This window comes from Falco peregrinus, chromosome 2 (assembly GCF_023634155.1).
Source record: "Falco peregrinus isolate bFalPer1 chromosome 2, bFalPer1.pri, whole genome shotgun sequence".
Classification (NCBI taxonomy): Eukaryota; Metazoa; Chordata; class Aves; order Falconiformes; family Falconidae; genus Falco; species Falco peregrinus.
The window spans coordinates 35,592,631-35,736,809 of NC_073722.1; the positions used below are offsets into that span (position 1 = coordinate 35,592,631).

Here is a 144,179-nt window from a genome sequence, read left to right on the forward strand (position 1 = left end):
GTGATGGCACTCAGGATGATCTGCTCCACAACCTTCTCCAGCACCGAGGTCAGGCTGATAGGCCTGTAGTTTCCCAGATCCTCCTTCCTGTCCTTCTTGTAGACAGGTGTCACACTGGCTAACATCCAATCTTCTGGGACCTCCCAGTTAGCCAGGACTGCTGATAAACGATGGAGAGCAGCTTAACAACCTCTTCTGCCAGCTCACTCAGCACCCTCAGGTGGATCCCATCTGGCCCCATAGACTTCCGCGTGTCAAGTGGAGCAGCAGGTCACTGACTGTGGTGACTTCATTCTGCTCCTCATCCCTGTCTTCCAGCACAGGGGGCCGAGTACTCTGAGGGTAACCGGTCTGACTATTAAAGACTGAGGCAAAGAAGGCATAAAGTACCTCACCCATGATCAAAAATACCAAAATTCAGCTGGTGACCCAGAGCCAGGTATTGATCAGTGTGATCTTTCAATTACTTGCACCATCGTTCCCTGCAACTGGCAGAAGAAAACACTGCTTGAGCTCCTGGATCCCTCAACCAGTTGCCACAAGACCCTGAGGTCTCTCTTGATTGCCCTCAGTCTTATTGTTGTTTGGACTTCATTGCTGCTCACCTGAAAAACTAGTAATGTATAATAACCAGAGGGCTGTACCAGACAAGGGAGTTTTCTAGTAACATCCCTTACCTGGGTGCCATGGGGGCAGCAGATTTCCCTGTAGGTTGGGTCCAGTCAGCATAATGAGCCGTCTATTCCTCTCAGAGTGGAGTCACCAACAACAATCACCCTTCTTTTTTTCTTGGCAGAGGCGGTGGCAATGTGTGGTGTTGACTGACTCACCAGCCTAGACAGCCCCTCCAACCCGGACAGACTTTCATACACATAATCATTTTCCTGGCCCTCAAGTTCCAGAGCCTCAAACCTATCGTACAGGGGTAGCTGGGAAGGTGAATTAGCCTGCCAAAAGCTAACCCAAACAGGAGAACTGTTTATGCAGACTTTTTGCACAGGGAATTTCACCTTAGAAAGCATATCAAAAAAACTACAATATAGAAAGGTTTAAGTTACTTTACAAGTTAGTAATCTACACAATAATTAACCAAGGTAAAATCCTGTTTAAAGCGGAAAGAATATTTTCATACTCTGAAGTGTTACTCATGAAGCCTCAGGACCTTGGCTTTTATATTATTATTTTTAAATCCTTCTTGGTTCCTATAACTTATCCATAAATGTCTCTGCCTTTCTGATAGTTCTAGCATGCCTCTTATCCTCAGCCCTTCCCCCCTACCACCATACACCATAGCTGCTTTTTTTAGAAAATACTTTCTAAGCCTTCTCTTCATTTTGCTCCACTGCCTACTTTTATTAAGTATTCGTATGGCTCTTCCTTCTACTTACCTGTTTTTATCTCCTTTTGCCCTTTTAAGTTCACCTCTTCAAAGCTCCCAATAACATCAGTCTTCTGGTTTTTAATCCAAAATTCTTTTTACAAGGGCTTGTGACTGGAAAGATTATTGCTTTTCTCCTTACAGCACACAGCTTCCACCTTCTGTTTTCTGACGAAGCTTTTTTCCATCTGAACACATGAGAACATACACAATGCTGTAGAATAAAAATGAAAAGGAACAAATGAAACAATGTAAACTCAGCCAAGTCTTGCAATAACGTAGCACATAAACGTGAATACAGTTCATACAGAAAAATTAAATAAGGAAATCATAACAATGTAAAAAAGGTGAGAGAATCCAGACCACACAGAAGTTGGATTGAGTAAATCTTGATTTTCTGTATGCATCTACCTCATCCATCTTTAAATTTGAAATTAAAGAAACAAATTATTTCTCGTGTTTTGTTTATCTTTGCCATATAACTGCACAAAGCCAAGATAAATCTGTTCAATAAAACTACACAAGAATTGCAGTGACCTTGACAATGGATCTGTAACAATTGTGCTGTATAGATAGCGATGGTTTTACTGACAAGACATTCAATTTACGTACAGTGATTCTCTTGTAAGTGATAAAAAACATCACTGTCACTGTTTGATGAGATAAGAAAGGACAGCTTTAAGTTTGATTAAAATTCAAGGGCCTATGTTAGCACACAACTACGTGGGACTTGCACTTGAATGCTCCATGAAGTACTGACACCAATGTGGTGAAGTAGCGCGCTCTGAAATTCAGCACAAAGCAGGCTGGCACTGAGCTTGCCAAGTAATTGACACACTTTGTGACTCAGCTTCAAGACTGTCATTGGGCTGCCATTGACCCAATAAAACAAATGAGACAAATTGCTTTCAAGGAAAAAAAACAAAACAAAACCAAACCCAAAACAATTCTGAAGGCAGTCAGATAATTAGTTTCCCACAAAAAGTTCATATCTGTTCTTTCATCTTCAAAATGCTGAGGAATAATTGAAAATCTTCCAGGTTTAAACCCTATTTCCCTCACTCTGAATTTTATATACAATGCTGAAGCTCAACACTTTTGGGGCCACTTTTCTACATAAACAGTTTGCGCTGAAGAATAAAATAATCCTATCTCCAACTTTCATATTGGTTTTGAACATAAAAATCTACCCCTTTTAAAGCTTTCACTGGGCAAAGTAAATTACCTCATTTTCTACCCTATTCCTCCAGTCCTAATTCCAATTTAATTCCTCCTGTAATTATTTTAAATACTTGAATTATGTTCGCTGGCTCACTAATACTGGAATGCAAGGTATATGGTATCTGTCATGCCTGATGTGTCATGTTTGGCTTGGCTAACAGCTTTGAGCCAAGTAAATTCAGTGTGGGTTTATCATCTTTATGTATCTTTGATTGCAAATTCCCCAGGGCAGTGACTGAGCCCTCAACAAGGTACTGAAATCTGCTAAACAAACATCAGTATTTAACCTGTACAGTAAGTTTCCATGACTTCACTGATGTCAAACACTTTTCAGTACAATAATTGCCAGCCAATTAGGAAAGTTCCTGAACATCGTTTAGAAGAGCATTTATGGTTCAACTTCCAAAACAAACTCTACAGTCACATATATTGCTTGACAAGTGTTTAACCTCCAGTCCCTTTGCCTCTCCACCTTCCTTGTTTTGAAGTGCTTTCAATATTTCTCTTAGAATACCATTAGTATAGACAGAACCAAGTTAATTCTACAAATGTAGTAAAAAATCCAACACACATGTATGGAATATTTGTAAATCACAGTTTCTATTATTTAAGAGCATAATCCTGCCTTGCTTCTAAACGTGCAACATGAACAGCAATTATTAACAACTAGAGGACTGAATGCATTATCAGGCCTCTAAGAACTGTGTACACACACAGATCAACAGGTATCCAGGGAAAGAACCACAGCTGTATATACACAGAAATTCTGATCCTACGATAATACACAGAAGTCTGTTTTCAAACATTTGTTGAGCCCAACTCAGACAAAAAGTAGCATTAACCATTCAGTTTGCAAAACTCTATTTTATCAGTCCAATAGTGATATTTTAAAGCTACAGTATTGCCCATTTTCCTCTTTTGTAAGACATGAAAACACAGCTGCTGACTGCTTATGATTAGTAGAAGTTCCCTTACTGTTTTTCAATGAACTGAGATAATGCAATTACATTTAATTTGCAGCCTTATATTGTCATAAATTGTCATTTTGACTGGAAGAATAATTTATTTTTTCTGTTCTAAAATACATCAACATGCTATTAGTATCAAATACACATTGTATTACAATAATTTATTATTTCATGATGTAGACGGCGAGCTAGAAAATTTCTTGAGTGCCTAAAGATGACAGTGTATCTAAATTTTAACTGATCATTTGCAAGACTTCAAGATATTCTACATACAAGTGCTTTCAGAGTTCTTAATTTTCTTTTGAATGTTTGCACCAGTTTTGTACAAATGAAAGCACTCAGATCTCATAAACAGACTAACAAGTAGATGAAACCACTGTTCCTTGGCCACAAGAAAACAGGATTATTCTTAATTTTCCCTACTGGACCGTCAAAAAAAAAAAAAAAAAAAGTAGTCTGCCAGAACATACATTAACATTTTACAATATTAAAAAAGTCACATGGGTCTGAAAAATAAAGTATTTGGATGCTTCTCAGCTCTGTTCAAAACAATACCTATCTGCATTGTGAAAACCCTTTTTGGGAATACCTAGATTAAATAATCTAACAGATAATCTGTCCAGCTCTTTCTGGAAAGCAGTGCTAACAGCTGTCTTCAGAAAGCCTCCCAGCTACACTTTCTAGTCCTTTGCAGATGCAGCAGTTGCTCCCGTATAAAACGCAAAGTTCTCAAGGGGCATCTGCTGGAGACACTCTAAAACAACATGTACAAAAAGCTGTAGTTTTGTCAAAGAGTAGTTCTGGGATCCTGGTATTCTCTAACAAATCTATATGAAGTACAGTCTTATCTAGTATTTCCTTATGAGATTTGTACTATATCTCCATGATTAAGACGTTTTAAAAATCAGAATATGGATTTGTGGGTGCACATGAAACTCCACTCCCTGATGGGACAGAGAGCAATTAGTCCTGCTGAATGGAATACGCTGCAGCAAAATTCACGCTGCTAAAACACTTCCAAAAGGCAAAATATTAAATTTATCAGACATTAGTTCAAACCCTCAATTAATTTCTAAGGGTGGCAGAGAAACACAACACACCATCATCCATCCCCACCCCCCTAAAAAAAAACACAACAAAACTACCAGCCTCATCTTAAAAAAAATGTAGTGCAATTTAAAGCCAATAATACTGAGGGTAGGAGGCATTTTGTTTCTCAACATCCAAGCAAAGCATTTTTTCCTCATAGAAACTTCTCCTCTATGTTTTGATGACAAACTTTAGCTGTAATTTTACCTTTGGGCTAAAAGATGCAAAAGTTGCTCATCATTTTTGGTGCTCCCTCACTGTACATAATCTAAACAGACACCTCATTGTTCAGAGTGTTCATGGCCTCTAACCACAAAACAAAGGGCAAGAAAGCAGTTACATCTGTTTTAAATAAATTATACTAAATCCCAGCGGTAATAGAAGTTATTGAAGTTCTGTATCACTCAGGATTTGACTAAATGCAATAATAAAACACTTATCCATTTATAACTATAAAATAATTACTAAGTTAACACTTTTTTTTGCAGAACAATTTATTTTAGCTCAAACAAGTTAACAACTGCACCTACACCGCCACCTTGTGGAAGTTATCGCTTTTGCACTGCTTGGACAGGCTCAAACACAATTTCAAAAGGAAATTGCCTTTTCTTTTAGAATGCTGCTCTTACCTGTTAGACACGTCAACGTTTTCTTAATAAGGCAGTATCAGTTTAACTTGGACTCATTTTTCTACTTTATAACGTAAAAAGGAGAGATAAATCCTGCACCAAACTCGCAGTTTAAAGTGCAACTCAGCTAAAACCAGTAACAGGAAAAATGCACCCTGAATGCATCTCAGCGACCAGTTGTTGAATGCCCTCATCTTCCAGAGCCAGCCTTGTAAAATCCCCCTTTCAAACACATCCTCTACCCTAAAATTTAATCTTTATATACTCAGCAGCTCCAGTAAGGCCCCCAATAACACCTGTACAAGATTTCTCACCCTCAGAGGAGCTGTCACTGAGCAGAATTCATGGCCAGACTGGGACCAGCTCGCAGCAAATACAAAGGAAGCACCTGTGTAAGAAGCTCTCCATCAGCCTTTACAGGTTAAGACATACTTCCTCCTCACTATACCCTGCAAAAACTACAACATATGCATTTTTCATTCAGGGATTGCCAAGTAACCTTTATTCATTTACAAATAGCATATCGTGTAGATTCAGCAAAAGGATAAGAACTTGTCTAATTTTCTGTTTACCTGAATTTCATTATACTATGATTGATAATGTTGAAGGAACCACCAATAAAAGTTAAAAAAGCAAAATACCACACCACAGCACAAAACTTGGCAGCATAAACTATAACAACTGCAGCAAAACTACAGTTGGGATCAAGTCTGAAGTTTTGCAAATGCACTCTGAAGCCTCTTTTGTGGGCTGTCAGTTTGATATATTTAACAAACGTCATCAAGCCTTCCGCATTTTCACCTTGACCTACTCTACATTCATGTTAATCTCCCTAATTCTTCTCCCTTATCCCTGGCACTGTTCTATTAAAAATACGCTGTGTTTTTATCTTGCAGATATAAGGTCATCTTCCTGCATAACTTATTAAATCTGCCTGGTTTTGCACATCTGTTAAAATGGAGACATCAACATGCTTTAAAAGACAGTGCAAAGGTAAAACTTCTGCTTCCACAGACAAGTACTATATGAAAGTTTTTAAAAACGGTGCGTACAAAACTGCTTACATATTTTTGATTATATGAAATAAATCTAAACATTTACTTATCTAAGGATATGAATTAGTTCCTACACATGCTGGCCTCCTCAGGCTCTTCAGGGACAGCAGCAGCACCACCACAGTCTTGGCCCAATTCAGAAACCCTCAGCTCTACCTGTCGCAGTTCCAATTGTGAGAAACAAGAACAAAATTAATTAGAAAGTTGTATGTAATTGTGGTGGTTTGACCTTGGCTGAATGCCAGCTGCTCACCACAGCTGCTCTGTCACTGCTCTCCTTCACCAGAGAGGGGAGAAAAAATACAATGAAAGGCTCTGTGGCAGAGACGACAGGGAGAGATCACTCGCCAATTACCGTCATTGGCAAAACAGACTCAACTCAGGGAAAAATTAGTTCAATTTGTTACCATTCAAATCAAAGTAGGATAAAGAGAGATAAAACCAAAACATAAGAACACCTTTCCCACCCACCCCTCCCTTCTTCAAGCTCAACTTCCCTCCTGAATACCTCTTCTGCGCTACACGGTGCAGGCGGATGGGGAATGGCGGTTACGGTCAGTTCATCACACGCTGTCTCTGCCATTCCTTCCTCCCCATACTCTTCCCCTGCTCCAGCATGAGGTCCCACCCGACAGGAGACAGTCCTCCACAAACTTCTCCAATGTGCGTCCTTCCCACGGGCTGCAATTCCTCACACGCTGCTCCAGCCTGGGTCCCCCACAAGGTCACAGGTCGTCAGAAAACCTGCTCCAGAGTGGGCTCCTCTCTTCACAGGTCTTGCCAGGAGCCTGCTCCAGCACAGGCCACCCACAAGGTCACAGCCTCCTTCAGGCACCCACCTACTCCAGCATGAGGTCCTCCCCGGGCTGCAGGTGGGTGTATGCTCCACCATTAACCTCCCTGGGCTGCAGGGGCACAGCCTGCCTCACCATGGTCTTCACCACCAGCTGCAGGGGAATCTCTGCTCCAGCACCTGGAGCACCTTCTCCTCCTCTTTCTTCACTGACCTGGATGCCTGCAGAATTGTTGTTCTCACATACTCTCACTTGTCTCTCCCAGATGCAATTTTGTTGCACAGATAATTTTTTCCCTCCTTAAATACACTATCTCAGGGGAGCTGCCACCATCACTGATGGGCTCAGCCTTGGCCAGCGGTGGGTCCATCTCAGAGCCAGCTGGAGTTGGCTCCACCAGCCATAGGAGAAGCTTCCAGCAGCTTCTCAAAAAGGCCACCTCTGTAGCCCCGCCACTACCAAAACCTTGCCATGCAAACCCACTACGGTATAATAGGTTTGTTTTAAATAAATAAAATACTTCTGATATTCTTCAGCTTCGCAAGACTGTGAAGTTACTTTCTCAGAGACTTTTTGGGGAATATGTACTGTTGTCCAGGTTAGGTTAATAATCATAATCAAAACTGCCTGGGATTTTTGGTGCAAGAAAGAAAAGGGGAAATAGAGTTTGGGGGAGTTTCAAATTAAGATAGAATGAACCCAGGTGAAAGTGTGAGAAACTCTGAAAACACCCATTTAAGAAATTTCAATAAATGATTAAAAAATGAGAACACTTAATAGAAGCATTCAATCTTTTCAAACATGTACACAAAAATGTATATGCACACTGACTGTGGCAGGTCTAAGACCAAATATACATTCTGTACCTTAATATGCCAGCTATATCTGTATCTGTCTTGACTAACACATAACATGCTTTAATAGTGTACATAAGTAAATCTTCAGCAGATCACATCCCCTTCAAACACAGAACTTAGCACAATGTAAGTAAGGTTGGCAAAGGCTGCAGTTTCCTGAACACAACATATATTGGATGCTTGCTTGTCAAATAACTCTAGCAAGCACATCATGCCTGTGCGGACAGACTGGGATACCTCAGGCATTTGCAGAACGTTGTCGTGAGCTAATTTTATTTTTATGATATAAATTAAACAAATACACATTGTCATATGTTATATTTTCTCATTGCATTATCACAAAATAAATTACATTTTAAGGCTGTTCCAAAGCCTACTGGTGAAGTTATAAAATATTGTGCTAGTATTTTTGTCACAGTTATAGTCTTTAAAAAATAGGTATCTATCATGGGAGGAAGGACTGGATTAAAGTGCTCAGAAGACCAAGATCCTCACAGGTGAAATCCAAGGACAAATAACCAAAACATAAAATGCATTAATTTTAATAAATCTAGAAGGGAATCAACTCAATTCTCAATAAAATTAGACCGGTAACAGAGAGATTATCAGTTAACTGTTTTACATGGTGACCTATTCTTTGAATTAGTTTTCTTTATAAGATGTAATTATTTTAGCAGAGCCAAGTATGTGTGTGCACATGTCTGTATTACTGTAGCAATAAACAGATAGATACATAATATGTGTACAGAATTAATCTTGCCAAACATTCCTTACTAATTCTCAGTACCAAGAGACCGATATCTAGTCATACTAATGGATGTCCAGCTTTGTGAAGAGATATTAAGCAGTTTCACATGCTTTAGGGCCATTTGGTCATTTCTTTCAGTGTCGAATATATAGAAATATTTTAGAAGAATTCCGTATGTTGATGGTAAATATGCTGCGAAGTAATTATCACGTGGCATATCCAGGCAGCAGATCAAATATCAACTGCGCCTCACCAACCGGGCTGAAAGTAAATTATAACTATATAATGCTACTGTGAAATGTGTCACAATGAAAAAAGTCAAAGAAAAAAATCAAACCTGTTCTCAGAATTCAGTTAAACCCAAAGAAATTCTGTCTTGAATTTGGCTCAGACAAATTGAAGATGCTCAGAATACATCATATGCTGTATGTATAAATACATATGGTGCTTCTTTATGTATTTGATAGGAAGCATATGACTGGAATCTTTCAAACCTTAGGGACAGGCATAAACTTAAATCCATGCATGAGGTATCAAAGGTACTTCGCGTAACTAAAAAAAACCCTTCAAAAAACAAAACCAAAAAAACACCAAACCATAGGGCTCTGTTATTTGTTAGGCAGATTCTGCAGTAAAAATCACAATACAGCAGAACACCATAAGAATTAATTTCTACCTGTCTAATTATATGTGAAATCCCCAACGGCTGTACTTAATCACTTCCCTTGAAAACTGATTCTAAATGAAGACAGGATTTTTCTCCTTACATATCATGAAATTAATTGGTTTGCTGTCTTTTCCAGTACATAACTCTTTTTACTGTTGGATCTCCCTGTCTCAGGGAGTATGTATAATTCCACCATAGAGTACTGCAAAAACTGTTATATAGGTGTCACACAGGGGTATAGACTAATTTACTAATTTAACACAAATTACCAGCAATTACTAGGAAAAAGACAATCTGATCTGTAGATGACCATATATTACATATATATATGACTATCTGCCTTTCTTACATGTTAAATTATTTTACCTGTTTAACTGCAGATGGAAGTACTCCATTCTGATTAGTGCAATCCAGTATCTCATCACTCATTTGCTGGTATGAGTAGATTTGCCTCTCGCTTTACAGAATAAATTGGTAAAGTTGTTCTATACATGCTAACGCCAAATATCCTAGATGCTTTGATTTGGAGTTCCCAGGCACTAAAAGGAAACCAACATCCTGGAAAATCAGAGCAATGGGACAAATTCACCAAAAGTGACTCCACTGTCAATTCTTTTCTGGTGTTCAATATGAAATTAATGGTGATGCATTGAATAGCAGAAACTATGTTTTCTGGCTTCAACATAGCGTTGTTGATTTTATGTCAGCTTGACTGCAGAGATTTAGAACCAACCAAAGAAATATTTTGAGATGATAGTTTAACTCTTGTTGCAATCATACTTTCTACTTACTTAGGTAATATAGTTACTGCATGAATTGGAATTTATAGAGCCCTAAATAATGAATCATTTGTAGGACATCTCTAAGGGCTCTGCTGTGCTCTGTAAGATACTCTCAAGTCTATCAAATAGCTTCCTTGGCTTCAGAGAATAACAAATTTTTTTTCAGGGATCACACTCTTCTGTAGTTACCCACAAATTTTTTTCATGTTAAAAAGTAGGTGAGAAGTTACATGTTCCTACTTTTATTTTCTAACATTTCTGTCAGACTATAAACTGGAATGTTGATATTATGTAATGAATGCAAGCTGAAGATTAAGTGTCCTTCAAAAATTTTGTTTCTTGCCTTTTTTAGAAGGAAATTAAAAAAAAAAAAACAACCCACAAACAAACAAAAAAAAATCCAAAAAACAAAACCCAAGGTAGAAGTATAAACAAACAGCACACTTCAAGATTTTGACAAAACCACTTCCAATTCAAAGAATGTTTCTGTAACCTCACACTATTTTATTTTTTTATTCATCACTTATTCATGCAGAGATAACAAGGTGGGTTTGCCATGGAAGAAATCCACTCTTGAAAAATAATTTTAAAAATTGCAGGTCTGTCTAGGTAACTACATTGCCTTTCTTCCAAAGACATGTAAGTCAAGAATCAATATCCAAGAATAATGCCACCTGTTATGACAGGTCTTTCTTTTTCCTACTTTCAGAACTACTTCAGGACACCTTTAATGTTTTCCTTTAATTCAGAACAGAATTAAGTTGCTGTGCCACAAAAAGCAAACAGTAACAGCTGATTGCAATGCAATCCCACAAGACAAGTCCCGACTGCCATGCTTGTACTTGGCACTGAGGGAGGCTACTCAGAGGCCAGATGAACAAGAGCTTTTGTTATGCAGCCTCAGTGGTCTCAAAACCGCAGACAGAAACATATGGGTAGCATATCAGCACTGAAAATGACAGGTCTGCAAATGTGCAGCATCCTCCTGATGGCCATTATTATTCTATAAGCCCAGTTTTCATACATAAAAATCTGAAGATCTATTTTTATTGCCTTAGAGCTGAACATCAGAAATCACTTTAATATTTTAGAGCTATCAACTCAGTGTCTGAAAACACCACGGCTTCATGTTCTGTTCAATAAGGATTTGATATTGGTTCACAATTTCCCTGTCTCATTTAAACAATCACCTCTAGGGGATTTTGTGCCCCTTTTCCCCACACTATACTTTCACAATTTCTCTGATTCTTGGGAACTCACAGAAGTTTTACACATGTGTATCAAGATGAGAATAGCCACTTTCAGTTAAGTAAAAGTAGGATCTATTCCAAAAAGCTGCAGACATCAAGAGAGCAAAGTATTACTGGACTGGTTTAGGGCCTTGACTTTCATTTATTCATGTTTATCTCAGGAAAATTCCTGCTTTCTACATGTTGCCTATATTAATGGCCCAATGGCACAGTCTCAGAATTCCTTCAGTCCTATACTCTTGGACATCAAACAGTTTTTCAGGATGCAGAAACCAGGGACCTTCTTTAAAAGATGTATTTTTAAAGCACTCCTCCTAAAAGTTATGATTTTGTTGTGCTCAGGTCCATATACATAGCTTGAGCCTCCAAATTCTCCTAAATCTGAAATGATTGTGGTGCTCTTTTAAAGAGAAACTGTGTAGTTTATACAGAGAGTCAGCAATTACTGCACAAGATAGTATTGCCACATACTCGAGTGGTGCAGTGTAAGGTCTTTCAAGAGCAGTCATTCCTGTCTTTTCTGTGACTTATAAATTCAAATTATCTTACTGGAAGTTTTTTCACAGGAGTCTCATTTTTGCACATTACAGAATGTTTTAAATGTTCAAAGCATTCATAAATATAGTAATTAAGTATATCCTACAATGTTAATTTATTTAGGCACTATTTAAAAGACATAAGAGCACACAGTATTTCATGCTCAACGCATACTTAAACTGTCTATCCAAAACAAAAGTTTTTATAGACTGAAGTGATTATTCTACTCATATATTATTCTTTATTCTTTCTACATATGCAAACCTATTTAGCTATTTATCTATGTCCTTTTCAGTGCAGCTTGAAACAACACAAGAAGCTGTGAATAGATAGACAAGAATAGCCCAAACAGCAGCATATAAATCTGAATCATGATCAACACCCCTGAAACAAGTTTTCCCTGCATCCCCCTCCCCACCTTGCTGTTGAATGTTGGTTACAGTTTCTGCAGGTGGCAAAAAAAAAAAAAAAGCATCCCACTGAACACTTGTACATCTGCCATACCTGAAAGAAATTATAAACATGCTCACTGTCTTGCTAATGCTCTTCCTTTGGCCCAAGGATATTCTCATGCAATAGTGATACATACATCAAACAATAAGATTAAATAAAAAAAAAAAGTAAATTAGTTGAATGAAGTACTGTACAAGAGCTCCAAGACTTTAAAGAAAATCCAACCAGCCATTTCTTCAAATAACAAAGCTTTTAATATACTTTAGGTACTGTTCATTTACTGTGCAATGAATGACCTGCCGTAGACTTCTTTACACATAATAAAAGAAAGAGTTGGACTTGTGAGTATCGGTACTTAAACAACCTTATAAACTTGTGCAAGACTGATATAGCCATAAAAATTTTGTTCATCACTAATAAATCACTCTCTCTATTTTAATAGCACTACCATAAATCCAAATTATAATAGTTACTGTCTAGACTTACAGTGATGTAACTGAGGTCAGCACTTGGATCCATATGTTTTAGCACATGGGTTATTTCTATACATATTTAAAACTCTGGAACCATACAGAACTAATGAGGCCACAAAGGAGAGTATAAGTTGTCTGTATGCCCAATACAGAGCATCTGTGCACAAACAGAGAAATGGATCTCTCTATAGCAAAGCTAGTTTGAACTTTGTATTTAAAGACATATATTCAGCAGGGGGAAAGGAAGTGCATAGTATAACAAGAACAGCAGTTTCACAAGCCACTGAATTTCACTGCTGTCCTGCTCTTTCTCTGTACAAGCAAGTGATCACTAGATTGCACAACAAAAAGATGTGTGGTTTCAAGACATATATGGAATGGAAAGTACAGGACCCTGTAGCTCAGTTGCAGAAAGAAAATGAAACAGTCATACTAAACATTAACAGATCAATTCCATCAACACCACAAACTACAAAATGCCTTTGAACATGCACCAATTGATTGCAGAAATGATACTGCTTAATTTAGCCGAAAAGAACCCTGTGACTATTTTCTGGAGTGCTGCATTTCACTTCATGTAGATAGGGGAAAGGGAACAGAGAAAGGGAAGGAGACCAAAGTAGGTTTTTTCCATTTGTACTCTGTGGTAGGGAATTGGGGATGTGCTCTCTATGCTGCTGATTGAGTCAATCAGGTCACATGTCCTTGAAAAAGCTTCCAAAAAGATGCCTGTCTCTATAACTTATCTCACTGCCCAGTATTGTACTGGAAAACACTGTAGGACACATAGATTTGTCAATTAGGTTTCTGTGTTAAGTGTTCTGTTTTAACTGAATAGAATCATGCTGGTATGCCACTGAGAGAGTCCTTCTGCCATGAGCTTACTGTTCAACTATGTTATTACAACTAACAAATGGAGATAAAGATCACAATGAAGAATGCAACTGATTTTACTACCTCAAATCACTTGTTAGATTGTAAGCTTGTTTTGATAGCATCTACTTTCTTTCTTGTATCCACAAAGTGCATAAGGCAGCAAAGCCTGGTGCATTTAATGGGATCTGAGAACACTCCTGGAAGGAAAGGAATGTATATAAAATTATCATTTCCAGAGTCCTTATTTTTGCAACCAAATCAAAACTTCTCTGCACACAGTTTAAAGCCATTTTGCCCAGAAGTTTCTTCGCATATCTAGAAAAATCTCTGGAAACACAACTCTTGCATGTGGAATGTGTCAGGGAACAGCAAGCATCAACTGTTTTCAAAAACATTTTTGAAGAAAGATAAATGCCATTTCTTTTGCTCTCAATTTACAGATAGGATCATGGTATTTTCAATAGGTTTTGTATGTCTCAGACTACCATGCCTCAGATGCAAAAACACTACATAAAACACGTTTGTAAAATGGCATTTCCACCTTTCTTCCCAAAGCGTGTTTTGCTTCTACAGGAAAACAAGCCAACAGGCTCCTAGCCCTTCGGTGCTCTCCTCACCAAGGTGACATGCAGCCTTCCACATCAGATTCTCACAAGCTGGAAGGATTCCAGAAAGTCTCCAAGGACAAACTGTAGCAGGAAACCCTAGTTAAAATATTGGCAGCACATAAATTTGTCTTTTTAATGGCAACCACTTTACATTGTTTAGCACATTTAGCAGGATTTAAAGATGAATCTAATACTGTCAAAAACTCTCAGAAATAGCCTGTGAGGTGGAGGCGGGGGAAAAAATGGTGAGATATGAAATAGATACTCACTGCCAACAGGTCTTGAGCAAGCATTGCATGAGCAGGTGAAAAAAAATCTAGTGACTGTGAAGAGCTTGATGACAGCTCTGGGTCTGTTTCCTTTATTCAACTGTTTCCGCTTATATTCACTTCTGCATCTGTTATATATTTAGGGATGTTTTTATTAGTACTTTTGGATCCATTGAAGCAGGTGAGCTTGTGTTCAAAAGACAACTAAAAAAATGAGAAGTTAAAAAGAAAATATGAAAAGATTCAGAGAAAAGTAAAGGAACAAAGCATGCTCTCTGCAAGTAAAGGCATCCACATTTTGTGTCTATGCCATTTGAATGGAGTCAAAATGAATAAAACCATTTAATTTTAAAGTAAACCGAAGAAAGCAGTTTGATGCAAATAATCTCTCTTGGCAAGGACTGCCCAAGATGGATAACAGCAAATATACACACATACTACATGCAAATCTCTCTTATACAATGATGTTCCTTAAGCAGCCTTTCCCCATCTTCCCACCCCTTCTACTTTACAATACTATTTAAATCTCACTTCATAATCTTACCTGTTTTCCTCTGTATTATGTGATGACAGCAGTCCCAACTAAGGAAAGCACCTGGTATGCACTTGAGATCCAAGTGCATAGTGGCAGGGAGACAAGTTAATTCCTCCCAGAATGCCTTTCCTGAATAGGAATTCTGTGGCCAGGGGTGATGAATTTATGCTTTTGTTTTCAAGCTATTCTTGGCTGGAAGAGAAAAAAGAAAACAGAAAAAAAAAGTAACATAGAGACTTATCTCCAAAGTACTAATTACATTTTGGGTTATATGTAAAGGTTTTGGGTTTTTTGGTTGGTTTTGGTTTGGGGGGGGGGGGGGGGGGGTTGGTTGGTTGTTTTGTGGGGAGTTTTTTTGTTGTTTTACATATAACCTGTTTTTAACACCTTAATTGGTGGTTAGGACAATGTGCAGCCTTATGTTTGCGGCTATATGCAGAAGTATTAAAATAAATTATACCAACTTCCTTTGTACTGCTAGGAGTACTGAATTCTGACAGGAACTATAAAGAATTCCACAGTCCAATAAATTGTAATTTCACATCTAAAACATTTAGAGGTGCTGCAGAACCCCTTAAGTACATCACCAGCTCCTCCCTCAAAGCAATTCGAAGGAATACAAACATCTGTATTATGGCATAGTTACATGATACGTTGTCTTGTCTTCGGTCAGCAAAGGCTGTTTAGGATGTTCCCATGCCTTTCCTCCTTGACCCCAGCTACTCCTTCCTTCCTTCAAGCTGCTTCCTGAATTGAGCCAATTACAGAAAAATCTTGGGGGTAGGGGGGGTGGGGTGGAATCTTCTTTGGGGCTTCGGTGTTTTACCTACAGTAAGCTCCTCTCTCTATTTGGGATCACAGATGAAAACACTCTCCAAATTATAAGTACCTACATATTATTGGAAGAGAGGCATTTTTCTCTTTTAAAACACATATGGTGATGATGTTTATAAAGTAATCCAGAGGAAATTGTCTGGGCTGCAATCACATAAAAACCATGAAACTCTGGTCTAGCCATCCAGGAGCTCACAGAGAGACAGTTCACATTTCACTTGCTTATCCCAAGACTGCTTACCCTATAACTGCACATATAATGCAATAAAAAGTGAAAAGTTTTGTGAAGCAGGAAAAAACCCAAACAAACCAATATGCTTCTTATGTGAACTATTCTACAGATTGGTGGTTAGGACCATCCCTGACAACAGAGACACGTATTTGGGTTCCCACCCCTGAGGAAACTACCAGATGTCCTAAGCCATAATACAAAAGGCAAGTCTTGCCACCAATCTTGCAAGCAGACCACTGCAGTTAGTGGGACCTGAGGACATCTATCAGACCAAACCCCAAGAAAATTACTGTAAATGAGCTGGTTGGCTTTGGATACCAACTGGGTGCAATGCTTCTCAGAACTGGTTAGAACGGGACACAAACAGTGCAGAGCTCTACAGAACTATACACCTATCTGAATTTTTGTTTTAATGTTTCTTTTGAATTCTAGTGGCCTTCAAGAGACAGCTTTGTGCTCTGGCATCATAATTTAATTTGATGCCAACTTTCTTCAAACTTAGCTTAATAGCTCCTTTGAATCCTCTTGCTAATTCTAAATTCATAAGGCAACATTTTTGTTCATATCCCAAAAAGGAGATGTCATACCTGATATTACTAAAAACGTGGATGGATGCTTTCTCAAAAATAGTTATCATACGGAAGAGAACATACTATGATTTAATCAGTGAAAACGACTCCATTCTTGAAAGACATATGAATAATAAACACATATGTTGAGAAGAGCAAGGCATCTACAAGTATAAAATTTTGATCAACAGCAGAAAATACTTCTGTCTGAAAATGTTTTATAACAGTCTGCAAACCTGCAAATTAGGCCAATGTTCATTACTTTGTTGAAGCTACAGGCACAGTGTGAAATTAAAAGTACAAACCATAATAAGATGACATACATATGAAATTAATTTGTCATTAACTACATTCTAGCCTCACAAGAACTACATTTGTTTTCATTTTTTGTCACATATTTGGCAAATTTACAGACACCTCTGGAATGTTAAATCAGATTTAACAAAAACAACCGTTTGCCAACTGTTGATGGGGGAGCAGCTAAAACATTCAAACTACTGATGGTTTGGATACAGTCAATGGGGCCAGATCAGGTCTAACTCAAATCAAAACATGCAAAGCATATGCTGTAGGGGACACCGAGTTCACATTACCAACTGTTTCACCTTCAAGATCTACTTTTACAGTGCTGCAGTGCTTACCAAAATAGACATAGCCTTACAAAAATTGCCTCTCCCCTCACTACAAAACTTAATTTTTGCTGTAACATACTTTCTGAAACCCCTTCACTTTTAATTTCTTGACAACTGCTCTGCCCAGTATGTCTATACTCACCTTACATGTTCCAATTCTAGGCCAAATGACCAGGTAAAAAACACTACAAAATACTTGTATTGGGCACAAAATTAATTATCCTGCAATCCGGTATCCAATATATATTCAAAACTGAGTGTGAAATTATCCATAAGCATTACAAGCGTAATCTTCAAATGGTACTATTGAGTGACAATTGCACACTCAGAAAAGAAAGAACAACAGAAAAAAACATAGTGGGGAAAAAAGAAAATCACTTCTCTGAATTGTGACCAAATAAAGCTTTTCAACAGGTTTTGAGCTGATGCCCTGAAGGGGGTAAAAATGAGCACCAAGGGGATTTTTTTAAATGTAACAGCACCTGAAGCCTTATATTTCACAAAATGTGTGTAAAAAAAAAATATATTTCTTCAGTGAATAAAATAAAGCTTAGAACTTATATCAGCTCTAAGCTGGAAAGAGAACTAATGTGACATTGTCTGCAAAAGAATAAGCCCTATTCATAGTACAAACTATACTAAGAGGAGAAAGGAAAAGAGAGGGGAGACTCCAGACCAGGGTTCCTCAAACTTTTTAACCAGGGGGCCGGCGCGCGGATGCAGTGGCAGGCAGTCATCTGCGGCTGCTTGGTTTCCCCCCCCAGCCCCCGGCAGGGGGGTCTGTAAATACAGGGGGCCGAATTGAGGACCCTGAGGGGCCATATCCAGCCCGCGGGCTGTAGTTTGAGGACCCCTGCTCCAGAACACGTGAGCGAGTCCTGGGGATTTAGGCAGTAGAAAAGAAGAGAGTATGGTCTATTCAGGAGACAGATTTGCCAACTTTTGTCAGTTTCCTCCAATACTTGCAGAAATTTGGTTTCTCCAGAACATATTTAGGGAGACAGACAAAAATAATGCATCACAATGTAATTCTAAAAATGATTGAATAATCAAATACATAATTTTCATTTATTTTGTAGTAATTTTTAACAGAAAAAGTTTTACCTTCTTCAAGGAAGTTACAAAAGCAACTTTTTCTGACAGTCTTAATAGAATTTGCTTGCCCCTTTTGTGAAACTATAATTGACCACTTCATTTTTACGTGCAAAACATTTCACACAGCTGTAGAAATACTGGAAACACCTGTTGCTTTCAAATTCCTGAAGGTATTTTAAAAAAAGTATACCTCAAAACCCCATTTGGCACAGAAAATAATGGATAGAAGAGATTACCCCAAGACATACCTGTTTCTCATTCAGGAGGCAACCGATCTTTCTTAGTTAAAATACCCAAATACATGAATGGACGCTTCTAAATAGTGCTGTTATGAGTAAATCTTCAACATTCTGCTGCATGGAAAGGCTAGTATTATATTCTTAACAGATGTAGTGTGAGAATGGTTTTATACTCTTTAGAGAAATCACGTAGTATGATTTATCACCCTAACTCAAGTGAAACAATGCTGAATGGAGTACTGTCAGTGATGAATGACAATTCCAGCTGATTGAAATTTACTAAAGAAAGCAAAAGATGGCATCATAGCACTATTTTAAAGCCTGGGAAAGCAGCCTGGTGTGCTGAAATCCACCAGAATTTCTGTAACTAGTGGTTTTCCACTATCTACTTAAAGCAAAGGAATTACACAGTGTAGATTATGGGGCCTGAGGCCACACGCAGTGTAATTTTCATCATCTCTGGAGAAGGATTTAAACATCAGTATAGCTTTATGCAGACACCAATTTTCCAACTGATAGAGCGTTACTATACAAGAGTACTCAAGGTTAGATGTTTTCAAATCCTTGTAACTTGAAACCTAGATTTCCAACATACTGGGCCCAAATCTCTCTGCTACAAGAAAAAGCTAAGCACAAGGTAACTTTCAATAATAATGTGATATTTAAATTCTTTGAGAAATACATCATTGTCCAAGTCTGAGTGGTGTACATAATGTGTGAGGATTTGAAATTTGCACATACCTATTCCAGTGAAATAACTTTCAGTAGGGCTTGAGGTCTATTTTTGCTACCAGATCAACAGAAAATAAAGAAACAAGCCTTGTTCACATTACTATAATGTCCCTCAAATGCCTTAAAACTTGACTGTTTTTTCCTCCCCAAAGGGAGAAAAAGTAATTTCCTTCATTAAAGATCAAGCATTAAAACTTATTGGGGGGAGAGTGTGTGTGTGTGTGTGTGTGTGCGTCCATCGGTTGTTTTTTTTTTTTTTTAACATTTTGACATTAATACTTGGAGCTTTGAAGTTCTAGTCAGCATTGCATTAACTGTTGCTCTAATGAGTGTTAACGCAGTTCTTGCCTGTCCTCTAAAGCGCTATAACAACACAGTGCTTTCAGAATTTAGTTAAGGATATAAATCTTGGCTCCAGGTGTTTCTGAATCACTTTTCATAATCTGAAAAGAAACTAGTCTTGACCAACTCTAATAAAGTTTGAATGCAGTACAGGTTTGTACTAAGTTAAACTATCTTAAGAATGAGTATGTAAAATAAACCAAAACTTACTGACATATTTACTTTCTGGAAGGCATGTTAAATGAACTTCAAAACCAGATTTGAAAATCCAGCTGTAAAAGGGGTATGCAAAAGTGATAAATGAGGGCTGAACACCATCCAGATCACATACATAGTTTTAAGAACTACAGTAAGCAACTAAAAATTCCACCCTGAAGTAACAATTCAATTTAAATTAGAACCTGTAGTTACTCCTCCAATTTAAGTCAATAGCTACTCTGTGGTTGCCATATATCAGAAAAACATGCTTAGTGAAAGTATGAAAAAGCTCAGCATAACAAATATAAACAATGAACTTTTCAAACATCATTCCTGAGTGCAGAGCACAAAACTTCTTCACTGCCAACCCTAACACAAATCCTCCCAAGTCTGTACCCACTAATCATGTTTCTACTTTCAATGAGGTTCTGAATGTCTGCCCTGTCCCCCCCTACTTACTCACTAGAAAATCCTCCCTCATTATCTTGACTGATTGCTTCAATTAGCAAGTAACTCAGACGCTCATATTATGTTCTGTATTTCAATTCCAGGACAGTAAAGGTTCAGTGATACCCTTCAGGTTTACCTAATTAGAAGGAAAATTAACTTACATGCTCTATAGACACAGTGCTGGGGTAGACTGCCTGAATAATGCTTATATACCGTTTGCACCAGCCAAGACCTTCCTTGATCACAGACTTCTTTCTATATATTTATAGAGACATATTTCTCTTTACATTTACCTCAGAAGAACAGATGGTTAATTGAGATTTCCACTAGAAATACTTGGAGTTTAAGATTTGGTGCCTGTAAAACATCCACTATTAGGTAACTCTCTGAATCAAAATAGCCCAGTTACTTTTAGAGTGATTTTTTTTCTGATCATTGTGACTTAATCTCAATAGGTATTCAATGATACCTGCTTTAGTAAAATCAATTATTCTTCAAAATTTTCCTTTTTTTTTAAAGTACTTAAACATTAGTTTGGACCTTTTTACTTTTAAAATTATATGAAGTATTGTTTACATTTTTTCTGCCTATGCAGTTTTTTCAGTTACCCGTGATTCTGTGCTGCATTTAGCACATCAAATTCCAAGTCCAGAGTTTAAATAATTTAATCATCCAATTTTCTTACTGCATTTCAGATTTTTACACCAGTTCAGGTTTTCTAGCACTAGAAAATGGACTGAGGTGCACATGCATACAGGAACAGGCAGCAGTACTTTCTGGAGTTTCCCCTTCACAATTCTGAAAATTAGTCAGAGCAAGACTGAGACCTGCTGCATTCTTCACACCCATCATTCACGATTCAATCACAGGTTTGTACCACAGTGTAAATAATGTCTTCCAAATCTATGGTAAATATGTACAATATACTCTTGAGAACATACTAAGAATAGTACTAAACATTAAAGGGAGAAAATATGTTCGAGTACTGCGCATCAGTAATTTGGCTGGCTATTACCAGTTTGGTTATTTTTCTGAAAAGAAAAACAGGACAAAAATAGACTAAAGAGTTTGGGGGGAGGGGGGAGGGGGTGGTGTCTGTTTTTAAATTGTATATTAGAATAGGTAATAAAATTACATGAACATGTTTATCATAGCCAATTTTGGGTTTCCAATCTGTTCTGTATTTAGAAAGGGATTTACACACCCCTCAGCAATTACCATAAGTGGAGTATTTTCAGTGGGAAAAATATTTCATGTTGAAAATGGACATTTTTTCCATTGCTTAAAATACAACTTTATTAACATGTTTAAGGAAAATGGCAAAACTTGCGTGTTACTAAACTTACTTATTTTGCATCAGCAAAGATATAACTGCACCATCCACAGGAACAGCCATTCAAAAAAGAAGTTTGAAAGAATCACAGTAATGAACTGTTTTCTTTTCTGAATATAAGGGAGACTTGCATTAGCTGTTATGTCATTAAGTCATCAGTAATTTTGAGTAACAACCCCGTATAAGAGGTCACTGTTGAATTAAGAGTTGGCATAGTTCAAGCTACTTCATCAATAGTAGTACATCGCAAAGCCCCTTGGCAAACAGAAGTATAATTCATATGTTGTTTAAATCTCATGTAGCTTTCAAGCATGAAAGCCATACAGAAAACCCAATTAAAATTACAGTGAAGCAAAGAGTCTGCATAAAATCCATAGAGGAGTTTGTTAAAATAAAATTAAAAAAAAAAAAAAATATCTCTGATAAGTCTTACAGTGTACCTCAGGTTGTTACCAGTCATATTCACACATGTTAAGGGTTAAGGTAACCTGTAACAACACCTGGAGATATCAAAAAATGTATGTAGAGTTAAGAGTCATTTGGGGGGGGGGGGGCGCAGAATCAGGAAATCATCTATCTACACACAGCCAGTTGACAATTCCTAGGGTCACTTCTCCATCAGAGCATCAGAACCAAGAACATGGTCTTGCTGTAGCCAACTCACCTTTAAACATGGAAAATCATCTTAGTGTGGATACACATTAAAAAAAGATCCCTGGAATGGTCAGGTATTACTCAGCATTATACATGATCTTCCACACCAGCTAACCGTTCTCCACCTGCAAAAACTGTCAACATTTTCTTGAGGATGGTGACAGCTTTATGTAAGACAACTGATTCTATTTTCATTCAGATTTCTAACCAAAAGGTTGAGAAATTAAGGACTCTGGTTGTATATACTCAACTTTCCAAAAAATATCCTGTGTTGTGATGCATTCCTTAAGCAACTGGCAACTTAAACTGTTCTCAACAGCTTCTATACAGTATTTGAAACAAAGAATCAGGGATCCTTACAGGAATGCTACAAAAGAGAAAAAACAAGTTTGTTGCAATGTAAGAAATCCATGAATGTCAAATTTGAACAGTAAAATGAACAGCAGTGTAAAAAAGTCTTCAGGTTCAGCAGTAGCTTTAACTATGAGGTACTTAGTTTTAAGCTTCCTAACAGTAATGCCATTTAAAAGTAGGAAGCAAAAATGAGGAGACAAAACCCCTGTTTTCTGTGGGATTCTGACTTTTTTCCCCCCAAGACAACACTAAGTTTCAGGTTATTACTAGTAGAATAGTAGAAATTACTAAAATGCTGTCATTCACCATAAACAATTGTTAATAACTTTTCTTATGTTTTTTCCAAGTACAAGAACCATGCAGTCTCTAGTCAACAGCAGCAGTAAACTCTCTACTGATGTGACAATGGTTATACACTGTTTTGTTAAAAACAGCCTTTCACCTTCCCCCTTTTACCCCATTTGGAAACGCAATGTGAAATATCTTAGTTTTTCTTAGATCTCAACTTTTAGATTACCCTGAGCTTTGAAAAACTTCTGGAAGCATCCAAGTACCTAAACGAAGGTGAATTTGAAGGAAGCAAACCCAGCCCTTTGTTAAGAGGTTGGAAGAGCAAATACACATATTAAAGTGGAGGAAGAAGCCACAAGGAAGTATTATAGATAAATAGTGGAATATTTACCATTTTAGAAAAGGAAGGAACTGGGTTATTCTGGCTTGCTACAAGACAGGGATATCGAAAGGAGATCAAAAGGCTTCTACTTATCTCAGAAATTAAGAGATTCTTAATTGCTTTACAAGTGAAAACGAGTACAGCAAGTTTGAGCAGCTTTGAAGAAAGACACGTTACATTCGGATGCAGAGCATTTTAAGAATCTGAAGATAAACAACAAAGTAGCCTAATGTTAAACAGTAAAGTTAAACAGACTGCATAAATTATGTTGGACAAAGTATTTCTAGAAAATTATATTGTCACAAATGTGACCTACCTATCTACATCGAAGAAGTGCTGAAGCTTCACGTAAGCAGAAGTAGTCTGGACCAGCTGTCCTTCATTATGGGTTTCTAGCTTAGCTGAAGATTAGACCCTCAAGTCTCTGCTGACAGATGTTTGAGTAATACTTTATTTGGTTGCTTTTGCAAGAAAGGGCTGAAATGATTGCCTTTGCTGACAGGAACCTTAACAGTAACTTGAATTTGCAATGGTACCTGTTTCTCACAGGTCATCTGATGCAATTTTAGCTATGTAAGTAGCTTTGAATCTTCCTCAATTTCATCAGAGACTTCTGAGTAGCCTTAAGGTCTCAGGCAGACAAGTTGTTAAAGCTTAGTACCAGACAGAGGGCCTCAGAAACCTAAAAGAAAGAAGAAAAAATGCATAAAGTCTTTCATACTAAAACAGCAGTCCTCAAACTTTTTAACCAGGGGGCCGGCGCGCGGATGCAGTGGCAGGCAGTCATCTGCGGCTGCTTGGTTTCCCCCCCCCCCGGCGGGGGGGTCTGTAAATACCGGGGGCCGGATTGAGGACCCTGGGGGGCCGTATCCAGCCCATGGGCCGTAGTTTGAGGACCCCTATACTAAACAGACACCATGGTTAAGTGAGCTGAGTGGTCAGTTTCAAGGTGTTTATCTTTTTAATGGGAGTTTAAATGTAAAATAATTACCCCTAGGTTACAGTTATTATTAAATACCAAGCAGTAAGTTATGTTACACCACTGACAGTATGAAATTCAGTTCCTTTTGAAGGGTGCTAGACTCTTATTTAAAGTTGTCGTTTCTGCACTTACACAAGAAGTATGCCCATTCCTAAGAATCCATCAAGTTTATCTGTATTGTCTTTTTGCAGGTTTTTGTGACAAATATCTAATTTTCCTCATATCATATAAGCATTAGATACACAATACCCTCAAAGTACTCAAAAGGAGAAGCAGAAGCCTTATCTAGCATGTTCATTTTAAAGGGATATTTAGGTGAGAATTTCTGTTCAATACTGTGCTTCCAATATTCTTCGTTAAGGACCACAGTTCACATAGAGCTAACAGGCCAAAGAAAACTAAATGTTTGACCTAAGAAAGCTAAACAGTACAATATACAATTGTTTCACCTAGATAAAGCAGGAAGAACAGGTAAAGAAACAGAGATGTATGGATATACAAGGCCTCAATTTGGAAAAAGTTCTGAAGCTAACAGACATTCTGGAATTTTGAGAATTTTTCTTTCAGACAATTCTCTGAAATTTCTAGAGTGACTCTTTTTTTAAGGGTCAGACAACAAAAAGCTCAAGTAACTTACAAGAAGGCTATGTTAGGACAAAGATTTAATGAGTACTATCTTTTTAACAGATTTAGCTGAGCATCTACTGCTAGAAAGTAGAAATATCAAATCCAAATCTATTCCTAAATGTCCTGGAAGATGTGATTGTGTGATAAGACAATTTTCCTGATAATATTTAGTTTGTTAAGATGGGAAATACTGAAAAAAATATTTACTGGAAATACTAACAGAGTGAAAAAATTGCTAAAAAAGTTCAATGCTGACAAACATAAAACAAGATATATGACAACTCAACCTTGCAGTGATGAGTTCAGAGTTGATTCTCCCTATTCAAAAGGGAGATACTGAATGTACAGATGGGTCTAAGAGGCAAAACAGCTCCTTTTCAAAATCTGAGAATTTTGAAAATTTTTTTTCTTGAAATTTTTTAAAAATTACGTTTTGCTCTGAAGAATTCAGGTTTCAAACAGAAAGAGCCTGCAAAAAGCCCACAGTGGTCTTCCCTTCCCGAAAAATATCCTAAGTGATGTAGAATCTCTACTAATACAACAGGCTAAGATAATAAAAGCAGCACTTTTGCCATGGAACTTGACTGATATGTTTATTTATTCCCTCTATTTCTTGTAGGTTCCTCAGAACACAAAACCCATCACAGTAATAGCTCTCTCCTGAAATGCAAGGCATAAAAAGAAAGCATTGGCAAACAAGATACATACTCACCTGATACAGCAATAAACACCATTAATACTCCTTCCTTACTGAAGGACAGGAAAATGACCCAGCTTAAGCACAATGTTACCCAAAAAATATAATGCAAAGGCTTAAAGGAATAGGTATGTTCAAAGCCATATTAGAATAGTATGTTTGGAAACAGTATTTCTGGCATTTCTTAAAGCTCTTGCTTTTGGATTCTTTTTCTTTCAAATCATCACAGAGTAAGTTCTGTTTATCCTAAAATGCAGGCAGTGTTGATCTTTTTCATTTTCAACAGGAAATATAAGATAAAACTTGAAAGGAGAATCAGGTTTAGTACTGGTAACAGAACCTCTTTCTTCTCTCATCTCCCAGATCTTGCATTTAATGTCTGGAATGCATAAGTAGTTTCTGAAACAGAAAAGTATAGGTTTTATTTGTAAAGAAAGAAAACATTAGCAGGGTGGGTATGAGGAACGTAGAAGAAAGGAAGAGAAACGGCAGTAACACACCCCTTCAGCTACAAAAGTAGTTCTAAATGAATTTATGATAAGGACATACCTGCTAATAATGATAGTAATAGACCTGGAATTAACTGGGCATTAACCACCATTATGGGCAATAAAGTATTCGCCATTAACATCAGGAAAATCTTTCTTATTGAGGGAGTAGATATGCATTTAGAGATGCAAGAAATACAAAACAGAAATTTCCATAGAGATTTCAAGAAAATATTCTTGGGTATCTTCTCTTAAAAGTTAGAAAAAGTAAAATTATAGGGTTTATAACTGCAACACAGGCTTAGTGTTAAAATAAGGGTTCACATGAAGAACAAAAAGTGAACATATAGGTGAATTTCTCTTAAAAAGAAAACCCTACAATTTCGAAATATTCTCTATATTGTAGACAGCTTTATAATTTTAAAGTTCAAAAACTTAAGCTTTTTATCATGACCTATGTAATTTAACGTTTGTCTGAATTTTGAATTGAGAATTTTTACGCAGAAAAAAGGACTGATTTTGTCAGCTTATTGAGTTCTTTAGTGTTTAATCTTTTTTCCAGACACAAAGGCCTTGCTGCAAACTTGCACCATTGCTCTATTATTCAAAGATGTTCTTATCTTCTCTGTGACTTACAGAACAGCAGCTAACATTTTTCCCTGATAGGACAACATTGGCTACTGTTATCTGGAAAAAGCAGCAAATGTCAATCTTTTACAAAAAAGATGTAGCTTAAAGACTAAACCGTTTATATTGCAGTAGACAAGTCTGTCTACATTTGACAAACTATACCGAAATAGAAAACAGTTATCGAAATTTATATGCCTTATTTAGATGAATATGCTATAGGTTCTCTTTGCAGTAAGAGTCAACTTTTTATTTTGTATGACTAACATGGAAGCAACAAAAAAAAAAAAATAATCCTGTAGTAAATTATCTGACTTAAAGTTCAGACCTAAAAACATTATTCTTGCACAAAGACCAGGCTTCTTTTACATGGAACAGGATATTATTCCTTACATTACTCCAAATACAATTTCAACAAAATCAAGAAAGGATTGAGCCCATTTTAAAATAGAAGTCTTGAGTTCTGGTAAGTTCAAGCCCAGCAAAAACTCATTAGTTTTAAGGTGTAATGAAAAAATGCAAAGGTAAGCAAAGATTATTCCTCACTTGATTTTACCATTTCTGTTAAAGATTATTAAACTAAGTTATGTTTTGAACCTTTTTATTCATATTTTAAAACATATCTTTCCCTTTAGTTCCCATAGAAAAACACATTAAAATAGATACAACAATCTTTGTTGGATTCATGAGATACCACAACTGCGCAGCATGAACTACTGAGAACACCGTTTAACTTTAGATCCCGTGTTCAGTTAATGATGTATATGCTGCTGTCCAAGTTGTTAAGACTAGAGTTATCAAACTAGCCCAGTTATCAGCAAGAGCACAGTTACAGCAACAGAGATTGGTGTGTCCTGGCCAACAGGCTTCCTGGGTCATGTAGCTTGTGTTGACCTCAATATTACAGCCCCAGTAACAAGTCAGGACCTGAGCGACCCAATTCACTGGTAACTTAGGTATGTAACATAGGCTACAGTTACAATTTTATTTAAATGGACTTAAGTGAAAAACACAAAGATTGCCTGAGCCAGCTCATGCTGCTGCATATACCCAGGGTTTAAGTGTCCACATTAAAGCTCACTCAGGTAGACAACAAAAAAAATCCAATCATCCCCTCGTCACGTTCTGTGTGTCCCGTCCCTCCCCCCCAACATTAAATACATAAGCATAACAGAAATAAATGCTGTTAGTATACCTGACGAGACTCCTACCATGAGAAGAATGCAGAAAACACTGCAAATGAGGAGAGAGCTAAATGAGTAATCAAGACAACTTAAGTGAGGTGGACTTCCTTAAAGTTATCTGTGGGCTAAAGTGTGCTGCTGAGGGTCAGCACAGGTCTGAAAAGTCTTTACCTAAAGCCTGAAAACCTTCTCTGACATCTGTGCAATTTTAAATAACCTGTCAATTTAAGTTGTCTCCTCTCATTTCCAGGTCTGTGTAAAAAAATTCAAGATACCAACTGTCACGTTCTGTCCTCACATTGACTAAAGGTCTATGACATCATTTGCTGAAGCAGTATTACTGTTCTAGTACTAGGACAGTACACGTTAAATAACCTGTAGCACTTCAAAAGCCTACAAGAAAATACAGACACAGACTTACGTGGTAGATACGTACACAAACAATGAGATTTGATAATGAGAAGATATAAAACACATTCACTGAGAAGCTGTAGTGATTTAGTTTGACTGTCTTGTAAGCCAATTTGGTCTTGGTTCTGCTACTTTTCTCAGGGAACTCCTTTCCATTCCTGCATAAGGTGCTTGGCTGCAATGGTTCCCTGCAGGGTCAAAACACTCATTTGAAAGATGAAACATGGAACACTAGAACAGTTCTCTTGAGGTGAGAAAAGGCTTAGAAGTGCAAGTGAAAACTTGCATCAACAGCAGGGAAAGGACTAGCATCTTTAGGCAGTATGCATCTATTATATCAGTTCAACCATATGGCCACAAGAATCTAAATAAGGAATGACTGGAACATCTTTTGCTGTATTTCAGAGGCTTGAAAATATTTCAGTTTATGTACTAAACACTATTTTAGCAGTGAGCTTCTTACCATGCCAGTGTTTGGTTTTCCTTAACAACCTGTTTATTTCTTCTTTTTCATCCCATTACAAAATGAAAGTTTACAAAGCGTTGGAAGATATTTAAAGATTAAAGTGACTGAATGTTACTAATTTACTGATCAAAGGAGAGTGTTTTGTGTGCTTTATAGAGCTATGAACAATGACAATATTTATTAACTGTTACACTTACTACTACAATGTTTTATTATTACACAGCCATGTAGTCATTGCTGTGTTCTTAAGACAGGAAAAGAAAAATGTAGACATATACAGGAACACATAACTGGCCAGCAACACCAAAAAAAAAAACAAACCCCAAAGCCCCAAATCAAACGACAACAAAAACAAACCAAAAAACTAAAGCACTGTGTGGTTTCATTGTATTCAAGGTGACTGTGATATCTGTGATAGTAGCCTTGACCTCATATATACCCTAAAATGTTACAGGCACTCAAAAATCACCACAGCAGATGTAAAGTAGGTTGAGAAGAGCCTCTCTGAGGAGGTACTATAATAGAGGACAAAGTACCCAAGTATTCACTCACCTCAAATCATAGAAGAGGCAAATTAACCTGTGCAGGCAATTTCACAACAAAGTCCTTAGTAGTGAAAGGACTTTTAGTGCTCAGATAACTGAGGGTGATGTGCAACAAATATTGTAACACAACAGTATCACAGCCTGTTACTGCCAAAGAGGATAGCTGTCCCAAGCTCGCTTCTGGGTACCCCCAACTGCTTACTCCCATCTTCTTCTGGTGTTGCCTTGACTTTGTGCCTAGCCAATTCAGTTTGACTGAAATCTGCTTCTCTCTTGCACCTGGTCTCCCCGCAGCTGAAATGATCGAGTTCACACATTTCTGTGTGCAGAGCTTCCTGATAAACCAATTCATTAAGAGGGACAGACAAAGGGTCAGGGCAGAACTTCATGGGAAAAAAAAAAAAAAGAGGGCTGCTGGTTTTGGCTTATCAAAGGTTATGGACCTCCAACAAGCTTCTATAATGGTGGTTGTCTAATTAGCTGAGATATACCCAAATTAGGCTAGTAAGTAAAAATCTGCTTCATGCAGCAGAAAAAATAAAATACCTGAGATCTTTGACACTCCATCTGTGAGTCAGAGAGGACCCCGATCCTGAATAGCTGTCCATATGGTTGTCAGCAAAGCAGGAAAAACATACCAATAAAGAATTTATATTAAAATTTGCATTAATTTTAATTGCAATATTAGCAGAAATTAATTATTAAGATTAGCAATATGGACCTTTTTTTTTTTTTGTTAGACAAACAAAAAGCCCATTCCATACCCCACAAGCCCTTGATAGACCTCATCAATCATGCATACACTGGGCACAAATTCCTCCTTGACCTTGATGACCACATTCTGAAGCATGATATTTTGATATTTTTGTTTTAACAGGGAGTTAGAAGTGTTCTGATGAAAACATGGAGAATGCAGAGGGTATTACCCAAATCCTGCCTGGAAGTAGAACAACAAAAAGGCTTTGAACAGAAACACCAATTCAGACTCCCAAGTCTAACCACCTCCCTCCAAAGGCATACAGCCTCATTTTTTATTTTTTTTTAACAGAATTGTGTCAAACATTTTCATTTTTACACCACAGCTCACCACTCTCCCAGTTTCGGAGGGGTTCCTGGGTAGAATGTTTGCTAAACTTCTGAGCAGTCTACGAGTCTGAACCATCTCCTCTCTTTCCACACATCACCCTTGAAGATTAAGTTGTAATCATCATGTTGCCTTGGTCACAAAAAGAGCTATTCCACTTCATTATCAGTATGGCCATCATACTGTAGTGTATTTTTCCTACTCATTTGAGCCGTTCTAATTTCAAATGGTTCTCAGTATACTTTTAATTAAATGCATCCCCTTTGTAGTTCATTTCGCTTGACTGTCAGACACATTACATTACGAACCTAACCTTTTAAGCATTATTTAAATAACATAAGTCCCACTGACACCTGCTTTTGGTTCATCCAGAGCCTTTTTCCTGCTTCCATTACAGTTCCACTTCTATCTCATCCAGGATAATCTCCTGCTATGCAGACCTTATTTCAATCAGGAAAGACCTCCATATTCTAGGCATACATTTTTCAAGGCCATAAATACTTCTACAAGGACTTCAGTTTGCTCTTTACTCCAGCAGCTTCTCTTCTTAAACAGGAAGATGTTCATGCATCATGAAGATTTACCTAATTTGTTGCTAAGGTGAAACTGTACCTGTACAACAAAGCTCACAAGCCTTTCAAGAACACCTACAGATCATCACAGCTTCTTCTAGTTCTGGATCAGTATTAGTTAGTACACATTTATGTCAATCTTTTAAGCTGGTGGCAAGATCATCAGAAAACTCACTAAACTCAAAAACCAGAAGTATATCAAAGCCATGCCTGTAATAAAAATACTTTTACACAAAGCTAAAGTCACAAAACCAACTATGAAATAACAAGACATTAATCTCTTTCAGTGCTCTCCCATTCACTAGAACAATTGCTTTTTTATATATACTAAAATAACATAATGATTGTATCCGTTCCCTCTGTAGAAGTAAAGGAGTAATTTACACTGAAGACAATTTATGATCAGTGCATCAATGTAAAATTATGCAAGTCAAAGTCAGCTTCAAATGAAAAGTTTTAACAGTTTTTAATGTGTTCAATTACAAAATAATTAAAGCAATTGTTTGCTGGTACATCTTCATGAAAAAGGCTATATATAATATAGCGAATACAGAAGCGTTCCACCAGTGACATATGAAAAAACCTACAGAAAACTGGAGTCACTTGTCATAAATTGTTATATCACAGCTTAAAGGAATTTGATAAGGTATTCAGGCTAGCAATCTCCCACCATATCAGCACCTATTTTTCTATAGTTCACGCAAAAGCACAACTACTTCATCTGAAATTATCACAGCTGTCAACTACTTTTATAACTACAAGAAGCTGGAGCTTAAGTTACTACTAATACATAAGCTCACATAAGTTCATGAACTTAGCCTTTAGTTCCTTCCATGGGTTCCAATGGAATGGTTTCAATTAAGTGAACTCTTAAAACCAGACTACATTTTTTCCATTAGCTTTTTTCTTAAGTCATTCTTAAAGTGGGCATAAACAATAAACCAAACCACATAATACCCTCAGGAGGAAAACAAGAGGAATCACTTAATTTTACAGTTGGAGAAAGCAGACATAAAGAAGTTACTATAAATGAATTATGCAACAATATAGGGATAAAGACTCTATGTAATCCCAGATCATAAGTCAGTATGATAGGAAAAGCATAGCACATTCAACCTGATCACCTATGAAGTAAATGAACATGCACTGCTAAAAATAACTGGAGAGTCTTCACATATGCTAAATGTCACTTATAGTAATGAAGTGCTTCAAACTACATTAATTAGATTGTCTAGCTTATCACTTTATGGTTAAACTAAGGTTGAAGGGAGGATTTCTTTCATATTTTTACAATACAGTGTGATCGCTAATATGAAATACTATTCTAAATGCCTTACACGTGCATACATGTTAAAACACAATACAAAACGTTTCCAAACATTCCCTGAGGATTGCTTTTTGCATTTGCCTGTACGTTTTATGGTCATTTTACATAGCAACAAGGGAGAAATATTTTTTTAAAGACACATGAAAAATATGCCTCCAGATCAACAAAAATTGTCTAGGAGGGGAAAAGATAAATAAAGCAGAAGTACATGTAATAAATAGAGCTATTTTAACACTTGAAAACTGACCCAATTGCAAAATGTTGATTCTCTTTAATCCTATTTTCCATGTTTTTTCAGACACACATTTGCCCTTTCATTCAGTCAAGTCAAACATAAATCAAACAAACATGCAATAAACAAGTCTTCATGAATACATACATTGGGACTTTGCATAGGAACTTCTTCACTTCTAGCTCACTCTGTGCTTAGACAAAAAAATCCTTTTGCAGTAGAACACTAACTTAACCCATTCTACCTCCTGCTGCCCAGTTACTTGTTGACACCACAGCATGCTGCTCCAACTTAAAGTTTAGATGCAAATGTTTGTATGCAATGTCATAAGCTGGACCACAGAGCTGATGTGAAGGGGAAAAAAACCCCAACAAACCACAATAAAAAAAATTTCCCAAACCGAAAAAAACTATCGATATCCCTCACAATGTATTTTCAGAAGAGTATGCTTAAGTCACATCAGTTACAAAATGCAGTTCACAGAATAGTCAGATGGGAATGAGCAGCAGTGGGAGGAAATCCCTTAAGCTGCCAAACACTTCAGCTCTGTGAAACTATTCTCAGCATTCATGGAAAGTATTCAGGACTAACTGCAGTTCTCTTAATCCCAGTTCATATTTCAACATGCACTCAACGAAGCGCAGCAACACCAGGTAAAATGAGCATACAAGCGTGAAAGTTTGTGAAGATCTTGCAGTATGTTTTAGAAACATAATTATGTCTTTGATTAAAATACCCTGAGGCATAATATTCTTTGATATCACTTATACTAAAAATTAATCATTATAAACCTAATGGGAACAATTATATTTCTGCTGATTCCAGAGCCTACCATCAAAAATTATCTTGCTTTACAGCATACGAAGCTTCCTTTACAATAACTGGAAAGGTAAAGGGGAGGGGAAAACCAACACACATCGCTGTATTAGAACAACAGTGCCTCACACTACTGCTTATTGTTTTTAACCTATAATAAGGGTTTTCTCCCAGATAGTAAAAAAACTCACTGCTTCCAAAGAGGATGAGGTTTGTAACCACAGATATAGCATCTTTCTCTCTTAAGATAAGGTCACATTGCATAAACAGGTATACTAAATTTCCTACACCTCATGACATCAGCTGTAGGATGCTCAAGTGAAGGAATATCACACTTTTAGTATGACTTCTTTTCCCCATTTGAAACACTGAAGTCACAAGTGTTTTAACTAGTACCCTTGTATTGATTGCTCATCTCACAGCTGACAGACTGCATCATCCTAGGTATCCTACAAAGAACACAATACAGGCCTCTATAGCACAGAAATCTGCCTAGATACCACAGAAGCAACATACTATCATTCAACAATTTTTGCAGATTTAATAGCTTTCCTGAAGAAGTGCATTTTGCTGTCTCAGGATTACAAGTGAACTACTTAGATTTTCACCACACAGGGTTAAAATCAGATTCTAGAAAGAAACTGCAAAGGAACTATAAGTGTTTGGAAAGAAAGGTAGTGTAAAATAAATAATTTTAAAAGCAGATTAAATTACAACTGCAACTTTCAAAATGAAGGCTAAGTTCCCATATCAAAACAAGCAGCTAATAGAAAAAGCTGGTTTAGCCCTTGTTCATTGATGATTAGTAAAGAATTTTAACCACCTCTAATGAAAAGTAACTAAGTAAATTCCACGAATATTAGTAGCTTCTCATATATTTTGACCATCTTTCTTTTCTTTCTCCAGAAAAGCTAACCTTTACAACACAAGAATGTACTTCTCAAACTTCAGTGTATCTATATCCTTGATTTTAGCTTTTTATTATAATAATAAAATAAAAATAGATACAATAGATCAAACAAAAAAAAAATGTGCAAGAGAAGAGGAAAAACAAATAGCTGTAAGCAAAAAATTGGGTTTAGTATGAGCAATAGGCTGATAGGCTGGTTCTACCACAGGCTGTAATAGCAACTTTAGCAACACAAACTTTGCTGTGAAGCCGTATGGGCACCAGACAGCCATCCCCACAACTCAACAGATACTCTTGTTTAAAAAAAAAATTAGAAAGAGTACCTCATTTGAAAGAGCTATCACCTATTTGATAATTCACAGGGAGAGAGGAAAACTGCCACTCTCATCATGTATAAACTGTCACAACACTACATGCTACTAGCAGCTCAAGCTATAAAAAATAATTATATACATAAATATATATATGTACAATATTTTTCACATTGGAATATTTCTTCAAAACTCTACAATAAATATACCACATTATCAGAAAAAAAAGCAACAAAATTACTTTTATATTAGAATTCAAACAAGGTGGCTCTACTCATCGCTGCTAGACTTACAAGGAAGGAAAAACAAGTAACCGCCCTCCTCACAGTCTAGATTACAGTTCTGCAAATTCCATGAGAGATTTTCTCCTTAATCGAACTGATTTCAAGACAACAAGTATTCTGTAACAGGCAAATTTAAAAGAATGTAAAACTTTCAAAAACATTTTCAGTCCAGGTTTCTTCTGCACCGCGTTTGCTGTTGGGACTAGAAACTGAATCGAGCCTGATGTGGGACATGAGACTAAACCAGAGCAGAAACACATAAAAAAACTGCAAGAATAAGCATAAGAAAACTGGACACACTTATAAGAAAATAGAACACACTTAGTAATTAAGGCTTTGAGCTTTGAATACACTTGTGGAGATGCAAACCAACTCCAAGTTAGGTATAAACACCAGGATATAACTGAACTGAGCCTGTCTCATACTTAGGTACAACCAGACTTGAGTGATCTACAACACAAGTATCAGATCTTGAACATCAAAAGTAACATCATAAAGAATATATTCTAGGGTCATAACTACAATAATTTTCTTAGTACTTATGACCCAGAGCACTAGTATTCCACAACATGTAGTAGTATATACACAGATGGAAAATATAACTGAGAGGTTATCAGACTGCTTTTCAGTATTACAGATTTGGGGTGAGAGGATTCTTACTATGTTTTCCATAGCATGTTTTAATTTCAGTAAGTGCATAGTCATATTGGATAAGAAAGAGTAGAAAAAAAAAAAAAAAAAGATCTCAATGGTAATCCCATAAGTTTGAATAGATTCATAAACCTGCTTTAAAAAATTAGGTTAGAAAGTATTTTTTTTTGTAGAAGCTTCAGTTTTAGCATTCTACTTTAATGCAATTATGCTTCACTATCCCACATAATGCATAAATATTTTGTTACATAAGGTGGAATTATTCTATTTATATTTAAGGAAACAGAGTTGTCGGAACAATTCTTATATATCTATACTACTGATTTTATAGTTAAACTAAATTAAATTCAGTAACTTTAAGAAACAGCACTGGTTCGATTAATGATTTATAACCATAGAACATGTATCTTGAACAACAGGAATTTTTTTCTTCATTGGAGAGAACTAGGCGTGACAAACTATCAGGAGGAATAGTCTCAGGATTTTTTTTAAAATTATGTTTCAGAAGGTATCTAACATCTCCTGGCACTCAGCAAGATCCTCCCACCCAACTGTTCACACATGTAGAATGTCAACTCTTCAACTGTTGTGACAATGCTTGAAGTAGCATTGCATCAGCAATTACTCAAAGACTGTTGCTATTTTCAGTCATTACATGTATTCCCCAGCATTGCACTGCTTTGGTGGTTTTACTGTGACTTACAGCATCACTAGTACTAATTGTTTCCACTGATAGAACTGACTTAAATATTAATAGTGCATTCAAACCCTCCTTACATGGTTGAGGGTTTTTTTTAATATTTTTTTTTCTTTTTCAGAACATGGTACTGTCTTCCAAAACCAAATTTCATTTTTTAAAAAAGAAAGCAAATGTGAGAAGACCACCTTTAGCAAATTCACTCTGTTGCCCTAACAGTAAAACAACCGTGGCTTCAGTTTGATCAAAGTGAGCTCCTGCTTGGTCCTGAAAACAGGAGAAACAAAGCCTTTATGTACAAAGGCTGAACCATTGCGTAGTACTGCATTTAAGTTTCCAGAAGAAGGAAACAGTTTCAACAATTCTGGATTTTCAATTTTGCAGCACTACATATTAAATTGCATACCTACTGAAAGACCTTTTTCTAACTTTCACTGCATTAATCAGATGCATTCAATGATAAATCCCTGTAACTTGAATAATTTATATTGACTAACACATCCCATCCTTGCCGTAACTTCAACAAACAACAGATTCTTTCTCCTGGTTCCTGCCATGATTATCAGATATCATACATACTAATTATCATGCAGATTATAATTATAAGAATATAAAAACATAAAATCCTCTTTGATTCCAAGGCAAAGCAGAAAAATTAAAGAGAGGTAATATTTCAAAATATATGATCATTACTGGTTTAAAGCAATAACTTTAACTGTTTAAGAAAATACTTTTTTCCTCCTTTGGTAATTACTTTGTATAAGGATTTCCACAAGATGGTGCTGTAGTCCTATTTGAGAAAAACTTCACCTATTTTCTGTTGAAATGGTCTAACATTCAGAAGAAAACCTCATTTCATTGTTAGGATAATGAACAGTGATTTCCAACGTCTATTTACAATTAAGGAGCAAAACATGTTCACATCATCTAACTTTCCAACTTTATAATTTATTTTTTTTAAACAACTGGGAAAGTAAATTCTATTGCAAAAGTAAAAAAAACTCAGCTAGTTTATATAACATAATGGATCACTATGTTCTTCTGTTTGTATGTGAAATAGTCAATTTATATTCCATATGGTTATAGAAAAATCATAATTAGTTAAAACATATAAATCACTTTTTACAGCATAATGTCAAACAGCTGCTTTTACCTTCATTTACAAACCCTGCCAAAAAAATCCACTGGTTTTGCAAAATCAAACTCAAAAAAACTTTATAAGTGGAATATTATAGCACAAAGACACCTTGATACAATAGGGTAACAATTTACTTAAGAGTAATAAATAAATCTTATCAAACTTCACACATCTTTGATTTCATTATGTAATGTTTATGGGAGTCTTACATCTACCTACGTCTCTAAAGAGAAATTTTAATACAGCTTAAAATCATTAAAATGTTGCATCTCTTTGTATACTGGATGGTCTCCATCTGTGCTGCTGGTCTTAAAATGCATTGGGTAAGAGCACTAAAACACTCAACACATCTCTTGCAGTCAAAGTCTGTGGACTTACTTGCACATTTTAGTGTTTAGGATCAAACTGACCCTCACTTTGCCAGTGTTAATGGAAGCCATAATGCACTGGTGCACTCCAGCTCAGCAAGAAACCTTAGATTTGTTTTTTGTTTGTTTTTTTTTAAAAAAAAAAAAAAAACAGCAAAAAAGATACATATTTGAAATTGTGTATTTAAGTTTTCATTAAGACTTATTCAACAGTACAGATGGTAGGATGGTATGTAAGAATGCCTCTTGGGTGTAATATGCAAGTCCCAGCTGGAACGTTTCCAACAGGATGTAAACCACGGTCCTCAAGCCTGCACTCTAAAAAACGTATTGCTTAGCACACTGCTAACAAATGTCAACACAAAAATACACTGCTGTAATGACTTCACTTTACAAAGGTGGAGGGGGGGCGGGGGGGGATGTGCAGGGAGGAAGCTATTTGAACAATTTTTGAAACCAAAAATTGGGGCCAGGGGAGGAAAATCAACACACAGATGCATTAGAAAAATATTTGTTCAAAATTTATTACAAATTTGACATCTTAAAAATTTAATGCTGTACAAACATACATATTAGTTCTGATATCCACAAGTCTACAGAGACCAGGTCTGAAGCCCTGTGCTTTCAGGTCTTCTCAAGTGGTGTTGCTTGATGTTTTCAACAATTCTGAGGTTTCTTCAATTCTGAAAATAAATTTTGTTTACACACACACTTACTAAAATGTGGTAGGAAATAACTGACCTGCCTTTAACTCTCAAATGAATCCAAAATACTACCAAGCAGCAAGAAACCTGAAGTTTCCTCTCATCTCCCCTTTTCCTCTGCAATTGGTTTTGTATTTTAAATGCCTACCACATATCAACAAACCTTAAATATACATAAAGAACTAACCCATACAATAAAATTTCATCACAAAAAAGGCTACAGCTTTTTTCAGTTCAGGCACTTATAGAAATCTCTTGCTAAAGAAACATTACACAGCAATGTTTTCTCTTCAAGTATAATAAAAAGATTTCAAACAAAAAAAAAATTTTTGTAACGGATCTCAGAACTAGCATCAAATATACCTTAATACAGTTATCACAATGCTTAGGCTGAAATTGGTTTTACTTTTCCTTAAATACTAAAAAAGAGAGTTAAGATATTGTAGTTATTTTTCAGGATGAAAAGTTGGAAGTTCCAGGGAATTCCTATCAGAAAGTAAATAATACTCCTATTCCTTACCAACCAGATTCTAAACACTCTTTAATATCTAGTTAATAATTAAGAATGCTTTCTATTGCTTTTTAGAAACCAAAACAGTGACTCATCCCACAAATACAGAACTGTAAGTGGATTTATTATCCAGTGGAGTCATAAGGAAATGCCACACCTGATGTAGAGACCTTTGAGGTTTGGAACACATATGTATGTTCTCTATAATGCCTCAGTCCAGTACAACTCCCTCCTGGGAAATGAATTCCTGCTGCCCTTTCCTATTACTTACATTTTACTTATCCTTTCCATTCTTTGTCTTGTTGTCTCCTACAATTTAAAAGCAACAAAGTTAGTGAATTCTTCAAAGCTAACATTCTTCAAATGGACTTTCAGCCCAAAAATCCATAGAGAAAATGTGACTTTAAGCACTGTTTACATATCAAAAGGATTTTTATGAGACAGACCTAGATGTAGTTTTGCACAGTTTCCTTGTTTTTCACTAGTATATACAATTAAAACTAATGCTTACTTGTTCTCTTGACCTCACAAACGAAATCAGCTAAGCATTTTACTTACCTTTGAAATTGTCAGACATTGAGAATTAATGGTCATGGCTTTGGGAGATGGGTTTGGGGATAACAGTGAACTGTATCCAGGCAACTGATGAAGGCTCTCTGGCATGTCCTCCTTCCTCTCTGTATCTATGGAGAAATACTCATTTTCATGTCACCTTTGTCTTTTCACTCTCTTATTGCAAGGTCAGCTATCAAATAGCTTGATTTACAGTATGTAATAATGGAAGAGAATGTATTGTTTAGAAAGGGGGGAAAAAAAAAGCTACTGGTGAGGATCCAAAATAAGTTTCTCATTTTCTTAAAACAAGGTAAGTGCAGTATACTGTGTATAACACACAGACAAACTCAAAAAAAGATTACTAGGAATTCTACCTTTATCCTGATTACAGTAAAACCAACACTTAAGACTTAAGCCTAATTACTGGGTCAAACATTTAATAGTAATTTTGAATAGTTTATATTTATTGCAGTTCAAACATGTCTTTAATTTGTGCTAAGTAACCCATCTTATAAGCAGTAGAAATATAAACAAAATCACCTCCTTGCTTAGCTTAAAATTTGTATCAGCCTCTTGCTGTTTCCCTAGCTTTCTTCCTGTTGGTATAGGTTTAGCATCCATTCAGCGGAAAAACTTTTCTTTTACATTGCGAAGGTTTTGATACTCTGCAATTTTAGAATACTATTGTCAGGAAGAGAAATCAGTATTTAGGAAAAAAAGTGTTCCCTTACGCTTATTTTTAGTAAGGCCATCATATACAGATCATACCTGTGGAACATGTTTAGCTACACTACTCTGTAATTAAAATAATATTAAATTATTTTTAATAAAATACAATTAAAAAATGTTTCTTCTGTATAGCTGTCACTCCTGAAGAGCACTACAACCAAAATAAGCACCAAAGCATTCCAAGTACTGTACGTCTCAGACAGAAAAGTTAAGACCGGCCTAAAATTTCCTGAATCATATTTTAGAAAAATAGGAGTAACAAATTCAGAATTCTAGAAGTCTGAAAATATGAAAATTCTATTAAATACCACCAGCCTCCTTGCTAACTATAAAGTCCTCAAGTGTCAGTAACATACCACTAAATATATGAAAGGAAGTAAACATGCAGCAAGCTGTCTAAGGTCTGTAAAAAGGTCCCATTTCTGAGACTTCATAATTAAAACAAACTTCAACATAACCGAGAAACTACCTTCCTAATTTCCACAGAAACTGCATTACTGAGATTCCCTTTTAATGTCAATGCAAGAGCCCAACACTGGACGAACCTAGTAAGTGAGAATGGGAAACTGAATACCCTCCTTACTACTGGTGGTAGGAATAACAGCTGCCATAGGGAAAACAGGCCAAATTACTAAAGAGAATGATGCAACGCAAGGGCTAAAGAGCTACCACCGACTGAGAAAGACAGAATTACTTATGGCCTGGGGAATATTTTTAATTTCTTTCCCACTTAAGGCTGTCCTATTTACTTCTTGTACATTATCAAAATGAAGCTGGAAATAGAAAAAAAAAAGATTTTGTCTTGCTCTTCAAAATAAGAAAGTTTAGTAAACATGCTAGTTGGATGCCTGCTAACTGCTTCAAAAGGGATGAAACTATAGAGAATATTCAGCAGTGATTTGAAAAATAACATGGATTATGAATGAGAAAGACCTGATTCGTCCTGAGCCCCATTATAAAAGCAAAAAAAAATCATAAATATGACACTATTTGAATTATAACAAACCCATTGCAGCAATATAATTTTTTGTGCTTACAAATAAGCAGCTTATTTTTAAAGCATTATAGCTACTTTAAAGCACAGATAACATTGCTTTTTCACAGCTTTAGCTAAAGTACTTTAAATTCGCATCTTTGAGATTTTTAGTAGTTATTTGTAAACATTAATTACTACACTATATTTTCACTAATGCTTTAAAAACTATTTCAGTAAATAAAGCTTCCGAAGAATAAATTACAAACATGAAGTGACTAGCAGGTTAACTTCTAATTTGCAGCATGCATTTAAATTCCTAAGTCACAAAATTGCAATTGTCTACTTAAAAAACACTATTTTAGTCAACATCTGCAAGAATTTTTAATATATGATGTTAATTAAAGAAAACCAATAACACTCACCAGCAGAAACTGGAATCCTACCAGCAGTACATTCTTGGCCGATGTTGCTGACCTCTGTAGGTAAGTCTCTCTGAAATATAAGTTTACTGCATTTTAGCCATATACCCTAAGTCATCTTTTGACTGAACAAAAGTATATTTAAGTACTAGCTATGCGTGTATTTGCTACATCATCCAGATATGTTGGCACCGCACAAGTGTCTTTATAGGACTAAAACATCCAACATGTACACACATACACTGCATTAAAAACCTAGTCTAATTCACGGGCACTTTTTCAACAAGCATCAATATTGCTGTTCATGAACAGGCCAAAACCAGGTCCAAGGACAGTACATATAACGTCAGTATGAGTAGAATGAACAATCAGACTGCTCTTGGCTGGGCTAACACTTACATCTTGACATTGACTGCCGTTACCTTAGCAAAATAATTGTACCTTCTACTTCTGGTTGATACTCAGAAATGCAGCTCCTCAGTCCTAAAAAAATCAGCCTATAAATGAACTGAAATTCATTCCACTTAAATGCATAGAATTCAAGAGTCTATTTTAAGCTAGTTTCTGAGGCTTCTAAATGAGACGGGGCTCTTTTAAGAAAAGTTCTCTGTTTAACTCCATCTAGCTTATAGAAGGTTGTTCATAAACCAGGAATCAGAATTAACATTGTACTAACAATAATGTTTTCTAGTACAATCTCCTAATTTCAAAATAAAAGAAATCCAACACTTAACACCTAGACATTTTTCGCCAACTAGTCATCATTATGATTTGAATCTCAGCCTTTGGTAAATTATAGCACTTTATATACTGGAGTAACTGTATCAGTTAACAGGTGAATATTATGCCCAAACAAGTGAATGAGGGAGAAATACATATTATGTGGGAAGAAGCTGGAAAAAACTGTAGTAATTAATACCTCTAAAAAAATTAATACAGAAACAGATACCTGCACTGACTACTTCTGCTCAGTTCCTTTCATTAAAATGGATTTGGTAGCTTTCAGACTTTCGCAGAGCTAAATGCACAACTACTGCTACTTTGGCAGCAGTGCAAGACACATCTCAAAGCGTGTTCCTGCTACGCTGGCTAGATGTCAAAAGTTCCCTGAAAAATTCCAAGAGTAATTCTGAATTGCTTCTATATCTGTGAAGCACAACTTGGATCGAATTTCATGAAACAAAAAAACAGCAATTCTCTGGCCCAAAGGGTTATTTCTCAGCAATTTTCAAATGCCTATTGGAAAAAAATTAGGGTTTTCAAGATTATTTTAAGGATAAAAGAGAGCTTATTTGCTTTGAGAAAGAGACAAGCAACAATGCCACACACAAATTACATTCAAATATGTTTCTGCAGATTACTTATTTCAGTAACATGCAGTACAGAAATATAATTATCTTACTGGAAATTCTTTAGTAATATTAATGTTAAGTATTTTCCAAATATTACCCAAATACTATTCCAAAGCTTATGCAATAAACATGTTACTGAAGTGATAATAAAACAGATTTACAGAAATAAAAGAACAAGCCTAGGCTGAAACATAAGCTTTCCCATGCTGCTACCAGCATAAATGCAACACCTTTTAAAGAGAATACACTTGAAACAGGACCAAAACTGTCTATGGCTGTTCAGCTGAATACTAGCAGAAGAAAACATTATCATTGGTGGTGTTATTTGGACATATGTCTACTGATAGTTAAATTACAATATCCATAAGAAATTGATTTCAAAGGGTAAATCACTTGAGCCATTACTGACCTCAAAGTGTGTTTGAAAAAAAGAAAAAAGCAATTGAGAATGTAGGTCCTTACAGTTTGAGCTACAGCCTTTAGAAACAACCTAGTGATCAATCCAAACACTTCTTCAAGACTTCGCGTAACTAGCACACTTTCAAGGCACACAGGAAAAACAAAAAACAAAAACATGTCTTTATATAAGTATTAGCAACATTTTCAAATTTGCAGGGCCAGCAATGCACACAGAACTCCTGCTTACAAGTAAATTTAACATTTTTGCAACTACAAATAAAAATGCAACACTGATCAACTATTTTCCACATGGGTTTTTAGCTTCTGGAAAGCATCTGACAGTGTCTGAAGGATACAGGAGATACATACGCAAATACACTTTGCAATTAAGCATGTGATCACAAAATTGATGCTATGGTTCACTGCATCTCAAGTACTCATGTACTTACATGCGTACCTATATGAAATTATATAATGTGCATACAGGGATCTTTCAACAGCACAAAAAATAAGTCTTAACACAACAAAATACTTGATTTACTCTGACAAATATGCCAAACATAGCCACATCACAACTATAGCACTTTCACACATTTAAAAATGCAGTGAACACCATGGACAAGAAATAAAAAGTAGGGAGTGGGGGTGCAAAAAGGAGAAAGACCATCAATCAGGCTAGACATTTCAAAGAGCCACAAACTAAACCAAGAATTAACTTCTCCATTAACCTTGTATATTCCATCGAGCAAGCCATCTACTTTTGTCAACATGAGTTATACAGACTGAAGACAATCTTCCAAAGGGAGTATCTGTACCTGATTAGAGTTTGGAGAATTAACAAATAGATATTCAGCTGTATCAACAGCAACCATTTGCAGGCCATTAAAAGAAAAACAGAATAATGCAGGCCAGAATAATGTAGACCAGAATAAGAAAACCCTTAAATGTGTCACTAGCATGATGAAACTCTTAGCTACAAAAATATTAAGCTTTCAAAGACAGCATGATTAAGACTCTTCAAAAGCTTCCTTCTACAAATTCACTGAGAAATAAAAACACACACAGTCATTACTAATGAAAACAGGTTTAGCTATACCTTCTGTTCCTGCAAGAAAACAATTTCCAATGGACAGCTTTGCTTCATAGAGCATGAGAAAGCAACATAACAGTTAAGAAAAAAATACCAACTCCATAAACAGCCCCTTCATATGACGTCTTTGAAAATAATGAAGAAGCACACATCAGGAGGCAGGAAGAGCAGAAACAGGCTGACAACATTGTGTTGAGCAATTTTTGTTATAGAAGAAAAACGGAAGTTAACATACCTTTTTGGATTGCAACAACAATTCTGTTTCAAGAAGCAAAACTCGACTCAACAAGTTATTCCAGTCCTTCTCATCTATGATCACCTTTCCTTTCAGTTTCTCTTCTAAAACATGTAGTTTACCTTCCATCCAATCTAGCTTATGAAGTTTTTCCTGGCAATCAGCAAGCTGACTCTTCAGGAACTCAATCTGAGTATTATCTTCTATTACCTGAAAATATGGAACACACGTCCTCTAATTTCAAAACAGATATAATTCATGATTTGATCAATAAAATTAAGCAGAATCTTCCTCAAGTTCAGTAACCATGTGCTGCTACATTAGAAAATTATTTTTCTTTCAGAATTGCCACAATATGCCCATTCATGGAACTCAGCTTTTAAAAGAAACTATTCACAGTATTGGCTCTTGAAAGGACAGTACAATTTAACTGACTTTAACTTTTTCCATCTATTTGATAGGTATCTACTCGTTATACTTCCAAGACCATCCAGATACCTTGTCAAAACCTTTATCCCTTTAGAAAAGTCCTGTAAGAAAAGTTAATACATACAGACAGCATCTTAAAATAAAAGTTCTTACTTGTTCACATTTGACTTCCACAACATCGTTATCAAGGTACGATTCTTCTTCATTACATCCCTGTGCTGGAAGGGGTAGTGGGTTAAGGTCACAATTAACTTCATTTCCTGAGTGCCGTTCTACTTGAGGCTTCTTTTTGAGTATGTTAAAAAAAAATAAGTTACCAGTGTTATTATTACAAGAACATTTCAATTCATCTGCCAAGTAACTGACACAAAAGACCTATCATTTTAGTATGCATTTATTTATTTATTTAAATCTGACTAAATTATACCAACTGGATGCAAAGTGTTGATTAGGAGGCATGAATCTCGCTATATGTATTAACATATGTATAGACAGTTCCAACATCAAAATCACCACTTGAATGTTTAGAAAAAGAAGTTTAACTAGGAAGATCAGAACTCTTTTTCCTTGACAACTGTCAGCAAAATAGCACTACTAGCTACACATTTTGTTTCCTTTGAATGTTTCCCTTAGAGAAAACAGACAAATTTTGCCTTTCCTTCCAGGTGGATCAAGTCCTATGATCACTACCTGCCACAAAACAAAATATATTACCTAATGATTATGAACCCACAATTGCTAGATTTGTGCGACATCTTAATATTTACAGATTCCCAGACACTTTAGTGAAGCTGAAACACTTGTCTTTCTAGGGAATTCTTAATATGCTCACATATATCCCCATTTGGTTCTACCACTCCACAACCAGAAGTGCCAGATAAGTCATTCCAAATACCTTTTCTGTGAAGTTTTCTTCACTGCTAAAGGCAGTATTTTCCTTCTAAATAGAAATCACCAACATTTTATGGGCAGTCACAGTCCTATAAGTTTTGTACAACTTTGCTTTACACTCTTTTAGCATAAAATATTAGGAGAGGTGTCTCCTCCACAGGCAAAAAGTAGCATAATGCATAGGATGAAGTGTTACTCTCATAAAACTGAAGCCAAGAGGAATGTTACATACATACAAAGCTATGTTGAAAACAGTGCAATGTTAGGCCAAACACACTTCAGTCTCCAAACTAGATGCATATCCTTTTTCCAATTGCATCATCATTGCTGTTCCTCAACTTGGTAGAATTCTAATGGCAAACAACGGTACTAGATCATTACCACCAAAACTTTTGAGATCAACTACTCAGTAAACAAAGAAGCAACATCCTCTCTGTTTGAGCGCTTATTTCAGTCAACCACACTTTGGGGAAAAAAGTAAATTAAAGAAAACCAAAAACTAACAACAACTCTGGTCTGAACAAGCATAAAAACCTAAATGAAAACACATTCCAGAAAGAACCTGACTTGCTGCAGATTAGATTAACCTTTAGACATAATACAACATAAAACTATGATTGTACCTGTTTGGAATTCAGACCACTGCCACTAGGATCAGCAAGGACATTACCATAATTTGACCATACTTCACATTTAACAGATCTGAGTTTCTTCCTCGTTTGCAATTTAACCTTTGAAGTGAAAAGGAGAAAATATTATGCTTCTAACACCGGAATATTTTCCAGGACACACACAGAACATGGGAATGGGATGACACACTCCATTATCTGACATCACTAACAAGCAGGAAGATTACATGGCACACACACAAACACATTTAAACCTCTGCAGTACAGTGATGTCTAAATAAAAAAATAAGTACGACCCAATTTACAGAGAAAATATTTGGAAGTGAACGCCATATTCATACACTCATTAATGCCTATGCAAGGCTGCATCAAAGTCGGTCATAAACAGAAAAGACAACTTGCAGCAGAGTTAAATGACAAGCAAACACACCCCAAAAAATGTAGCTATGCCCCCAAAAGTGACAAACACAGAAATTACAATTATAAATGCAAATGAAACAAAATTATGTTAAATATGAACTGAAAATTCCTTTTATTAAAGCACAGATACACAGCATACACTGAAAAAATTATGCTTTAATGTAAAACAAATTTGACTACTGAAAATAATGATTTAAATCGTACACCACTGAAACGTGTCATGTTTAAATTAGATGTTACCAGAATTTCAACATCAGTTTTGCTTTGTTTTTACATCTACCTGCTAAGTCTATTGAGTTACACATTCACTGTGTTGAGAAGTGTAAAAGAAAAAGCATCACTTACTGTAAAGATACCAAGTACCAGCTTTATCTTCATTCTAATGTTTTCTGTTTTAATACTACAAAGCATCAGCAGCTTCATGTCTTTTGTATACCTGATAGCACTCCAGCATCTTACAATGGAACTTCATACTAATTTTCCCCCAATTTTGACCATCAGCAATGCTGCATCTTCAAACAAACTGGTCTTCATCTTCTACCTGCAGCATCAAGTATGTCAAAAGAAACCTTACAATAAAGTTACCATTTAATCAGTACCTTATTTGAGTTACTTAATTCCTTATGTTTTTTCACCACACAGTTGATAATGTCACAAACAATCTGCATCTTTCTTTCCGCAAAGCCAAACTGAAGAAACTGTTGTTTTGTTAAAATTGGTTTATATTGAAATTGATCTCGAAGAAGCTGCAATAAAATAAGATTTTATTTCACTTTCAAAACGATTGCGCAATTTGCTGTAGAAATGGCACGCTCAGATTCTTATTTTTCTACAATTGTTTATTTCATTCTGCACTTCAGCAGTTAAACTTTTTCTCATTTGTTTTATATATTCTCAGCTGTTTCTTCTAACTAGACCTGAAACATGCCTCTTCCAGAAACATTTCATTCACATCACTCTTGTAAAATTTAACTCAGTCTTGAGATTCATTAAATACATGACTGTAGACATTAATATGAAAAAAGTTAAACAAAAACTTTTTAAAACGAACACACAATAAAAAGTTTATCAATTTTGGCAAATGCGTCAGAGTGCTAAGTAAGGCTCCCACAAAGTCTCTTTGTAGAAAAGCCTCTGTCCTCAGATGAAAAACTAGCCTGAATAAGATAGTATTCATTAATACATCAAGCCACAATTACAAAAATGTACTTATGTATATTTTTTAGGATAGCTCAAAATTATTTTCATTCCATTAATAATTTTATTCCAACTTATAAATTAAGTATTGGACTTTATATATTAATATGGCATGGTGTTTTAAAATAGCTGTATTTCTTAATTGTGCTTTCATCATAATTATGTGATTTTTTGCTGGTTATGATTTCTTCTAATGTCACTACTATAAAACCTATTATATAATAGGTATTTCGATATTCTGCAAAACTACATGAAATAATATTACTTTTTCTGCAACTGCCTCAAATCTGAGATTTGGCTAATAACACCCAAACTTATTTTCATGAAAATCTAAATGAAGACTTGCCACACAATGACTTACTACTCATCTTCAATTCTAATAGAATCACAATTCACATTCATTGCCAAAAATTTTTGCTTCATAGTAAAACTCATATTAGATGTTTCATTTTTATGAGGCCATATTCAAAACTCTATCTCTTCTGCAAAGAACATAAAGATAAATACCTTATAAATAGCTTCAATAAAACGCAAGTCACTCTTTGCTGTGAGTTCCACATTGCACTTTACCAAAAGCTCTGCTATGTAAGTTGAAAAAGATGTAAAACAATAGCTGATGATAGGTAAAAATGCAGCTGCATCACCCTTTACTAACCTATTGAAAAACAAAAGTATTTTACACAGCAGAAGATAATAAAAGCCTTTCATTACCTGAATTCACACATTTAACTTGAAAGGTGTTTTAACATAGTCAGCAAGTTACAACCAAGTATCTCCTTCATTTTAAGGCATTTTTTCCCCCAGACATATCTTTCAGCATGTAAAACGCTCAAAACAACGTTTTTGTGACCATCATATAATTTTAAGTCAGGTCTAAAGCCCACCAATATTTCCACCTCAACATTCAACATTTTTTAATCTTTACAGAATGAAATTTTCTTTTGCTAGTACTTTCAAAGAAATTAGAAAGGTGAGAGATGAGAGATTAATCAAAGAAAAAAAAGCAGAAGAAAGAGCAAGATAATGGTACACTTCAGGATTACTCTAAGGATTGCTCAGAACAGCAAAACTGTATCCTTTTATCTTCCAGTTCACACGTATCGAACCTCAACTTCCCACAGACATACGGTCTGCTTGCTCATCACTAGGTGCAACACTAATATTTATACATATCTTTACACATCTTGCTGTCATCATGTATTAGGACAAATCTATTCACACTGCCACTTACACTGTGTAATCCACATCTCTTGGATAATTTAACAAGCGAAGTCCTTGTTCAATTTTTCTTAAACTTCCTTTTAGGTCTCCTGTTGCCATTATTCCAAATGCTATTCTTCTTTCAGATTATGAAATAAATGTCATATAGTATACACTGTCCTCCTTAAAAATAAAAAAAAATGTACACAAAAATTATAAAATGCAATAGAATTATCACTGAAATTCAAAGGGATTTGCTCTTCTTTTCTAGACACTACTATTCCTTAAGTGTTACAATACAGCACAGAGCTATGGCTCCATACCAACTGATATCAGTCATCATCTTCATTCATTCTAAATAGAATCAAATAGTAATCCTCAATCTGATCAACCATCAAAGACCTCTGAAGATAAAGATACCTGAAAGCATAATAAGAATTTAGGACTGGCCAAATCCACTGAGTGAAAAAAAGTTACTTTGCTGTTTCAAAGGAGCAGAAACCCCACCAGAAGTGAAAACCTTTTGCATTCTTCAGCTTAGAATGCTTCTTATTCTTTTATTCACCTGGCCCCAAGCTCACTGGCCAAAAGAACAATGTTTGGACGTGTAAACATCAGAAGACAGGACTAGCAACTCATCACAGACAATACTTCCCTATTTAGATGATCCATTAAATACACCTAAAATTGTTCAGGGGGAAGGGGGTAACAGACTGCCTAGATACTTCAAAACAGATGCAAGTTTATTGAGATTATAACAAAAAGATCCCAGTTTAACTTCTACATTGTAACACACAAGTTGAGAATCTGCTTTTAATTTGCTGTGGGCTTTGCTTCACAGAATAAAGGGATTCATCTAATGACTGTGCAAACTACAAAAAGGTGCCTTTTGCTCTGCAGGACTATCCCACAGGGACACTGAAGACTGCAAGAAAAAAAACTATAGGAAGGGGGAAAAAAAGAGAGGAAAAAAAGGTAACAAAAAAGAGTCAGTAAAGCATGAAATCACCATTCAAATCAGGTTTTAGATCTGTCAAAGGGGTAAGTACAGGAAACTCACACTTTTAATACATTTTACCAAACAGAACTGATTAGTCAGTTCTCAAATGGGGGTGGGGGATGGGGGATTGCCATAAAAGCTCTAAAAATACTGGCAACTCCACCTGGCTCATGAAAATGAAACACCTGAAGCTGTACCTTCAAGTATCAGTACTACTAATTACCTTAAAGAACGTTGTCCCTCACTCCATTGCTTCAAAATACATTTATATTTAAAGAGAGCATACAAGTACTGTTTACTGTATCTTGCAACCGTTTTTTATAAGCAACCAATATAAGCTCTTCTACAACCCAGACAGGATGATAGCCCAGCTTCTTAGGTCACAATGGAAAACAAATTACTTGCATCTTAGCAATCTGGACAGACTGACAGAACTTGAGAAAGTGTATTAGAAAACTGCCAAACTCAGGTTTTTGAATGGTTTTGAGAAAACACAATGAAAAAAAGGAGGGGGGGGCATAGACAAAGTTGAAGTACAGAAGTACATAAAGTTGACACTTCACACAAACAGTTCTCCTTCCTCACATCCTTGAGAACTGCTTGTGACTGGCATAATCCTCTACAGTACTTCCCCAAAAGCCCCAGTAAAAGTAATTATTCCAGTATAAAGCCCTAGAACAGAAAGAACCTGGAAGATAATTGCCTGTCACTGTCTTCACTGAATTTTTCTTGCCAGAGAACAAATAATTTGAAGCCTACCAACCTGAGCAGTAAACAGGCATTGCCATACATGAAAAGATACCCTCAAAATACGGAACTTTTTATCATTTCTCTTGCTGACATATGAGATTCAGACCAAAAGACCAAATACTCCAAAGCGATTATGCCTAGCCTTGTCAGAAATAAATTCCAATGGGTACTCCAGTTTGAGCTTTGTTATTTGGTCCTACTCACTAAAGCAACGAGTCTTCTTGAAAGGAACTTCTTGACCACACACTTCACTTAGAGTAATTAAAAAAAAATAATCCAAAACAACAAAAAAACACCAACAGTTAAAGCTTGCACTCACAATGGTCTGGGTTTTTTTCTCCTTGGGCCTCTGGTATTTAAATCAGAAGTCTTCAAAAGATGAAGATCTTCACTTGTGTTCTGTCCTTGTTAAAGTATTTTCTTCCTATTTAATTATCAGGTTCTTCCTCTTTAATTATTACTACGGGTTATTAGTCATGCTAGTTATAAGTACACAACACTCAGCATTAAAGGCTGGGAAAATTTAACCTCAAGTATTAGACACTGAAGCAGCTATTCTTCCTGCATTACCTTACAGAGGATCCATCCTATGGTTTTGCCAATTTAATCAGATCTCAAAGACAAGTCTCAAGGAGTCTGACATAAAACTGAAGCTCTAATCTGCAACGCAAATACTTACAGAAGACTCTCTCATAGGAATTAATCTAATCATACAGGCTGCTTCCCAAAGTATCAACAATCCTTTCTACACCAGACCTCTGGATGTAAAAACTGGCAACTACTGTCAATACAAACAGAATAGGTCAAGAGATCAAAAAAATAACAAAGTAAGTAGAAAATACTTTTAACATCTTAGGGAGGTGAACAGTAGTAAGTTGCACATAGCTTTTGCCTGTAGGAATTCAGGGATGACAGAACAGTTACAGAACATTGGCTATCCAAAATAAAATCATATATAATTAAGTTTTAAGAGATGATAACATAGAACTGCAAGCAGTTTAAAGAACAACTCTCAAAATTGCATACGGTATTCAAAGAACTAATGAATGTAAAAAAAACAATCTCAAACCCATGCAATTTACAAAGTATCTTAACACTGTAAACCCTGTCTTTGAAATGTCTAACAAAAAGAGACTTGATTTTTTCTAATGGTATTATATGACTCTTCTGTTACATGAGGTAGGGAGCAGGAGAGAAAGTCACGCATTATGCAGAGATACAAAAACGTCAAGGACAAATACTGCGTTTCGCTGTCGTGCCAGCTGCAACAGACACACCAGAAGCACACAAGGTACTTGCGAACAAGTGAACCACAAGTTCGCGAAGCCCGCGAAGGAATTGCGCGTCGCAGGCCGGTTGCCCTGGGCGCCACCGAAACAGAAGAAAAATCCGCGGCCCTGCCAGGGGCAAGGCCGGCTGCACTCCCAGAGCCGCACCAGCGACCTGAGGAGAACTGGCAAAAGCAGGACCGGGCCCAGCTCCCTGCCCGCCCTTCCTTGCCCCCACCTATGCCAGGCGGAGACCGGGCCTCCCCCGCTCGGCCGCAGGGCTCGCCGTCCTTGAGGCGAGGGAGGGCCCTAGGCTCGGGGCCGTCCCGCACAGCCCGCCCCTAAGGGGGAACAAGCCCCTGCCCCAAGAAAGATCCTGACGCTCACCCGCGCCAGCCGCCGCCCGGGCCAGTGGGTGCCCCACCGTCTCCGCTCAGGAGCCCGCCGGCCCGCCGCAGCTCCCAACCGAATCTGCCGCCGCCAGACCCAGCGGCCGCTTCCGCTTCCCGCGCGTGCCTCCGCCGTGACGTCACTTCCGGCAACAACAGCGAACGTCAAACCCGCCGGGCGAGGAGACGGGGTGACGGCGGTCTCCCTGCGTGCTGGAGGGGCTTCCTCGGCTCTCGCCGCCTCTCCCCGCCGCCGGGGCCCGCTCAGCCCCTTCCTGCCCGGCGAGGCTCACGCACCGACTCAGGCCGGGCTCGTCGCGGCGGCGGTTGGGACCCGAGCTCGCACAGGTACAGGCCCCGCGGGGCTCCCTCAGCGGGGCAGGCGGGCGCGGATGGGCAGGCGGCGCATCCAATCCGGAGCCGCGGCCCGTGGGGCGGCCCAATGGCGCGCGGGGGCCGGGCTCGGCGGCGTCCGCCGGGAAGGAAGCGGCCCTGCCCCGGCTGAGGCCCCGGCTCCCCGGGGCGGGGGAGGCGCAGCCCGGTGTGGCGCTGGGGAGGTGGCGGGTAGGGCGGCTGCGGAGCAACTCGGGGCGGCGGGAGGGCAGCCGCGGCCTTCGGCCGAGGGGCTTCCTTGGGTGGGAGGGACTGGCTGAGCCTCGGAGCTGCCGGCGTAATGGCCTGGAGCCGGGTTGGAAGGGCTCTAACGGTGCGGGGCTCAGCAGGCCTCGGCCACGGATGCTGCTGCGTGAGCGAAGCCTCAGCTTCGATAGCGTAGAAGGAAGGAACGAATTCCTGTGCGGATAGTTGTGGTCGCAAAGCAGCACCTGTGGGGTTCGGTTATCATAAAGTGGAAGGGGATTCATATCGAGAGTGTATGTTGGGCTTTTATTTAATTTAATAAAGCAGAGGCTGACACCCATACAGCATTCATCTAGATTACATTTAGCTTTTAGTATCCTATCATGCTTATCAACACTGCAAAAGATTTATTATGCAGTAAGAAAGTAACATGAAGAAAACATGAGTAAAATCGGAATCAGACAGAGCCAGCAGAGTATCAGCAATTTATAAACAAGCTAGATGTCATTTTTACTGTGGTAGTTATTACAGCCAAGCTATCAAGAGGTTTTAATGATTAGATAATCAAAGTTACTTAATTGGAAGTTTGGAAACATACAATTGAGTCGCCTATTGAATCTGGAAATTGAAAGTGTATGTTCAAAGTAATTTAAAAACATAGTTCTGGACACCATTAGTTAAAAGTCTTTATAATAACAATGGGTTTTCTTGTTTTACGAGTGAGTTCTCAAAGCATTCCTCCTGAATTACTACAAAGCTGAAAGTAATTGCACAATGAGGAAGATAAGAAGTGATCTAACAAACTGCACATGAGCTGCTACACACATGTGAAAGCTTATGGATTTTTTGCACCTGGTTCTGGAATGGGTTAAATTGTGGCTCACTGTTTCTTCTCTGAAATTTCTTCAGATGGTACCTAAAATAGCAAATACATATTTTTCAAAATATATTTTACATTTAAAAAGACTTAAAATTATTTCTGCAGTGATATTTTCTGTTTAAATATGTGAATGCATTATAAGAAGGCTAGTTTCTTGAATGACAGTATTTTTTAAATAATTCAGATTTGATTATGTTGTTGGTGATGTATAGTAGTTAACTTCTGTGTGGGGAGAAAAACTCTGTGAGCACCAACAAGAGCTGTTGATATTCTTGCTAGCTCAGTATTCCTCAATAGAACGTATTTTGTGGACAGGAACTTCTAGCTGAATATTGCAATAAAGTTATTAAACTAGCAAATAAAATTTGGATATTTGATTTAGGGCTAGGTAGGAAACCTTGGTCCTCTGTGACCGCTACTAGTAGTGCATGTAAAACAGAAAGATAATGTGACTTTGAAGAGGTCTGAAAGCTATTATAAAGTTGCCAGATGCTTACCTGATAGCATAAAGTTCACTTGATAATTGACTGGGCACAGCCTTTCTATGAAATAGAAGGCCTTTCTATGAAGTAGTTTCTTGATAATGCTGCTGGTCTTTCTTGTCTTCCTGGTGTATTATGATTATGAGACTTGTCACAATATAATTCCTAATGAATCTTTAGAGCCTTGAATTTCCTGTTACTCCTTTGTTTATTTAACAGTGCCCAAATAATAAGTATTTTCAGACGATTTTTAACAGTTGGAGGTTAACAAATGGGTATAGAAATGTGGCTTTGTTATAATGATATAAACTAATGTCAGGAAAGATGGCAAAAATACTAGCAAAACAAATTCATTAATGTGTCTTGCAAAAAGTTACCTCAGCAAACAATTTCTGCATTTGGCAGAACTTTCTCTCTACTTGACATACACACTTTACATAGAATAGGTTCTCTTGTTTCATCTTTTGTAAAAGGCAAGGTTTAACATTGTAATGTTGACATACTTTTTTCTTCTGATTTTTGTTGCCTTAGTGGTTAAGGATTTGAAACAGTGATGAGGAATTGCAGGCCCTCACTCCTGGTTCTGTCTGTCCCTGAAACTAGTACTTTGCTGACTGGCTATTTTATCATTTTGTTTATGGAGTCAATGCTATATTGTTCAGGCAGATTTTGTTTTGGTTTTTACATGAAGAGGTACACTGAGAAAGCATGTAGATTGTATTTGAGTTACATCTACATGTGTATGTATACGTTTATCTTTTTCAAAACCTCAACTTTCTCACATAATTGAATCGAAAGATCATTATTATTCAGTCATTCAGATCATCTGGTATCTTCTGAGAGTTAACACTGCCTCTAAACTTGGCATCTGTCTATTTGAAAGTGTAATACCTTGTTGGCAGTGTTCAATTTATTCACAGGGCTAATTCACATGGCAGATTGTGGTATAGCTTCCTCTTGAGAAGCAGCTTTACCAGTAGCCCTAAGGACTTAAGACCTAAGCCCTAAGTTATATGCTGGTCTCAAGAAAATGAGATTACCTTCTTTATGCATACATTCTTGCAGGCAGTTGTATATTCTGTTTATGCTGTGACTCAGTAAGCTTTTGTTTTCTTGAACCTGCCTGATAATTTGTAGCAGTTAGTCATGGTTTAACCTACCCCTGTAAGACAAAATTAAGCCAAATGTGTAACTGTACAGGACATGAGAATAAAAATAAAGATGAAGTTATGTAAAAACTTGCGTTATTACCAAACTGAATATAATACATGTGGCTACAGTTTCTTCACAACTGTGGCCTCATCTAGAAATGAATTCTTGAACTTCCTCTGAATGGCTGCTGTTGTAGAGAACTGCTTCACCAGCCAGCTGAACCTGTCTGTTGTCTACTTCCATCTTGGTTATGCTTTTTTTTCCTGTAATTTCTCCATTTTTCTCCCATAATCACTCAGCATGGGTTGTTTTCTTCTGCTTATGTAGAACAGTTTGCATTCATGCCCAGTCTTTGTGTTAAAATCTCATTTTTAATTCCCCATGCTAATGGAATATACGTAATTTCAAATACATGTGAGATCCTACCAGGCCAGGCTGTAAGTGTTTCTTGTTTTTGTAAGTCGGCATCAGGAACATGCAGATTACTAGTATGATCACTTTAGTGATCAGTCATCATGGCAAAAATTAATAAGATAATCACCATATATACACTGCTTGTGATAGTATTAAGACAACATTCGCATACTGAATTGGTATGATTTATTGTACTTTAATTTTCCCTCTTGGTAAATACAGTTGGTTACTGAAATTTGAGTTGTGGCATTCAGAAGTCTTAATAACTGACTAACATGCAGGATCTCTTATTATTATTACTATCTGCAGCAAAGTTTGACAAAAAATAACAAACACAGTTATAAGAAGCCCTAACCTGAAGTTTTTATGCTACTATGCAAGAAAGCTTGAAAAGATACTTTGGGTGCTCAAAGCCAAGAAACTGAATCCTTAACACATTGTCATTGAAGACATTAAACTTTGTCTTAATGTCACAACATTTTTGTTTCTCCTTACATTCCATAGCACTTCATTGACTCTAAATAAGCTATTTTTGTTAAATTTTAAAGGAAGACTAAAGATAATAATTCCAAATGTTCTGATGATTAAGGCTTCTTAACTTGCATAAGATACAAGTTAAGTTTGGTGCTGTTTGCAGAAGCTCGTTGTTAATTTTCTAACTCTTCAAGCATAGAATTTTTTTTTAAAAATCTAGTTTTTTATGGTGTTTGTTTTCAGTGTTTATTCAGTTGCTCCATTGGAGACTGATTACATCATCAGCATAACTTTGACAAAACTCACTTTTTTCCTGTTCACATGAGTCCTACAATTTTATTTTTCCAGTGTGTGCTGAGTTTGTCTTACATATATTTATAAATAGCTGTCAACATTTAACTTGGATTTTATGTCCAGCAGGCTCGCAGATGGGTCAGGGACTCTGGAGAGTTGCTAGGAGCCAGCAACTGCAACACCAAGGATACAGCAGTCAAGGCTATCTTACCAGAGAACATGGTAGGAGGATAGCTACTAACAGTGTTTCCAACACAAGTCATCGCAAGCAAGCCCAAGGAGGCATTGACATCTACCACCTCTTGAAGACAAGAAAATCTAAAGAACAAGAAGGATTCATTAACCTGGAAATGTTGCCACCAGAGCTTAGTTTTACTATTTTGTCGTACCTGAATGCAACTGATCTCTGTCTAGCTTCATGCGTCTGGCAGGATCTTGCTAATGATGAGCTTCTCTGGCAAGGGTAAGCAAAAAAAAAAAAAAAACAAAAACAAACTATTACATTTTAAATTTGGCTCGGTCTATGCTTTTTGTCATTCTAACCTTAGCAAAGGTTTCCTAAGTTAAATGAGATTTGACATGGGGAAACATGAATATAGTTTAAAAATGTTATTCTGGATTTCCAGTTACTGTCCAGGATTACTGGAGATGACTACATATACAAGTGTGCTTGGTGCAAGTACATGTGTATTATTACACACCTGTTGTTTAATATATCGTGGGGAAAAAAAACAAGGACTTGTCTTCACCTTTTTATTAGCTCAAAACACATCTCAAATGTTTGTATTGCTTCTCTGAACCTCAAAAAAATATCTAGCTTTAGCAAGCAAAAGTATTCAGCTGAAAGTCCAGGTGGAAAAGGATGAGAACTCATCTATTGTACTTGTCTTAAAGCAACTTAAGTGCATGGTTTTTGGGAGACGGTGATGGAAGGGGGAAAGAAAAGGTTGGTTCTTTACATGCATCAAGTGAAATTTCTGCAGTCTAACAAATGAAACACATCTATATAATATAGGCAGAGTTCATATGTCCAGGAGATAAAGGAATGTTCTGTCAAACAGAATAAGATCAAAATTTAATTAAAAGTATTTTCTTTGATATTTTATGTTTTGCAAGACTAGGAAAGACTCATGAAATCGTGCTTATCTTTAGAGTAGATGGTCAGCAGAGCTTGTATCTTCTTTCACAACGTATTCTTACCCTTTAACTGCACAGACAGTTAAGTAGTATTTCTGTAATAGTTGGGCAGCTTTTCAGGTGCAATTTCCTTATTGTGCTCTACATCTCTTGCTTCCCTCATCTGTCTCTTCCCCTCTGCATTTGAATTAAGCAGCTTCCCTTCCTATCATACTTTGTGAACTCAGCAGTAGCACAGTGCAGTTATAACTTCTTAGTCACAGTTCTGTTGTTGGGGACTGTTGTCTTGGCAGGAAACAGGAATTCTAGTGAAGATCCTGCTAAGCTTCTAAGTTTATGTATATCAGTATGCCTTGTACTGTACTCAGTTCTTAGTATCAAAACCACATTAAATACAAATATATTCCCTGGACCAAAGCTTGAAGATACTAGAGCTACTTAACTACAAGCAGTGTATATTCTTAACATACAGGGAAGGGGGGAAATACATATTTTCCTCAGAGTTCATCCCGGGCAATAGCTTTTTAGTGAAATCTTCCCAAAAAAATACCCAGTTCAAAGTATAGGCTTTGGTAGTGAAAAATATATCCTGATTTAGCTATAAATAAAAATCTCAGTTTGCTTAATGTCTATAGACAACTTAAGTCTTCCATATTCCACATGTATTGGATGTGTTTGAGTTTCGGTATTGGCAAGCCCTGAGGCTGCAGTTCTGAACTCAGTCCAAAGAATAAGTGTTCCTGAACGGAAAACGAAGTGTCTCCCATGTCTCAGTGATTACCTGTTGGGTCCTAAGCATTGTGCCTCATAATTATTTACAAAACACATGTGTTGAAGCAGAGCTACCAGTTCAGGAAGGAATCTAGGTAGCAGAGTGCCTAGAAAGTGAAAGTTCAACAATTTCAGATAGTGTCATCAAGGAGACTGAGATGAGAGACAGAAACATGAATACAGAGTCAGGGTGGGATAGCAGGGAGAGAAACTGAGAAGTGATGGAAGATTGGGATGGGGCTGGATCAAGCAATTAGGACTAGTCAAGACTGGAAAAAGGGCAGACAGGGAAAGCAGTGAGTTAATGGCATAATTTTGGTCAGATGTGGTGTCTCACTGCACAACTGGGGCACAAGAAAAGAAACAATGTTTTAATCGGTCATACTGCAGCAGGAAGGGCAACTTGTCACGGTTACCCAGTGTTCAGACACTAGGAATGCCAGAGATCTCAGCTGTGTGGACGTTGCTATGATGCCACCTACTGGGATATGTTTTGAGATTGTACTTAACTACAGCAAAACCTATGAGAGCAGAAAACAATAATCATCGAATTGAAGACTTCAGGAGCACACATGCAGAAAGCTTAACAACTAAGTGTTACGATCAACCTGTTTCTAACTTTTCCAATAGTTTGAATATTTGGCTTTGTAGTGTTGATTTCATTTTGCTTCTGTAACATACATGAAATACAGAAAGGAATTTTGATAATAGACTTAATTCTATTTTCATAGGTTGTGCAAATCCACTTGGGGTCACTGTTCTATATACAATAAGAATCCGCCTCTAGGATTTTCTTTTAGAAAATTGTATATGCAGCTAGATGAGGGCAGTCTCACCTTTAATGCCAACCCTGATGAGGTAAGTGAACTGTTGCTGACAGTGATAAACAGTTAAAATAATTGTGATTGTTTTGTAGTTATAGCCATATTAAAGGCCAAGTTTTAATAGGTGCTTGTTTTACTGTAGGAATGATTAATACTAAATTACAGCCCTATCCTGATATTTTATTGCATATGGTATATGTGCACGTCATTTACGTGGCTTGCCTCTTGAGCTCTCTGTACAGTGGTCTGACCTATGGATGCCAGAAGTTCATAGCTACGTATTGACTTAGGAATGAGACAGATATCCTAACTGAAGAGAATATGGTGAATTTGAAAAGGATAAAATATGCTTACATAATTTTAAATGTTAAAATGCTTCTGCAGAGTATGAGTTTGATCCAGCTTCACTTAAGGCAGGATGAGATATAAAGTAACACGAATTACTTTATGACAGTTACTGTTCCTGTAAGGGATTTTTAAATATTTCCACTGTCAAGGAGCAAATTTGAAATATGAAAAAGATGTACTGCTAAACTATCCTAAACATTAGTTTGATTTGATTTCTGTAGATGTTTGTTATGCACAAACATAGTATTTCTTTGTGTTATATAACAAAATATATTCCTTTTCAAAAAATAACCTCATGTCAGACTAAAAGGTTTCTATTTATTAGTTTGTTAACTACCTGGAAAAGTCAGTTTCTGCTTTCACTGTCACCTTTCAAAGAAGAAAAGAGTGAGAGTAGGCAGCTTTTGCCTGGGAGATACGCAATTGACAAGTGACAGGGAGTCTTTTATGTACAAAACCATACTCCTGCTTCATGTTTCCTAGGAAAAGAAGGTACGCAGTACAGAACAAAAAGTAGCGTTAACTTCCTGCATGTATTTATTCATACACAAGGAAGTGGTGATTGGATAAATCAAAGTAGGAAATAGGTTAAAGGAACATGAAAAGATAGACTTCTAGGAGCAAATCATTCACTCTGATAGAATACAGAAAACATGAACTTGTGGACACGAGGTGAAGTAAATAAAGCAGTCACATGCATCATTACAATAATGTGATTTTGTTTAAATTCTTGCTTTATCTCATATTCTGTTAAATGAAGAAACCCACTGCTTTTATTAGTTACAAATTACAGTATTTTTTCTTTTTTCTGGTAGAATGCTGCCTTGAACTGTAATTTGCAGGGCCAAGACATCTTACCAGCACCTTGCCACTTTAGTGATTAGCCTTGATTTTCAGCAGGAGTTTAGTGATGATGATAATAATAAATGTAAAGCTTTACATAAATGAAACGCAATATTTAGGTAACAAAAATCTATGTTCAAGAATATATCAAGTTTTAATTGGTAGCATCTTTGTCTACCCAATTTTTTGTCTTTTGATTTGTTTTAATGTAATTTTTCACTTACTATCTTAGTTTATAATATGCTGTTATATTCCAAACTAATTTAAAGTATCCTTGGTAGTTTTAAAGTATTTGGAGCCTTTGCAAAAGGCACTGAGTAAAAAAAACACTAAAGGAAATGAAGCAAATTAGAACTACCTTATAGTATACCTAAATTAGGTATTAAATTTATTATACTACACTTACTTCTTCTGGGTTCATTTTGCTTATATTGTACAATAGTAGTACAAACAGTCTGCTTCAGGCCTAGTAAGAGATGAGAACGTCAGGGTATCTCCTAAGGGCTTCTGTTCCTCTCTCCCTGTGGAGCACCATAGCCTGGTAGGAATCATTGAGGACCTGAGTTTCAGGAGAATTCACAGATACCATTGCGTTTATTGTTTACAACTGTGATATTGGCAGAATTATTATTATAAGGACACTGTGACTGGAATATATGATATGACATTCCACTATTACAAATTGCATCTCTGAGTTTCCTGCCAAACTCTGCTTTACATTTGATAACAGACCTGATCAAATTACTATAAAAATAGGAATACTTACAGCCACAGGAGCAAGATTCTCCAAAGGACACCGCCCATGTCATGAAAATGGGTAACCAGGCTCCACAGCAACAGCTCCAGAGCTAGCGGTGGCTCACGGGGTAGGGAAGAGCATCTACACACTTTGTGGTAGGATTCTCTGGTTAGCCATTGTTGTGTGCATGGTGTTGTGGTATCTGCCGTAATTTAATGTATTGATTGTGTGCATGAGCTTGCATAATTCATAGCAGGTGCTCACATTCTGCTGGAAGGATGTGCCTAATCACGTTACACATAATCTGAAAAAAAACTCCAGTGCATGTTGGGTATCTCATTATTTTTTTTGTTTGTTGGTTTGGGGATATTTTTTCATATGGCAGCACCATTGTAGCCAAGATTTTGGAACTTGTTTTTTGTTTCTATGGGGAAAGGGGGTGGTTTAGTGTTAGTATTAACACTTCAATATGAATATTATGTTGTTTAATCTGCCTACGTGGTCTCTCCTGTATTCTATTCTAAAGACTGTATGTGTATGTGAAATGTTTCTCACGCAGTGCTCATTTCATAGCTCATATGCTTATGACTCAGAATTTGTAAGCAACCAGGAGTTATTTCCCACTGTTTTGTATGGTGTTTCTAACTCCCTACAAAATATTTTGTCACATTTATTACATGGACCTATTTATGTAGTTAAAATTGGAACTGAAGGTGGAAAAGAGAATCCTTTGTCAGGAAAGAAGATCTAATTTTTGTTTCATTCTTAATAATAATTATTCTAACTGATTCTGTTTAATAGCATGTGTTTTTATGGATCTGTTGCAATCTGGACTATATCTAAACTCTCACACTTTAATAGAGATCAGGATTTCCCTTATGTAGCATAATAACAATAAAGTACAGTAAGACAGTGCTTATAGTAAGGCTGGATTTCCACTCTTCTGAATGTCTCACTCATTACCAACTAGCTTTAGTTTTTGTTAGGGGGGTCAATTTTCTGACCTTTTCTTAATTATAAAAGAATTGTTAGCCACTTGCATAAAGCTACCTTACCTGACTTTTAATTATTGATAGCCTATAAATCATGGAATGTTTCCATGCTGTATGTTTCTAACCAATTTTTTTTTAAACTTACCCAATTTAGTGATCTACTAAGCAAGCCAATTTTGGGATGCATTGATTTATTCGCCCTGAGATTATTAGAAGTATGTGTATGTTGTAGAACAGGGGTCCTCAAACTACAGCCCACGGGCTGGATACGGCCCCCCCAGGGTCCTCAATCTGGCCCCCGGTATTTACAGACCCCCCTGCCCCCCCCCCCCCCCCCCCCCCCCGCCAGCGGTTGGGGGGGAAACCAAGCAGCCACAGATGGCTGCCTGCCACTGCATCCGCGCGCCGGCCCCTGTTTAAAAAGTTTGAGGACCCCTGTTGTAGAAGGAAAAAGTTCTTTTGTGGGATTTATCTAAAAAGTTGAAATGGACCAGACAGCTGAAACCTTATTAAAACTGTACGTTAAAGGCAGAGAAATTTAATCTTGTAAGTTATTAGTTATAGATTCCATGTAACATGAGAAGTATTTCTACGTTGTGCTTGTGATTTTTGCCATCATAAGTGTGTATCACTGAGACTATATTTTAAAGACACACAGTGAAAGAGACACTGTTTGAAGTGTATGTTCTATATTGTGTCCTCATTTGTCACCAAATGATTTGTAACTTAGGAAAAGAATCTTAAAAGTTTCTATTAGAAAATATAGCATCAGTACTGTGCATTTTGTTCTAGAGGAGGCACCATGAAATATATTAAGATACTGCATTTCCCTGGAAAAATCAGAATAATACCATACATGTCTAATTATTATTTACTAATAATGTTAGTGTTACTTAGAAGCCCCAGTTAGAAATTGAGGTCCTATTACACCAGACACTGTATGTACAGAATAAAATTACAGTCACGGCCCCCAAAGAATTTATCTAAATGGTTAAGCTAGTATTTAAACTTGAATTCATGTATTTCTTCAGCTTTTACTTAAGGATACTTGAATTTGGTCAGTGATCAAAATCGTCTTTTTCTAATACAGTACATATTACAAAGAAATCAGCATTTTTTGTTGATACTCATGTAATCCTACCAAAATGTAAAAGCATATAACTCACAGAATTATAAATCACCTAAAAATGTTACTGTCAGTCTGCTACTAGTGATTTAGTCACCTTTCAAAACTATTTAAGCTAAACAAATAGAGCATATGTACAACCATTTATGTTAAATTTGAAATTTCAAATATTAAGTGGAACTTGTTTTTATTGACAAATGTATTTGTCATGTATTTTCTTGCACTACTTTTAAATAAGCATTGGGTAAAATGCTTCATTGTCTTCCAACTCTGACTTTGCAAACAATTCCATTTAAATATTTTAAAGAGAAATCACATATATGTGTAGAAAAATACTGATTCCAAAATTTCTATGCCATTACCTTAGAACATGCCTGGTTTGTTTTGTATGCATATCTAAACAGAGATGTCAAAGGCAACTGCAAAAGTTCTAGTGTTGACTGCTGTACTGAAATGTTCTGAAAGTACTCTTAGCAGAGAAGAAAATCAATGCAGAAATGAAACCAATACTGAAAAAGAAAGCTTCTCAATTTTCAATACCCTGTATGGATATAAATGAATGGAAAGGCTCTTGGGAACAGGTAGAAAGCAAGCAGGGAGTGTCAGTGCAGTAATAGAATAGCTTGATAAAAGAAGCATTTTTTGACTGTACAAAAAGGAGCAACCTATGTAGAAAATAACATTGAAATACAATGAATGGCTTTTGTTGTTACAACTAGTGTATAGTTATGATTGTTATTTCCATATATAATTTAAATCAGCACTTTCATACATTAAGATTTTATCGAGGGCTGTCTGAAACTCAGTGGCACCATTCTTGTCACAAAGGCAAAATATTCTTAAGGCATCTTTCCTAATTCTCTAATGTTAAGAACATTATGGTGACAAGCAGGTTCCTCGTCTAAGTTAGGCAGACAAGGCTACTGGAAATCTTTGCTGTTGTACTGTTCACCTAACTACTCTTCCACTAAATCAGAATTAGAAGAACATAACCGTGTGCGCTGATCCTGCAGTGTTTCCTGAGTGTTAAAAAGACCTTTTCAGACCTGGTAGATAGTGGCACAGATCTGCCTACCTGACTTCAGTCAAACGTTTCCGAAGAGAATCACCAGATGACTGATAAATAATCTTAGCATACATTTTAATAATGTGTAGAGCTACTTATATCAGGCAGTATACCTGCCAGGAGTGACCATTTTAGCTACCAAAAGTGATTTATTTGAAGTGTGGCTTCAGGGAGGAATTCAAGGCAGTGTTTACAGTGTTACAAAAAGCAGATTCAATGGCATGCCGTAAATCTTGTAAATAAATTTCATTTGCTGTGAGTCAAAATTTAAGAACTTTAAAGAGAAATCAGGTTTCTATTGTTGCAAAGTAGTTGTGGTTACTTAGGAAGAAATAAAAAGCAACTAAAAATGATGGCATGTGCTGAAGTATATTTTATTTATACCCTGTTTATTTGTGGAGATGAGGAAAATTAGTAACGACATTCACGGGAAGATACCATCAAGCATGATGGGGGATGAGGGGGTGGAAGGAGAGAGAGGGAATTAAAGACGGAATAAAAATGCTTTGCAAGGAATTGGTAGCTTATCAGGGGAAGATCCTACATTGAGTTGAAATATAGTGCATGAAAGAAATTACTTACGGTATTTACTGTCACAGAGAAACCAACCCATTGTCTGTCTTAAAGAAGGTGTTATTTTCATCCTGCCTCATCTGTGACGTGCCAGGTATTTTCTGGATATGGTGCAGTGTTTGTTAAATAAATGCAGCAGGAATACTACTGAGTCTTTGTTGCCAGACTTCAGTTCATATTACCTTAAGCTAACACTTATTACTAAAGCAAATGTGTAAGTCTCATTAAGTCAGGATATATGTGAAGATGTTCTTCTGCTAGTCTTGCATAAATTGCCATAATGCTTGAGGAATTAATACACAGTTGATGTTAACTTTGATCTCCCATTTTTAGTTTACTATTTAGCTCTAATTCAAGAAAATACTTAACCTTATGTTGTCCACCCGTATTATGGTCAAACTTAAATATGATCTAATTTGGACTTATATGTAATCTTATAGTGTAACACATTTCATTACAGTCTTAAATAAAGATTCTTCTTAAAATTGGGGTCTAAAATTGGTAGAGGTTTTTTTCTGTCTTACCTATATAAAACCTTCTTATTCATTTTATAAAACATCCCTTTAACAAAAAAAGGTATGCTGATTAGCTGCTATTGTCTTGTAAGTATGTAAGCAATTATGGACTGGTGAAAACAGCTAGGTAATATTACAGCTGTTGGTTGCCTTTTTACTTGTGTTATCAATATCTTAAACATATATTGTAGTTTATTTTTTGATTAATATAATTGAGAGTTTGCTTTACTAAGCGACTTCATAAAACAACTTTCCAAACCTGCACTCAGCCCTTTATTTCTTTTTTAACCAAAATTGAAGAGCCCTGGGAAGTTAGTTTATACACTGAATGACAGGTTGCCCCTGATGTGATGTAATCTAAAAGGGCAGACTTGCAAAATATTGTGAAGTCTGATATCAGAAGATTTATGAAAAAAGATTTCATAAGTATTTTAAAAGTTATTTAGGTTGTGGCCTTAGTACATTATCCTTTGCAGAAATGCACTGTCCTGCACATTTTTACATTATTTCAACATTATGGTATAGTCAAGAAATGTTGTACTTAAGTAACACGTCTTTGTAACAAATGGTCAGAACTACTCCCAGCCCCTGCAAAATTGAATTGAAAATAATTGTTTATAGTTATTCTCAGATTTAGATTTTTGTTGTTGAAAAATGTGAACATTTTAAAATCCATTTAGGTTGGTTTTGATTTCTGAGATCATAAGGAAAATAATTTTATGCTTTGAGACATTTCAATGAACAGAGAGAATCCAGAATATCACTGAAATATTTTTAGATTAAATTTGGCATGTGGAATCTATAAGAAATGTGTGCTTGGCAAAGTGTGGAAAATTCTGGAAATCATAATATTAATATAAGATATATACAATTGTCCTATCTTTAAAAACTTTTTTTGTTAGGTACAGTGTTCTTATTTATGTGTATGCATATTTATATATGTTGATATTTACCTATGCTTTGAAATCAGTGTGCTTGTGTTTATTTACATTATTACACATTTAAACAAATGCATTTACTGCATCTATTTGAATGTGATACATTGTATACATGTGAGAACATCAATGTTTTACAGAAAGATATTAAAGATTAAACACATTATGGCTAAGATTTTCTTATTTACAGAAGTTAAGAAATTAGAAGTTATGGTCCCCACAGCATTTTAAATACAATTACAAAAGTATGAATATCAAAATACTAGTGCACACTGTGAAGAAATTATTAAAGAACTATCATGCTTGTTATGGGGTTCATAATTTTAAATTTCCTGCTGTGAGTATGTGTAAAATCTCAACCATAACAATAAATTGTTTCTTTGCATTTGATTTATAATTTTAGAGTGTATTATGCATCTTGAAATGTGATTTAGAGGAAGAAGAATAATTCTGAAAAACAAACCAACTAATTAGTAGGATTATGTTCCTACATTGCCAAGTACAATAAACACATTATGAAGAGTAAATATATTTATACATACATGTATTTTATCTCAGGGAGTCAACTACTTTATGTCAAAGGGCATACTAGATGATTCGCCAAAAGAAATAGCTAAGTTTATCTTTTGCACAAGAACGCTAAATTGGAAGAAGCTGAGAATCTACCTTGATGAAAGGTAATTTGAATTTCTCTTCAGACATTTCCTATTCATTTTCCATGTACAGCACCATTCAACAATATTTTGCTTGTACGGATGTAATTTTAAAGATCAAGAAAATGCAACTAAGTAACGCTGCTGCTAAATATGAACAGTTAACAGGGATTTAAGTGACTGTAACACTTTATAAGAATCACTGAAAATACCACGGATAACACTAGCAAATCTCACATCCTGTGCTGCTTCTGTGTTTTTGCATTTCTGGGCATAAAATGTTTTTGAAGTTGCAGTGAGCATTTAAATTGTGCAGGATAAAATCTGGATGTCATAGAGCATGAAGATTATAGCGATTTTGTTGGGTTTTTTCACTTGAGTTTTCTTTTTTTCCTGTCTAGTATGAGTGTTAATCAGCAAAAGCAGTTACCACTTTACCAAGTGATGATAGCTTTCTAACTAATGTTAACTCATTTAGCCATTGTTTGGTTATCTGATACTTCTCGGACAGAAGTCACACCCACCTCCTAAGATGCAATGGAGTATCCTCTTGGAGGCAGCATGAGCTGCAGTAGGGAACACTGCCTGCTGTAGCATGCTCTTCTACCTCCACAATGTTTTCTCTTGCCCTCCAAGATATCTTCAGGTTGGGGTAGTGCAGTATCAAGAAAAAGGAGTACCCAAATGTTCAGGAGAGGTTGAAAGAGGAGGAGAGTAATAACTGGACCTAAACAGGAAGAGCAGAGGGACAGCAGCACTTCCAGCAGGAATCCTCTCCTGCTTCTCATCTACCTCAGCCTGTACCACTAAAGGAATAAAAGAAGTCATTCTGTAGCGTTATCACTGCTGACAGTTCTGTGCTGTAAAACTTCGTATTACCAATTTTTTGGCAACAGAAAAAAAATACAGAACCGTTTAGCAGATGAGATTGCAAGTTTATATTAGCAACACTACTGCCATTCATCTTCTCTTCATAAACAGAGTGTAATCAGGCACTAAAAATAACTAGGTTTCTAAATGTTGAAACTCCTTTTAGTACTGAAATGTGTAATAGAAAGGATAAACATACGAGAATATTCTTTGGTTCACTTCAAATTTGCTTCCAAATTTCCTTCAGATGTTTTTTGCACATGTAGGCTAGTCTGAATCCTTTAGATATTTCTGTGTTCAGTGGAAAACACTTGAGAGCATCACACCCTGATGGACTTAGACTTCAAAGGGGTTTTGTGACCGAATTTTATCTAACTTAAGCCTGGTTTTAACAAGATACTCCTGTAACGGCTTCTACTTAGGCCCCAAAATGTGTGACACACATGAATCTATTCCCCTTACTATCTTTTTAATGGCTTTGTCAGACAGTTTAAAGGAAGTGAAGCATCTATGTAGACTGTGATTGAATATACGTATAAAGAAACTTAGAATCCTGATGAATGTATAATTTTATAGTATTTGGCTACTATTGTAAGTGTATGAAGAACATGTGTTTATATTATCTTTGTGCTGTTAGTGATAATTTCCTTTGTCTTTCAGCAAGAGACAAAGATCATAAAGTACTATAAAGCTTTTTTATTTTTAAAACCTACATTTTCATATTTAAACAGTTAAAAGAAACTTCTCTAATTACATGGGATTTTATTCTACCAGGCGAGATGTTTTGGATGACCTTGTGACGCTGCACAACTTCAGAAATCAGTTCTTGCCAAATGCACTGAGAGAGTTCTTCAGACACATTCATGCTCCTGAGGAGCGTGGGGAGTACCTTGAGACTCTCATAACAAAGTTCTCTCACAGATTCTGTGCTTGTAACCCTGATTTGATGAGAGAGCTTGGCCTTAGCCCTGGTAAGCAAAATAGAGCTTCGATATTCAATGGATCAGTCTTTATATTTCTGGATGATGATACTGTTTTGTGATAGTTTTAAATTCAGTGCTTAAACAAGTATTTCTCCAAGTACAAACGTGGCTGGGGAGGGTTCAGTATACAGGCATCATTCTACTTGGGTTGAAAATAAACGAAAAAACCATAAAGATTCTTTTCTTAAACCAGATGGTAAGTGAGTTTTATTTTCATGTTATCTTTCCTTCACTTTTGTCTGTGCTTAAGCTGTGTACTATCTCTAAGTTCCCTCTTGCAAAGACTTAGACACTTCACATTTTGCCTTGTGGATAGTCCCACAGAAATGAGAGGGAGTTCTGGGCCTCGCTCAAGTTAACAAGCATTTCTAATTGATTGGGGGGAAGCCAGTTTTCAGCAGTTGGACTGCTTACATATTTAGAGAGAAGCTTTAGCAGGATGTTGGCCTTAATTTACAAAAACTTCAAGAATCTGTTTCAATGCATGTGCATAAAGCCCTTAGTGACTTTTGGATAATGTAGAAGCATTAAAAGATACGCTGCCGTTATTACTTTGAAAATTAGTATATTATATTTCACTGGGATACCCTTTTGGGTTGTTACATATGTGTAGATGTATATAATGGTAAGCCCAGATGATGAAGACTGTAAGGTTCTCGGACAGGGAACAGTATTATTAATGATCACAGTGTCCTTTCTAAATTTTTTTTTATTTATTCTCTCTTGTCTAGATGCAGTTTATGTACTGTGTTACTCTTTGATTCTACTTTCCATTGATCTAACAAGCCCTCATGTGAAGAACAAAATGTCAAAGCGGGAATTCATCCGAAATACAAGACGAGCTGCACAGAATATTAGTGAAGATTTTGTAGGGCACCTTTATGACAACATCTACCTTATTGGCCATGTGGCTGCCTAAAAGCACAATTTGCTAGCACTTGAAACTTGTAATTTTCAAAAGCTACGTCAAGAAATTAATTATTTTGTAGAAATGGGGGTTATTTTAGTGCTGGTCATTCTAACCTCTGTATGCAATCAAAGTTTGTGTGTGTAAGTGTGTGTATGTGTAAACTACTTTTTCTATCTATTTACTGTGGGAACGGAAGGATTTGGAGATTTGCTTTTCATAATTTTTTTAGGTTTGCACAAAACACCACCATTAGTCTGATACAGCCATTCACAAATGTTAAACTGACATTACAGTCTAAGCTGACAAAGTGGTGAGTTTGTGCATTAGATCTGCTTGAAACTTTAATAAGTTCATTCTTTTTAGAATACCCTGTAATGTGTATATATTTAACTAAAGAGATTTATAATCATAATTATTTTATTGTAAAATATTTTAACTAAAATTTCTCCTTTTATCTCTTAAAATAGTGTTGTACTTCTTTCTTCATCTTTTTTACAGTGATGCCTACCTCAGCTACTTAAGTTAGAGAAACACTGGTCTGAATACTGCAGTGAAGTTTATTCTAGGAGATGACAGAAGACTTGTAAAATGTCTAAGCTGTTATTTAATGTTATATTGATTAACTTGAATTAGCAAGTTGCCAATCTGCTATTCACTCAATTTGAAAGAAGATTACAACTACTGTTTTAGGTGAACCCTGATGTTATACAGGGATAGCCTAGGGCAGTCGTGCAGTTTGCATAGATAGAGCTGACCTATATTGCAGACACCAGTTACTGGAGAGGTAGGACAACTACAATCATCTATTCAGCATGGTAAGCAAGGAAAAAATCTCAACAGGGAAAGTGGCAGGGGCAGCTAACTTGTTGCTGCTTTCAACTGCTTCCCTCAGTCTGGAAGTGTCAATGATGGAAATGCCTACGCAAATATGTACCAGATGACTCATTGCTAAAGCTGGTAAAAACTGACTGTGCAAGATTAGAGCAGTGACTGTGCAGGACTGGAGAGCTATTTCAGACACAGAGACTGAATTACTCTTTCTAAATCTGTCATTGTAGTTAGATTTTAAATAGGTCTGGATTTACGAAAATACTTCTAAAAATGGTTGTAGTCAGGTTGTGTCTTACAAATTTTCTGCAGTATGTAGAATATTAGCAGTGCAGCTACCATCCATGTGCAAGAATTGAATGAGAATTTGCAGGTTTTTGTTCAGATAACTCGTGGAGCAGTGCTTTTCTGAAACTGATGTAACGCGTAGTTGAAATCAGAGCTGTTCCTGATTATTTTTGTTTACATATTATTCAGCTGTTGCTATCATCTGGATTTATCATGGTAACAAGTAAATGTGTCATTTTTCCCTACCACACCATGAGGTGAGGTAGGAAGGTGTTCTGTTTTACAAATTAATCTGATTTTTAATGTAGGAAGCCTGTGGCATAGCCAGGAATTGAATGCAGGTCATACTCTACACAGGCATGCACTTCGACCACAGTGCTGCTTTCTGTTTGGCACCTAGAGGGTGTTACATTTGTCTTGGATATGAGAAGAGTGATGACAGTGATAGTCCACATAAGGGCTACATAAATGACAGGGAGAAAAAGAAATGTAGCTACTGCTCCTATTTCAAGGGTTTAGTACATTTTGTTTATAGCCCTGGTTCATATGCAAAAATGCACCCAGAAAAAGTTGTGGGTTTGATTACATTACCTTTAATCAAGCGTAAATGCCATTTGTATTCGTGTAGCATACACAACCCAAGCCAGGAACCAGCAGTATTGCCGCTATCTTCCAGACAGGTTTTGCAATATCACCCCCTTCTCTCAGGATAACTTCTCATCACCCTGTGTCATTTCATGGATTTCAGAAAGCCCAAGGATGCATTCCACAGTGGTCAAGTAATCTCAAATGCAAATAAAGAGTATACAGAACGCTGGGGAACTTTAAGGCACACATATTTGGTCCTGTATTAAAAAAAAAAAAAAAAAAGTTGAAAAACATTTAATATAATCTGTAAAACCAACAATAAAGGATGTGTCTCTGTGCTGCTTAAAGCGATCTTATATGAAGACTGCAGAATATGGCTTTCCACAAAACACTTCTCAAAAGTTACACATGTAAAAAGAAGAATTCAGTGATTTTAATTACAACTGATTTATCAGAAGATGTTTTCTTCTCAAACCACAAATGCAGAGTGAGGTCTGATTCTCTTCTGACTTGTACTTATGTTGACATTAGTGATGCTGGTTTTGATTTTGCACTGATTCAAGAGTATGAATTGTTAATCTACATTTCTCTTAATTTCGAGTTATGCTTAGTTCCCATCCTCAAAGAGATACAGAACAAAGCCTCCAGGCAGACAGAATCTTTTTTTCTGGAACAGATGAGTACGTCTATTAACAAGGTTTAGAAAGCTTCAAGGCCAGTGTAACATCCAAGCAGATAAATCAGAAACAGGATGGTATGGTTAAAGTTTCCGTAAGATGCAAGTCTGGGGGAAAAAAAAAAAAAAGAAAAAAAAAATAGTCCTAATCACATGCAGATAACAGCATCTGATCTTTACAATAGGATTTTGAACAATGTTAGATGGTTAGCACCAGCTCACGCTCTACATTACTAATCTACTAATCTACATTACTAATTACTAGTCTACTAATGCGGACTGGAACAGAAAACAGCAAACACAACATGCCAAGTGTGAATTCTATTAGAGGCAACCAAGAAACAAAAAAATTACAATAGACGTTTCTTCTGTCCTTTCTTCTTTTGAAGTATTTCTCCAGAGTGGCAGAGAAGTAATTTTTTGTGGTTTAAGAGTCTAGACTTTTCATAGTTAGGCAAATTTCTGTCATGAAAGAAAAAAAAAAAAGTCTTAAGTAGGTGTAACAATGCAAAGTAACAGTAACAAAGTGTGGAAGGTAAAGTTTGAATTCTCTTAGTCATCCACTAAAAGCCCTCAAAAAACGAAGTGCTGGACAGTGTCGTCTTCAGTGCACTGTTGGTGTCCTATTGGTGTCTCCATGTACTTTAAAAGAAAATAGTGATTGATCCAGGCATCATTAATGATATGATGTGGGCATAGTTACTTGATGAAGCACTTCAGGAGACTTAGAGGATCCCAAACCTCTAAGTTATGAGCATGATCATCCTCATAACGGCAAAGTGATTCTGAGCTACAGTGATTCCACCACTGCCTGTCCTTGGAACTTTGGCTATGTGATGTTGCCTTCACACCGGCTGCACGTAGTGCTGAAGGAAAAAATGAGCCTGCAGCCCATCCCCCTGCAAACACTAGTTATTCTGGTCCTAAAAGACACTCAAGCAGTATTCAGAATGGCCATTTCTGAAATTTTGCTAACTTTAGCATGCACAGATGTGACAGAAGGACAATTGTTTTTTGTTCATGAAGAGGAAATGAGTATACCTGTGTCCCTGTAAAGGGGCACACAATACAGCTCATTTTTGCCTGTATTGAAGTCTGAGACTCGCTGCATTTGTTCAAGGAATATGGCATGTATTACATATTCAGGTGGTTTAGTTATAGACAGTGTCTGATAATCTACATTTTCGCAAAACTCTACTTCTGTCTTGAATACTTTCCATTCATACTCTAAACAATAGATTTATATAGCTTTGGCTTTTTAAAATAAATCAAGGGTCCTTCAACATATGAAAGCCCAAACAATTGTAAGTTAGAGACGTTTGTCAGTTTTGATGTGGGCAAGAAATTCGCATTCAGGGAAAAAAACCCTGAATTTCTTCAACCTTTCCCTCCCACTCGCCCTCAATGGAAAAAGAAAAATTATAAACAGTTTCAAAATACAGTTTTAGGAAAATAAACTGTCTAGCTAGGCAAATAAACATTACTGTTTCCTCTTCAGTATACTGCAGTTTACTAATGTTCTTTATATAAACAAATTTATCAACAGGAATTGCTCTTGTTTTCAAGTGGTAATAGTTTTTTTTTTCTCTGTGTAAGGTTGTCATTGTGCAATCTGATTTTTTTTTATAGTTCTATTTTTAGAAAACAAGTACTAAATTATTTTAAGTGTTTAAGCAAAATTGAGGAATACCTACTTGATCATGTTAAAACGTCAAAATAACAACAGTAAGTATTTAGAAAAGTCAGATTTACTTGCAATATATTGAATTGGTTTTTTTTTTCTTTTCACATATTTCATGTAAGTATCAAAACTAATAAACATTAAGGCTGATGACTTGTTCTCTGCCATTGTAAAATCTACCACTCTAATCTCAAAAGCACTATTAAAATGGACAAAGAACAGACTTAAAGGATTTCCTGTGTCTCCCATAGGCACATTATGGTTTCATTTTGCCTTAAAGAGAAATAATATACAAACTTATATAATCTACCTATAATAGTGATTTTAGTAAGATAAAATTTTATGTGATTGTCTTAATATTATTTATCAGATGTTAAAAGTTAAGATTTACCATACAATGTGTGTAATTAAATCATAACCAGATAGTTAGGATTAGTTACAGATATTAATGTGTATGTGAAAAGCTTCAGAGAGATCATGTTGCTCCTTCATCACTTCAGTGCTTTTGCTGACAATGATGTTAATAAATTTGCATTTTCCTTTCTTATTCATATAAAAAAAGCTTAAAGAAGAGATGGATTAGAAAACGTTTACACAGAATATTTGCATTCCCTATGTGATTTTTTTTGCATTGAAAAGGAACTTTCTGTATTTGCTCTATAATTTAAAAAAGCAAAAACCTATGATTCATTGAAAGACTGAAGAGGTTCTGATTTTTAGTTATGTAATTCACTCATAGCACCTAATACAGAGAATGAGCAAAAAGCACTTTTCAGATTTCTAGCAATCCAACAAATACATTATTTTTTAAGTTTAAAAATACCGCTTACTGAGTATGTGTATGTAACGGAAGTCAAGCATATTTATGTGAAAGCAGCACGGTCAGGATACCAGTTCTTCTCAGAGAGGGTATTCATTTGTAAAAGTTAGCTTTTTTCTTGGCAGTGTTGGAGAGGAATGTTGGATTTAATTTAAAATGATTAATGAGATTTTGTCAGACTCCCTGCCTTTACCACCACTGCAGTTTGTCAGCACAACAACCTGGGAAACCCGGACGCCACTCTGTCGCCCAAAACAGCTTTCCAGGAAAAAATAAACCTGAGTAACTAGTGCCAGGTACATGTCAATGGTATTGTCTTTCAGCTGTTGAAAGTTTAACTCTTAAGTTGGGACATTTACACATTCTGAGGAAGTGAACCTCATTTGTTATTTCAATAGTCTGGTTTTGACAGTGGATACCAGTATAAACTTAAGTTTTCAGAGCAGGCATAGCCTTTATATTTAACCATTTGGAAAATCCTATAATCCATGCAAACAAGAAATTCTTTAAAGGCGGCAGGGATGATCAAAGCTCATTCCGGTAAGTTTTTCTGGACAAAGACCATCTATGCAACCTGCCTCATTTCTGGCTGTATTCCATTAGGGGGATCTCATCCTCTGAGCCCTACGCATGCAAACAGGCTGCCAAGTGGCAAGGAATGCTCTGGTGGACTCCACGCAAGCACAGCTGTGTGCGCATGATGCCAATACCCAAAACCTAGCAAGTTTGCAATACTAGTTGTATGTAACCATAACATAAGAAAATGTGCAATTCTTTTGAAATGTCTGGTAGATATTTAAAATTATTTATAATTTGCCTTTTTCACTTTCCTTGGTGAAATTTAATCTGTTGGGCCACCGTTTGAGCATTGTGCTCTCCTTCCACATGAAATAAACAAGAACAGGAAAGGAGATTTTAATTTCAAAAGCAGCCTTCCCCTTCTAAGAAAACATATATCATTTGCCTGTGCTGCACAAGTCTTTCTGCAGTCACATAGCCCTGTATCAAAAACTGACTTCTCATTCGCTCCTGTGGACCCCCTTGCACATGAGTCCTACCCACTAAGTCAGCAGGCCAAAGCTCCTGTGGGGCTTCACAGAGATGTAGATGATGAAAAAGACTTGGTACTGCTCTGCTACACCAGGCAGAACATACTCCTATGGAGCATGGTGCCACAGGTGTTCCTAGCATGACTTTTATCTTTGCCATTTCTTACCTGTTGAAAAAAGCATTTTCACAACTGCTGCTTCCATCTCCATATCCAGAATTCAGACTAATTCTCATATTACATGTAATGCAACTGAATCAAAATATATTTTTTTGTAACTGCAGAACTTCTTAAGCTTACTGGCCTTCTGCAGCATTGATCACCTGTGTGACAGAACAAGCAAGGAAAACAGAGAACTGCTTTAGAAGTGCTACAGAAGCGCATCTCTCAGTGTGCTTCTTAGTGACTGTCAAGATCATGCATTTTTTCATTCTTCATTTCATATTACATATAACTTATTTAATTAGTTAGTTATATATATAACATTTATATTATTTCTAAATTCCACTTAGGAATTTATATCAACAAATATTTTACTGTTCCATGCTGTCTCTGTCTGACAGTACCATTTCTGCTTCGTACTAGCAAAAGCTGGTTTTCTTGGGCGTGGGGTTTTTTTTCTGGCTTAGCAGCAAAATTTACAGTAGGTATACAACATTTATCTATAACAGTAAAAATATGATAAAGAAACGCTTGAATCTTTTTTCCCTATATGTATGGTTTAGATGTGTAATAAAATACAGAAGTGACATGATTAGTACTCAGCTTTTACTAAAACTTTTTTTCAGCTTTTTAAAAATAAATGTATAAATATATTATTATTTCCTTTTATTGGTATTAAGTGTTCACAATGTACATTGTGCTGCATAACATATACTGAAAATCACAGCACTTGAAGGGCTAATTTGAAGATTTAAATGGTACATAGATAGACATTGTGCTGACTTCCTATATAAAAGATTGTATTTATAATCACGAAGACCCTGAAATGCATTGGAAATTCCTATAATTGAGTAATATTTAGTAATATTAAGTTAAATTGTTAAACATAAATCAAGATTTATGACCTGGGTCTGAAAACAGAAATTAGTAAAAAGGGAGGAAAGCTAAAGGAAGTTATTTTCTTTTCATTAAAGGCTTCATTAAAACTAATATCTTGTTAGTTTTAATGCAGATTAAGACAGAAGTTTTGAGAGGTGAGATTGGTGGTTTCTGTAAGAGGATACCTGGTCCCAGCCATATTCATACGTCATCCTCCCTCTTTCCTGCGGTAACCTAACAGCCTTCCTGCCCTTCTGACAAGTCTGCTCCTCTCCACAGCTGTCCCCAGTGAGGCTGAGCAGCCTCCCTTTGCAGCCTACTCTGCTCTTCCCCTCAAATTAGTAAATGGGTGGTGTGTAGTCTTGTTATCTTTAAAACATATAAAGTTCTCTGCAATTTCTTAACACTGGTTAAATAACAGAAATGAGAAGTTAGCAGTTAAGATGTACTCTCAGTGAGAGTCAACGTTTTTTAAGTACATTGTTCTATTATACAAAACAACAACAATAAAACAGAAAAGGAAGCCTATGTTGCCAATCAAACAGCTTTATGTCAATAACTTCAACCTCATAATTATTCCAAAATCATCCTCAAATTAATTCCACCAATGCTGATTAGTGGTCTTTAGTCTATTATAGAAGTTGTTCACTACATGCTTGAACTAAGCATAATTATGCATCGACTGTGAGGTAACAGTTGCAGAGCCTTATCAACATTATCCTTACCACACAACTTCCAAGATACACCCTAGTGAAATTCCAGCCCCACAACTGTCAAAAGCCAATCAGTAACTCACGGAGTAGAGTCAAGATGTCACTATGGTTTGAAAGAAGCAAAAGCTTAGAAGTATCTTTAATCCCTGACCTTTTGACAGACCCATGGTTTCAGCACACTGTTTAAGCTGATAAATGTCACTGTGTTATCGACTGCAACATAGCAGTATTCTCAAATCTTTTTGGATAACCTATTCTCAGTAAAGCAGAGAAACAAAAGCAGGTTGACTCTCTGGAGGCTTTCTGCTTACTACAAGTAGTGCAAGTAATACTGGTACTTAACATAAGCAATGCCGTAGTCAAAAAGCATTTAACCTCAGAGAAAAGAGAAATCATGAAATTCAATGCCCATGATGCATAGGAGCTCTGTAAAATAAATAGCAGAGTCCCACCTGTACAGGCATAGCAGAATATCGGTCTAAAAGAAAAGGTGTCTCAGTTTTAGTAAACTATAATCTGATTTTCTTAAGTGGTGATTAAAGTGCCATTTTGGTTTCACCCCCTTTGTAGCCAAATCTCAGGGTGCAGGTATACCAAATAACGTAGCGAAGGAGAATGTATTTGTTCATATGCCAATGAATAGCACCTGTCTGCTCTGGCTGGCACTTCTCAGAGTCTGGTGAGTCAGTAGCGTTGTCTTCAGAGGTAAGATCTTTCAGAAAGAGATTTGACACTTGCCATATCACAACGTTTAGAAGGTATGCTCAAAGGCTGAAGAAAACCAGGCTGGCTGGCTGGGTGGGGTTTTTACACTGCCAGGTATGTGTATTATATTATTCTCTCCCCCTTTCCTCCTTTTTCACTTTCTTCATTTCCAAAAGACCTTGTTTATATCATTCTTAACAATCAATTATACTTGGGGGGGGGGGGGGGGGAGACTGTGAATCTTTGAGTATAAAAAAAAAAAAAATGTGTGAGCTTTCACAGTTTTTCTGTAACATTAAAATACCATTCCTGTGGAATTTTTGTGCATAAAGATTGTAAACTTTGTGTGAGCCCAAACTGATCCACTGGTATCTGAGAGGAGAAGAGAGTCACCTTACAATTACTACCCCAGAAAGTTAGAACGTGGAACTGGTGTTACTGTGCTTACAAAAATATCACTTACATCAAAGTTATTAAATATTTACAGAATCTTTTTTTAGTTATTTTTATTAGTTATTATTATTTTTTATTTCATGTACTATTTTAACTGAAAATTGTCAATTAATAATTTTATCCCCAACTGTGTCAGCCTTATCTACCTTAGCTCAAGACAAGTTTCTGTGAAAGGACTCCATAATACGTCGCTATGGAAAATTATATATCAGGTTCACAAGAATAAAGCTTTGACTGATGAAGCTCTCACATGGTGATAAGTATAAATTGTTATACAAAAATGAAAATGGCCTTTAAGCAATCAAGTGATTCAATCTGTTTTAAACACAAGTCCTTACAGAGGGGGTTTTATGTGTAAGCAGATGAATAACCCAATCCCTATTATGCTGATGATACACACCTTTTAAACACATACTTTCAAATTTCTGAGAAACCAATGACACCAACTTTCCTATTTATGTCTGCAAGACCCAGCCAGCTTGGAAGGGCAGCACCACAAACCACTCTCTTGACACGAGTAGTATTTGGTTCGGGCTCCTTCTAAGATTTGTTTTAACAGATTACGATGAAATGAAGGCGAGTTTAATATCAAGTTTGTTCTCAAAAAGAAAACTTTATTACAACAAATGCAGTAACTGCAACAAAAGAAAAATATGCTTGAAAATGGCTCTATAGCAGCAAGGCAGTCACAAGGTCTTTCCTGAGCAAAACCAACACTCTGGTCCCCAGTTCTACAAACATGTTTGGCAGGTTTTGCCAGCTGGGAAAAGCTTCCCTTGATACTCCTGTCAAAGCACAGCTTCTGCTCTCTTGAGCATCATTCTCCCACCAGGCCACAGCAGCCCAGGGCTTTCCTTGATGCTCACTATCCAGAAGAAAGGGCCACAGTTTCAGACTATGGCAACATAAGAACAACCACACACCATTTCTGCAGTATCAGCCACCTCTCTGTTTCAGTGAAATTCCTAATTTACACCAGCCCAAAATATGCCCCTCTTTTAAATCCCAGACCTTGATTTTCTCCTACCTTGGCATGTAACTATTCTTTCTGCATTACTAGGATGCTACAGATCTGTTATGCTCTTTGTGCTGTGGATTCCTTCTTCACACATGTCCTCCTGCAAGCAAAAGACTCTGTGTCAGAGAGGGCACAAACTCCATGCCGTGCAGAGCTCTTATTATCAAAAGATCATAAAAAAAAAAAAAAAGCAGAAAAAAAAAAAAAGCGCAGAGGTGCATTTGCAGGGACCTATCCCTGGATACAAATATGTTTCAAATTAAAGTAAGACTAGAAATGACTGCAACATGAAGAATACTTTGCTGACTAGAAAATCTGGTAAACTCATGTCTTTTCCAGATATATCTATTGCCTCGTATTTTAAAATGACCAGGTTTCACATTTTTCAGCCACATACTCTTGAAATTGTGTCCCTGACCATAGGTATAATAGGATTTTTTTATTTTTTTTTAAGTCTCCAACTTGCTTAAACACTTATTTTCTCCTTCTCTTTTCTAACATTTCCCTTGCTGGTATTAAAACATACAATGTAATACATAACTTTCTAACAACACCTCCTACTTTTTCACTGCGATTTCCTAGCTTTATTGGGATCTTTCTAGATACAGTTTCTCTTAGAACGGCTTACAGGAAAAAAAAATTAAAAAGTGTAAATACTACAAAGTTGACAGGGTTTATATGTGTATATTTCTACCTTGCATATATCCTAGGCTCCTGGTCTGCTTGCTTGCCAGTATGATTGATTGACTGCGTCCTGCAACGTGTTTATAAAAAGCGGCAGGTTCCGTGTTTGTACAGATCTGCAAACATCCAAAGAAAGCCAAGCGCCCGGTGATCCTGCTGTTGGCTCCATTCCTGCAACCTCAGACGGCAGTATTACTACGGCAGCGGTTATTACTGATACCGCTGATAAGCTGCCCTTCCTCCTCCTCCTCCTCTCCACCTCCCCGGCCGGGGCTCGAGCGGAGCCCCTGCAGCCGGGGTCCCGCGCGGGTGCCCGCGGGGATTACCGAGGCGAACGCAGAAAATTAATCAGCTCGTCCTTGCTGAGGCTCCGAGGAGGCGATGGAGAGAGCGGGGGGAAGCGGGGCGAGCGGGGTCAGCGGGGTCTTATCTCCCGCCCTGCCTCCCTGTTTCAGGAGGGTCCCCTGTTACTACAGGGCGACAACTGGGTCACTTTACAGCCGCGTCACTTGGAGGGGAGGAAAAAAAAAAAAAAAAAGCATAAAATAAAATAAGCTGCCCAGGGATGAAGGAGCCTTACTCCAACGCGTTATTTATTTTAGAGCCGAGCCGAGCCCTGCTCCGCCCCACCCGGTCTCCACCTGCCAGGGCGTAGGGCTGGGAAGATCCCCCTGCCCTAACCCGCCCTCCCGGGGGTCTTTTCCATGTGGATCCCATTATCATCATTTGCTCCTAGTATAAGGGGGATTAAAGAGATTAGAATGAAAATAATTAAATGATCTTCTAATTTACCCCTTCGTGCTGGTTGCAAGTGGAAATGGAGGGGGGATTCCACCTAGAGCAACTGAGACAGGGTTTGTGATTCCCTGGGGAAGGGTTGGGGTTTTTTTTTAAAGGAAAGGAAGGAGAGGGATGGGAGGGGGGAAACCCTCACAACTGTCAACTGTTTTCCAAACACTGGATTAATGCTGGCCAGACCTTTGTCGTAACGTGACCCTACTGTTTTCAAATGTGTTTTCCAACCTGTAACCGTTTGTTAAATCTCAGCGTTGACTAACGAAAGCAAAAGAAAACCCCAAAATGCTCGGATGCTCAGGGGTTTCATTGTTTCGTTGTTTTGGCGGTGGGAAGGTGGAGAAAATATTTTGAGGTTGGTTCGTTTGTTTTGGTTTTTTTTTCCTGCAACAAGCGAGATCCCTATACTTCTTCATTTGGAATAAAACCGTAATCCCGATGAAAGGATTTAAACACTTAAAAATAACAGGCAGATTTTAATCTGAGGAGGGCTAGCCGTTTCAGCCTCTTTTCTTTTTCAAGGGAAGTGCTATGAACAAGTGAGAAAACTGCTTATATATATAAACACACACTCACATATAGCTGCATGTTCACTTATGTACCTACCTTTATGAATCCATACCTCAATCTTTACGGCTTTCGTTCACACGGATAAAATTAAGAGCTTAGAACCATGTCCGAGAAGAGGTAAAAATTCAAAGTCGCAAGCGCCTTTTTGGGGGGTTGTTTTTTGTGTTTGTTTCTTTCTTTCTTTGAGTTTTTTTTAAGTAACGTTAACATTAAAGAGAATATTAATACACAGGGGCCCACCTGGGGAAATTGCCGAAGTGGATTTTCAACGGCAAAAGGCGGCAGCCTTCGCGAAGCCAGCGACAGCGGCGGTCATCGACGCCGCGTCTGCCTTTCCGAGCAGGGACCCCGGTGAGGGGCGGCGGGGGCAGCGCTGCCGCGCTGCGAAAACCCCGCTCGGCCTCCACCCACAGCCGCCAAGTCACTAGAACCAGTCGATTCATTTTAAATGGGCAGAGACGGCGACATAACCCACCCCTTCGCGACTGAGTAACACCGAACCAGATTCGAATTGTAAAGCCCTCGGAAGCTGCGGTGCTGCTTGGAGGAGGCGGGGGGGGGGGGGGGGGGGGGGGAGATGAGCCGGAGACGCTCAGAAAATGCGAAGTTTACAGCTGTAAAACCTCTGCTACCTGAAGGCACAGCGCCAGAGCGGGTAATTCCTTTCGGCAATTACTTCGTTTGACAGCAAGCAGATCAAAAAGAAAACTTGTAGGAAAAGCTTCAGGACCTGCAGTGGAGGGTGACACTTCTGCGCCCCCCCGGGTAGGCGACAGTCCTAGCACACCCTGCGGATGCTCCGCTCTCCGCGGCTCTGAGCCTGCAGGGCTGCCCGCAGGCAACGCTTCGGCTTGGTTGGGTTCAAAAGGTACTTCTAAAGCTGAAAAATTGTCCTGCGGGGTGTTGTTACTTTTAAAATAGTAGACCTTTCAGGGTGAAGTGTAAGTATAGAAGTTTCTTTGATTCGACGAGGAGGGAAAAATCCCGTTTGCTGTCAGAAGGTAGTTTTCAGCTACTGGAGAGGTTACCGACTTTAAATATTTTTCTTTCCTCTATAAAAGTTATTGGCCTGCTTTCATGGTTACTGAGATGTTTATCCGGCATTAAATGGAAGCCTGAATCCCGGCATTCATTTGGCAGTAACTCTCTCGGTGAATGCCCGTTACTGCGGCGCGGAGCCCTGCGCCCGGCGGCTGCCGCCCCCCAGGCGGCCGGTGGTGCCCAGCCGGCGGGGCGAGGCGCGGCTCAGCCACCTGCGGAACCACCGCGGCCCGCGCCCGCCGGGGGCGGCCAGGCTTTCGGCCCGCGGTGCCCGAGCGCTGCTGCCTCTAACGCCTCCTTTGCTGAGCCGATGACCGGCCGCTCCTGTTGTACTGTGTATGGACCATAAAAGCTCCGGCGTGGGGGGAGCCGCGGGAGGAGCAGGTGGCCGCTCCGAGAGGTTTCTCTTTTTTCCCCCGTTTTAACGCAACATAGACAGACCCTCGGCTTTACTCCCAGGGCCCCAGACCCTCCATTTCTTCACGGAAGAAACGGGAGGAGCTCCGGGGGAGAAGTGCCCTCTCCCGCCGCGTCGCCGCCGCCCGTTGGTACCGCTCGGAGGCCGCGGCGCTGGGGGCGAAGCTGCGCGGCAGGAGCGAGGGGCGGGGGGCGCCGGGGGGAGGAGGGGGCGGCGGGCGGGCGCCACGTCCCCGCGCTGCTCCCCCGCCACCCAGCGCGGGGCCAGAGCCCCCTCTCCCCCGGCAGGTCCGTGCCATTCAGTAAACGCCGAGAGGAAGGAAAAAGAGAAGGGGGGGGGGGGGGTGGAGAAGAAGAAGAAGAAGAAACGAATAAATGGGATAAACCAACAAAATAAACCCCACGAGAAACTCAAACCAAAAAGCTCAAACCACCACCACAAACAAACCAACCCCCAACCCACAGCGGCCACATGAGGTTTACCTTCCGCGGCCGGGAGGGATGCCATTACTCTCCCTTCTGGCGGGACGGGCTCCCCTCAGAGATCCCCCGTCTCCTGCGGTAGCCGCTGCCTCTGTCACCTAGAACGACACACGCGTGCGTGTAACACGCAGCAGCTCCCCCGCGGTTCGGAGCCGTGCCCGGGGCGCCCCCCCCCCCCCCCGCCGCCATATAAGGCGCTCCGGGAAAGTCCCGCAGGACCCGCCGGTGCCAAGCATGGTACCCGCCGCTTCGGGTCACCCCACTTCGCCTCAGCCCCTCCGTCATGGGGAAATCCTTCTTCTCCTAGAAAACCCTGGTGGGTTCGGTGTGGTTTTTTTGTTTGGGTTTGGTTTTGGGGGTTTTTTGTTTGTTGGTTTGGTTTTTTTAGGGGATTTGCTGGGGCTGGGCTCGGCATGCCCCCTCCGACGTGTCGGGAAGAAGCCGCCCAGCCAACTGGGGCTCCTCGGGCACTCCCAGAGCCGCGGGGAGCCCCCAGCCATGCCCAGGCGGGGGTTGCGCCGGCCGGAGCCCTCACCCGTCCCGACGGCTCATGACAGCCCGCTCCGCCACCCGCCCGCCGCGGCGGGGAGCCGGCTCTGCGCCGAGTCGGGCTGGACGGAGCCCTCCCCGGCACCGGCATCTGACTTAGAACCGCCTCCACAGAAACACAAATAAACAACCTGGGGAGAGGGAGAAGAAAAAAAACCACCACAAAACCCCCAACCCAATCCCAAAGCTGACAGGAGCTACAAACACTACATACGTGTAGGGACGGCAGAAAGAGCAAAAGTAAATAAATCTGAGCGAACTCATTGCAAAGCAAAAGCGAGCCCTTTGTGTAGGCGGTGCCGCCGGGGAGGGCGGCCGGGGCGCTCGGAGCCTGCCCCAGCCCGCGGCGGGGCACCTACCCTCGCCTTCAGCTCCAGCCCAGCCGCCCCCAAAGAAGGAAAAAAAAAAAAAAAAAAGTATTAGGAGGAGTCCGGGAGACAGGGGGAAAAGCTGAGAGGCACGAAAACCTTCCCCAGGGGCTTCTTCTTTACGTGAGAGGGTGCAGCGGGAGGCGGGGGCAGGGAGCGGCGGGGAACCTGCAACCCGGCTGCAAACGTGCAAATAAAAGCCGATGAAAGGAAACACCTCTTCCCGCCCCCCCATCTGCAAATAACCTGTGCTGCTCGAGGAGGGCAGCGGGACTAGCAAAAGAAAGAACATGGCCTTTTAGCTAGGGAAAAGAGGAAAAAAAACCCAAAAAGCTTTGGCAGAGCTTTTTGGGTTTTCTTTTTAAACTAAGTGTATTGGCCAGTGCATTCGTACTCATGTTTCTCTGCACAGAAACCAAAGGATCAAACAAGGTCCCCGAAATCAGTTGTATCTTAATTATTTGTGGCAAAATCCAGAGCCTTCTAACTCTGAGCTAATACGACAAAGGGCTGAAAACGATTCCCCGAGGGAAGGCTTTTCGGCGTCTCTCAGACAAACCCACAAGTTTTTCTCCCTGCATTTGTAATCACGCCCAATAATTTTCCAAACGCAGAAGAAGATGCATACGACCAAACTCTTTCACTGGAACTGTGAAGTTATTCACACCACTCTTTTTTAAAGAATTACTCTCGCTGGGCAGCTTGAGAGGATGCACGATGCCAAAGGATGCTCTGGACACACGCTTTCAGACTGCAGATCAGTCATGTTCCTGCCTGTAATCCCTCCGCACCCGCAGTAATTGATAACAACTGCAATTAACAGCTTCGATTTAATGTCTCAGTGTTCTCCACATGAAAATATACCGATGATCTGCAGTCTGCAGATCTCAGTGTTACAGCCATCTACAGAACCACTCTCAAACACTCCTTTGCTCAAATATGACCGTCAGGGTACCCCTCTCCGGGGCGTGAAGGGGGACCTCCCCCACCTGTCCCAAACCGGTTTGCAATCATTTGGCCTCTTCTCAGGTCAGCCTCTCCCACGACACTGATTCCAGCATAATTTCCATTAAAACCAGCAGGCTGGTGACTCCACAGACAGTACAACCAGTTCCATTCAGCTGTTTCAGTTAAGAAAAAAAATCAGTCCGTTAACAGACCTGTCCTAAAATGGAATTGATGCGCACATATACATATTCCTAACAAATATCAGTAGTATTTTTTTCTGATACCTCTCCTGTATATTATGGATGCAGTCATAAGTGTCTTTACAACCAGTGTATAATATTCTTGATATGCAGGTGCATATCTGGCTTTACCAGGCATGGAGAGGGTGAAAAGGGCCTGTTTAGTGTCATCAACACTATGTAGTGTCACATTCCTAATCAGATGGTGCAACTGCAGAAGAGCAATGGCCTCTCACCTCACTCCAGGCCATCACAACTCTAACTGCAGAAAGTCTTAAGAAAAATAGCTATCATCTTCTAGTCATCATGTCCTACCATCTCAATTTTCCAACTACCAGAAAGTGTTTTGAAAATGCAGTTTTCATGTAGAAATACAAAGATGATTAAAAAAGAGTAAAGGTAATTTGTTTTTAAAAAATATATAACCATTCATGAGATGTGGAAGTGAAAACATTTAAGGGGATTGCCTCAAAATTAAAAAAAAAAAAAAATCTTCTTACTGAGGTTCTCAAATTCCCATTTTTAAAGTGAAAGCATACATTTCATTTACAAGTTCACCTCTAGGGTTTTGTTATGGAAATGTTGGATTATTTGCTGCACAGGCAGCTATAGACTTTTTAAAAAGGAAATTTTGCTCCAAGAGCTCATGTTGGCAACTTCCAGTCATCCTAACAGAGCACAGCAGCTGTTCAGTAGTCAGCAGCATTAATCAGGAGCCTATGTCCTGCAGTTTAAAGCATTGAATGGGTAAGGTAAACAGCTATAAATCCTTATGTCTTAGAGACAAATCCTGCATATCGTATAAGAGGGTAAAAAAGAAGGTGAAGAGAGCCTTTGCTGGCTTGGTTGTCAGTATGGAAATTTTCCACACCACTCCTAGCACCAGGTGAGAGAAGCGCTGGCTGGTAGGGGGGGAAGAATTAGCTCTTTGGGCAACTGAAAATGGCAGGGTCAGCAGTTTGCTCACAGGAGAGTCATGCCTCAGGAACAAGTCAAGAGAGAAACAATTACTTGTAGGCAATTATACTGTCAGTCTGGCTATTCACAATACTTAGGTTCCCATCCTATTTTTCTGAGAGTCCTGTCAGACAGACCTTGAGTCCCCCCAAGTGGTCTCAGGTATTGCTTACTGCGTTGGGCAGTGCAACGACAAATCTGGGCACAGGACACTGCCAGAGGTTTCCCGAAGGCTCCTGCAGGGACGGGAGTGGGATTTTTACTGCCTGTGACCCTTTACTGGGGCATTTCTCAGAGAAACCTGTTGCAGTGATCTGATCTGCTTCCTCACCTTCTGGGATGATTTCTCCTCTTGCATCTGCTTTACTGGAGTACACAGAGAAAGAGGGATGAAATATTAGAATAAGCATGAAAGCCATTTTCGAGGCTGGACACTCATGTATAAGATTCCTACATTCCTGCTTTTACAGACTTTGGAAATATGTTCTATGGGTGTTGTCATGAGATGGATGGTGAGCTGTTACCCAAAGGAGCATATAAGGAGCCAGGGCTCCTGAAGAACTGTCCTGGTGCTAGACCAAGAAGAGCTGGGAGGGTGGTGCAGACTGATGTGAGCTGGTTTGTACAGTCAGCATAGATATGCAGAAGCAGAATGTCTCTATTTGCCTGAGTTAACAACCCTGCCAAACAGCTTGTGAGCCCTGTGGTAGAAGTAGTACATCTCATTATTCAGGCAATGCTTAATAGTTTGGCTATCTTGCAAACAGCGGCTAGGCTGCTTTTAGAAAGTCACTACATGCCTGTCCAGAAGAGAAAGAAAAGGAGCAATGCACACACAAAAGTGCACAACGGTATGCTGAGCTTTATTTTCCTCCCTGAAGATCAGCTCTGTGTATACAAATTTAGGAATATAACTCTGGTGATGAGATGACATTTGGACAAAACAGGGCACGGCTGAAATGGAGTTACTCTCTATTAATCAGAGTTTCTTTTTTTGTGTGGATGTTGTTGAGTTTTTTTAAGAAAACAGCAGGAGTACAGCATTACTGCCAAAAGCTAGATCGTTCATTGTTACAAATTCATAAACACCATTAAAGTTAATGTATATTCTGAAGAGCCTCAGATTTCAGCTCTATTTCACTTAAAAACAATTGATATGAGATTGATATGAGTGTCTATGTGCCAAAGCCCAGCCTTGAGCTGGACTTACTGTTCAGGGCTCTTTATGTTTTTAGAGAATTCAAAACTAAACCATAGTTCAAAGTATTCAAACATTATAACTACACTGAAGTTGGCTATTCTTTTTCCTGGGCTAGCTTGACCTTGCCATTTTAGCCTGACTACCAGAGGACCCTGGCATGCAAGTAAAGACAAGAACGAACTACTGAACCTTTCTTTTTTCCTGCAATTAAGTTTCAGAGTACATTGTATTATTAGACATGCTCCAGAATACATACTGCAGATAAATCAGCCTTTTTCTCAGCTTTCTGAAGTCAGAAACCCTCTTGATTTGATACAGCACTTACTACCTAGATACTCAAGGGTTGATTCCTAGGTTGGTTACAGAAGAATTTACAAAACCACTACATTTTGCGTGATTTGTTTATGACTGCTGAAACCTGACTGTGGGGACAAGAATGAAAAGCTACAACTATGAATTAAGCACACTAAAAGCTTTAAGATCTATGAATCACAGTTTTAGACTCAGGTATTTAATTCTGCTTTCAGTTGGTGTTCATATTACTTAAATTCTGTAACTGTGTACTTTCTGATTCTAAAGTTTCCTGTGTACCTTGAATTTGATTCAGCATAACTGCAACTAAACCCTGACCCCACCTAGGATCCAGAAAGCATAGATTTCTCTGCAGAAATTCCCCAAGGTGGCTCATCCAAAAGATATCTTCTCACAATACCATCTAGTAATCGCTGGATCAAGTTCCTTATCAACTGCAATTATATTGACTCTAAATAAAAAAGAGCTGCACATGGTTGTGTTACTGTTGCTCAGACACCGAGGAAATGGAAGACAGACTCAGTGCCTTTCAAAACCTGAAAGGGCTAGAATACTTTTCTTCTTTTTTTTTTTTTCTTTTTTTTTTTGGTGTGTGTGTATGTGTGTGTGTTAAAGAAGAAACCACAATTTCTGTGTTTAAAAGAAATTTAAGAAATTGAGTAGAAGTCAAAGGATGCATGGAGTTATCTTGCTTCTCCATGAAGTATTTAGGCTTACAAATCATTAAAAATTGAGCAATTTTGTCCATCCCTAAGCAAGGCAAGTGGAAATAGGTGGGGTTAAAGACACAGCCCTGCCCTCCATGTCGCCACTGGCCAGTGGGTGTTTTTTGATCATATAACTGCATCCCCGTGCTGGACCCTTGCTCTCTGCTCCAAGGGGCTGACACCAAAATTTCTTAGCCAGACCAAGACCCGTGTAAATATCTGCTCATTACCTGACATAATCTTGCTGAGAAACCCAGAGGCAACTATTACGTGTCGCAGTGTGTGAACTGGAAAAACCAGCGCATTACGAAGCTGAGCTGTGTACACTGGAGGAGGACTGAGGCTCCCCGTGAGTGGTGTGGAGCTGTGCGAAGGCTCAGGCAGCACCGACAGCAGCTGGAGAAACAATTGCAGCCCTACTTTTGGAAAGAAAAGGCAGAGTGCCAGATGGCAGCCGACCAGAAGAGCTGAGTTCTAAACAAAAGCCCTAAAAAAAAAAAAAAAAAAAAAAAGAAAAAAAAGAAAGAAAAAAAAAAGGCGGCTAAGCAGAGAACTAGTCTTTTGGGGCAACACAGATTTCATTGAGAGGTATGGAAAAAAAAAAAAAAAAAAGATGTCCATGCTGTCTGCTGCTTTTCCAAAGGGCACATTTTCTTATATACCTGCACAAAAAATATTGCAAAATATTACCTAGCTTACTTGTAAGTCGGAAAAAAAAAAAAAAAAAAAAAGCTTTCTTCAAGGGGAGTTTGATGTGCTGTTTAGCCTGCTCTGTCATTTTTCTTGTCTCTCTTCATAATCCCTATGTAACCCAGAAACGGCCAGTAAAAAAGAGAGACCCTCTGCTTGTTTAATTACTTCCTGAAAATTTGACAACTAGTACTTCGGTCTCATTGGATAATCTACTTTTAAATTGCCTAGTCTTTCAAAGACAGCATAATTATTTGAGTACACTTACTTCCCTAGCTATACATCATGCCTATCAAAATTAAATGCTTCCAACATACCATTGCAGTGTTTTAATATTTCACTTCTGTAATACATTTAACAGTAAATTGATCCTACACTTCCTTTTAAAAAAAAATTTCATACCTTTAGCAGTAAAGCACAGTCAGAAGTCGGGTCTTTTTTCCCTGATGTGGGAATAAAGTTATTTAAAGAATGATAGAGAGACTTATAAAATGCAAAGCTTGGCAGCAATATTTGTGATGTTTAAAATTTTTTCCTTTATTTCTGCTTTAAAAAAAAGTCAATTTCATAAATAAAACTAATTTCTGACCTAAATATGTAAGCAGACATAACTCCATGAGTTTATAGTTTTGCTCAACATATAACCAGAATGACAGACGTTATCTCAAAGGAATTGATGTCATTTTCCTCTGAAATTTTGCGATTTTTTTTTCAAAACAATAACATTATTTTCAAAAATCAAGAGTAAACAATTTAATGTACTTATTTAGAAGACTTTTCCACTGACATTTTAACTGGTGAATATGTAAATTTTTAGAACTATTTTCTTCTGTGATCTGTATGATTGCTTGTGCTTTATCATCAGAAAATGAAAAACGCTCTTAACATGAATTGATTCATCATCAAAACATGCACTAAGCACGTATTCAGGGTGCAGTTGCTGCAATGTGTGTGTGTCTTTTTCAAAGCTGAAAGACTAACCCACACAGTACTAGGATTTCTCCTGTAGAGAAATGGGAAGCTACAAGCAGTCACGAGCACAGACCTCTGCCCCAGACATTAGCATTGCTTTTGAGCATTCCTCTTTCAGGATATGCTGGATTTGAGGTTGTGTTGGTTTTCGGGTTTTTTTGTTTGTTGTGAGACATGTCAGTAAGCCACATTTTCAAAAGAGAGAGCAGTTTTATTTGCAGGGATGCATGCAGACTCTCGTGGTGGATCCTGTTGGTATATGCACCACATGTGCGTGTATGCATGCAAGCCAGAAGACTGTCTACAGCACATGTGCAGGTCAATCCAAGATGAGCAAAACCAAAAGCAAAGGAGGTAAAGAAATAGCACGTAAAAAAAAGGAAAGACAGACACCTCCCCCCCACCCCTTGGTTCTAAATCATCACGAAGACTGCAATATCCTGTTATCTATTGTAGTAACAAAACAAAAATAAAGAAACAAATGTTGCCCTTCTGTGAAGGGAGATAATAAAAAGATCAATTCATTAAAGGGAAAAAAAAATCACAGAGGAGAGAAGAAATATGTTGTTTTAAGCTATACTCAAGAAAAGCACAGGCTGACATAACTTTTAAGCAGCCCAAATTTCTTCATATTGGCTGTTCCTATTGTCTTGTGGAGCAAACAGCACAGACACGAGATGAAAGACAAGCCATTGGATGTCTGGTTGCAGCAAACCTGTTTCTAAACCACACTATCAACCAAGGGGGAAGGCGAGCTTTGCACACTGATCTTCATCTATTTTTTCCTACTACAGAGCTAAAAAAGACTAAAAAGTACCAACCAAACATGTTTTTGTGGGGCTGATAACAAATCCATTTTACCTTAAAGTGGGAATACTACTCACCAAGGATCAATGTTGATTTAAAATACCTGTCCAGAATGCCTCCTTAATTCTGTTATTATGGTTACCTGGTGGTAATCAGGTGGATACAAGGAAGAAAAAAGTGTCAATTAAATGATGAGAAAATAGCAACATCACTTTAGACACCAACATTTTTTAATTTAATGTCAGAGTTAAATTAGTTAACTACCTGTTTCTTAAATTCTGTTTTCCGATTTCATTGATTTACCAATTAGAGTTTCATCCTGTCTCATACCCTAAACACACACACATGTTCAGGAAATATTAAAAATGGCAAATCTTATTAGAATTTATGAAACTTTTTCAGAAATAACATATAAAATAACAAATAGTATGCATAAATTAATACTACTCCTTCCCCTACTACAGGATCAAGGCAAAACAATGTGTGCAAAGTGAAAATTGATACACAAGAAAGCAATTGGGCAAAATCTTGACACTGGGAATATTTGCAAGATCTGGAAAGACTGACAGTAATCAACTATGCATAGAATAAGAAATTTTACAAGGTCAGGCTGCTGAACAAAAGCATTAGAGGTATATGCCTACAGCTGGACTCTCAGGATCTTATTTGGCCCTCAAATAAAGTCTGGCCAACAATTCCCACTAATGCTAGTGGAAAGTGTCCTGCACTTCTGAAAACTGCAACACTTATTGAGCTGCCTAAATAAGGTGGCTCGTTAGGCAGAAGGCATATTAAAGGGAGGGAATAACCCTCCATATCCTGACATCTGCACAAACGCTCTCAGTGTACTTGGGCTGCTACCGTGCATAGTTGGTGCTATTTTATCTGTGGGAAGCACAGTAACATTTTTTTACTCTTACATAGTATTCAAAGGCACACACAGCATCTCCCTGTTCCCAAGCTTTTTATTTTACCAGTGGTTTGGAGACAGTGCATGTTTAGATTAACCTAAACTTTTATGTAAAAAAAACCCTCAAAAACCCTGACAACAAAGAAAACATAACAGTTTATTTGAATTTAGTTGATTTTGATTGTAGTTAGTTGATTTTGGTTAGTCATCATCAGATTTGGAAAAATAAAGACATCTCAAATTTCTGTAAAAAAGTAAATCTAGAATTTTTTTTATTCAGAAGAGCCTTCCTTAGTAGTTGTTACTGAGTATCCCATGCGTGTTTAATATTTAAGGTCAAAATAGTCACAACAGAATTAAATCACTGTCCTGAATAGAGTCATGCTCCATTCAAAATCACAATACAGTGATTTATAAAAATAGATTAGATCTTAAAAATCAATCATTCTAAATGAAAGAATTCCAGGTGACATCCCACCTGGAATTAATATCTAATTAAATAGAACAGTCTCAAAGGGGAAAAAAATGCTTCAGTAACTTATGCACATGTATCTTGCATTTCCAACTTTTCTTATATAGAAATTCTTACATGGTAGCTGCCACTCAAAAGCTATACTTTGGTTTCAGTCCCAATTTTCAAAATCATGTTACACTGGGTGTCAATTCAAAATAATAATTAACTACTCCTAAACTTCTGATCCATCTTAAAAAGCTTGTACTGAAGTATATTTTCAAATAGAAGTTTGACCCAGAAGTTCTCAAAAATACCTGAGAAAAATGTTCTGATAGTGGTTTACAGTATTAATAATAAAAATTTAAAAAAATTAAAAATCAATGTTTACTTTCTCTTTCCTGGTTTTGTATGCTCTTGATTTTTTTCTTGAGGTGTTAGAATGTTATTTCCTACCCTCTCCTTAAACCATATTGTTCTAACAGGGCATTGCAGAGCTGCTACACAACAACCCTATTTGGGACATGCAAATAGCTTTCTTGGTTTGAAATATGTCCTTGTTGCCTGCATACTCTGGGCAAGGCCTGGGGGGAATCCTCACTTCAGGCAAATCTGGTTCCCAGTTGATCATGATGGAGCCAGCATTTTGTAAAGCAAATATATTTGTAAGAGATGTAATGTTCCTGTAGAATGCCATGAAAGTAGGAACAACTCAGGTACTGTAGTCAGACAAGTAATTCCTTATCCTTAGAAAAACAAAACAAAACAAAATAACTTTATAAGTAAATATAACAAGCTTTTTCTAATAATGGGTGATTTTTTGACAATCTACAATAAAAAAGTCCATTGGGCCAGAAATTCCCCTTCCCTTTAAGGGATTTATTTTTACTTCTTAATTTTTGACTTTGAAGAAGGCTAAGAATTATTTATTTAAACAACTGGCTGCAGATTAAAATTAACACTGTACGTTTCAATTATTATCAATTCATCAGGGAATCAAAAGACTTGGTATCTTTTTAATTAAAATATTTTTATCAGATAACCTAAGCCTCTAAAGCCATATATTTGATTTTAATTAAAAAAAATTCTGGTTGTGATCATTGTTCAGAATTAATATACCAAATAAAATATGGGAAGAAAGGAGGTAAGGGGAGGTTATATAGTGTTACCTGATAAAAGGAGACAGTAATATTTAAAATGAGGTAAGTGTTACACCGATTTATGATGTATTTTATCTTCTAGAGAAACCCTAGTTTATCGTAGTGTCGTTCAGTTTGAAACGTCAGCTGTATATCTGTCTGCTTTTGAATGTAACTCTAGGTTGAAAGGAAAAGGCTTGCAGTGATGTGATGTATAAGCAGATCAAAAGCTTGGCATTTTTTCTGGGATAATTCACTTTTATATTGAAACTTTTTTGTTGTCACAAATACATAAATATTATAAATATCTTATAAATATCTTGAAAGAATATTAATTAATAATACTTAACATGCTCTCATCTTCATGGTGCTGTACAAACATCTATTGATCAGAAATTATGAAAACACTCCTTTTGTTTTAGTCCCCACTCAAATTATCCTGTAAACATCCTCATCCCCAACCCACTAGCGCTAGGATTTGTATTTTTTATTTTGTTTTGAAAGCAAAACAAAATATTCGCATTCAAAGTCTGCTTTCCTTTGTATCCCTAATGTATTTGTATCAGGAGTCTTGCCAGTATGAAAGTGATCCAGTTTGTGAGAAAACACAAATACTTGCATGGTGGCCTTCTGAGTATAAATATAGTGCCCATGTAGCAACATTGAAAATTAATTTATTCTCACTTTATATACTCCCAAAAATTGTAAATCAGACTCTGCTTTTGCTGTGTACGTATTTAAAAGTGGCATGACCTTCCTAGTTGTTCTTGTACTCAAAAACAACCAAATCGAACAAATAAAAACCCCAGCCAAAAACCAGAACAAAAATAAAAAATGCCCAGTCCCAATATAGCAGGGCAAAACAAATCACACACCTAATCTAATCACTCAAAAGCAACCTACCACCAGCCAGATGGCAAACTAACCTGTGTGTTACAGCTAGCACACACAGCACGGCAAACAGAGGTGACACTTTACTTCAGCCGCCTGCAGTGGACGAGATGAAAACGCTCCATCTTTTCTTAAGGACAGTACTGAATGTAGTATTTATTTTTATAAAACTAAAATTATAAGCCAGCCAGGATCAAACAGTTGCTGTGAATGAAGGAGGAAAGATGGCACCAATTTGCAGGTGAGCAGGATTTCATTTCTTTCAAGGTAACAGTTCCTACCTCCCGCTGATTTCCAAATATCAAAGAGGAGAAACGTCATTTCTCAGTGATTTCTCTCTAAATATCCTGTTGGTTCTCATCTCCTAGGATTATATTAGTGGACCATTTACCATTCAAAATCAAAAAAATTGTGGATTGCTGGTCCCAGTGCTTGAGAGCATTTAACTATCTCATTTCTGTATGTGCGCCCATGTATCCAATGCAAAATATATTTCTAATTTTGATTTCATAGTTTTACTAGTATATACACACTTTAAAGAAATTAACTGAAGGGAAAAATTGATGGCCTTCATTTGTACCTTCAGTGGGTTATTTTGCTTTGTGTAAACTAAGCCAATCCCCATAAGCACCACTGCTTATTTCCATTTACAGCAATTTATAGGATCATGTATAGTTGTAGTCTAAGGATTATAGTTGCCTGACACAATTGTCAACACACTTTATTAAAAGAGTGTCAGCCTGAAGTCCCATGACCTTCCACTTTTCATCTTTAGAAAACTTTCAGTCTAGGTTACAGTAGATTTATTCATTGTACCATTCATTTTTTATATCTCTTAGCTTGTTCTGAGAGTAAATGGGATAATAGCTATTGCAATCTATAAACCATTAACGTATTTGCCTCATGAGACCTCAGTGTCTGGGTTGTATACTTCAGTGTTAATATCTCAGATGTAACTGAATCACAACTAAACCAGAAGGATTAATTTTTTATTATTATTACTACTCTTTAAAAAAAAAAAGCCAATTTTTTTCAGTTAAGGAAAAGAAGAAACTTGCATAAATCTTCCAGAGACCTTAGCTCACAACTTAAGCTCATTATGGCAGATAAGGATTAATGGTTGTTGAGCGTTCATACATGTCCTGGGGATTTAAATGAGCATAATTTAGACATGTATGACAGCAGGGTTTCGTTTATGCATATGCAGTAATTTAGCTTCTCATCACAACAACCTGTTGGATCCACTGGGCCCATTCCAAATCAGGCAAATGCAAAAGGAGACTCTCCTATTGACTTGGGGTGTTTTTGATTGGCCCAGTGAAGAAAGCAGCTCTTGAAGACTTTTTCAGACCTTGGCCAGACTCCTAGACACATTGTGAGTTTGGAACAAATTTAGAAGTGCCACTTGGAGCTTTAATTTTTGTCTGTTGTTCTTCCAATGAATCGCTCTCAGATTATAATCTGAATAAATTATGCACACACCCAGACAGAGATACATGGATGCACATAAACACAAAGTCTTATTTAGAAAATTAAATGTATGCTTTTCTGATTCCCTTCCATGATTCTGAGAAGGAAAAAAAGAATAAATTACTTTCTTTCAAGTCTTTTAAGGACAAGAAAGGTACTTGAAAGACCCAAACCAGAGCACTGACCAAGTTCATTGCTGAACTGGCAATGTAACAGAAGCATGTAAGGAACCCTTGATTCTGCCTTCAGTGGTTCCCTGTTGGAGAAGCATCTGTTCATCTGCTGTTTGCTGTTTCCATCAAGCTAGGAAATATGTAGAACTCTGCAATATTTGATGTTGCACTGGCAACAAGTTACAGTTTATAAAAATATTAAGAAAACAAAAGCAATTATAAAGTATTTGCACATTGAACCCATTTACTATCTCTTTCCCTTTCTTTTCCTCTTTCAGAGAGAAACATTATGCTTTTCTGAAACACTGGGCTACCCCGGTGAAGAAAGGGAACAAATACATAATCAGTGTCTCACTCTTCCCTCTTTCACTGTCTTAGCAAGCTGACTCCAGAGTTTTGGCAGTTGAGGTATATGGGGAGGGAGTTTGCAGACAAACCCCTCTTTTGCCAACAGAAGCTGGGTGGAAGACAAACACGCAGGCCAAATTGCTCCTTCATAATTGGTCAGGGTCTACAAATTATAAAGGCACTGCAACATGCACAGAACCATCAAAAGACACCATGAATCATCGAGGAACAGGAGAATTTACCCCTGCACAATTCTGAAAGAAGAATTTTGATCTCCTCTTCTGCATTTTTCCATAGCACACTTTCTCTCATCAGTTTTTACTGTTCATCTGTTCATACCACTCCCAAACCAAACAAAACACAAGCCTCAGACATTTAGCACCGTGGTAGCTGTTGTCAGCCCCACTACTTTATCACCTGTGTTTTACGCAGGGTGAACCTGGAGCACAGAGAGCCTGCCATTTACCACAGCCAACTGAACAAGTAGGAAACCTAAAAATAAAACTTCTCAAGACTCCTATAACCAGCTTCCAGGGCTCTAGGTACATATCTGTATTTTTCCAGTCAGATACCGTGCCCTCAGAATCTGAGGGCAGAAAAGAGCCTTCTTCATTTAAACCCATTTCGACTCCAAGGAAGAGAAACTTTGACTTGTTTGCTATGCTTCACTTGACATACTGCCTCCAGGGCAATGTTCAAAATGACCTTACATAACAGTTTACATTCATAATCCATCACTGCAGAAAGAAATCAAAACAACAGACTCTTTCCCGCTTCGTTCTGAAGGGCTGCTCTTGTTCTATGTTGTGTCCTCGGGAAAGAACCAGTGAAGGAATCAGAACTACAAAAAACATCAAACACCCGTCCAAAAAAACCCTCGTCCTTGGCAATGTGCATTTGCAAATTAGTTGCAAGAATCAAGTGGCTTAGTAATGAATAAAACAACTTCTCTTCAAAGCTCAAAGGCCTTTTAAATGGCTGGTTACCAGGTGACAAATCCCGATGAAATATCTCAAGTATCACATTTAGAACAGATTAAAAATTACAATATGCACACATTATGCCCTTTTGCATGTAAAAGTTACATTTTTTTTTTAGTGAAGATGCATTTCATACAGATTTCTTTTTCCATCCAACTTCTTTTTGCACCTATCAATATAATTTTCCAGGATCTTGCAAAATAATGTTATTACTTACCAGAACAGGAGAAATCTCACCCTCTTGTTAACTCGAAGCTGACAATGAATACCTCCCTCATTCTACTTGTCAGTCCAAAAAAATCCCCCATTCTTTCTCACCTCACAAAGTGAGTGAATAAACAAATATGACACAGAAGGTTTAGCGATAAGAAGTCAATTAATTGATAAAAACCTTGAATTCTGAAGTATTCTTACTATCACCAGATCTAAAACAGTTTTGCTAAACAGCTCCCCTTCTTTGGTAAGAGAAACAAGGGTGGAAGCTTTACAATAGCCTTCAGTGCTTCTTGATAAATAGCAAAAAAGTGCAGTGGAAATGTTCAACTTCTTTATGATTAAAAAACAAACCTTTAATGTAGTTTTTGTTTACTGTGTCATAAGTGCAGTGTTGGAAGTTGTTGCCAAAGAATCATTGGAACAGGCATCACTAAAGCAGTGTCAGCCAGCCAGCTCTTTGAAAATGATTCAGTTCCTCTAGTCTTATGACTAAAATAATATCCAGTGGCTCCAGCTCGAAGCCTGGTTAATACATCTGTCCAGAACACATAATTACTCGGTCATAACATTCCCCCGGCCACCAGCCAACAGACCAATCAGCATTTCTGCCTAACTCACTAGAATTTTTGCTGTGTCAAACTGTTTGATCTCTAGGTAGTAAAAATGCAAAAAATGGAAGGACACTGCACTGGAAGGTTTTAATTTAACATAGTTTCTCATGGAAATTAAATCTGAGAAGAAACATGTTTTTGTTGACATTGCCGAAGCTAAGATTTTCATTCTGCTTCAAGAATGATATTAACGTATCTATCTTGCAGCTTTCTTCTTATCTCTTCAACAGCTAAGATTCTGCAATGTAATGTCACTCTCATTAATTGCTTTCACAAGGAAACTTGTGTTTATGAGAGAGTGAAATGATACCAGCAAATTTAAAAGGCTGTTATGTGTGTGTAACTACCAAGGAATATGCTGCGTACACTGTGCACGGAAATGAAACTGAAAGAGATGAAACATGGTCTGGATTTACACAAATACTACTATCCACAGTCCTCTAAGCTTTATTTGTAAGAATACATGTTTAATTTTCTGAAGCTAAATTTTGAAAACGCTGATCCAGATCCTGAGGCACTGGAATCAATAAAAGCTTTATATTGACTTCACTGGGACATAGAATCAAGAGAACTGTAGAGTTATACTTCCCATATCATGTGCCAAAATCACAGCCAGGAAAGCACTCCATACACATTGCAGAGTAATTGGATCTTTTCTCTATATAGACATAGTATTCCTAAAATGACAAAAGAAATTGCCAAAATTTCTATAGTGAAGAACTTAGGCAAATGTGCAGCCTCAAAAAACCCACATAATTTCCAAGATCATAGTATATTTATTGCTCAAATCCTGTAGTTTTACACAGTACCCTTTTTCATGGTGTCTATGGACCAACAAACAAGTTTAGTTCACAGCCAATGTTTAGAATTTAAAGGCACTACAGGAATACGAATAAAGGACAATGCACCTCCCCTCTCCACGCTGAATATTAGTCATTCATGCTGGTGAATGGGAAATGAACAATTTCCCTAATTTCCTTCTTGAGAGCCACACCAGATGTAGATATGTTGGCTTTGTCTAGACTAGTGCATGGGTGAGGACAGTAAGGTGCCCCTGTTCATTCTAAATGGAAGACTGGAAGGAAGGCAATGTAGCTCTCATCTGGATTCTGTGTATAGGTTTTCTCTCCATAGGCAAAAGGACACAGAAAGAGGAGGGATTGAGAGGATCCCTCTTTTCAAACGGAGCTAGGATATGGTTGGAGTTATTTTCAAAGAAACTCAGAAGCTTTCCCAATTCAGACTTTGCTGTTTATTCCTTATGGGTATCAAATCTCTCAGATTCAGCACCTCTGTGCAAAAGTGGAATTTAAGGCATCCAAACAGCATATTCAGAATTCTGGGCCTACTACCATACAGGGATAGTTAGATATTTCAAAGGTATATAGATTTGTTCTATGAGTGTTAGTGATAGTATCATACATTTCAACATCAACAAAGATTTTGTGCATTTAGGTGTTAGAGAATCTGTGACAGAACTGCAAAATGGTTCATTACAACTACAAAGTATGCCAAAGAATGATGGGGTTCTTATCATGTATACCAGCTTCTGCTTGAAAGCACCCTTACTTTCCTGAATCTAAACATTCAAACTACTTTACTTAAAAGCAAAGCTAACTCTTCACAGCACTTTGAGCAAAATAGGAAAACATTGCATAAATTGTATCCCCCCAGAGGATACTTAACAAATGTTAAGGCTGACCAGGTTAAGCTTGGAACTGCCAGAATAATATTGCCTGAATTCATGCAACCTACCCTATCACCTGCCTCTCTGTGCAAATCTATTTTTACCCAGCTTTAATTCTATTATCCTACATTAGATTTTCAACACGGCTCCTGTCTTATTTGATGAAATTGTAATACTGCATTTTTTATGTCTTCAACATTCATTGTATGTTTAAGTATTACACAGAGGCACGTTACCCAAGCCCTGCTTTGAATACAGAAGTATGAACTTCATGTTTTTATATGCACTTCCACCTTTCTCCCTCATACTCGGTTTAATGGAGTGCTTTGCAGATTTATTTTCATACCACCTTGCTATTAAGACCCATGAGATTACTAGTATTTTTATCCTTATAGAGAAACCAAAAATTCAGATCAGGAGCAGTCATAAATTTGTAAGACCATCTTAACATACATAGTTCTGTGAAAAACTGGATCTTAAATACATAGATTCTGAAAATCAGCACTGAACAATTTCAGCAGTACTCATGAGGGCTTAGTACTCCTGGAAAGCTGGCCACAGGTCTTCCAAATTATTTAACATAAGATATTATGAATATAAACATCTGAATGAGAGCACTGGCATTTGCATACTTTGCCATTTCCCTCATCTACAGGAGTGAAAACACCCCAAAAGAGGGATCTCAAGGCAGCATTCACTGAGAGCCTATTTTTCCCTGTCCCCCTATTTTTTAATCTCTTTCCAGCGTCTGTGATAAATCAGGCACAACTCCTACAGTCACCTTCGCTACAGCAGCCTGGTCCACCTTGGAGCAGGGCCACAGTATAGTACTGCCGTGCAGCACAGAACCAGCTCTCTGGCTTTAATTCTCATGACCGTCCCCTCTCCTGGCTTCTTTTCTTAGTGAATCAAAAGAAAAATAAAGAAGCATATTCTCCCTACCCCTCCTTGGTTAACAAAAAAAAAATAATAAATTAAGGCATATTTTATCTTTAAAGGAGCAATGCCAAGTGCCCAGTCTCTGGACTTGATCAAACTAGCTCTGGGGATACTGTGATTAATTTGAAGAATCCTACATGCTTTAGGGCAAGGGCACCTGAACATCAAGTTTCTTATTTGGAAATGTCTACAGGTTTCCATGAAGGTATTTCCCAGGGCTGGGGTTTTGGTTTAAAAAATTATCCCCCACAGTAATATAGTCACAAGACATTTTGTCTTTGGAACAAAGTGCAGGAAGGCTGTACATCTGTAGATATAGCTCAGCTTTACAAGGCCATACATGAGTAACAGTGGGCTTACCATTGTCATCATGCTCGCTCTCATTGCTGAACTTTGCTTATATATTCATAGACATTATTTTGGGTGAAGGAATTTGTACGAAAGACAGAGTAAAAATTATTAAGCCTTGTTTACTGGCCCATACCTGAGTTACATGCAGTTACCTCCACACTCAGTAACAGCTCAAAGAGAAGTACAGGAGACATTTAAGCTGTGGCCCTGCCCATCAGCCAAATTCATTTTGTGCCATTACTGGTGTACATTCCAGAAAACAAAACATGTATTTTCTTGGGGCAGAACAAATAAGTCTTTGCTATTTTGCTATCCTGGAGACAGGATACTTTCTAACCAGAGCTTATTACATCAAATCATCTGCAGTTCTTTGGGTTTAAAATAAGACATAAAAAAAAAAAGTATTTTAATAATTTAACTTACAAGGATGTGAATCATCTGATCAGATTTAAATACTTGCCATGTGTACAGTTACCTACACAGCAAAACCTGTTGCCTAGATTATCTTTTATACTTAATGAAAGAAATTGACATTGTAGGGCATTATTTCAAACATCTATGTCTCTGTTGTCGTAAGTTACAGGCTATGTGCTCAGATAGAAGGATCTCAAATAAGTAGTTGCTCAACAGGGTCTGCTAATCAGCAATGGATGTACAGGTAGTGAGTCTGAAGGCAACACCAGCTTCTGGGCTTATACCAGAAACAACAAAAGTAGGTTAATCAATATTCTACATTGAAATGGATCAACTAAATCCTTTTGCTGTTCAAACCTGATGCCTGGACATTCTAAGTCACTGTCCATGTTAATTTTCAATTACTTTGCATAATATATTCACTGGATGGTTGTACCAGATATTTAAGTAGAGCTCTCCCAGCAGAAAGGCAAATACTGCAACTCACTTTGGCCACAGAGCAAGAGCTATTTCAAAAGCACACTTTCAGCCTGCAGCGAGAGCTGCACGTAAATAAGGTTGTATTTCAGCAGGATCATGAGAACAAGTATAAGCAACAACAGTATTTCCCAGCCAATTCATACATAATCTGAAACTATCTACTTGTTACTATTTTTAAGCGGCCAGAAAAGCTGTGAATCCTAGCTGTAGAAAGACCAGCGATATCTGAAGAGAAGCATTGAAATAACTGGGCACTTGAGCAGAGTAGTCTTTTAATTTGGTTTAATTTTGAAATCAAATCATAGCCTGGAACTGAGCAAAGAGGATTACAATGAAATTCATTCTCAGGCTGGTTCTGCACAGGGTACACATCTGGGGAGAGGCTGCTGTGCACACTTGGTTCAGAATAGCTAGGTGAGGGGTTTCTCTGTTCCTTCTTTTCGGTCATGCCTTAACTGTTGAAAGTTAAACACTTTCCTCACAATCTGGGAGAGGTTTGTTTTTATTTTGCTTTGTTCCTTTGTTAAATAAACCCCAAGTGATCTAAATTGCATTCTTAGTATCTGTATGAAAAGGATATTATATGAACAGACGCTACGGATCTCATGTTAAAGGCTAATAAGAAGAAATCTCCCAATGCTCTCTCTTACATTTGCAGGAGCTGCAGCATCAGATGTTCTTATGTTCTGGTCCTTCCTACTTTCTAGGGAGACGGCACACTTGCCAGCATTCCCCCTTCCCTGCTCTTCCTCTCCCAAAGACCCACATTTCAAACCCAAAGAGTATTCCCACCATCATTTCTCCGTGTGCCATCTGGCCCGTAGCTTTTCCAGTCCGTATTATTCCTCTTTGCTTTGCTAGCGCTAGCAAAACACGTACATGGCAGCTCTCAATAAAGCGTTAATAAAATATATGTAAGAATTAGGAAAAAAATAAACACATTCTGAAAAAGTGCATCATTTAAAGAAGGGGAAAGGCTAACAAGCTGTGCTAATTAATTCTAAAGTAATGTTAGTATGGTAAAGTTAGTACAGAAATGAAAGCATTAAATTTCAGCCAATGGGTCTATATACTTAAGATTTTATGTATCACCTTAACAGTCCCTCTCCTAATTCTCAGATTTGTCCCCTAAATATGCTTTGGCCACCATCATTCACATAGGTGATGGCCAGATACTAATTTTTTTGCTCTAAAATTATTATTGTTCCTCTCAGCAGCATAAAATTCTGGTAAGGTCCGCCTTGCCAGACCACCTAACCACAGACACTGAGTTCTGTTACCCTTTCCACCAGGAGTGGGGAGAGGCACCCAGAACCCCAGTTCCCCCCTCCAGAGATGCCTTTCTACTGGTCATGAGGCTCAAAGTTAACATAACTAAGGTTAAGTTAATGCTATCTCAGCCAAGGTTACTTCAAATGAGGGATTAGGTTTCTCTCCCTAAGGGCAGAGGTGTACGTGCAGGCTGAGGCCTGGCATGGCGCATGATGAGGGCATGGCAGCCACTGCAATCTGACATGCTCTTTCCTCCACTGCCACCCTTCCGCTCAGAAATGAAAATGAAAGCTAGCGTGTGACAGAATGTACAGTATGATGCAAAGCACTTCTAGTCATAGCAAAAACAGCTTACAAACAGCATGCCAGTGGTGATATCATTCATAGACAATGGTTAATTTGGAAACTGGAAGGGAGAAGCCAATATTTCTAGTGTTACATGATTTTGTACTGAAAGGCCCTCACATAAATGTGCACGTGCACAGGAATGGAACTGAAAGCACTTAGTTTTGGGACCAAACACTAGAAAATGTACAGTTGGGAACAACTTCGCCTTGGATGGTAGATGACTTAATTGGCTTTATTCTTTAACTTGTTGTTGAACATATATTAACATTTCCTGACTTTTACAGGCTGAAGCAGCAAGTTGGATGCTAACAGAGGGCTTTTTCTTTCCCTGAACACACATCTTTTCTGAACCATTTACCATGGTTTGCACTGGTAAAAAATAAAATTTTAAATTACTATTAAATTCATCTTTGACTGAATCCAGGCTGCAATGTAATGAGCAACTATGTATTCTGGATGAACTCTAAAGAGTTTCTTACAGTCATATATTCATTCCTTCACCAAGACAATCCACTGAACTTCAGGGAGTATATATATATAAATATATATATATATCTTGCACTTGGTGTATATAGATGCTGTATATATTACTGCTTCCTTAAAATAACAAGCAGAGTCATGAAAAAAAATTTTAAAGAATAAAGATTAAAGACATAACTGCTTAGTTTGGAAATTAAATGTAAATTGAGGCAGAAGAAATTCTCATTATTTACTTAGGGCCTGATCCAAAGTTCTTTAAAGTCAGTGGAAAGAACATCAACTGCACAAGGATTTAAATTGTGACACTACAGTTGAATGTTTTGGAAAATTGTCTGGGAAAGCAGCACAAAAAAAGCCTACTTAGAAGTGGAGAGGGAAGGGGCTTCCTGAGTTCTCTTACACTATTTTTACCAGTGGGACAGTTTACAAGGACATGCATTGCTTTGTCACATCAGTCCCAGAATGAAGCTTGCTAAAACTTTGTGGCACTAGATGAAGTATAAGAAAGGGCTAGAGCAGGAAATAGAATAACTTGGGTAGTATTTACATGAAAGCTGTAACTAGGGGAGGACACCTGAGCGCAACTGCGTCTGGTGACCTCTGCTGCGGCAGAGGGACCATCTCAGTCCGTTCTGCAGCTCAGGCCAGTGATCCATGTACTGCAGGTTTGGGAGCACCACTGGTACACAACACACTTCTCCAGACCCATGTTGCTGAAACCCATGCAAAGCAAAGAAATTAGCAATCCAAGGAATAACCATTACTTCTCATGTTACCCAGCATTCTGTCCAGTATTGCCTAATATTTCCACTGGAAGTCAACAGTGTATCCAAAGTATAGGGTAAGACCTTTGAGAGAGTGAGGTTTTTCCTGCCTTGTGAGGAAAATTTAGCTTTCTGTCTTTTTGCTCTTATGTTTGTTCTTGTAAGTTTTGCATTAAAGGATTCTCTCTACTAATGAGTCCACCCATTATTCTGACTGGAGATTAAGTTATCATTAAATTTAGCACACCACAGGACTGAAGTCCAAATTGCCTCTCAAGCAGACACAATGTGACACCTACGAACACTCCTATAGATATTTTAACATATTGGAGGACATGTAGCTTTCCATTTTGAGATTTCCATTTGAGATCCAGACGAGACAAAAAATATAAATTGAAAGGGTGTAACCCACTTGAACGTAAGTCTTCGAGAATGCATAAAGTGATAGGACAAGTATAGATTTTCATACAAGTTTTCCTATTCCACCTCTATAACAGTGTGAAAGTCAGTACTGAATACACCTAACAATGTCCCTCAAAGCTTTCTTCTTGTCCACTCTTATATTATTTGCTGCATGACTATTGCAGGCCGTAGTTATTTGCTGCAGACTATTGCCTGCAATCAAACTAAAATGCAGTTTAGTGAGACTTTGTATAGTATGTGGCCTCGGTCCTATATTTCCATCAACAGAAAGTATGATAAAAATAGCAGTTAAGAGACCATCGATTAAAAAAGTCTGGGTTTGTGTAATTGACAGAGAATCACAGAATCAAATCATTAATAAAATTTAATTTCTTGTATAAAATTGTGATGCTGAACTTTTCCTGCCCTGTTTTGATTGTAAGTTATCCGAGGAAAGAACAAAGAAGGAATTTAGTGTTTGCTTGTAAAATCACTGGAAACAGAAACCTGAGCCAGCTGAAGTCTTACAGTAAAAATATTTCTTCACCACACATTGCTACTGTTTAATTGTTTACTACTTTGAAAATGTAGTCCCAATAGTAACATTAAAATCTGGTTCTAGGCCAGCCAAGGCACACAAGGTAGAGCTGGAAAAGATCCAGGCAGTTTACAGCATCACATTTAGCAGTGTCAAAGTAGCAAATGTTTACTTCAGATACAAAGACATCATAATATCTTGTTTAAATTACATGCTGAAAATATAAACAGACTGAGATAAAAAAAAAAAATATGTTTAGACTTGTCATAGTAGAAGCAGCTTGCAATATATGGATAAAACTAAACAGATAGAGCGATATTATTCTGGGAAACCTAACTCTTACCTTCAAAAGCCTGTCTCTGCCCTGGCAAGCCAGTTGAGAAGTTCATTTGCTTAAAATTCAGTGACCAAATTTAAAGAAAAACTTCCAAGAAAATGAGTCAGAAATGCAAAGCAGGTGCAAGGAAACTTCAGCTTTCACATAAAGAGCAATTTTCACAGGAAATGTAGCTGCCTGACCGGCAATTCTGTTTATGGCATCTTCAGGTTTTGCCCCCCTCCGTTTGTGCTAGATGTATTGAAAAGTATTTGGATGCCCAGATCCATTTTATGCCTTTTTAGAATGTTGTAAAGGAGTGCCCTAGGAGACAGATGTGACATTTCTCTCAGATCTTGATCTCATAAATCTAGTTGCAAACAGAGATTACGTTTGCTGCTGCTGGCAACAATTTCTTCTCCAGAATGTTGGTATTACCACCTCCACCACTTTCACTACAGTGCATTAGAGCTTGGTGGTTTGTACTCTGTATGCAGAAAGCAACATATTCTTTGAGCATACATTTTTCTCCAGAGTTGAGCAATGTATTAAGGAGATCTTCAGGTACGAACATGTTCTGCAGTGTATTTCATTCAACGTATATTCTGACACACATTCCTCAGTACTTTTAACAGAGCCATGGCTTCAGTTATTCTCAAGGAGCTGCTCTATCCAGCTCACACTTCCCCTCCTCCCTATAATAAATCCCAATACAATACCAAAATAAACCCACAATCACTCCACAATGTTATTGCCCTTTTACCTGAGACATTATCACATGGCTGAGATGTTGGCTGGTGTATTCCTGGGAAGGGGCAGTGCCATCACCCAAAGGCAACCATTAGTCCACATGAGAAGCTGGGCCAAAGTAGTTCACCTGAACTCCAAGAACATGCAAAGTGGCATGATCAAGACTCCAAAAAGCCACTCTGTACCCTGCAGCAGTGACCACCACTTGCATCTCACCCAGCATTGTGTGGGTCTGCGGCAAGCAAAGTCTTCTATGCAGTCTCTGTCTTTAACAATTTATTACATAGCCACATCAAAAGCAGTGAGTCTATTACTGGTTTATGTCTTAAATTTAGTAGTGTACCCCTTTTCTCTGCTTTGTTCACCTGTATCCTAACTTGCAGCCTGTGAAGGGAAAAAGTATATTCTTTTGCGTGAAGACTAGCACATTTTTATATTAATTACCAAATTACAAGACAACATTAATGATATTTTCAGGCTAGTTTATATTTTGTGAAAGAACTTCCATCTTTTCTTAATGGCATTACTCAGAACATGGCAGTACATGAAATTGAATTTAAATACCTGCAATTACTTTAACCATATTGGTTTTAACCATACCTTTTTGAAAAATCTCAAACTGCTTTCCAAAACGATGTATGGATAACACTGCTTAGCTGCTAAAGCCACAGAAGAAACTGCTATACCACAAAACGAATTAGCACAGCTTTTTTTTCCTGGCAAAGCGTGTTTGTTATAAACTCTGCAATAAAATACTGTATTTCACAATACAGGGCTTTAAAGAGCACATTAATAAAGACTCAGTCTCTGTCTTCCAGCCAAAAAATCCCTCCAAACCATTTAGAAGAGGGTACTGTATTTTTCCTTTCCAATATTCCAATTCCAAATAGAATATTCAAAGCAATTATTCAGAAGCTATCAAGTAGGAACAAATGTCTCTGTCTTCAAGTCCCAGAAGATTGTGATGGCATTAAGAAAAATTTAGCATTTCAAATTGCTCCGTCAAAATCAATTCCTATAAACATGTACTCAGCATTATACAAAGTGGATTTTTGAGACTGTATAAAGAAACACTGATAATGGAACACAGAAAAGAACTGACAGAAGGATTCTTCACAAAAATTGCTGGCTTTACAGAAAACCAAGTTTAAGATTTAGGAATGGGGAAGGAGGACTAGAGAATCACAGAATATGCTTATCAAACACTGCAACATCTGCTGAGTGCAGTCACTTTAAGCAAAAATCCTTTCATTTTATTTGGCTTATAGAGAAGCTACCTTTACAGAGATACACCCCCATTTTTATCTGTGCTTCAACCACACAGGCTAAAGATCACTATCAATACTGCTGCTGCACAGACTTTGGTAAAGTTGCCACAGAAGGTAGCACAGACTGATTAATGAAGACCTCCCATGGCTGCCTTTGGCTGTCCCAAATATCTTCTGGCCAGCTGCATATGAAGATGTTTAAATCTGTGCTACAGGGGGCCAAGGAGCTGCCCACTCCTGGTGCAGAGACCTGACGTTCTTGTTTTCTTTCCTACCTTGCATATGCATAGCGATGGGAGACTGATTTGGCCTGCAGTTACTGGGTTTTATAGCTTGCTTTCAGCACACCAGCAAATAAATGAAAGTAAAAAAACCCATACAGTTTCAGCTCTTATTATTATAATCTCATTTTCAGGTACTAGAAAAAACAATAATCAGATTTCATGCTGATGCAGTGTCATGCAAAGTGTTCCATATCATAATACAGCTCTGTAAAAAGCAAAGACCAAATTTAAAAACTTTCTTGGGATTTAAAGTGGAAAGCTAGCATACTTTGTAGACCCCAAGAAAGCAAAACATTGAAGCAGAGTGCTTACCTTCAAGCATGTAACGTTGCAGGTGAGGTGACATGCTCAAAGGTCAGCACATGCTCCTGCACTTAGCTGGGTCAAGCCTGTGAGTTTGCTACTCATATAGTAACAGCCACAAAAGACACTTTGGAATTGTGCTGAATTTTAATTTATTTATACTGAGTTCCCCATGTTTTCCTGGTGTTATTTGCAAGATACACCATGTTGCTTATCTGTGTGTAGCATGATTCAAAGATGCTGAACAGAGGCTGAAATAACAGAACTGACTAATGAAACATGAAAAATACATTCTGATACTTAGTCCTGCAAGTTTTTGTTCAGTCCAGTTTGATCCACAAAGCAATGCCATGAGTTTAGGAAGCCACTGGTGTAATTCAAGTAATTGACATTATGCATGAGTTTCAGGGCAATTGTGGTCTAAAGGTAAATAGAATTTTCTGACACTGCATCTCTTGTATCAGAGTCACATTTAATATCTGCATTCCCCTTAGGATGCATTCTGTCTTTGAAAACAGAAGAAAGTATATTTACTGATGTCACTGGAAATAACCTTGCATATTTCCTTTGCTGTTGTTTAAAGATGAATCATACTTTGATATTAAATTTAAGCTTTCTCTGCAAGGGAAGAAGAGCAGAGTACAGCAGACTCAGTAGAAAGTGCCAAGCTGGAGGAAAACGATTTGAAATTATCTTTCTAGCTTAACTCAGAAAATCAGAAACATAGCCATGTCTGGATTTCCTTAACACTATTAAGCAAAGATAAAAAAATTCCAAACAAAACCACGGAATATTAGAGACAGACTTTCCAGGATGCTTCCAAAGATGCATTTGCTAAGATTGTACACACACTTCTTGCCCCAAAGTTCTCATGTTCACACAGATCATGACAGTGCACACTCCACACATGGCAGGAGCTAATTTTTCATTTTAATCAGCTAATGCACAAGCTAGAGCTCCAAAATGGCAAGTTGGTGGGTTTTGGTTGTTTTTTTTTTAATGTATTTTTTTTGTTTGCTTGTTTGTTTGGGGGTTTTTTGGTGTTGGTTATTTTTGGGGGGTTGGGATTTTTTTGTTTTGTTTTATGTTTGGTTATGGTTTTGTTTCTTTTTACAATAGAAAACACAACATTGACCCAGGAATAAGCTATTGAATATTGTCATTAATTCCTTTTAACTCCTAATTAATAAAATTAATATATATACATTGCACCTTGTCTGGATATGTCTCACAGAAGAAAAAGACCAGAGGGAAATTCTGGCCAGGGAAGTCAATTTAGACTTTTCCAGCTTCATTAAAGCCAGGCACAGCTCACCCATAGCGTTAATGCAGAAGAAGTGGTGTTCTGGAAAAAGTATGCTGCACAAAACAACAGAAAAACAGGACACCAAGAAAGATAAATTAAATTCTGAATTTTAATAAAATAATAATTTAATAAAATAAATTACGAATTACACAAGATTTGCTCCATCTACTTGCTTGTATGGCGTCTCCATTATTTTTCAGTAAATATTCCCTCCCCTTTTTTTGGTCCTCCTTTTAAATCCTTTTTAGTCCCCAAGGTTAGGACTGGTTTTAGTCCAACCTTATGAGAATGCTTTCATGTTGCTTATATTTGTAAGCAGTAATTACAAAAAGATTTTCTTAACCCTTACCCACTGATCCCTAAGAAGCCTTAAGAGCAGCTTTTCCATGAAAAAGAGTCCAGTTGGCTGTACTTGCAGACCACTTTCTAGTGTTTTTTAACCTTGGGTCATTTGGACTTCCCTCTCCAAACAGATACATTTCAGTAAGTGGCTCATTAGCATTACATAGGAGAAGAATCCTTATTTTTTTTTCCTTTTAAAACCACCATATCCTTAGCTATCTATCTCTGGTGTTTGTACTGATATTACAGCCACTTCAGTAAATTGAAGCTCTTCCACAGATCTCTACTCCAAATCTGCGCCAGCCTCAATTCTTTGGCCGAGGCAAATGCCAGACATTGTTTATGCAGTGGTAATCAACATGGTAAATTTAGAATATAGCAGAATAAATTATGATAAATTTGCTGCCTCAGGATAAAGATAACATACGGGTAGAGTCAGTGGTTATCTCTTAAAAAAAGGGGAAACTGATGAACAGACATTTTTTTTTTCCTTCCAGGCTATCATAATAAATGTGTTTTTTCCCCTCTGGGATTTGTAGAAAAAGATGATGGGACATGTGGATCTCATGAACTCTGATGCTAAATACAGCTACAACTTTTGAAAGACTGTCTTCCCTATATTTCAAGTTGAACTCCATGTTCGTTCTTTAGCATTAAGAGTTGTTTTCTTTCCCTTTTTTCCCTGCCATCTCTCCAGAGGTCAGGAAATGAACTGTGTGCCATGAGAGAGCAAAGCAGTACAGTACCCAGGGGGCCTAATAGCATTGGGGCCTTTTTCTTTTTCCCCCCCACCTCAGCAGCATGACTTGCTGTTCCCAGAGGGAGTTTCAGGATTATCAACTAGTGGAAAATAAGTGGTGGTGTTGGTTTGGTTTTGGGGATTTTTTTCCAATTAATTTGTTTGTTGTTTGGGGTTTGGTGTGTTTGGTTTTTTTGAACTAAGAATATTTTTAAAACATCTTTTCCTTGAGCCTGAGAATGCACTTCATTTCCTTCTCAAACTTGCTGCTTGACAGCTTCTCTTAGGAAAGTTAATTTAGCTGGAGAATGAGTAGCCAAAAACTTCCAAATGCAAATTATCTTCAGAGCAGACTGACAAATAGTCAAATACTTGTACTGGACCCAAAACTTGTGGGAGGGAAAACATCCTTGTGCCCAGTATGCTACTTTGGCAAATCACCTGGAGAATGAAGACAATTAGGATCTAAATCCTAATCTACCTGCACAGTGTGGCAATCCTCCATAATAGGGAAGCAATCCTCCCGTTTGTACCAGGATATTTTTGTCAGACACTGCAGCTAGAATCCACACACAGTGAGCGTGCAGTCAGCCCTTTGTCAAGCTAACAGGCAGAATTACGTTTCTTCAATTTCATTTTCCACATCTGCCTTTCAACTCCACCAATCTTTAAGTATGTGTTTAAATCCAACAAGCTTTAATAGGATTTAAACACATGCTGTGCGTCACTGAAGAGGAAAGGGATTACTCACGTGCCTACTCACTTAAATTACATGCTTTGCTGAATGGGAGACTTTATGTGCTACTACATTAGTACTGAGAGAAGTGAAGGTAGAAGCCTAAAGCCCGATAACACTTTTTTGTCCTGTTTCCAGGTCATGGCAAGGATGATGAGCAGGCAACGCATCCCCATCTTCCTCTTGATACATTGTTGGAGCAGGGGATATCCCTTGCAAAGCCAGGGAGGTACCCATCTACCCAGGCACTTGCAAATGTGCTAAACCCAAATGCAGTAAGACTGCGCTGCCCAGAGCTACTTTGGAGATAAACTGCACACTGCCAGCTGGTAAGACAGACACCTCCAGGATGATAGCAGAGAATACCAGCATCATGTCTAGTTTTGCTAAATAAAATCATCCTTCCCATTATCCAAAATATCCCAGACCATTAAAAAAAAAATCTCTTTGTGGCACCCAATACAGTACTGGTTACAGTACCGGGAGGTTTCTGGTGAGGACCTGAATAGGACCCAGTCATCTTGCTATGGAGAGGCACAACTCCTGAACTCACCTCAGTTTATCCCAGAGGGTTGCTGTGGTAAGCATCTAAATCCCTGGTGACCCAGAGGCTCAGCAAAACCCATCATTAATCACTGAGCCCATTGGAGAGCAACTAGAAGCATTTACTTCTCTGTACCTCGACTGTTTCAATCTTTTCCCACATGCCTCATTCTCTTTTTTTACTTACCCACTGCAGCCGTACAAACACCATAATGTTTCAGAGAGATATTTACAGTCTCAGGCATCCAAGTGACCAGATTTTCCCTGTGACCTTCTCACCCTATCAATTAGCTGTAGAGTTTTTCTGTTATGCCCTTACAGAAATTTTTCTTAGGCCTCTGTAGCTTAAACACAGTCACCCCAATGCTCGCACTGGGAAAGTTTACATTTGGCCAGAGTGCAACCGCACGGCAGGAGCGGCACACCAGCTACCTGGCACCAGTGCCTAACCCTGTAAACCACAGCTCAACCTGGCACCACAGAGCACTCAAGAGACTTAACAATTACTGAGCTGTAAAGTCAACTTCAAATTGCCATTAACTCCTGTCTTTAACCAGGCAAATTATGCATTTGGTTACTACCACTCCTAAAATTAAGATATTTGTACTTTTCATCATACTGAAACACAACAGATGAGTTTAAACATATAACTCAGTAAAGGCTTTTTCTTGTGTTATTTGAGAGAACTTGCATTTGAAAGTTGTGTTTCCCCTTAAAAAAAAAAAATCAAAAGAAATCCCAAAGTTTATTTTCACTCAGGAAAAATACACAATGTGCAAACTGGAATATGCTATAAATAAACCTCTTAAAGTGTGCTTCAAAGATGGTTATTGCATTAGCATAGGCAGGGCATTCAGCTGAAAAATGTCTCTAGAGAGAATAAAAGTAAAAAAAAAATACCTAATTTTAAGTTTACTTGCTTACTAATTCCCACAGGAATGACTAACTTTGAAACACACTTCAGGAAATAATGTAAGAGGACACTGAAAATTTGCCCTCTGAACTGGAAATTTGGACAAGCTTTTTCTGAATCAAATGTTTGTATATATACGTACACACACATAAGCACATATATCTAGGTAGATAGATTAGTTGCATGTAAGTAAGAGAACTGGAATTGCAAGCCACTGCTGTTTCTTACTGGCTCTAGTTTCCATCAGGAACCACTGGAGATACTGCTGTTCCCAGGGACACCAGCTTAGCCCCTGTCCTGGAGCAGTCAAACAAGCACAGATGCAGGACTGGCAGGTAGCCTTGATATACTCACTGTAGCATCCTGCCTCTTCCATCAGCCTTGTTCATTTTTTAGGGTGCAATCACTGTAATCACTCATTCCGCAATTAGAAGTTTCAGTGTGAATAAGCCACACTCAGTTTGAAGAATGACCGTTCACACTGGTTTCCTGTTTTATTTTACGGCTTGAAACGTGGCAGCAACTCAAAGCCTAAACCCAGTTTGGGGCCTCCTTATCCTAACCGTAGATCCTCTCGTGAGGAGACAAACTTCATGAGCCTCTAAGAACTTGCAGTCCTTTCAGGAGGATTTGCAGACACAAAAAGCAAGGTAGAGTGCTTTGTCCCTCCTGGTTACTCTCCATAAATAAGCACAAGACAGGGAAAAGAAGGGCTATTGCAGAAGATGTTATTTTTATAGGTGGAAAACTGAGGCAGAAGAGTATTTAACAAGTACCTCAATGTATTTTAATAACTGAAAATCTGAGCCCAAGTGAACTGGCCAAGGTTACACAAAAAAGCTTTGACCAAATGGAAAAATTAATGCACATCTGAGTCCCATGTCAGGCTCATAGCAGTCCTCCTTTTCCCAGTCAATTTATTCATTAAAAACGTTCAGAAAAGCTTCCAATTGCAGGAATTCCAAATTTCAGATGGGCAGTTCTTGTGACTCTGAAGAGACATACCAGGTCTAGGGGAGTCATTCATGAGGAAAGAGAGAGTTAACTCCATATACACACAGTAAAGATAGACAATATATCAAAGATTTTACACTTTTTTCCATTCTGTATTTTGCTCTATACTTTAAAAATGTATTTGAACTGAGTGACCATGTATGCAAAGGAAAACTTTACAAGCAGATAAGTCTTCTACAGCTGAATGTCTGCCAAGACAAAGTTGTGTGGTTTATCTTAAAAGAAGGAGTGGTTATCACAGAACACACCATTTCTGTTTGAGCAGTGGAGGTAAAATTAATGCTTACAATTTCTACTTGTCATTAAAATAGAACTTTCGAGAAATAAAATTGCCAATTTTTTAGCCTATACTGAAACAAAAAAAACCTATAGTAATTTATATACAAGAGAGTTTTTCATTCAAAGGGAAGGATATTTTTAAAAACTTTCGTGGAGAAACAAAACTGATACAAAGAACTCTTACATGTAGGTGTTTTGTATTATAATCTATATTACAATACTGTACAGGAGAGCAGGTACAAAGAAAACCTTCTGGACTTGATTCAAGTTTGTGGGCTTCATTCTAATTTTATTTGCAGCAAGTCTTACCTCAATAGACATGAGTACCTCCACCAGCTCCAGTGAACCCTCAGACTCTATATTGGCATAATTAAGGGGTATTGAGACTCTAATCTATTTCTATTTTAACTCTCAGGTGCGAGTGTTTGAGAGCAAAAGCTCAGAAAATTGTTTTATATTTACCATTATCAAGAAAGAGTCATGAGAACTGAAGACCTCATATTTCTTATGATTTATCTCAATATACCTTGTCAAGACCAACATGAACTTCTCACTCTTTTTGTAAGACCAGAAACAGGTTTTTGTTCCAGGGGTAAAAATGGATCAATTCCACAGAAATCAGAAAGAACTATAGAAGATTAACACTCAGGCAAGAGAGAGCCACGTCAAATACTTATTTGCTTTGAGCAGCAAAAAAAAAAAAAGCACATTTGTATAGCTTCTCCTTTTCTAAGTAGTGTTCATTACTAAGTTTTGTATGGATCTTGATTTATGTCAGCTGGGGAAGATCTTAGTTACTCAAATTTGTTTTCGTCCATATAACAAGGAAGCTTAACTTCATGCCTTTTCTTTTTTGCCTAAAAAATTAAATCATTTGCATCACTTCCTCACTTGTCAGTAAACAAAATCCTTTGCTCCAGGCAACTGATTATCTTTTGAGAGCTCAAGCTAGTGCACAGAAAAAGGGGGGCGAGGGCGTGGGGGGGTAGCCACTAGGTGGCAATAGAAACCCCTCAAATAAACTACTATTACAATATTAATGCTGCTCAGTAGCTATCAATTTCCACTAAGAAAGTGTTGAATCAAAAGGAAGTAAATAAAATTTCCTATTGGTCATTAAAACTCCTAAATATTCAGTACAATTTTCTGTAAGCTTAATAAGAAACAACCGATTTAGCATTGTATTAACTTAATTTCTCCTACTTTGCATTTTCTTCCACGACTATTAACATGCCATGCGGTAATTATTTCCAATTATTATTTCAGTATTATTAGAAAATATTGTGATAATGTCTGTTGTGCTTAATAAATTTAGCATTCTGCCATCACTGCAGAAGTCAAATGGCTGAAATTATTACTTTTCTGAGTTTGGAAGGCATTAACAGACTTAAACTACTATTCACAGCTTCTGATTTCTTTACACATTTAGTTCTCAAGCTCTAAAATCTCAGTGACTCTTACAGGGGACTTCAGAAGAAAATTAGCTTTCAAATTAGATCTTAAGTTACATAGCCAAAACTATCTTAAATTAAGAGGCTATTGTTTCAAATTTAGCACAAGTATTTCTATGCTGAGAAGTTCCTTGTCTGTATACGTGCCACTCACCACTGCACTATAAATTTCACACTGCTCATTTTCACATCTTGTGAGTTAGCAGAATTAATAAAATCCAAACCTAATGCACCTGCAGATTACAACAGAGTTAAGACCGTAGAGTTCAGATTGTATAGAAATATAAATGTATAAATTCAGTGTTTCCATTTTCAAACCCTAGGCTTTTTCAACTTTAACATCTCTTCCTTGTTGGTCTTTATATGTAATTTCCAAGGTTTGTTTCTGTTTGGATGCTAAAACCTTCTGCAATGAACTACTTGCCATCATTACCATCACGGTTCAACTGCTGAATGGAGACTTACCCCAAAGCACTGGGGCTGCACGGGCAGGACCAAGTGCTGCTCTCTGTTTGGTAATGGCAGCCAAGGCGCCCAATCTAGCCTGCTTCTTTTCTCCTGATTTCAAGAGGTGGAGGGGTTTCTGCGTATGTAGTGCCATGAGACAGTCCAGGAAGAGAAGAAATTCAGAGGAGGCTGGTCTGATTTCTTCCCTTCCACAACACCTTTGTTCCTGGCTCTCATGCATTCCCTGTGCTCTGCCTCCCTTCACTTTGAAGCAGTGCAGTCTTGGGGTTGTGTTACCATGTTAATGTCCCTGGATGCCAGCTTTTCTCCAGGGGATTGCCAGAGAGGGAAGGGAAAGAGTAATAAAACTAAAACTGAACTTGAATTGAATTCTAAAGGAAAAGAGCAGAGAAGTACCTGTTCTTTAGGTACTCCACTGCCGTGGGGCTTTCTTAAGTAAATCTTAAAAAAAGCCACCAAATGATCACCAAAAAATAAATCTAGAGTGAAAATATTCAGATTAGCCTGCCAGGAGACATTCTTGTAATTTGTTAGAGAACAATTCCCTCAGAATACAAAACCAAACACCCCAGTCTGGGAAAAGGGTGTGACAAATTCAGACACCAACTGTGCCAAAATTTCACACATTCATTTCATCTCTAAAAGGGGGCAACAGAGAATAAATTATCAAGTCTGAAAACATTGAGCCCAAATCTGAATTTTGAAAGCTCAGCCTGTTTTCTGTTTACCATGTCAAGTACTTACCATAGAAATAGATCTTTTTCATTAACAGCTTTGCCTACAGCTTTGAAATACTGAGAAGCAATATTAGGCTCTCAGTAAGATAGAAATATAATCACAGGCATGCACATGAACACTGACTGACATCTACAGACTTTCCCTCAAAAATGTGACTAAAAATACATTTGAAGAAAATCTGGTTTAAAATTTGAAACCATCATTTTCCTCTCTGAAAGTGGTACAGAGTCACACTTTTCATTCTTCACCAAAACAACTAATTCCAGTGAGGAACCAGAGGTGACATAATTGCATAAGCCATAAATCTACTTTACTTAATTAACAAAAAAAAAAAAAAAAGATGCAGTAAACACAGGAATACCATGTTAATCCAAAATATTTAAATAAAATCTTAAGTGTTCAGGGTATAACTTGTTTTTCTACAGTCAGCATTAATAAACACAAAGTGCAAAGATATTTAAGATAATTTTCTTGTCATTGCTCTTTTGTTCAGTCCCTCTGGTTGCTCAGGCCTCATGGCTGTGGAAACATACAGCATCTACAGATACTGGTACTAAGAAAGGCAAAAGATGAATGAGCAAGGTTATGATACAAGTGATTAATATAATAAGAAACAAAACAAATTTAAGAGATGTTGCTTTACTAGTAGGCTACTGAGAGAAAGAGTAGGAAAAACCCACAAGATAAAAAGATGAAACCAGTATTTTCTCAGATTTGCGTCAATCAGTATAAAAATATACATATTTGACAAGTAGAAGACAAGCCACACAGGGAGATCTTATAGACAAGAGCTCGTTTAAGTCTTCAAGCAGGCTTGTAAATTCACTCAAAGTGTCATGTATAAACAGGCTTTGTTTAGCCCATGCACCTCTCCTCTGTCTGGGAGCACATAGAAACAGGCCCCAAGGAAAGGAAGCTCTTGGTTGTTAAACTGAGGTAAGATAACATACTGTTTAAAATCTGTTACAATTATGCCAGGGTCACACAACTCAAAGAAAAAAAAGAAGAGGAGCAAGATAATGCTGACCTTTTGTATTCACCTCTTCTGAAAATGCTTCTTTGGAGAGCCTGTTGTCCCATTGGCTTCATTCACTTTGTTCTCTACTAGAGCCTGGAGAAATAGGAGTAAAGGGAAATAAATTCAAGTAGTGCTTCATGTCTTATATTTAACCACTGCCCCAGGAGGATTGTGCTCTTCCTCAGACCTGGCAGCAAGAGGCAGTGGCTGGAAACAGAGCAAGAAATAGAGAAGCAGAGGGAACAGCTGTTCTCCAGCTACCATGCAAAGATGCTCCACCTGTGTAGCAACTGGAGTAATCTAAAGTGGGGAACCACCTTTTCTCTGCAGGTGGGGATGGTGACCATGTACGTGAAGGGTCCCTGCTAAACAAGGAGTTTCTGTCACAGGAGGTCTGAAGCACTGGCAGATTTGGCATATCTTCAGCATCTGATGTTTTCAGTTTTTAGCCAGATTATGGCATTTACTGCTAGCTCAAAGGGTGAGGAGCTTTATAATTTGTGGGAGACTTCTGTGTGTGTCTCTTCTCTTGAAGCAGAAAAACTGACAGAAGTTTTTGCTAAAGGCAAACAGTCTACAGTAGGTAGGGTAGAGAGGGTTATTGAACTTCAGAGGTGGCTGCCTCACCTCTGCTTGGAAGCAGACCTTCCTCAAAGCAGCGTCTACCTTCTCAACTGTTGCAACCCACAGCCCACCATGTTAATTACAAATAAAATTCAAGCCCCAGCATGCACCTCTGGATTTCACATGACCTCCTAATGTGCACTTCTCAATCGACAAACTCAAATTCTGAGAGCTCTCGTATTAAGAGGGTTTAAAAGGTTTTGGCTTCTTTCTGTTAGAATTTGAGAGCTGTCACAAAGCAGAGGTGTGTTCTGGAAGGAGGGGAGTACAGGTGGTTTGCACCCAGCTCCCACGGAGCAATTTACCTACACCAAAAGACATCTAGCTGTGGCCCTCTAACCATGCAGGCTTTTGCATCTCTTGAAGTTATTTTGGGAATAATGAGCTGGCTGCTGTTAAAAGGATTTTTTATTCTCCTCTTTACACTCAGTATAAAACAAAATGCACTTAACATTTTATTCTGTTTATTTACTAGTTTATTAATTTATTAATTTAAAAGTGTTTTCTCACCCAGAAAACATTTGGAGAGTTTCTCCATATATCTTTCCAATCTTTTATTCTGTTCTTCAGGGCTGGGCCAAATAAAGCATATGCTTCTTGAATGCAATGACCTTTAGTTCCTGCTCTTCTAATCAAATACATTTCTTTTCTGCTTTGACTTATGTGAAAAGTAATGGAATGACAGCTTCCAAAAAAATTATACAAAACTGGTTGTAAATAAAGACTATTTTCAGCTAAAGAGTTTGAGTGCATTCCTTACATTAAGTCATTCTTAACTAATACAGTTCTTTAAAGGACACAGTTGCAAGAGAGGAACAATTGGAATGTGTTGGCAGTTTTCTGTTTATGCTGGAGTGAGCAGGAACTGGAAATTGATAAAAGTTCAGGTATGATTTTTTTTTTTTTACATGTGGAGAAAAACGTGTTTACATGCGGAAGAAAAGAGACATTTAGAAATGGTTTATGATCAGGTTTAGTTAACTTCATTCACCATCCATTATAGGAGAGAAAAACCCCACAGTTACAGCATTGTTATAATTCACTTTCTACAACACACCCGTTAGGAATGTTTCCACGTGGTGGTAGGCTGTCTTTCCTGAAATATATGTTTAGAAAAAAAATTGCAGGGGAGAAAATGTTAAAATGCACCCTCCTCTAATACAGGTACTTTCCGTTGACCAGCTTTTTGTAGTTCTTCTGACTGTTTTTGTCTGATTTCCCCTCACATACCACTTCTGTACATTGCACCCTCACAGTCTTCAGTGCAGCCACACTTGTTTTACACTACTTAAGACCAAAGGTGGCTCCCTGGGTAAAATCCAGGCCACATGGAAGCCAGTGGCAAAGCTCCTATTGACTCTGATGGTGTTAGGTTTTCATTCTTTCCTGTTTAAACAAAGGCTGTCCCCCACACCAGCTATCCCTCATACTTGGGAGAAGCTCTAGTGCTGAATCAGCAATTCCACAAGTGTTTCACAACCTAAACTAGGCTGAAATATTTAAAAAGTGTAGGGAAGGAAGATAAATTATTTAAAGACATACCAAGTAAGTATGGGCTGAACTTTAGAAAGGTAACATTTATAGGCTGGCTGTACGGAAAAACATCCTGACTGTATATTAATCAGTCCTGAACAGGGATATTAAACATGGTCAGCATTTTCAGACTCAGATGCCTAAAGTTCAGATCTAAATCCACAGTTAGGAATTCAGTTTTAAGACTACCTGGCTTAAAAAAATGTGATTCTAATCTGAATTTATTGACTTGTGTTTTCTTGTGACTTCACAAACTACTGGTCTGACTGAACACCTTATCTGGTTTCAAAATTAATGCTGCAGGAGAACTCCTGTCATTTAACAACAGAACTTTCTTAGAAAACTGAACAACTACAACAGAATCTCCAAACAACACACATGCACCAGAACTCAGGAACATAGAAGACTGCCAGGAAAATACTGCAGAGAAGACGGAATAAAGGAGAACTATATCCTCCTTAAAATTTTACTTTTAATCCTTGCTATATAAAGAAACATAGAACTTGAAAGCATTGTGGGACTTCTCTGAAATTATGTGTCCTCATTCTTGAGAATAAATACTATTTTAGATCTCCTTTTTAAAACATATATTAAACATATTGCCATACTACAATATATTAAAGAGATTTCCCATTTTAATAATAAAAATAACTCATATTAGTTTTAAAGTTGCAAGATGTTAACATCAGATGGGAAACAGTTTAAAAGACTAGTGCTAAAAATAACCTTTAAAATATAGTGTACACTGATGTTTCAAAGATGAGTGAAAGTTACACTTGGCAAGGGTGTTGGATCCTTTCATACACTGGATATGTTTAGCTTTGGTATTTTCTTAACAAATGGTTAGTATTGGGCCCTATGTCCCTGGAGGAAAGACATCATCCTGCAGTGACATGTTTCTATACAAACATACTCAAACCAAGGTCATCACTCACCTTCCTAAACCCTCAGCAGCACAGGCCAACAGCTTAATTTACAGAGAGAAGTTGTATGAAGTGTGGGACTAGCAGATCCCAGGGTCCAGTCAAGGTCTGCCACTGAATTAAGGGAACAGATGGAGTGGCTCAAACTAGAAGAGATTTTTTTCTTCCTACTCCACCCATATATTTTCACATGCATCCCTAACTCATGCTTAACCCTTTCTCGTCTAGGGAGGCATGTATAACTGAAAGACATGAACACCGATGGACTTTGTTGTACTACTTCTACACAAGACCTGATATTCCCTCTAAGTTAGTACCCAGATACACCGATAAGTTCAAGCAACTCCACTACAGTTTGAGGCTCTGACCTTCCCATCATAATTTTCAGAATAGCTTCCTATGAACAAACCTGCTGGCTGAGGTTCTGTTCATCAGGTCTGTAAAGGAGCAGCAAGATCCAAACTAGGTAAAGTTTAGGCATGATTTAGATTCCTCCCTTTTTCTTCTTTGTATCTGACAGGTACATAACTGAGTTCCCAAGCTTTGTGATACTGCATGTTGGTGGCCATTGGCTACTACTTGAAAGCAGAACTATCCATCTGAATTCTTTTAAGTTTACCAATTTTTCACAATTACAGTTACTGACAAAGCAAGCCCTGAAATATATAAACTACTGAAAACATAATTCTTTTGTCCCAGTATATCTATTACAAGTGTCTCTTCCCACAAGGAAGAAATGACAGCACTCAGTGACTAAAAATGTACACATTTGAAGTGTTTTATTTTTCTTAAATTAAGTTTTACTTTTTTTTTTGTACTAGATAAAACTAAAAATCAAAGTTACAAGTTGTCAGTTCAATAAGGGTCAGTTACCTAGCTGGGTCTGTGAGTTTTATATACTGGCACTGAAAGGTGGCAAACATCCAGCGATCTCAGCAGTTTTATTAGATATTATAGGAACAAACTCGGATTTACACTTTGGATTTTTTGCTTGATCTTGGCATCCAGTGTGTCGTAACTCCTCTGAAGAGGATGATATCCTTTGCTCAGTGAATATCAGCAATATACAAAACCTCTTCTCATCTTCTGTCAAAAGAGTGCAATCTTTCACTGCATGGAACAGAATTCTGAAAAACAGAGAATTCTGTCAATAACCAGGTAAAGATATTGGCCGTTTGTTACCTTGCTGCATATCCGCCCCTCGGCAGGGAAGTCTAGTGGTATAAACTTACCGTGTCTGATTGCACAGAAGAGGAGGGGTTACCATCTCTTATATTCCTGTAACATCTGCTACTGGTCACTGTTACAGGCTGGGGCTTTGATCTAATTCAGTATGGCTATTCCTATGTCCTATAACTGCTTTTATAAATTAAAGCCATAACCCTTTCCCTTGCCATTACTGTTAGTAACATTGTTTAGCGTTTTTATGTAACATTATCTTAGAAATATAGTATACTGGTGTACATTATTGGAAATTAATTTTTTAATCTTTAGTCAGCTTGATGTACTTTAAAAAGGGACGCAATTCTTCAGTCATATCAAATTGTTAATTGCCTCAAATTACTTCTTAGAATTATTACTTAGTAGTGAAAGTTTGTTGAGAAATCAAAACCAGGTCTATCCACTGCACATTATGAAAGATCAGTAATTTGCACCAGCAATGGTCAGAGAACACTATCTTAATCTTCTCAATACTGCACATTAATAAGGAGTTATTTACCTCTCAGGAACTGTACTTCTTTGAAATGTGTTATGCACATGTAGTCCATTCTTGGACTGTACGTGCTCCCTGTGCCTGAAGCTAGCCATGAGCACGCGCAAAATAAAAATGGACTCCATGTGGACAATTATTCAATGAAGAGAAGAAAGTTATTTAGGTTGCAAAGTCAAGGAGCCAAAAATTAGGAAATGCCAAATTTGCTGTTGTCTGTGCAATGGTGACCTCAGTGGAGAAATGCATTATTTACTGTCACAGTGCAAGAAGTCTAATTCCCTTTCCCAAGTAAAAGAACAGCCTCTATCTTCTGAATGTCTTTTTGCCAAGTGCTGAAAATACATGCAGCTCAGACAATGCCAGAAGTAGCATTCTGAAATTACTATTGCAAAGTCAAAGGAAATAGCTTGTATCCTGTGGGGGGAGGGGGATAAAACCCCTGGAGTAACTTTCTTTCCCTCTCTCTATAATTTATGTTGCCTTGATTTGCATTCTGTTGTTTTTCAAATGCATACGATTCATTTTATATGCTTTTTCCTTCCTTGCATCCTGCTTGCTAGCTAGATCATCTGGTGCATTCTCATCCACTGAGAAAGGTTCTCTGGGAGGACAAGGAACGGGCCTCCCTTTACTCAATATTTCTACACCGCTCTAGCAAGCGAAGCCTTTTTCTAGCCAGGATACGGTTTTCCCACACGTGTAGTTTCTTCTGCCCAGTGGTACCAGGACTGTCTCCTCTCTAATCCTTTTTTGTCAAAAATCTCTCTAGTTTTTACTTCATTTATATCCTGATCTCCCTTTGCTTAGCTGTTTCCCTGTACTGTTTGCTAGCTAAAATTTAATGTAGTCATCTTTTCTTCTCCCTTTATTCCCATGCCTGGCAGTAGCTTCATGGAAGTCTAATACTCTTTATGACAACACCTACATAAAGAAATAAAGTTATGTTTCTCATTTACTCCCTATCCACCATGTGATAAACACAGTGTGAAAGCTGAAGTCAATGGTATCATCTGCCTTGCTACACTGGGTTCTACTTTTCTGGCAAGATGGCTCATCTTCTATTACCTTTATCACAAAATGGCACAGTCATATGTATATAACAGAGAGAAATATTGCTCAGTTAGATTCCTTTAGAGTAGAATAGTTTGAATTTTGTCATAAGGGCATCAAGAACAGACATTCTTCATTTTGAAAAGAATAATTAAAGAAAGATTAAGTGCTTAAGGCAAAACTGTGATTTATCATAAAAGCATAAAGAAACCTGAATTTTTGTTTTTAGTAATTTATTTTCTTGGATTTAGAAAAGGGTCCTAACAATAGTGGGTATTTTTAGAAATTAACAATACCATTTTAATAGCTGGGCACAACTGTCATTCTGTGTAGACACACCAGTCCTAATCCCTTGTATGTGTACTGATTGTAACTGGTGGCATCCATAGGCATGTCAATTCACATGCACAGTTGAGGTAGCTGCATGAGAATGTTAGGCATGCAGTGGCACCTGTACTTGAACCAAGGACACGAGATGAAAATGTGACCTCAAGACAGCCTGGTGGATCACCCGCCTAGTTACATCGCTCTTATTTTGGAAGGCACTACTTTTGAGTCGGCTTCTTCTGAATTCAATTTAATTTGCATTAAAATTAAAAAAAAAAAAAAAAGTGGGTGGGTTTTGGCTTAAAGATAGCAAAAGAGACAAGTGCAGAAGGGGCCAGTTCATTTTACAGATTTTTCTACTGGTCCTCTCAGAAGCTGGACCTAATTTTTAATTTGAATTAGTCTTACTTTAGCTTCCACTCTCTTAAACTCATTTTGTTATTCTCTAATATGTAAAGGATTTCAAACACAATTTTCTCTTCATGAAGCAATAAATGTCACACAATCAAGTTGCTTTTCAATCTTTTGGGTTATTTTGGAATATAATACAGACTGAACATTCAAAGTTTCTCATTGTGAGAAATATTTTTTGTTATATTTTTATATGCCAATTTTAATTTTTCACTATCTTTCTAAAAAGTGGGCAATAGGACTCATTCAGTATTTCATTATTATTATTATCTCTACACATACAAAAACTGAGTATCTCATTTCACCACAAAGTTGTACTGGGAATGATGTCCATTTGGGTACTCATTTTGACTCCCAAATCTTTCTCTGGAACCACTGCTTTGCAATACATACTGTCCTGTTCTGGAAATATGCCTTTTTTCTGGGCTTCTCTTTCAAATTGTGTGCATGTCAGTGCATTTGTATTGTGTAAGAAAACCAGCTTGTAGAGGGCTGCTTAGCAACTATGTAAAAATATCTCCAGTATGGATCTAGAGGAGGGATCTTTTCCTCTATATTTTAGGGCCTTTTACTTAATTTTTTAACAACTGACTATCAGGTTTTAACTGGATAATAAAAGGCCGTTGTTGTCACCTTGTGAGACTGTCAGTGGATGAAGTCAGGTAACTCTAAGGTGAAACAAAAGGAAGAAGAAAGCAGAAGATCTAGAAAACCTTATGCTACTTATTATGACTATTGCTGCTTACGGACAACGCATGAGAATGCACAGTTAGGATCAACACACACTTGATTTTTTTAACTTTTCTTTTCTGAGTGCCCTTGGGAATTGCCAAACAACTGAGGATGTATCCAGTCCTGGGATGACGCTGTGTGTTCTCAGCTAGTTTTGGGATCTAGCTAACGAAGGGAGCGATGTTTTTCCTAGTTATGTCTTACAAGTACATTTATCATGCAGCTTATACTCTGGCAGGAAAACCATTCCTAATCTGTTTTAAAACAAATAGATTGTGTACAGCTGTCCCTATATCCAAGGCGAAATGATGATTTAATGTTGATTAAGAGAGAAGGCCTTTGAAGTGAGGGAGGCAGGAGCCCGTAGTATGTCTTTAGTGATCATTATCAGTCTTTCCCTGAAGGGTGACTTGGTGCCAAAAGCGCTTTCCCAAAACTGGCTGAGGTGGATTCAGGAGCAAATGCTTTGTAAATTTAAAAAGACCTTCTCATTTGCAGACCTCTGATGTCTTATTCTTTTAGCTATATTAATGTCTGAGAATAAACAGATGCAGCCTTTTTGCTGGTTAACTACAAAAAGGGGCAAGGTCCACTGCTACACGGCTCTGTGGGCATCACTAGAAGAGCAACTGAGCATGTATCCTGCAGTAAAATCAAAGAAAAGTTGCTGGGTTTGGGGTTTTTTTTTCCTTTTTCATATGAGCAGCTGCTTTAGCAAAAGAAAAAGCATTCAGATTTAGCTTTTTATAACTAAACACTTTTGTGAATCATTGTATAAAAGCACAAAAAAGCAACCAAGTTCTCTCTCTCACTTGTTTGTCTCACAGTTACGTGCCAAACACCAGTCACAATAAGTGTGTGCGTATGTGGACCTACACATAAACGTTGTATATTATACACACATACACACACATGCTTACACCACTGTCTGAAATGAAATAAGTGGTAAGTCATTTGTATTTGCATCTGTCTATCCATCTGTCTACAATTTGGTTAAAAAATTTCACAGTACCAATGACAGATAAGAGCTGTGTTGTCTCACACTTACGGTTGTAAAGAATGTAATTCTTATATAGCTGAAGGGTTGATGGCAGCAGAAAGGAGGCACCAGAGAAACTGTGTTTCCTTGTTTGACAATTACAATTTACATTCATTTCAGTAAAGCCAATTTTGCCTACAAAAAAAAAAAAAAAAAACCAACACCAAAACAAAACCATCAATAGTTTTCCTGGCAAACCCTTTTTCATCTCAAGTCAAAGGAGTCTGCAGTTTTGCAACCCTAAAAATCCATTATTACCTGTTTATTTCTTAGCATTCTGTAGTCACCATGCACGAGCTTCCTGAACAGCGCACCAACACCTTCGTAGCTACTGTTTATAACATCCCCATTACTAACATACTTTCTCAAATACCATAGTGTTAGGCAAAAGCAAAAATCATAACAATTTTGAGCATACAGTGCTCTTCTGTAAGTATTACCAAGATATTTTTTTTTCCCCACTGCTGAGAAAGGACGTTTTGCTATTGACTTCAGAGGGAGGGTGGGGAAGGAAACTGATCCTTTGATGGAGAAGGGTTTTGTATAATTGTCTGTAATTTAAAAATTATGTAAATGTTGTACTGTGAGAGCTGCCAGATTGACAATTCTGGGAATTTAAGTACAGAGCAATAGTGTGGGTTTCTCAGTGTTGCTCCATTATTGTGCTGCAAATCATGCCAGGAGGGAGATATGTCTTAAATATACATAACCAAGTGCAGCAGAGCACTTCTAGACCCATACTGCAAAATTTTAATTCTTCCTCAGCCTCCTCCCTCTCAAATAACCAAAACCAGACAAGTTTTTGGCTGAAAATGTTTTGTTTAGGGACATTTTCATGAAAAGTTGAAATCATAAACCGTTTTTTCATAGAAAAAGAGTTTTTATATGAAATTTTCAGCTAGCCATATTAACTTTAAGAATTTTTTTCCTGTAAACATAAACATTAATCTTGCTCTATCCTTTTTAATTTGGTTAATTTTTCAGCTTCTATTCTATAACAAGAAACATCAAAACATGGAAAAATTTGCATTTTAATATGATTTTGACATTACTTTTCAAAACAACTATTCTGTTAAGGTCTAGCTATTTCATGACTAGGTAAAGTGAGGCATGGATAATACCATACAGCACCAAAACTACTTTGTAGCAATCTCCTATGAAACCCACAACTGTGAATTTAACAGCTAAAGATTTTGGTGGGAGCAGAATTGCAATGAAAGGTCAGATCATTCTCCAAGCCTACTTAATCCTTAACCTCACTAAAATTGATGAAAGTACCAATTAATCCTAATTATAGAGTCTTATTTTGTGCAATATACAATATAAAATTTATTTAATTAAGTTTGTCTGATAAATTACACCCAGATTTAGTTGCTGACTGATTAGTCAGTGTCTCTAGCAAGGTGTCATTATTAGATTTGGTAAAGGGAATTATCTGTTTTAAATATTTATTATTCTGGTTATGGAATGACAGTCTGTAAACGTGTAATTCAAAAAAGTTTTATCCTGAATCTTTTCTCACCAAAATATCAGGACTTTTTTAACAATTCAATGAAAATGTTGGTTTTGACATTTTCCATCACTTGCACATTTCTGTTCTGTTCCAGAGGGCAATAAAAATGAATGACCTGCAGGTTTGTGTTTTGGTTGGTTTGGTTTTTTTCAAAAAAATGTGAGACTCTGCAAAATATCCACAATTTTTGTAAAATAATTTCAAAAGATGTAAGAACCCCAGAACAGCTTAGTTTTTCTACTTTATAGCTTATTAGTAATTAAAGAAATTGTGAACAGTTTCAGCATCAAGGATAGAGAAGTATCTTGTACAGGTCTAAGTCATAATTGGCGAAACTTAACAGGAAGACCTCAAACAAAAACGTTTCAAGACATAAAAATGAGAAATCTGCAAACCCTCTGCAGTTCTGCCAAAAGACTCGAACCTGCAAAAGCTGCATTTGCTGTTTACTGCCGTCATGAGTTCTCTAGCAGTTGTGGGCCTACTTATCGTAGTAGTACACAAAAATAGTAGATGTTTAGTGGATTGGATCCATAGCGTCCAGACATTTTTCTAAATCTATGTTCAGACTCCCTGTGTAAGCTCATGTATAGGTAATTGATTTTAGTCTATTATTTTGTCTTTATGTCTGTGGCTGAGGAGCTTCTCATTCTCAAATTTCACATTTCTTGGCTGGCTTAAAAAAAGTCCTTTTACCCAGTGTCACAATTGTTTAGTATCTCAATTCTCTAAGTAAGTTTTGGGCTAAAAATTAGTGTTATATTAACCCTACATGATATGCAAATTAAAAATATTTTTTTACAGAGTAGTTCCTCAGAACAGTAAGAATAGCATAATCATACAGTCAAAACCTGTTTGCCCTATTTAAATACAGCTGAAAGAAGAAATTTTTTTTGTTTGAACTAAGAAGCAACTGGCAATGTTGGTCTCTAAGGAAAATATTTCAACAGACTATTGTACATGGCATGGACAGTATCTCTGTGCTTTAAGCCTTCTGTCATCGTACTGTCCATTCTGAATGCTAATGTGGGTTGATCCCAATTTTTGAAATCCAAAAGTATGTTAGTGTTTTTCCACCCATGACCAGAAAGAATGCCCATGTTCTTCTGAGATAGCGTGGTTTCAAGAATAGCCAACATTTGAAGGAATAAGGCTAATTAGATCAATTTATGGAAAAAATGTATGATCCGTTTTTTAAAAACATTGGCCAACATAATAGGGCTGACAACTGGGTTCCTCAGAACCAGAGAATTAACAAAGAATTAGCAGAATGTGGAAACCTCTGTGATTTTCACCAGAGATTTTAGTTTCTTCCAGAGGAGAGTGGCACTGTGGATAATGGGCATAAATTTCAACAGCAAAAATAGGCATTATTATGAATCCTAAATATGTGGGATGAAGTGGGAGCACTGTTAACGAAAACCCCAAAAGCTGACCTGACTGTATTGTGCTTGCAGAACTATACAGTACAATCAGGGATTAAATGCCAAAGGACTATGTGAGCCTCCTGAGAGAGGTGGAGTGTAGAATTTAATGAAAAATGGTCCTTCTTGTCCCATTCTCTAAGTAATTTTTATATCCATTTTCTCTTTTTTCTCAATTTTGATATTTATAGTGTCATGAGGATACACCTTATTCACAGAATTTTAACAGTGATTTTCCTGCTAAGTAGAAAACTGTCTAAAATATCTTGAGATATTATGCTATTAATGTCTTTCACTGTATCTGTGGTATTCAGGATAATAATAAATGTGGAAACGTAGTTTGAAGTATATTGGTTACGAATCAGTTAAAGAAAATGAGCCAAAAATAACATCTGCACCAGCAAATCTGCACTGCTTAGCATGCGGTTTTAATTTAAAAATATTTACTCCCAAATTTTGAGAGCTGTGAGAGGTTTTAGATGTGTGCTTCTCATTAAAAAGATGCTGGCAGATAGTGTAGGCCAAATATTGGCTCTGGAGAAAGGAAAGTTTAGAGAAGACCTAATATTAGGCCACATTGAGCCATTGATTTTTTTACACAGAAGTCTTTGCTGAGTCCTAACAGAATTCACTTTAACAATTCTGTGTTAATAATTGAAACTCTCACTTGATTTTTTGTCAGATAAATGTTTAATTATGGCATTAGCTAGTACCTGGACATCACAAAGCAAGCAATTAAGTAGAGATAGACCAGTTTAGTCCTTTTGATAAGGTTTTAACAAAAATCAATTGTCAAGTGTTAAAAATATATCCTTTAAAGGATGCTGTGTTAAATATTTGAGTTTCTACTTGTCAACACTGGTAAATAAGAATGGCTCCTAATTTGCTTGACTGTGCCTGCTCTTTCTAGAGGGGAAGTTATTTCTAGAGGTCCCAAATGTTTGAAGCAACAGAGTTCACTCTGAAGTGAAGGGGAACAGAGCAGTAAGACTGCATTGTCCGCACGAGGGGTAAGGGAGGGACATCATGTGTGAATGTGCAACTGCACAGCTATTTGCATCTGTTAGTCCAAACCCACAAACAGGAGCCTTTGTTGTAGATTACAAGAATCAGCTTTGAAAGTGTTGCCTGTGCTGTTGATGTCTCGACAAGAACCCATCTATTTACCATCTGCTGCAACTCTTTCTATATCGAAGGATTTCAACCCTTAAAATTCATATGTGTATTTTCACAGTGGCCTCAGTCACTTCATGACAGTAATGAAAATCACTTGGGACACTCTTCAGCCTTCCAAGAGATTCAGCCAAGCAGCCAAGACTGAAATATCTCTTACTAAATTTTCCCTTAATTTAAATGGCTAACTTAAAGCCACATTTGATTTAAAGATTCATTTAAAACACCTAACATTTGCATGCTGGGTTGTAGCCTGACTGAATCACTGTCCTTTTACTTTAAAATGACTTTTTAATTAAAAAAGAAAATACAAGAGAAGTAAAAACAAATTGACAATGCTATAAAAAGATTTTTATGTGATTGGGTAAATTTAAATATTTCTGCAATTAAACATTCCTAACTTTTTGGAGATTTCCTTTTCTTTTTGTTGTATTTAATTTTTTTATAAACTGTTTAGATAAAAATTATATCTAATTGTCCAGCGGTAAAAGCTGTCCAGCAACAGAAATGTCCACATCTGCTTCAACAGCAGACATATAAAATCTGTGTGACAAACACGATCATTAAACAATCTGAATTTCTTGTTGGGAGGGTTTAATGCTGTTCGGCGTAGTATTAAAATGTAGAATTTGATAGTGCGTCTTAAAATTTTAATGATGTGTTCATGAATATAAAACATGCTTCCACCAGTGACTTTATGACTTCTCCTCTGCATAATTAGTGGTATCTGTTTTATGAGCTTACTGTTGTTGCCTTGATCCCATGAAAATGTGAAACCACTGTAATAATTTACACCATTCCAAAACTTTAAAGATACAAGCTGGGATTTCTTCCCTTTCTCCTTCCATATTTGCTTGCTTTTAGTACCAAAACAGAACTTTAAGTGGCCTTCATGAAACCTGGGCAAGGAAAAAAATCAAGGACAATATTTAGTTTTAAATATTTATCATAACAGTGTATTTGTGGCTTCAGTTTAAATCTGCTTTGTCAGCTTCTGTTAAAGGATGAGACAATCTTCCTACCACAAAGCTGGTAAATTTAAGTGACTTGAGAAATGCGCAAAATAAAACATGACTAACTTGCAGTGAGAAAAACAATTATCTAGACGATAATGACTCTATGACCACAACTGGCTAACTTCTGAACTATCATTTATTGTACAGTCTCTCCCCATTCTTCCTGCTCTAGACTTCAGCAAGCACTGCACCCACACAAATAAAATGTCTTTTGATTCATGAGAGGGAACATGGCATTTTACTTAGAAGCTTAGACTGAATATTAGGCAAGAAGGGCAGCAGTTCCTTCTTTGGTTTCACATCTGTAAATGAAGGCTGGTGCTGGTTAAAACAATGGTGGGTTATTGTGGAATTTAACAGGGATGATAATTATGCTTCCTCCACTCGAAGAAGATAGTGAAGGTGTGAGCAATATTTGCAGACACATGTTCCAAATAAACACACATGCTCACGGAGATTACTCACAAGCAGAAAAAAGGTCATTGCCTATGGTTTGTGCCAGGCCCATACACAGCCTGATTCTGAATTGTTTCCCTTCAGAATTTAAACAAAATAAAAAAGAAAAGAATTCACCACCATGGAGCAAAGATAAAGAGTTTCAACTTTCAGGTCAAAAAGTGGAGTTTCTAGAAAGTTATATAAATACCATTCACAAAAAAAATTAAAAATGAATGCTGAAAATAGACAAAGCCTCTAATGATGATTTGGTAACACTGTTAACTACAGTACTTGAAATGAGCTGAGTTTCTCAGCAGTTGAACAGCATCATTTTGCTATTCATCTAGGGAGAAGACACACAGATTAAAAAATGGGCTCAGTGGAAATTACCATTTCTGTGAAACTTGTGTAAAGCATGAAAAAAAATATTTTTATTTTCTGTCAATTGAATTTCCCTCTGAAGAACACTGTTCTGCTTGCTTATATCAGGGGGAGGTTATCATCTTTTGCTGAGGGTTATAAATTGAAGCATCATTGTCACAGGTACTTTCACAGAAGTAGCACTTTCTTCTACACTTTCTATTATTCTCTGCAGTCATACCTTTGATTGAGATAAGGTACATCCAGTACCTGAAAAGAAATGTCATCCAGCCAGAATACCTGGCCATGAAAAGAATTTGGGCACAAGGGATCTGGGTTACTATGCTCATGGGGTGCTGTAGCATGATAGGCAAAAGCAGTCAAACAAATCCGTCATTTAAAAATCATGTTCATTTGGAATTGTTCATTAAAAAAAGGAAAAAAAAAAACCACCCACAAAACACGATGTTACAATCTTCATTATGATTTAGGATGAAAATAAATATCAGTGTATTGGAATACCTCAGGGGACCAAAGCTTCACTGCTCACTCAGCTCTAATGCAAACAAGGATTCAAGTCCTGCTTATCTCAGCTCTTCCCATTTGATAAACATCAAGCAGTCCTAGCAGAAACATCCTTGCTTCTCACTGCCTTTCAAAGTGTGTGCCACAGAAGGTCTTATCTGACTCTGCTTTTGCTGCCTGCAGCACGGTTGGGTAGGAGGAACTCTGATTTAAATCAGTCCCTTTGCTATGGGGCTAACCAGTTAAAGAGTTAAATTAACCTCAATATTTGGCTCTCAAAAACAGTTCCCGTTTTGCACTCCCTATTTGAATTTTACTGGATTTTCTTCTGAAGAACATTTCTTTGTTGCTTACTTCAGTGGGAGGTTATCTCTTTCCTTTGAAGGTTATATTGTGATTGGCAGAGGGTCAGGAAACTTCAGTCACATTGTCCTGTTACGGAAATACTTTGAAAAATAAATGTGAAAGTCAAATGCTAAGTAAAGAGATTCCTTAATCAGCAACAGTTCTGTAAGACTTCAGACCCAGTGAAGAATACAGGAATGTTTTGTTTACACAGTTTATTAATATAAGCATTTGGGAGCAATAGGAGATATTCTGTTGACTTTGATAGTCAAGCCTAAGATGTATGTATAGATATGTGTGAGTTTCACGCTCCATTGGCAGGATGTTCACAAAACAAGTCTAAAAAACAAATATGCTCTACAGTCACTGTTAAGATTGCATGTACATTAGCAGACTTCTGTTATTAGACAGTGCTGTTGGATTCTCCTAAGCTTTGTCTCACATCGACTGAATTTGCTAAAAATAGTACTCTGTTCCTATACGCCAGAGTCAACAAGGTTAACATAGCACTGTTTGAAATATGTTCTCACAGTACAAATAGGGCTAGGATCTCCAATATTGACATTGATTCTTAAATATTATAATTTATAGATTTCTAATTTTACACTTCATTTTTATCTAAATACACTGCAAAGAAGTCCATGACAGGAACTTAAGGATTAATTTAATATGCATGATATGTTATATAATCCAATGTGTATATATACTTCTGTTTCAAAGATTCTGAGGAATGGCCCTGCACTTTCTGATGTGTAGCTCCAAACGCACTTATAAGTGGATAATAATATTAGAAGTGTTACAAATAATAACAAAGCTGGCTAGGAAAACGGATAAGTCCATTTTACAGTAGCAAAGGGAGCTGTGTGTAGCCAGCAGAAGGGCACATATCCCTTGGATTTAAAGCTTGAGCTGTCCTCGTTCAGTGCAGTTGACCTTAATAGCCACGTTTGCAGGGACCCCAATTAGCAGCTGGTTATAATATACTGTACCATATGTGCTGGATCTCTAAGGCCCAAGTAGGAGCTTAAGGACTGGAGGTCAGGCTTAACTGTTGTTTTTATAAAAATTAATTTCCTCTAAGCATTTTAAAAGAAAAATGTTAACAAACACATTAGAATAGTGTAGCCTTTATGGGAAATGGCAGTTTTAGCAGTGACCCACGTATTTCAGTAGGTCAGAACATGATACAGTACTTCATACGTTTCCATATCCTGCACCATACCCCCACTGTCCCTCACGGCTGCAGGGCACAGTCACTCCAGCCGTCATACCAGGAAATCTTATTCTGCTTTGGTGTTTTGAGATGCGCATAAACATGGGACAGGGAGTTAAACCCCCATAAACACAGATTTGGTCTCAAATTATGATTAATTCAACAGCAAAATGAGAAAACAAAATCTGATTTTTTTCCTGTTTTCATCTCCTTACTTGGTCAACCCCAGCTTCAATTTATTGCCCACTCAGCTGTGCCAGTGCAACTATTCATATGGCTGTGCTCTACGTCAGATCAGTGCAGTGGTATAAAATGTTAAAGAAGACCTCAAAAAAAAAAAAAAAGCAGCAGCAGTAATTTTCCCTTTCACTGACTGTCACATTTTTCTTCTTTTTGTTAAATTCCTTTTGTAATTATTTTCATTTCTTGTAGCTACATTTCCATTTCACACTTCCATTTAGCACCAGGACTTACTTTTCTCATTGCACTCCATGCTTTGGGGATTTTAATTAGAGGACTAACACACCGGTGAAATTTCAGCACTATGCACAAGCAACATCACCAAGGTTTGTTTGGTTTAGATCTGTAAGCACAGAAAAATGAGGGAGATGCCCTTACCTGCAGCTGCCATTGGGACAGCTGAGGTCTCTTTCCCCGGGCAGGTTAGAGAGGGAGATTGCTGCAGGCAGTTTTCTACTCAGCTCCAGCCTCTGGCACCCCTAAGTACTCAGTAACAGGCTTAGGTTTAATCCTAAATTTAATAGAGGAACACACTAATTCCACAGGACAGACTTCCAGCTTTTCCAGAAGTGACAAAGAGAAATTCTTTATGTCAAGCAAGCTTTTGTAAATTCCAAAAAGAAAAGTTTAGTAGCGGGATAGAGATAATCTATTTATGGTTGAAACCACTAATGTGCTAATTCTTACTTTGGTCCCCTTACCCTTCCCCCCTGCTGTCTCAGCAGGTCATTAAGGTACATACACAACATCTAGCGGCAGGGGATCACTGGAGTGCACATAGCTCCATACCCACATGGCTTTTAACTTGGATGACATCTGCCCCATACACCTGTGTGAAGGACAAGGGCAAGAAATGAAACTTCTCATCCAAAATCTACTAAATTGGTTATATCTGCAATGAGTTACCCTGATGTACGGGACCTTTCAGCACATAGTCAGGCCTTTCAGAGTGAAAGGAAATTTTGGGCAAGTAAGTCAAAGGTTCTGGCAGCGCATGGATGTTAATGTGAAGCAAGGCTGCAGCTCCCTGCAGGAGTCATGGCACAGCATTGGTGCCTAAAACCCAAAAAACAGCCCCGGAGAGCGTGAGTGGAGCCTGGCCTGCCAGCTGAAGACTTGCCCTGTGTCTGAAGGCGAGGGACATGGAAAGAAGGCAACTAAGTAAAACTTTCAGCAGAAGTATGTAATCGGTCACCGTAAAGAATATAATTGTCTTCTTGAGAAACTTGTGCTTGGCAAAAAATAACATAAATTAGAAATCCAGTCCTGTACAAAATCAGAGGAGTGAAGAGGCCATGTATCCCTGCCTTCTGTAATTTCTTCCTGAATGCTAGGTTGATTCTCAGGTAACAGGAAGAAAACAACAGGACTTTGGTTGTAATGGAACTACCTGAGAAAAACATACGCCCCTCCACTGTATGATGCTTTATGGATAGATAGGGATAATGGGACCTTGACACAGATTCCTAAAAATAGCACAAACACTAGATTCTGTAAATTTGTTTCCCTTCTAATATTGCTTTTTTTTTACCATCACTGCTAGGTCCCATGAAGCAAGAAATGTGCAGACGAATGATTGAAGATAATTTGGCTCAAGATTAAAAAGAAATATTTGGAGTAATTTATGAATTTGTTGCACAAAGCAACTATATATGCACAAACATATCCCTTTCAGACTCTGTCTGTTAATAGGGGGTTTGAATATACCGTCAAGTCATTTAAACTTTGTGAAACTCATATAGGAATATGCTGAGAACTGTACACACACTGTAAAAAGAAGCTGAGACACAGGGCGTCTCATTCTCTTTCAATGCTCATATTCCTGATTTTGTAATAATTGCTAATAAAGAAGGCATCAATAGCAGCATTTATGGTCCTTTTATCAGAATCTGAGAGTCCTTTGCAAACTTAAGAACCTTAGTTTCTGTGTAACAAAAAGATGTTGGAATGCTGTCTGGAAGATCAGGGCAAGATTGGGACCAATATTTTCTAGATCTTCATCTCTTCCATGGGTAAACTTGGCTCAAGAGCTTCAAATGGTGGTCAGGATCCTGCCTTCTGGTAGCCATGTCTATGGAGTATTGCATTGTCCTGATTCCCAAATGGCCTCAAGTATTTTATTTGCTCATCTTTATTTTCTCCCCCTTTTAAGCAATTATCAATTAAGCAAGTATTCACAGAATAAACTATTTCAAACAGATGGTTTTAAAACCAGTCTACATCTGAAGTGGGATAAAGGGGAAAGTCTGGCAACACTGGCAGCCTAGTGACATTATATTGAAGTAAATTTTGGTTTAAAATGTGTATTAATTGTAGTTGCAGCACAAACTCTATGGTGTTTGCAAGGTGGCCAAAACGGCTTTGCAGACCTAAATTTCAAAACATCTGTAAAAAATAGAGACCTCTTTTCAAACACTGTTTAAAACCATAGAGAAAGCATCAATGCCAAAACGTATGTTAAAAATTGTGATTCATAATACACAACAGAAAATTTCTTTTAATATCATAACTTTAGAGTATGTGGATATAGGCATTCTGATTAATCTGGTTTGAAGCCATATTTATCTTATTCATCCCATGAAGACCTTTCAATGCCATGATATTCAGATTTTCCCAATAAGCAAGTAGCCAACATTTGTCAGAGGCATCCTTTGAAACCTTCACTACAACCTGAGTTCATCCCATTGTCTGAGAACCCAGATGAGTTTCCTTACTTGTACCCAGGGAGAAAATATAGTTGCTGGCTGGACTCAGGATTTCCAGATGTCTATTGACATAATGCCCAATCTTAGTCCTGTCACTTAACCTCTCTGCCTGAAAAACTAGGGTAAACAATGTAACATATACGAAAATCTAATGTGGAATTTGTTGCATGTTCAGTGTAATGTATACACATTATGTAATAATATATATGTATGTATAATAATACATACCTACTATACTTATACATATGTACATACACACACTCATATATATATATATACACTTGGGGGGGAGTAGCTGTTTAAGCAAAGCAGACTGTACTTCACTGCTTCATTTTGGGGTTTTTTTCCACATCATTGAAATAAGCCATTTAAATCATCATCACTAACATTTTAAAATAAAACTGTGAATACGATTATGAGGAACGACCCCAGCGCCAAGGATGAACATAAAACATTGAATTCTTCTACATTTCACAGTATGGCTAGAAAATATCTGGTGCAATCAATTAATATGTTTCTCAGGTTTCTAAGTGGCAAATAGTAACAGGACTAGATTTCATGTTCTTCACAGAACTTATTTTTCATTCATACAAATAAGTTAAAGAGGACTAGCCTACCTTGACTCGTACAGAAAGAAAGAGTAAGATGATTTAAAGAAACAACTGTACTTAACTCAGCTGTCTTAATATTATGGGAAAAATTCTCCATCAGTTATACACAGGAACTTTTATCGGTTTCTAGGAAGCATATGGATCTAAGCACAGCTCTCGTATTTTAATTGCTGCCAAACACACATGCGCATGCACACGCGTGCGCGCACACACACACACACACTCCCGTCCCTTCCCTTAGTTCAAAGCTAGGAATGAGGTGGTTTTGGGATTTCAAACATTTTCCTGCTCTGACTCAGGGCAACAAGTTGAAATCTCATAAATTTTCATCAATGTGCATTCCAAACAAAAGCTTGGCTTGAGTTAATTAAAATATTTTGGTAAGATTTTTATTCTTTTTAGCTATTTTTTTGTCCTAAAGTGAAACAGGGGTTTTTTTTTAAACAAAAAAAAAGACATACTGTCTGTTTTGATTTTTTCCCCACTTTTTGTGTGTGTGTGTGTGTGTTGTAAAAGACATAAATTGAAGCTGATCATTTCTGCTTTTTTTTATTTAGATGACTTAGCACTTCCTTCTAAGGAAGCTTTGTAGAAAAATCTCCTGATCAGTTGTTACTCCTACGTTGGATCAAGTTTAAAACTCAGACCTGTCGCGTTTTTGCATGGCAAGGACTGCAGGCAATTTCTCTGTCAGTGCCGGGAACAGAGCCATGTTTACAGAGAGCAGAGAGGCGGTGCGATGTGGTGACTGGAGCAGGGGAAGGCTGTAGCCTGCATTCTCTTCCTTATTCTGCCACCGACTGGATGCACAGTCCTCAGCAGATTGCATGGGTTTAATGCCTAAAGGTCAGACCTGGATGCTACAAGTGTTTTGCTGACAAAAGGATTCCTAATGTGTGCATAACCTGCTCTGGAAAAACTATTCCTTTGCCATTGTGATTTATTCCACTCCTCCACAGTTCAAGAGTGTTTCCAGGAGACTATACCTCCTTCTGTCCTCCCAAAAAAATTACCTGGGCAGAAATTTGTACTGCGCACACAACCGAAGTTTCCTCACTTCAAACATGACAGGAATGAGACCTCGGAAAAGCGTTTGCTCATTGTGGTATCTGTGCTGCTGCATAATTGTTATCATGTTTCTCAGCAGCCCCAGAACACAAGTGGCTGATTTTCCAAAGTGGGGAGCACCGTTGCTTGCCGAGCGGCGGAGCAGCACTTTGGGAGGCCGGGCTGCTCAAACATGCTACTGTAAGAGACAGTGCTGCATCCCGGCTTAGTTGCCTTTGGTTTGCACGGACCTCTCTGATAAAATCCTGGCAGACAGAAACTGTGGGAATAGTTTTCCTGCGATTTCTTTGTGTTACTAAGACCTTTTTTTTTTTAGATCAGTTACACTCATTTTATGTTGTTTTGCTGGTTCTTATTCTTTTGAAGAAATATAGGCTTGAGCAACAGAATCTGGGCTCTTCTGCACCTCTTAAAATTTAGCATTCAAAGAAGTTTCCAGTAAAGGAATGAGTGTTGTCAACTAGTTAGCACAAGCCATTGGAAAAATCCCTGAACTCCATACAGGCAGAATAATTACACACAAATGCATTCAGGAATCCTATGGAAAATGTAGTCCAGTGACCTGGCATGGTTACAGCACAATTTAGCAAGTATGTTAGAACAAATTACTCCTTTTAACCATAAGCCATTCTGTTTCACGCTTTTAATGAAAGCCTGTGCCACACACTAGAATACTTCTCACCTCATTACTACTCATAAAAAGCAATGATCCATTCAAAGGCTCCTCATATCTCCCATATGAGATGTAAAAGAGCCCACTCTTTCTCGATCTGGCACAAAAGAGAAGAACGGATTCTTTCTTCAGCCTTTGATGTTGATCATTAGGATGTTTACTAGATAAAAGAACTGAAAAATTTATCTGTGTAACTTCACTGCTGTCTGTGTTAGCGTTCTGCCTCCCAGCCCCCAGCTCCCTACATATAAATGTAAATCTCTCCTCGCTGTTTAGTGAAGGAAAAGGGTTTCAAGATCTCTCATAAGCAGTTCTTTTGTTCTCTCTGTGTATATATGGATATATTTATATATAATAAAGCATATAACAAAAGGGGGGGAAAGGGTGAAGAGAGAGAAATATCCGGTGAACTTAGAGAATATAATAAGGCAGTAAAACCAAAACTATGAACTGAATAAAAATTAAATGAGACATGCTGTCTGATAAGCAAGTTAAAAAAAATAAACAGGCCTGAAATTAAACTAGTTATTACACAAACACATACACACATACCACACACACACACTGCATGTAGTGGTGTGTATTTAAAAATACAAGGGCAAAACTGCAAACAATATTTTCTCAAGGAGGAATGTTTTTATTTGTTAGTAGTAAGTTCGTATCTATTGTTTTATTTTTGTTTTTGCTCAAAGTAGTCCAACAAAGGACTTTATTTTGGCAGCAACTTTAGTGTTTCAGTATGCCTTAGCAAACCCCTTTCAGACTCCGCATTGCCTGCTCCAGCACCACATAGGCAAGTGACCCGCTCACAGGCATTGCAGTCAGTGACACAGGTGGCCTAAGGTCCTCTCTGCCAACCTGCTGGGGTTTAACCCAATCCCCAAAATGGGTGGGCAATGGCTAGAGGAGAGTTGGGGTATACCAGTGGGATACTCAGGTGTGCTGTTCTGCTTCTGTCAGCAAAGGTGACACAACCCCAAATCTGTTGCCACAATTGCTTGGTTAATTACTCTCTAGTTCAGGCAAAGGGACTTGGGTTGCTTTGAGAGTTTTTAATTAATAAGGCTCTTCTTATCTGAATTATGTCCACTGAACCAAATCAGAACCACAAGCTTTGAAATTCCATATAACAAATGTGAAAAACCTGAAATACCTAAGAGCTTGGCAATATGGGACATGTCTTAGCCATATGGGACATGTCTGAGCCATATGGGACATGTCTTAGCCATATGGTACAGCCATAGCCAGGTATGTTGTGCACCTTACCGAGGGACACAGAAGCAAAAGGGTTCATCTCCACCAGCCAGCAAGAATCTAGACCACGGCTCCTCAAACTTTTTAACCAGGGGGCCGGCGCGCGGATGCAGTGGCAGGCAGTCATCTGCGGCTGCTTGGTTTCCCCCCCAGCCCCCGGCGGGGGGGGCAGGGGGGTCTGTAAATACTGGGGGCTGGATTGAGGACCCTGGGGGGCCGTATCCAGCCCGCGGGCCGTAGTTTGAGGACCCCTGATCTAGAAACATAGAAGACTAAGACCTGCCACTCTTGTTGAGGCCAGCAGTTTGTTTAACCTAGTATCCTGTTCCAGCCAACAGTGTGTGATGCTTCAAAGAAACATGCAAGCTACCTCATAACCACCAAAAGTAATACCCTGAGTAATAAGCTGCCTGTAGGAAAGGTTTTCCCCCTAATCTCAAGCAGTTAGTTATGCCAGGAAGCTTGTGTATTTTAAATCCCCTGTATCTTATCCTAGGTAAGTATGGATGGTTTATTATCTGTATAAATGTCTAATCATATTTAAGTTCTGGAAAGCCTATCTTCAAAGTGTTGTAGCAGCATTAACTGATCATCCCTTAAAAGGGGAGGTGGGTAAGTATGCTGTTGCCATCTCTCCCTTTTCTTAAACATACAAAAGGTAAAATATGGAGTGCCTCAATTCCGTGTCCAAAGCCAAACGATGACTAAATATAAAAGCCGGAGTTAAAATACCGGAGTTCATGATTCATAGCCCTCCATGCATGCAATAGGCTACAAAGTTCACATGCATGTTGTCCACATTTAACTAGGAGATGTGAGGGCGGTATTTTCTTGATTATTCTCTGCTTATTGACAACTTTAAAACAATTCTTTAAAAATATCATTTGGTAATCACTGGACTATGGCATCTTGACATCTTTCTCTGGATGTAGCCCAGACAGACTGCAATAAATCTTTGATGACTCTTCACAGTTTTGGTGCAGGCAGTATTAAAAGAAAAACACAACAAATCATTACAAGGTGCATTGAATAGGTACTGCCTTTTGTTGCATTTCTTTCCAGTGACTGCACAACAGGGCTTCTGTGAGCTCAGAAACTCTGTAAACTACAATAATACAAAAATAAGCATGGAAAAGAAATAGAATCCACTTAAACTTTTTAGCAGGTATGCTCAACCCTTATTCTTCAATGCTTTTTCAGAAAACAGTATTCAATCACCTTTTGCAATATCATAGGTGATGATATCAAACACCGAGAAACAGTTAAGCCATACTGCTTCTAAATTAAATTGGCATTTCTCCATTCAGAAACATGAACTTGGCTTTAAATAATTTGAACACTAGTTTAGCTGCATTAAAGAAGTGGCAATACACTAGGAAGATTAGGGAAAAAAAAGTACTTTTGCAAGTGGGTGACCTCTAGTATAACAGCTGCAGTGCTCTATTTTATTTGGAAGCTTAAATCAATATACACATACCTGGTTAGAGACTTACTTATCTTAAAAAACAGAACCCTAGCAATGAGTGGTAAAGCAGGGGAGGAAGACTATTGGCACTACCATGCTGGCAATGTTATTCAGACTTCTCGATATCTTCCTGCGTGCATAAATTTGACTCTTGTTTATAAATACCATTCAGATATAATTCACAACTCCTGTTAATTTAACCTGTTGATTCTAAAATCTGTCCAAA

At 37.7% G+C, this 144,179-nt stretch overlaps 2 protein-coding genes and 2 long non-coding RNA genes across 7 annotated transcripts; 1 reads left to right on the plus strand and 3 right to left on the minus strand.

Annotated features, from left to right (window-relative positions):
* Positions 1–38,451: 38,451 nt before the first annotated feature.
* On the minus strand, positions 38,452–53,181 carry CEP44 (centrosomal protein 44). 3 transcript variants are annotated; one of them, XM_005239575.4, is made up of 11 exons: positions 53,085–53,181; positions 49,711–49,862; positions 48,987–49,134; positions 47,882–48,028; positions 46,857–46,964; positions 45,496–45,627; positions 44,914–45,123; positions 41,841–41,910; positions 39,717–39,841; positions 39,430–39,467; positions 38,452–38,626 (listed from the first exon to the last, which is right to left on the minus strand). In XM_005239575.4, exons 2-11 carry the CDS (start codon positions 49,797–49,799, stop codon positions 38,578–38,580), a joined length of 1,116 nt encoding a protein of 371 aa, XP_005239632.2. In that variant the 5' UTR covers positions 49,800–49,862; positions 53,085–53,181; the 3' UTR covers positions 38,452–38,577. The 3 variants fall into 3 exon arrangements, with proteins under 3 accessions (XP_005239632.2, XP_027645488.1, XP_055650270.1); XM_027789687.2 differs by lacking the exon at positions 53,085–53,181 and having other exon boundaries at positions 48,987–49,129; positions 49,711–52,100; XM_055794295.1 differs by lacking the exon at positions 53,085–53,181 and having other exon boundaries at positions 49,711–52,097.
* Positions 53,182–53,233: 52 nt separating this feature from the next.
* On the plus strand, positions 53,234–71,110 carry FBXO8 (F-box protein 8). Of its 2 annotated transcripts, none has more exons than XM_055794296.1 (6): positions 53,234–53,434; positions 57,488–57,824; positions 60,001–60,127; positions 67,789–67,907; positions 69,528–69,724; positions 70,468–71,110. In XM_055794296.1, exons 2-6 carry the CDS (start codon positions 57,496–57,498, stop codon positions 70,653–70,655), a joined length of 960 nt encoding a protein of 319 aa, XP_055650271.1. In that variant the 5' UTR covers positions 53,234–53,434; positions 57,488–57,495; the 3' UTR covers positions 70,656–71,110. The 2 variants fall into 2 exon arrangements, with proteins under 2 accessions (XP_055650271.1, XP_055650272.1); XM_055794297.1 differs by having other exon boundaries at positions 53,248–53,434; positions 57,485–57,824.
* On the minus strand, positions 53,953–57,822 carry LOC129783723 (uncharacterized). Its single transcript, XR_008745565.1, has 3 exons — positions 57,751–57,822; positions 56,068–56,189; positions 53,953–54,581 (listed from the first exon to the last, which is right to left on the minus strand). It is a non-coding gene; the product is annotated as an uncharacterized LOC129783723 (long non-coding RNA).
* Positions 71,111–72,339: 1,229 nt separating the features above from the next.
* Positions 72,340–84,620, minus strand: LOC114012740 (uncharacterized). The gene is made up of 3 exons (XR_003555410.2): positions 84,496–84,620; positions 80,515–80,605; positions 72,340–72,607 (listed from the first exon to the last, which is right to left on the minus strand). It is a non-coding gene; the product is annotated as an uncharacterized LOC114012740 (long non-coding RNA).
* Positions 84,621–144,179: the final 59,559 nt, after the last annotated feature.

What these genes read in the sequence shown, in the direction of transcription:
- CEP44 (XM_005239575.4), bottom strand. Translation starts at nt 49,799, where the DNA reads ATGGCAACAGGAGACCTAAAAGGAAGTTTAAGAAAAATTGAACAAGGA. An exon ending in AATTAAGTAACTCAAATAAG is followed by an intron (nt 46,965 to 47,881) that starts GTACTGATTAAA and finishes TTCACTTCAAAG; the next exon opens with GTTAAATTGCAAACGAGGAA. An exon ending in TAGGATTCCAGTTTCTGCTG is followed by an intron (nt 39,842 to 41,840) that starts GTGAGTGTTATT and finishes ATTTCTCCATAG; the next exon opens with ATACAGAGAGGAAGGAGGAC.
- FBXO8 (XM_055794296.1), top strand. Translation starts at nt 57,496, where the DNA reads ATGGGTCAGGGACTCTGGAGAGTTGCTAGGAGCCAGCAACTGCAACAC. An exon ending in GATGAGCTTCTCTGGCAAGG is followed by an intron (nt 57,825 to 60,000) that starts GTAAGCAAAAAA and finishes CTATTTTCATAG; the next exon opens with GTTGTGCAAATCCACTTGGG. An exon ending in TTAATGCCAACCCTGATGAG is followed by an intron (nt 60,128 to 67,788) that starts GTAAGTGAACTG and finishes ATTTTATCTCAG; the next exon opens with GGAGTCAACTACTTTATGTC.